Below are 140,744 nucleotides of genomic sequence, written 5' to 3'. Positions count from 1 at the left end.
CTATACCCTATATTCTATAACCTATATATTTGGTACAGGATATACCTATTATTCTATATATTGGATATATTTATCCAATATATCCTATCCTATATATTGGCCTATTTGGGTCTATTTAAGATAAGGGATATCCTGTATCCTATACCCTATATATTTGGTATAGAATATACCTATTATCTTATATATTGGATATATTTATTCAATCCTATATTCTGTATATTGGCCTATTTGGATCTATTTAAGATATATATTATATAATAGGTATATCCTCTACCTATATATTTGGTATAGGATATACCTACTATCCTATATATTGGATATATTTATACAATATATCCAATCCTATATCCTATATATTGGCCTATTTGGGTCTATTTAAGATAAGGGATATCCTATACCCTGTATATTGGGTATAGGATATACCTGTTATCCTATATATTGGATATATTTATCCAATATATCCAATCCTATGTTCTATATATTGGCCTATTTGGATCTATTTTATTCCTGAAGGGTGGGATTTGCTGGAGGCCAAAACCTGTAACCCCTGCCCACGAGGGAGTGTTCTCTTCTGCTTTTCTGAGATGTGATAAAACTTTAAATAAATGTGACTTGTGGCTGAAGGGACTGTTTGGGCTATGGCAGTAACTGAGTCTCTGATTCCTGGCACAAACTCTGCCCAGGAGGGAGTGTTTTCTTTGCCTTTTTTTGAGAGGTGATAAAACTTTATATAAAACTGTGGGGTTTGGGGTGTGGCAGCACAAAGTCTCTGATTTCTGGCACAAACCCTGCAGGAGGGCTCAGGTGCAGCTGGGCTTTACAGCAGCATTTTGGGACCCAGCATCTCCTGGGTTATTCCTTCACAAAATGAGTGTTGGTGACTGAATGGATGATTTTGCACAACTCTGAGCTGGGAGCAGGTGCTGCTGGGTTCTTTTTGGAATAAATTTGCTTGATAAAACCCAGAATTTCACATCTTTGTGTCCTCTCCCTCGCTGCTGTGGCAGCTGGTGGATGGCCAGCTCTGCTTCCCCAGTAAAAACCCCACTGCTTATAAAACCTGAGAGATGGCTTTTATTTAATCAGCATATTCCAGTAGTCATAAATCTGATGTATGGGTGCCACGGAGTGGGATTGTGCTGGCTGCAGAGCTGCCAGGCAGGGTTTAAATCTGATTTTAGAAGGGGAATTGGGACATCTTCATTTCTGCATGGGCTGGGAGGAATGAGGATGGCAAAAACCTCTCTGTGGTGGGCAGAGAAAGCACAGGGCTGCTGGGTCTGCTCCCACAGAGCTTCAACAACTCGGCAGAGGCACCTCAAAGGCACTTCAAGGAGCACTTCCAGGAACAAGAAGAGCTTCTGAAGGGGTCTGATCCTTTGAGGGAGAAGCAAAGTGATCACAGCAACATCCAAATCCATGTTAATAGTTTTACTACAAGCATGCTCAAAGATCTGTGCTGTGGGTGCGTTGAAATATGAAAATAAACGAGGCAGAGTTTTGTTGGTGGCAAAAAAAAAAGAACAAAAAGAAAAAAAAGCTGCTCTGAGTAACAGCTTGGGGTGTTCAAACCCAAATGTGCTGCTTCCAAAATGTCATGAAATGTGTGTGCAGCATTTGACTGTCTGTGTGCCATCTGTGTGTTTGCTGGGAGAGCTCTGCAGAGCTTGCTGATCGTTATTGTGTGTTGTTCCTTTCTTCAGCACCCCTGGCCCCCAGGCTGAGATCCTGAGATGATTTTTAAAATTTATTTTTATTTTTAGAGGGGTTAATTCAGCTGATTGTTCTGTTTTACTGGAGCTCTGATCTGAGGAGGAAATGAAATCAGGAAATCCTACACCTCCCTGAGTGTTTTGGATTAAGGAATGAGGCAATAAAAAAAAAAAGAAAAGTAAAAAAAAGGGATGAAGGATTAAGGAATGGGCTCAAAAAAAAGTAGAGTAGAAAAAGTAAAAAAAGTCAAAGGTTCTCATTAAAGGGGGAGAGCTCAGGTTTCACAAAAGATGCAAGTTCATGTATGAGCATCAGAGAGAAATGGAAATAATGAAGTGATTGAGGGAGGGAAACGAGGAGCTAACACAACGTGGCAGTCTGGAGAAGATGGATTCAGAGCAGAGCAAATAAACACTCCACAGTCTGTCAGGGTCATTCAGGGCTGGAGATGCAGCCCTGAGGGGTGGCTGGAATTCTGATTGTCACGGCAAACCTGGGGACAATGTCCCCTGCTGCCACCTGCGTGGTGAAAAATGGCATTTAATGGTAATTGTGCAATTAAATTATCAAATAGTTGGAATTGCTGTGCTAGCCCAAGAAACATGGGCAACAAACCGATACATTTGGAATAAAATTGGAGATTTCCCGTTAGAATTGGGTGTCTGAGCTGTCAAAGCACTGGCTGGGAGATGAAGCTGTGGAATACAAATCTGTGCTTTTGAGAGTGGGAGGAAAAAATGGATTTTGTATCCATATTTCTTTCCAAAGGAATATTGGAAGGTGTTTTGTGATGGCAGCACCTTGTGTCAGCACCTCCAGTGCTCAGCCCTGGGGTTTGTCCTAAACACCAAATTTCACCTTTGTGAAGATTTACATTTATGTTGACAAAATATCTTAACTTTTCAGGAGTAGATGGGCATAAATACTTGGGAAAGGAATATCCTGCTGAGGACTGGGGCACAGTAAGCAGTGCTTTAATTGTCCTAAATTCTTTTCTGTGGCTTTGAGTTTTACAAGGAAAAGGGGGAAAGAATTTGGTGAGCAAAGTTCAGGATCTGGAGAATGCGAAACATCCCAGCAGGGAAAATGTTTCTTTAACTCCTGTAATGTGTCCAGGAGAGAAGCACAATAGCCCACGAGCTGGGAATGTTTGCCAGCTTCCTCTGGAGGACACTGAAATCCCTCCCGGCTGTTTATCCAAAAATCCCTGCGGCCAAGATAAGCAGGGCTGGTTTGTGCCCTGGGGATGGGAGAGCAGCTCGGGTGCCTCCTGCAGGGCTGGCTCTGGGAGCTGTGCTTGGCATGGATTTGTCTGACTGGTGAATTTATTCCTGGTCATGATTAAAATAGTTTGTCTCTATGAAACCAAACGCTGCCCGGATTCATGTCTGTGTCAGGTAAATTAATCCACAAACATCAGAGGTTGTGTCCAAAAAGGAGACAGAGGAGTCCTGGAACTTCGTTCCAATCAAGGGAGAGGCCATGGGGCATTCCCCTGGGGTCTCTCCAATTTTTGGAGGATGCAGCCTCCTTTTTATCCCAATTTCCCAGCCACATTTCCCTCTCTCTTTCCCCATTTTCTGAGGTATTTGAGAGGTTCAGACTTCCCAGAACACCTGATACCAGAGATTCCCCTCTAATGTATAACCCTGCCTTTTAATTTTTAATTCTTATGGAATTTATTGTTTTTCCCCATTGTTTCTTTCATCTTTCAATGTCCAATTTCATTTATCAGCAAACCTAAAGTTTATTTCTAAAAGCAAATCTCTTTTTCCATTCATCACTCAGTGCAATCCTTCCCATTGTTTCTTTTCTCTCTCAGTGCTGGTTTTATCCACCAGCAGACCCACAGCTTGTCTGGAAAGACAAATCCACCATTCCTCTCACCTGGGAAATGTAAAATCCTGAGTCTAGCTCTTGCTGTGCCAATGCTGATCCTTAATCTAAAGCTCAGCTTTGATTCCCTTCACAAGCACGCGGTGAAAACCAATTCTGAGCTGCCCAGAGGAAAAAAAAAACCCTGGAGTTTTGATGGCTCTGTTCCAGGGAAATGATAATTTGCCTTTTGGGTTTGTGATGCCTTTTCCCCATAGGTTTGTCTTAACTTTTGGAGAACTCAGAATTTTCCAGCTGTAAATAGCAAACCCATTGTTTTAACAAAGGTTTAAATAGGTTATTAGGTTAAAATAGGTTTAAAAGTTTAAGTTTTGAAGAACACAGAATTTTCTAGCAGTGAATAGCAAACCTATAACAAAACAGGTTTAAAAGATTTGAACACATTTAAAAGTTTGTTTTCACTTTTGGAGAATGCAGAATTCTCCAGCTGTAAGTAGCAAACCTATTGTGTTTTAACAAAATAGGTTTAAAATAGTTTTTAAAGCTTTAAATTGGTTAAAAGGTTTAAAAGTCTGGTTTAACTTCTGCAGAATACAGAATTTTCCAGCTGTAAATAGCAAACCTATAACAAAATAGGTTTAAAAGGTTTAAATTGGCTAAAAGTTTGAAATAGGTTTAAGTAGGTTTAAAAGTTGGGTTTAACTTTTGGAGAATGCGGAATTTTGCAGCTGTAAATAGCAAACCTAGGTTTAAAAGGTTAAAATAGGTTTAAAAGTTGGGTTTAACTTTTGGAGAATGCGGAATTTTGCAGCTCTAAATAGCAAACCTAGGTTTAAAATGTTAAAATAGGTTTAAAAGTTGGGTTTAACTTTTGGAGAATGCAGGATTTTCCAGGTGTAAATAGCAAACCTAGGTTTAAAAGGTTAAAATAGATTGAAATAGGTTTAAAAGTTGGGTTTAACTTTTGGAGAATGCAGAATTTTGCAGGTGTAAATAGCAAACCTAGGTTTAAAAGGTTAAAATAGGTTTAAAAGTTGGGTTTAACTTTTGGAGAATGCAGAATTTTGCAGCTGTAAATAGCAAAACTGGCTCGAGAGATGGGCTCAAACACTGGATCTGCTGATGAGACAAGTGAGGCTATTCCTGAGCCTTGGAGAGAGGGCAGTTTTATAAATTAAATGTTCTGTGAGTTGTGTTTTGGCACGCAGTGGGGGGAATGTGACACCGAGCCGGGCAGGAAGAGGATTGAGAGGTGCTGGTGTAAGATTGCAGAACCATGGAATAGCAGGGCCTGGAGGTGGGGCAGGCAGGAAGTTTGTGTGCCCTGGAATTCTGCTCCTGGGACAGAGGAGCTTTGCCTGACATGAACTCCATGGAAAATGAGAGCAGCTCCCCTGGAGCCTGGCTGCTGTGAGCTCAGGGTCTGTGGGGTCACTGCGTTCCCCGAGCTCAGGGCTGGGGAAGGACCCAAACCCTTCAAATCAATCACGTTTGAATCCCCAAAGCGGTGTCTGGATACAGAGCTCTTGACAGGGACATAGAAAAGAGAGAAAAGAGTGGAAAGGGAAAAAGAATGGGGAGAAAAGAGTGGAAATAGAAAAAGAATGGGGTGAAAATACTGAAAAATGGAAAAAGAATGGGGAGAAAAATTGGAATTATAACGCGGTACCTTTTATAACGACACAAAATGCTCCATATTGATAAAACAGCCAAATGCTGTTAAATGTCTCTATTTTCTTGTTTCTGGATGGATTTCCAGGCACTCCCATATCTGTTGGGGTGTTTTCTGTGCTTTCCTGACCCTCCTCAGAACTTCATGAATGAAGCAGGCTGGGCCCAGCTGGGAGGGGAGGACTCCTGTGAATCCCCAAATCAGTGTTTGGATACAGAACTCTACAGGAAAATAGAAAAGAGTGGAAAAGGGAAACAGAATGGGGAGAAAAGAGTGGAAAATAGAAAAAGAATGGGGAGAAAAACTGGAATTACAGCACGTGTCTAACTCAGTACCTTTTATAGCCACACAAAATATTCCTTGCTGATAAAGGAGCCAAATGCTGTAAAATATCTCTATTTTTTTGTCTCTGGAAGGATTTCCAGGCACTCCCATATCTGTTGGGGTGTTTTCTGTGCTTTCCTGACCCTCCTCAGAGCTCCAGGAGTGGGGCTGGGCCCCGCTGGGAGGGGAGCTGCAGGACTGGTGTGAATCCCCAAATCAGTGTTTGGATATAGAGCTCTACAGGGAAATAGAAAAGAGTGGAAAAGGGGAACAGAATGGGGAGAAATGAGTGGAAAAGAGAAAAATAATGGGGAGAAAAGAGTGGAAAATAGAAAAATAATGTGGAGAAAAACTGGAATTACAGCACATGTCTAACTCAGTACCTTTTATAACCACAGAAAACGCTTCACAGTGATAAAGGAGCCAAATGCTGTAAAATATCTCTATTTTTTTGTCTCTGGAAGGATTCCAGACGCTCCCATATCTGTTGGGGTGTTTTCTGTGCTTTCCTGACCCTCATCAGAGCTCCAGGAGTGGGGCTGGGCCCCGCTGGGAGGGGAGCTGCAGATAACCAGCTGCTCTGATAGTTTCAATAAACAGCATTAAATAATTTGTCTGGGGTTAGTGCTCCAGCAAGTGCTGATTAAGGATTAGATTTGACTCATTTGCTGGAGGCTCCTGATCTATTTAAATGCTTATTTCACCATGAGGGAGCAGCATATGTTCACCTCAGAGTGCCACTGAGGGGAACAGCAGCAAAGTGAGATGTTGAGGGGGCTGACTCTCAGCCTCAGTGACTTTAGCACAATGCAGCAATAAAAACATGCATGGCTGTGGTTTCATCTTCTGCTTTGTGCAGCAAATGGGGATTTCCAGAAGGTTCCTGTTCCAGAGCCTGTAGTTGTAATGTCCCTTTAAAGAAGGGATGTTCAATAAGAAAGAATAGATATAAATAAATGGAATAAAAATATATCACTGTAATAATAAATATTAAAATTATAATAGATAAATAGTATAGAAATATATTATATAGTATAATAATTAACATACAAATATATGATCTATATTATAATATATTATTATTATTATTATTATTATTATTATTATTATTATTAATAATAATAATAATAATAATAATATTGTTGATCTGGTGATTTTTGTAGGCAAATGGGATGAAAACTTACCAGGAATATTTCAACTTCCCTTCAGAGCAGGCTGGTGCATTTGTCATTCCGTTTAAAGAAAGGATGTTCAATAAATAATAGAAAGAAATAAATTGTATAGAAATATAATACTATAATAATAAATATTAAAATTACAATAGATAAATATTATAGAAATATAACATTATATATTATAATATATAAGGTACAAATATATACTATATTATAATATAATATGGAATATGTAAAGTAATGATAATGATGATGATGATAATAATGATAATAATAATAATAATAATAATAATAATAATAATAATAATAATAATAATAATAATAATAATAGTGTTAATCTGGTGATTTTTGTAGACAAATGGGATGAAAACTTACCAGGAATATTTCAACTTCCCTTCAGAGCAGGCTGGTGCATTTGTCAGGCTGTGGTGTGAACGGACAGACTTGTCCCAACCCCAGCCCTTTTTAGGCTGGATCACTTTTGGTTTGTGCCAGGCTGCTCCCAGCTTTAGGGGAGGTGTGGGCGATGGTTCAGCCAGGTGGGCAGGAGTTTGTGGGGTATTTTGGCCATGTGAACAGGGATTTGTGGGGTATTTTGGCCATGGTATTTTGGTTTGTGGAGTATTTTAGCCATTTAAGACAGGGATTTATGGGGTACTTATCCACATGGGTAGGTGCTTGTGGGGTGTTTTGGCTATGATATTTTGGTTTGTGGGGTATTTTGGACAAGTGCTCATTTGTGGGGTATTTTAGCCATTTAGGACAGGCATTTGTGGGGTATTTTGGCCATGGTATTTTGGTTTTGGGGGTATTTTGGCTATGGTATTTTGGTTTTGGGGGTATTTTGGCCATGGCATTTTGGTTTGTGGGGCATTTTGGCCATGGTATTTTGGTTTATTGGGTATTTTGGCCCTGTGGGCACTGCAGTCACTGGCCAGACCTGATCCCCAGGAGCTCCTGTGCCCGGGGCAGGCAGTGCCAGCTCTCCTGCTGGCAGGGCTGGCACTTTGCAGATTTAGCTGATATCATCTTCCCACACCACCCCCCTCGTTCATTTCCCCTGACAGCAGGGCTGGTTTCCATGGAGCTGCTTCATCCATACCTTTAAGAAACCTTTTTTTTTTTTTTATTCTGTTCCCCTATAGACATAATTCCAGGTTTCTATGGCAACATCTCGGGAGGGATGGGCTGTGATGTTTTCAGCAAGGCTGGAGTGATCCCTGGTACCCCCCAGTGTGGCTGGGAGCCCCTGGCACACATGATGGCACTGTTCCCTGCCCTGTTCCTTAGCCTGGAATTCTGGATCCTCTCTAATATTGTGGGAAAAAAAAAAAAAAAGGAAAAAAAAAGCCTGAGGGACTGCCTGGCTTAATAAAGCTCAAACTCTGAAAGTGACAGTTCAAAAAGGGGAAAAAAATAAAAAAATTCAAGATTTTAGCTGTGCTACTTGTGTTGCCATAAAGGTGTTTGAGATGGAAAAGGAATGGTGGTATAAACTTCATTCAGTGGCAGTGAATATTCTAGGAGAACAGTGATTCCTTGAGATAAGCTTTGGGTGTTAATATTTAAAGAGCTTTGGAAGAAATATATTTAACATAAATTGTTTAAAATACTTTAACTGATTGTATATCTGGAGAAAAAGATTTTAAAAGAAAAACTTCCAATATTTTTGGGAGGAGGAGGAAAGTAAAATATTCACATTAAATTCTGCAAAGAATTCCACACAGAACTGTGCAATTCCAGGAGAGGCAGGAAGTGGAGCTGGTTTGGGTTGGAAGCAGAGCAGAGATCAGGAAACGATGGAGCTGAAAGGGCAGAGTCTGATTTGAGCCTCTGAGCGTGGTGGGGCTGATCTGGGAAATCTGGAAATCTGGCGGAAAACCTGTGTTGGAGCTGATGATAAAAGGATATTACACATTTTTGGGAGGAAACGTGAGGGCAGGCCTGAAACTCCCTGGAACAGAGGTTGGCCACACTCTTACAACACCCACTGCTCGAACTTTAATCTGCACTGATTGGGGGAGGATTTGTACATTTAACAAAAACTTCTGATCTCTGATTTGTGTCACCAAAGAGCCAAGAACAGCCACGTTCATGTTCCCACATCCTCCACAAATCCAGGGATGTTTCACTTGTTCTGATCGAGATGGGAGCTCTGGATGCTGAAGGGATTTCTGAATCACATCCTGTAACTGTAATCTTGCAATTCTTCTTTCTTTGAAGAGTTCTGGAGAAGGAAAAGGGGGCAGAAACTCTCCCAAGGAAATTAGTCCTGCCTGTGTCACTCCAGCGATTTGGGATTGTATTCCAGAGGAGTTAAGTGAGAGGAAAATGGAAATGCTCTGCTAATGACTCATCAATCGAGGGGAAAGTCTGTCAAGTTTTGTGAGTTTGGCTGAAGTGCTGAATTCATTGGAGTGTCTGGAGGTGGATCATCAACTGCTGCATTAAAGAAATGATGTGAGCCTTGGAAAATGTGAGCCTTGAGTCTCCTGCTGGAAAACTGCAGCTCTTTTGTGTCCCTGTCACTTTTTCTGGAGCTGGAGGTGACTGATGAGGAGAGTGGCCCTGGAAGGGATCAGCTCAGCCCCCACGTGCATCTCTGCTGCTGGCATTGCTTCATCCACTCCTTGTGTGGATTTTCACTTTCAGCAAGTGAAGAAACTTGTGAACGTCAGGAAAATTCACCCACAAACACCAGAGGCTGATGGCCAGAAAGGAGACAGAGGAGTCCTGGAACTTTATTCCAATCAAGGGAGAGGCCATGGGGCATTCCCCTGGGGTATCTCTGATTTTTAGGGAATGCAGCCTCCTTTTTATCCCAATTTCCCAGCCACATTTCCCTCTCTCTTTCCCCATTTTCTGAGGTACTTGAGAGGTTCAGACTTCCCAAATCACCTAACACAGACCCCCCTCTAAAGTGTGCCCTCCTTTTCTTTTCCTTGTGTCAATGTGTGACATTCCTATGGAATTCATGGTTCTTCCCATTGTTTCTTCCATCTCTCAGTATCCAATTTTATTTACCAGCAGACCCACAGTTTATAAAGACAAATCCCTCATTCCTTTCATGCAGAAGCCAAATTCCTGCTGCAGCCCCACTGACAATTCCAGGCAGGTGGGAGGAAACCCCTTCAAGCTTTACACACCTAGCCAGGCTGATCCCTCCTGCAGTGAGAAAGGACGGGTGGAATTCCTGTTTTCTCCCCAAAAAATCCTGTCTTTAATGTCCTCTGTGTCACATGAGCCCCAGTTATCCCACCAACAGCTCCGGGGCCTTTCCAGGCATTTTGTGCCACAGGAGTGGGAGCACTGCAGCGTTGTGCTATCATTTCACCTCTCCATTTGCTTCCCCTCTATGTTGATATCCTTACTCAAGAGTGTTTTGGTATTTTTTTTTAAAGGTGCTTTAACACAAGTAATTAATGGTTTTCTATTCTCCTGGCCTTAATATCGGGTGGGTTCATTAGAGAAAATGATTTGTGGAAGCATCTGTTGAGGAGCTGTGTTCCTGCCAGGCTGCCCTGGTGCTCCTGCAGCTGCAGGAGGAGCAGTTGGTGCAGCAGTTGGTGCAGCAGTTGGTGCAGCAGTTGGTGCTGCACTTGGTGCTGCAGTTGCTTTCTGAGCTTGCTGAAACTCCAGAGAAAACCCCTTAAATTCCTGCAGATCAGGGTTGTTAAAACGTGAATTTTTGTAGTCACAAAATGTGAAAGTTTTTGCTCGCTGCCTCTGGCTCTGACAGCACTCCTGGGGTGGTGCTGGGAAGGGAATCCTGGAGTCTCCTGCCTGATTGTCTGTCCTGCTTCATCCAGCAGCATTTCCCATGATCTCCCATTTCCTCCTTCCTCTTTTCTGTCCATCCTGGGTGTGCCTCCCCTCCAGCACCCCGCAGCTCCCAAAGGGGCTGGGACAAATCCCAGGTGCTTTTTGGGATATAAATTATCACAGTGCTTTTTGAGGGATAAATTACACCAGTGCTTTTTAAAGGATAAATGACCCCAGTGCTTTTTGGGGGGATAAATGATCCTAGTGCTTTTTGTGATATAAATTACCCCAGCACTTTTTGGGGGGATAAATTATCCCAGTGTTTGTTGGGGGGATAAATTATCCCAGTGTTTTTTAAAGGATAAATGACCCCAGTGTTTTTGGGGGGATAAATGATCCCAGAGTTTTTTGGGGGGATAAATGACCCCAGTGCTTTTTGGGGGATAAATTACCCAGCAGTTTTTTGGGATATAAATGTCCTCAGCGTTTTTTGGGGGATAAATCTCCAGCACTTTTTTGGGGGGATAAATGACCCCAGTGCTTTTTGGGATGTAAATGACCCCAGTGCTTTTTGGGGTACAAATAACTGCAGCACTTTTTAGGGGATAAATGACCCCAGCACTTTTTGGGGGATAAATGACTGCGGAGCTTTTGGCAGAGGTTTCCCCATGGACTTGGCCCAAGGTGACTGCCCAAGGTCTCTGCTGAGTGTTTAACCCCTTAAGTGCTGCACCACCACACACATTTCACACTGGCTGTTAGAGATGTGTGCTCTGCTGGGTGTTTATTGTGTAAATATGGCAATTTTAGTTCAAAAACAACAACAAAAAACCCAGAAAAGAGAAAAGTGTGAGTAGAAGATGTGCAGCTGTGCTTGCTGATTGTAACTTGAGGGTTTTTTTATATGAAACACCAGCAGTTTCCCTGAAGTGTTTGTGAAGAAAACTGCAATAAACGTGGAGGAGTTTGCTGCTGGAATTGGAGTGTCAGTGCTAAACAGAAAAAGAATTGCAGTGTTATGTAGGTCAGTTTTGTAAAACAATGCTTCTTGGACAGGGGTGTGCAGAGGAAATGATGGATGTGGCTGTGCAGGTTGTAAATATCAGTCTCCAGTAGAATTATTTGAATTATAAGGGTGGCAGAGGCTTTTTATCCTCAGAAATAAGCTCAGTAGTGAGTGCTTCTTGTCACAGATGGAATTGTTCAGGAAAATGTGAAGGGATCTCTTGAATGTGAGCTCATCTAAGCCTCTTGCTTCAATTGATATTCACATCTTTTAGCTCATTAGTGACCTATTAGAGTGAAATAATGGATCTTTGTCCCTTGCTCTTATAGCTAGCTCAGGTTTGGTTTTATTCTGAATTTCTGCAGTTATTGATCTGGGAGATAAATGTGATTTTTCTGCTTTTATGTCTCAGAGACAGAGCTGTGCACAAACCCTGTGCTTTGGGGGGTTCTTATGGCCCCTGTGAGCAGGTCCCAGAAATAAAACCTGAATTTGAGATATCCAAACTGTGCCCACCTGAAAAACAATCCCGAATTTGACTTATCCAACCTGTCCCAGGGAATGGGGCAGATCAGTGTCACATCCCCTGCTGTCCCAGGTGGGAACAGCCCCCTCTGGAATGGAGCCTGGGCTGCTTCCAGCTGTCCTGGCAGCTCTGGGGGCAGCTCTGATGCTGGGGAGGGGGCTAGGAGGGGTTGGCTGAGCCCCAGTTATCCCAAAACAGCTCCAGTGCCCTTCCAGGCATTTTGTGCCACAGGAGAGGGAGCACTGCAGGGTTGTGCTCTCATTTCACCTCTCCATTTGCTTCCCCCCTCTGTTGATGCCCTTACTTAAGAGTGTTTTGCTTTTTTTTTTTTTTTAAAAGGTGCTTTGAGACAAGTAATTCATGGTTTTCTATTCTTCTGGTCTTGATTGTTTTGGTGCAGATTCGTTAAAGAAAATGATTTGTGGATGCACCTGATGAGGAATTGTGTTCTTGCCAGGCTGCCCTCAGCAAAAATCTAATTCCTGTAATAAATATCCAATCCTGCAATAAGTATCCAACCCCTACAATAAATACTCAATTCCTGCAATAAATACCCAATTCCTGCAATAAATATCCAATCTCCACAATAAATACCCAATCTCTGCAATAAATACCCAATCTCTGCTATAAATACCCAATTCCTGCAATAAATACCCAATTCCTGCAATAAATATCCAATCTCCACAATAAATATCCAATCTCTGCAATAAATACCCAATCTCTGCTATAAATACCCAATTCCTGCAATAAATATCCAATCTCCACAATAAATATCCAATCTCCACAATAAATATCCACTCCCTGCTATAAATAACCAATTCCTGCAATAAATACCCAATCCCTGCAGCTGCCTTTGAGTTTGATGTGGTGAAAACGTGCTGGAGATTCCCTGATTGCTGCAGATTCCCCTCCCAGCAGTGCTGGGTGTTTCTCACTCCCCAGAGAGCAGCTGGATCTCCTGGAGCTGACAGTCTCAGCTCCCTGGGAATCCCTGCTGCAGAGATTGGGGGCTGGCAGATGATGATTGTTTTTATTTGTGTGACAGGAACCTTCTGGGTGTCTGCAGCAGATGCTGTTGAATCCTCACTTCTTGAGGGGGAGAGACTCAGCCTGCTCCTCCATCTGGCTGGGCTTCTGCCTCCTCATTAGGTGCTCTGAATTTGGGATAAATGGGCAGATTGTTGGGATCTGAGCTGCCTGGGGATGCATTTTCATGTTTTAGGCACACAGCTATTTGTATATTCAATTTATCTGCCCATTCCTGAGCTTGGGAAAAGTCTATAACGACTCCTGCCCTGAGCACAAGGACCTTGTAAGAGCAATTAACAATTAGTTTAATCCCTGTTTTGGTTCTAGCTGGGATCAAGTTCTGTCCTAACACCACGACAATTCCAAAAACTTGGTGTGGAAGCGGAAATTTCACTGAGATTTGGTGAAAGTTGTGTAAAATTCAAGGATTAGCTGAGCTATGACTGTGCAGGAGCCAAGTCTGTGAGCACACACAAATCTCTTTCCCCTCCATGCCCCAGTTTAGGTAAAAGCTGGTAAAATTATTAATTACTTTTACCATTTAATGAATTATTAATTACCTGTGCTGTACTGGAGGGGGAAGTATTAATTAATTAATTCACCATCTGCAAACTCTCCTTGAATTCTGATAATAATTCTTTGTATGGTCCAAGGAAATGCTGGAAGCTCCTGAGCTGCTTTCAGCGTGGTTAAACCCAGGGATAATTCTAAACACACTCAGAGGTGATTGCAGAGAAAAATTCACATCTTTTTGTGGAGATCAAAGATGCAACAGGTTCACTCTCTTAGGGATGAAATTTTGGATTATTCTCTTGGAAGTGGAAGAAAACCAACAGATGCCCCAAAGTGAACAGATTTGCTGCTTTCTCGGCACACAAATTAATATTTAAATACAAAAGTTTTACCTTGAAGAACTGCCTTGAGCAGCTGGAAGTCACCCTGCTCTCAGCAGCACTGTAACTGTGCCTAATTATAAATCCCATTGGTTATTTTAGACCCAAATCAGCCACTTAGATCAGCTCTGTGCCTTGGATTTAATTACTGCATGTTATTCACGCTGATGTGCGAGGTAATTGCCAGATTCCAATGTATTAAAAAAGACATTTATCTGATGCTTCACTGAGCTCCCACTTATGGGGCTTTTCTTTCTGCTTCATATCTGCTTTTTTATTACACCCTTGCCAAGGTGTCATTGTGCAGCTTAGCCCCAGGCGAAGCCACCAGAGGCACAGGAAGATGATTTTTTAGAAAATAATCCTGTAAATGTCATTGTTTGCTCAGATCTAATAGTGGCTGGCTGGGAAGAAGTGGGAGTGAAAGAGCACGGAGGCAAAAATGAATGGCAGATATATTTATAACTAATGAAAAGATCCTGCAAGGAGCTCAGCATTCCTCCCTGCAGAGGTTATTGACTCAGATGCTGAGGCTGGGCTGAATAATTTTGTGACTTGGAGTCAGAACTTCAAGAAGTGAATTTGTGGTTCAAAGGTTTCATCCCTGCCTGCCTCCCAACTCTGTTCCAAATGGAGTGGCATCATTTGGAATTGGCTTTTTCTCCCACCCCTCTCCTGGCTGGAGCTGGAATTTGAGCCTGGAATCTGTTCTGCTTGTGAATTATTAGTGCAAACTTGAAAATAGCTTTGTATAGAAAATAAAAACCCCAACACAATAAACTCTTAAATAAGACAAGTTCTAATTTGGATTATTTCTGAGATTATCTGCTTTTCCTCTCTTCACATATAAAATAGCATCACCTTGCATTTGTCATGGCCCTTGGTTTAAGATGGAATTTAAACAGAATTTTGTGTCTTTTGGGAACTTCCCCATGTCTGGAAATCATGGCAAGCACACAGCAATGCCATGAAATTTGGTAGGAGCTGTAAACAAAAAAAAAGCAGAGACAAAACCAGCAGAGGTGCAATATTGAAGTAGCCAGATTGATGTTGAACTTGAGAATATTTTCCTGTTGCTTGCAAATTGAGTTATGGTTCAGACAGGGTAGGAGAGAAATTGCCATGGTGTGTATGACAGAATTGGAGAATTCTGAGAATTAAAGCTCAGCAAACACTGGTGGCACCCCCACCCAAATTTAATAAAGAAAAAAAAGGCAGGGAGATTGTCAGACACATGAATTATTCATTTCCAGCAAAACAGATTTCCTGGCTCACAAGCAGCTGGATCCCAGTGTCTGCCTTAGCTCTGATCAGGGAGGAGAGGCAATAAGGAATTTTTTATTTTCTCTTTTCCACTTTGAAATGGATGCTGGCTTTGCACTGAAGTTGGTGACAGGACATGGAATGTTCAGCTCCCAGAACTCTGGAAATCTCCTGGACTGTACGTTCTGAGAGACTTTGGAGATCACCACGTGCCTTATGTTCTTTCTTAAATTAAACTTGCACAGTTCCAGTACATCAGGCAGTGCTTAATCTCAGCGTTATCTGGAAGGGAATTGAGACAAAACGTGAAATGGATTCCTCTGAAGGACAAAGGAGCAAAATGCAGGGACTCTGATATCCAGGCTCTCAGCAAGAGCATAACCATGCCTCATCTGCCTGGCTTTGAGGAAAAATAAAGATATTTTGGGGTAGTTCTCCTCAGAAGCTGCACTGGTTGCAAACCTGAATTGCTGAGATTATTTACAGGGAGCTCAGGTGATGTGTGGTGTTCCCTTGACAGGTGAAACCTCTCAGTGCTACTCAAACAAAACATCATTTCTGGGCACAAATCTTGGTGTATGAAAACAGGAATTACAATGGTTTAATGTGATTTAAAACCGCAAACAGCTGCAGAAGCATCACCTGTTGGCTTCTGTTGCTACTTGTATGTTAAAAAAAAAGTCTGGATGTGGCACTGGGTGCCAGGGTTGAGTTGAGGGGTTGGGGCTGGGTTGGACTCGATGATCTTGAAGGTCTCTTCCAACCTGATAATTCTGTGAATTCTGTGAAAGGGGAACACAAAATTCTTTTAGCTGATGGTTACTAGTGGAGTTTGTAGCCCTGGGGATCCTTGGAATTGAGTCCTGCTGGGCACTTCAGTGTGAGCTCTGACCTTGATCGAGATTCCCTGCAGAGTTTGACCTTGTTTTCCCCAAGACCTACAAGAAAATTGTAATTTTTTGGGAAAAAAAGCAGATTTCTGGTGACACAACCTATTAAACACTGGAACCTATTAAACACCGTCCCAGCAGCTGCTGGGATCTGGGTCAGAGACGCCCTGGCACTGAAGCCGTGTGGGTTTATTGAGATTATTTACAACCTGTGCCAAAAGGGAAACCCACCCTGGGCATCCTTGGCAAAGGAAAACGAAGGAAAATCTCAGCTGGGAAGATGCAGCCAGGAGGGTGGTGATTGTTTGGGCAATAGCTGTGGTTGTTTTTAAGATATTCAGGATATTCACTGTGTTTATCTGGTGTTTCACACCTGCAGGTGCACACTCAGGTTAAAATTCCTGTCCTGGGCACTCAGTTCAGTGAATTCTGACAGCACACAACAAATGTGGGATTTACTTTGTGACAGAGCTTTTCCACACTCATTTAGGGTAACCTCAGCCTGGCTGGGGATTGTTAATTATCTCTAAATAGATGCTGCAGCTGAGGGAATGCCTTACATATATTGCTATGTGTTTTATAACATACAATGCTATAAAATATATATCTTTTTTTACAAACCAGAACCATGGGGATGAGTTTTCTGTGCCTATTTCATGCATCAAACACGTTTTGGGGCATGTAATACACACTGAGAGGGAGCTCTGTCTGTGTTCTGTGAGATGTGCACTCCGATGGGGCTGGGAGCTGCCCTGGCACGGTTTCATTCCACACCACGAGTGCAGGATTAGGGGTGTGAATGGCACGGGCAGCTGGAGGAGAAAGGTTTTCAGCTGCCCACAAGGGATTTTTTAGTGGATCTTGGGGAGATGGTGAGGAGCACTGACAGTTGTCCTCAGGAATTTGCCTGACTGGAGGCACAGGCAGGGTTTGCTGCAGTTGTGGAGGGCTGAGCTGATGGACACGAATTGTATTTATAAATTCATATATATTTAGTATAAAATGAATTTACCCATCATAGGAAAGAACCTTTTCTGTCTGACGAGTTCAGAGATAGTTTTGATGTTTCCATTTGGCCTCGTGCAGAATAAAACGTAAATCTTTTCCTGGCAGACATTCCCTTCCCTGGTGTTTCTGTAGGACAAAGATGTGTTCTTGAAATTGTTCAATCAAGAAATATTTTTGAACAAAGGTGTTCTTCCTCTTGGAATTCCACAAAGGAAGATGATGCCACTCATTTCAGGATTGTTTCTGTCTTAAACATAAGACAGAAAGCAGAAACACTCCAGAACCCAACACTTCCAACCATGCTGATGGTAAAAAACCATGACCCAGAGGGAGCAGTGATGTATTCTCTTCAGGCTCAGCTGTAGAGCCCTGTGTTCCTGGATCTGGGTTTCCTGGATCTGAATTTCCTGGATCTGCATTTCCAGGATCTGCTTTTCCTGGGCCAGCCAGGGAAGGCACAGCCAGGAACAAGTCCCAGCTCTGGCCAGACACGGATGTCAATTGGAGCCAGGCCATCCCAAAGGGACAATCCAGCACTGCTAAAGCGCCTGGTGGGTTTTGTTCTGAGCTGAAACAAGGGCTGGGATGGGGAGCAGGCCCACATCACTCCTGTTTATGGGATGCAGGAATTGAAATTCCACTCCCAGCTGTGCTGATCAGGGCAAGCCTTTCCAGGCTGGCTGCTCTTTGACCAAATAATTCCCTGCATCACCCTTGAATGAGAAATGGCTGGAAGATGCTCTGTAACAAAACCTTCCTTCTTTAATTTGGGAAGCATTTGTTTGGTCAGGTGCTGGATGGAAGCAAACACCCCGAGCTGGCTGCTCCTGCCTGGGCTCAGACCAGCTGGGCTGGGCTGGAGGAGCAGGGATTTACCTGGAGAGGGGAAATGCAATGTTCAGAGCCCTTTGCACTCCCAGGCTTGTCCTCCTGTGCTCAGTGCTGTGCTGTGATCCATCAGCTCAGTGCTGTGCAGGGAGAGGAATTCCATGGAATTCCTTCACACGCCACATCCCAGGCTCCAATGGAAATTCACTCTGATGGATCACCCTCTGTCCTGTGATGGACTGAGCTTAATTAATCCCTGATCCCCTCATTAGATTTAGGAGGAGAAATGAGCTTCCCTTGCTGATGCTCCAGCAGAATGCCTTGATCAGGGAACAGGCAGTGCCAAATCATTCCCTTCACTCCTGAAAGGTAAGGAGAGCTCAGACTGTCAAACAGGTTCTGAAACCTGTGCCCTGCTGCTGTCTGCTGATGGATTATCCCTGCCAAGCCATGACATTGATTTAATTTGGATTGTTTGCTATCTTTGGCTCCACTGTCCCCTCGAATCTGGAGAGGGAACAGCGCCTGAAGAAATGAACTGTGCGAGTTCTGCCCTGCTGCTGGGGAAATGCTCCGTGTGCTGAGCTGCTGGAATCACATCTGACAGCTCCTGGGATTCTGGGGGTGTCTGGAGCATCTGGGGACTGCTGCTGTGTGAGCCCAGAGCTGAAGTCCTGGTGAAGGTGGTGCTCTGTTTGCAGCAATTCCTGGCTGGGAGCCTTGGGTGGCTGTGGGTGACATGGGAATTGTTTCTTGTGAAAGGGGAGGCACAAATAGCTATTAATCTCTAATTAATGCCTTATAAATACAGAATATCTATATGAATTAACCCCTGAGAAAGGCCTTTTTTCCATCTTTTCAAGTACTGTTAAAATGGGCAGGGACCAATTTGTGGTGGAATAAATATTCATCAAGTTGTGGCTCTGACAGCAGAGACTGGACACAAATTGTTACCCACAAGGCTGGGGATGGCAAGGCTGTGATCCCAGCAGGAGCTGAGAGCTGCTGCTCCCAATTTTTTGGCATGGGTGCCCTCCTGTGATGCACTTGGCTCTTGTGGGCACTGGGACTACAAGGATGTGCACTCCTGCTTTTAATTCAGAGGCCAAAACCCAGAGAAATTCAAGTTCTATACCAGAAAGAATTGATAGAATTGATCCAAAAGCTGCTTTTCCCACTGGCTGGAGTTTGAATTGAAATATTGCACCGAGGAGGGAAAAATTGAAACAAGCATGAGCCTCAATTGGAACTGTGGATTTGGGAAGAGGAATGTGTGAACCCCTCCTTGTCCCAGACTGCTGTTGGTATTTCTTGCCTGTGAAATTTGTGTCACCTGCCCGGGAACAGGGCTGGGGCTCCAGAAAACAACACGTGCAGGGATCAGGTGTCACCCAGGCCAAAGCAAAGGGCTGCGCCTGCTCAGGGGACAGCAGCTGCTGGCAGCAGGGCACTGAAATGAGAATTCGCTCAACAAGAGTTCTCAAATTGTAATAGAACTCATCTGATTTGATGTGCAAAGAACAAAGTGTGGCTGAAGTCCCTGTCTGAGATCCAGCTCCAAATATAGCGCGTGTTCTTGCAGAAGGAGGTTAGAATGTGAAAGTAAATGTGGATAAATGTATTTAAAAATCACAAAATTACTGCAGAATTTTCACAAAAACATTCCCCAACCACCACCACCAACAAAAACCCCAAAGAAACAAACAAAAACCAGAAAAAACCCACAATAACCCAAACAAAAAAACCCCAAAAACCAGAAAAAAACCATAAAACCCAAACCAACAAACAAGAAACCCCAAACAAATTAAAAAAAAAAACACAACAAACCCACAAACAAAAAACTCCCTGCATGGTTTTGAACTTTGGAAAATCAGAATTTTGACTGAGCAGGGTCATGCCTGAGTTACAGGTTCCTCATGCAGGACCTGCCACTCTCAGCTGGTTGCACAGGGAGGGAAATCATTTGCAAATGATGTTAAACTATGGGAAAAAGGAGAATTCTGCTTAAGTTCTTCCCAGGCTGGGAAGAGCTCTCCCTGCCTGGCCTAGCAGAGCCTCTGCAGCCAGATGTGGTCTGAGTGACTTGGTTCAACTTCTGAAGAAGCTGTAATGTGTTTCCTGTGCTTGAAAATAACTGCTTTTAATTAATAAAATTGGTTTTTTACCGTGTACTCTCAGTGCCAGCTCCTACTCTGTATTCATCTCCCATTCTGCTATCCCTTATGGAAAGGTCTGCCAAAGAACCTGGGCTCATGTTCTTCCTTCAGGGAAGGGATTTCAGTATTTTTACAGGATTCTTCTTTCCTAATTGCTTCATTTGCAAGCCCTCTTCTGAGGGCCCTGGATATCTGAGGAGGAGAAAGGCTGTTGATCAACCTGGAGCATCGACAGCCATTTGTTTTTGGAATAAACCCATGGTTAGACGGATCATTAAACTGCAGGAACAGCCACTAACCGAGGCTCGGGGACAGAAATAGTCCTTGCTCAGGCTGGAATCTCTCACTCTGGGTCAGGTGTTGGCCCTGGCTCCATGGCAGAGCTCCTCTCTATTCCCAGAGCATCAGGCAGGTGCCCGGCATCCTCTCTGGGATAAAAATGTGCCGGGAATGCAAATGAGGGTTGGGCATTAATCCCTGGAGTGCTCGGAGTTAAAGGGGCAGTGCTGGTGAGAATTATTCCATGTGTAAAGGAGGTGGGAAAAGGAATTTTCTCCAAGGGAGCTCCGCTGGAGTTCTGAGCGGGGATCAGGGTGAAAAATCAGCCTGGTGACAGCAGCAGCCCTTCCTTGGGTAACAAAGTGGTTCCCAAAGCTGCTCGGGGCCACAGCAGCGTGGATGAGTCTCTTGTGGATTAATTAGACAATTGCTGTGGGCACTGTGAGGGTTTGCAGTGCCCACGGTGCTGAGGGAGCACACCCGAGCTGTGACCCTCATTTGTACTTGTTGCTGCAATTAAATGAGGCTCTTTCAGGATTCCACGGGAGATCAAAGTCATTAATGCAGGGAACAAACCTTCCTGACAACCTCCAGAGGGCTGCTCCTGCCCTCCCCGGAGCAGGGAGGGGGCTCTGTGAACGGTCACTTTCTCTTGGGTAAAATTCAGGAGTGGTGCTGTGGGGGTGTGGTTGCCAGAGCCCTGGGAAAAGGTGAAATGTAATTTTTGGCATTCTGAGGTAGCCAGGAATGCTTCAGAGGGTGTGGTGACAAGGTGGAAATCTTGTGGTGGCAAGATGTGGGAGAAAAGGGATCAGAGAGGATGCAAAGCTACCCATTCAGACAAAATGGCAATATTTGGAATACTGGCATCTTGTCTGAACTGTAGATTTTTGTTTCTTGGACTTAAAAAGAAAACAAGAAACCACAGTGATGTGAGTTTCCCTTTTTAAGTGGGTGCTTGTGGAAGGCATTCTGTTTGTGTGTGTGCACCTGGTGCATGGATACCAAGGTGACAGATTCTCCAGAAATTCATCTGAAGAGCTGTCAAGCTATTAACTTACAAAATGAGCAGAGCAAAAAGGACAGTGCAGAAATTAAATATAGCACTTGAGCATTTAAACTGCTCTGTCATTTGATTGAAATGTTTCCTTCCCCTTGTTCCTGCCGCTATAAATCTTCTTTTCCTGACACACTGGCTCTGTCCTAGGTGGCAGTTTCTGATGTTCAGAGTTGCTGTGAAGTTTATTTTCAAACAAAAACGAGGCAGTCCGTGCAAGAATAACTATTTTGATTTGGGTTGACAAATATTTTCTAACCTGAAGCTAATATTTTTAAAGGTTCGGGCTGTTGAACAATGAAAACTGAAGCTGTGTCAGGTTGATTTAGAGATGTTTTTGTGTTGATTTTTTTTTTTTGTTTTGAGAGAGAGCACGCTTGAAATTCACGCAGCTGAGTTTTAGTCACTGCCTTAAAGGATTTTAATTTTATATTTTATTTTTTAAACATGAAAACAGGGCCTCATGCAGGATCAGTCAGCGGAATTCAGAGGGCACTGATGGAGAATCTGTCACAACATTTTTCCTGATTTGGTTTCGTCACCAGAATTGTGCAAGCCGTGTCCTGTGGCTGCAGCTCCCTCGGGGTGTGGGTGCCTGGGAATTTCCCCTTTGTCCCGCTGTGAAATCTGTTCTGCACGTGTGCCTGTCCCTGTGTGGCGTCCGTGGGTTCCTGCACCGCGCCCCTCCATCCCCCACCGGCATTTTGGAAGCAGCATCACCCCAGAGAACTCTTTTAAATCAGCTTTCACTCGCGTGAAACTGAGCTAAAAGGCCGGACCAGTTCTGCTGCCACCTGCTGCTGCTGCTGCTTTTTTTGGCTGCTCCTCAATAATCCCCCTCCTCTTTCCTTTGGCTTCTCTGCGAGCAGTCAATGGGAACAACAACAACAAAAAGCCAAAAAACCCCAAAAAACAAAAAAAAATACCAAAAGAAAAATCAACCCACCAAAAAAAAGAAGAAATAAAAAAAATTAAAAAAAATAAAAACAAAAAGAGAAATTACTGAATTCTTGCGAAAGGAGGCTGGAGGTCCAAGCTCGCTCGCTGCCTCCCTCCCGGGGTGGGCTGGCTGAGCAGGAAGGTGGGACAAAAGGGACAAAAGGGACAAAAGGCACAACCCAGCCCAGCTGGCTCCTCCGGGAGGCTCTCCCCTCTCGCTCGCCCTTTCCCCCGCCGGGTTTGTAGCAGCAGCGCACCCGGTAACACAAACCCGTGTCGGGATTAGCAGCGCGGTTACACTTGCGGCAGCTGCCCGCGTGTGTCTGACCCGCTACAGAATCAGCGCAAGCTGCTCCTGCTACTCTTTCTCCTGATTTTTATCGAGCCTTGTTCCTCCCCTCCCTCTGTTTCTCTCTCTGCCCTCCCCACAGCTCCACGCCGCTCCTCTCCATGCTTGCCTCGTCCCTCGAGAAGAACCGCAGCCGAGTTTGCCTAGAGCAGCCCCGGGAGACTTTTCCTTTCCTGAGCCAGCAGAAGGCAAAGGGGGGCTGGGGAGGGCGGCTGAAAGCCGGCCAAGCCTGGTGGCAGTGCTAAACCTGCTTTGAGAGAGAGCGGCCAGGGGAGGGACTTTTTGTAGAGGAGAGAAGGAGAAAAAGAAACTTGAAACTGGCGTCCCTTGTGACACGAGCGTGTCCCGGCCATCCCCTCCCACCGCGCCGCTCGTTCAATGAGAGCACGTGAAGAACATGAGGTTTCCTGCTTGAGAGGGAGGGCAGCGCCGGGCGGAGAGGGAGGAGGAAGGAGGAAGGCGACTTGTGGCTTTGCGGTGTGGGATCAGAGCTGCGAGCGCCTGGGGGTGGGAGCAGAAGGAGAAAGGGCGTCTGATGCCAGCTGCCAACATGACAGAAACCCTGCAGCTCCCGGCGCTGCGGGTCCCCGAGCAGCAGGTGCTGGAGGGCGGCTGCGCCTGGTCCAGCTCGTCCACCCCGACCCTGCGCAGGAAGCGCTTCAAGATGAGGCGGATGAAGAACGTGCAGGAGCAGAGCCTGGAGGCCGGCAGGTACCCGGAGTCTCCTTCCTCCAGCAAGGAATTCCTGCAGCTCCCATCCATTGAGATCACCCCCTCCAGTGACGAGGACACCCCCTGGTCCAACTGCTCCACTCCCAGTGCCTCCCCGCGCCGCAAGCGCTTCCTCCTTCGGAAGTGGCTGCGCGTCCGAGAGAAGAAGGAGTGCAGTGAGAGCAGGTAGGTCCTCTGGCCGCTCCCCTCCCCCGCTCCCGAAAAGAGGCTGGAAGGGTCTGGTGTTGCCCCGGATGTGCCTCTTCCCGGATTTTGTCCTCGCCTGTTGGCTGGAATGTGGCGTGGTGTTGGCTGGATGTGCTGGTGCCAGAGGAAAAGGCCTGGGAGCTGTTTGGGAATGGCAGGGCAAGGCTCTGTCCTCGCTCGTGGTCCTCCAGGTGACACTGAGCCAGTGGGTGAGAAGATTCAACCTCACTGAGGTGTCCTGAGGATACCTGAGGGAGAGGAGTGACCTCTCTGCTGGCATTGCCTGCCTGGGAGTGATGCTGCCAGACCCTGCCAGTGTTTTTGGGTGATGTGATGCTCATTCCCACCACTGAGACTTCCCTTGAGATCCTTAGTACGGGGACAAGAGAGAGACACCAAGCAGCCCAGTGGGTCTGTGTGTCAAGGTGGCTGGGCTCAGTCCTTGGCAGCTCTCCAGACCTGAAAGTCACACAGTCCTTTGGCTGGAAAGGGCACAAATCATTCCCAAAGGCCTCCAAGAGCCTGTCAGCACAGGGAATTAATGCCCAGGCATTGTATTGTGTGGCCACAGGAGATAAAGCTGCACCTTATGTAACCCTCTGCAGGGCACCCCGCATGCAGGGGAATTAATTCTCCCTTCAACAATCTACATGCAGTGCAATTAACTCTTCCTTTAACACTCTACATGCAGTGCAATTAACTCTTTAACACTCTACATGCAGCAGAATTAACTCTCCTTTTTACAATCTACATGCAGTGCAATTAACTCTCCCTTTAACAATCCACCTTTCTTGAAGGCCCCAAACACACAAGACACTTGAAGGATTTCTCCAAGAAATGGATATAAGTTTATAAATCCTTAGGCTGGTTCAGTGTAGGCCAAGTTTTCTTCCACTGTTTGCAGCTCCTGTGCAGCCCATCTGTGGGGCTGTGTTTAAAGGATGTGCTGCACTTCCAGAAAAAGAGAAACCTTGAACATTTCTGCACCCACCAAACCACACTGACTCACTGCCTGCTGTGGTGCTTGAGTGTTTACAGGGCAGAACTTTGAATATCCACCCTGATTATCTGATAATTTTCCTTTCATCAGGTCCCTTTAGCAAGGTCAGTCTGTCAGCTTATTAATTTTTTAAGAACTTTCATCAATGAATGCATGCCATTGAGGATCTGATAACCCCTCTCAGCAAGTTAACATGGAAAAACATCTCTTGGTTTAAGAAACATTTCTGATTTAGAAAATATTTCTGATTTAGGAAATCTTTCTGATTTAGGAAATATTTCTGATTTTCACGTAGCAGTGGTGGTGCAAGCAGGGATTCAGGCACAGCACACAAAATGGGAAAGATAATGCATGAGGCAGGTGCTGAAGTGTCAGAATATTGAAGTTCGGAGGATGAAGGATCCAAAATCCTTCAGCTGAGGATTTAATTTGAATTTATTGATGGTGAATGAGTTTCAGGCAGGCCAAGACATGTTGCTTTTGGTGTCAAGGTGGAAGAAAGAGCCACGTTTCCTTGTACATTTGTTGTTTACACACGTTGCCACGCTGACAACTTCCTGCTCAGTCATCCCCAAGGGATTTTTTGGTGATGTTTGGGAGCGGTGACTGGAAGGAAGGTGAAGTGGTGGACATTGGCATACCAAAGCCAGCCTGGCACCTCCTTTCTCCAGTGCAGCAGGATCCAGATCCACCCCTCCTGCCCCGGGAAACACTCCAATGGCAAATGCTCTCCAATGGCATTTTCCAGGATCATCCCTGGGCTCTCCCACCGAAGGAGCAAACAGCCCCCAGGAGAATGTGAAAAACGCCAATCACTTGTTTTTAGAATTTTAAAAGTTTAATAGTAATAAAATGGTTATATAGATAGTAATAAAATTAAGAGTAATAAAAAAACTTGGACAATTAGGATTAGGACAATAGGAGACAATAAAAACAAAGAGTTAGGGACAGTCCAGGTACCTCTTCCTGAGCAAAATAAGCCTAAAAAAGGACACACGTTAACAGAGGATTAGCCCTTATAAGCAACAGCCTGTTGCATATTCATACACGACGAATAAAGTCCATTCAAACAAAGGATTCTGTCTGTCAGTGTCAGCTTCTTCCTCTGAATCCTGACAGCTCTTCAGGGCTGAGCGAGGCAGGAGAAGTTAGTTTCTTCTGATAATGAAGCAATAAATGCTTTTTCTCTTAAAGATTTAGGTGTCCTGTGGCTGCTATCTTGGTGCGAGTATCTCATTCCTCTATTTTAAAAGTATCTTACATAGCACAGTTTCTATTTTAACATTGTGTTATAACGTAAAACTATATTTAACACACTACTTAAGAAAATTAATACAGCATAACTTTCTAACATTACACATATAATATTAATTTGAATATTTGCGAAAAGCCAATCATGAAATATGCATTTTTCCCAAGCAGAACCTGTGGGGAGCTGGCCATGGAAAGGGTGATAAACCCTGAGGGGTTTCTGGCATTCATTTGACAGAGATGTGGGGTGAACTTTGCTGTTCCCCCAGTGAAATGCAACTTTTGCAGGGCAAGAAGCTGTTTTGCTCTAAACCAGAAGTTGCCTGTTTGCTGCTCCTGCTGTAGCAGGGTCAGAGAGAGCCCCTGCTCTGTCCTCTGCTGGCCTGTGCTGCTGGTGACAGATGCTCCAGTGTCACCTCTGTGCTCTGTGATGTTCGAGGGCAGCAGGGACAGCTGTGCTGAGGGGTTTTGTGCAGCACATCACTCCCCAAGCGTTCATTTCTTCCATTCACTTGGTGGTCTTGTCACTTCAGGACAGGAAATAAACCAACATGGACATTGGAATCGCCAAGGTAAAAAGAAGGCAGTTTCTGAGTCCAACATTTATAGATTTCCAGAAGTGACAGTGGAGTGGAGGGTGACAGTGCCACCTCTCCACTGCCACTGGACAAACCAACAGTCCATCACATTTCTCCTCCTCCAGAAAAGAATGCAAAACAATAATTAATTAGAGAAAAGCGCGTGAGAAAGTTGATTACAGGAGTGTAAACATCAGAAGGTTTAGAAGAGCTTAAAAAAACAGGGCAGCAGTGGCCAGTGACAGTGTCCCAGGGATCCCCAGCGTGTGCCACCCTGTGCTGGGAGTGCAGATCCCCAAATTCACCTGCTGAAACCTGCAGGCTGTGGAAACAAACAGAAATAAACACAGTTTGCTGCCAGTCCCTCCATTTCTCTGGCTGAGTTGCCATCAGGCTGCTGGAATCTCATTTTTGGGTGCCTTTTATCCCCGTCCCGCGGGCAGCAGCTGGGTGGTGGCAGGGTTTTCCCAGGAAAGCTGGCAGGGTTTTCCCAGGAAAGCTGGCAGGGTTTTCCCAGGAAGGCTGGCAGGGAGCAGGCTGTGCCCCAGCTGAGCTCTGCTCTCAGAGCCCCAGCCAGAGCTCTGTGACCATCAGCATCCAGCAGCATCCAAGTGAATAAATAAACATGGTCTCTAAAGCTCCAGCTCTGCTTTTCCCACCTGGAAACCCCCACGTGCTGGTTAGTTTTTAACAGCCTGGCTAATTGTGAGCTGTGTTTACTGCTGGCTCTCTCGAAGCTGACAGAGCAGGAGGGACAATGTTCTTTTCCTTGCATTAAACCCCAGGGATGGCTGGGAGAGCCTTTCCTGCCCCTCAGTGTTCAAGGTGAGAGAGCAGGAAGGCAATTCCTTGGGGGTAGGACTGTCCCTGGAACTGTCCTTGTTCAAAGAATGATGGCCCAGACCTCAAGGCTGCTGTACAGATGATAAATAGGATGGTTTTTATGAGGGATGCAGACAGCTCCTCCTCTCCCCCTCAGCCATCATTTGCCAGCCAGGTAATTAAGTTATTTACCTTTATAAACGATGAACTCTGCACACAGGTACACAAGTTTATTTTTAAATTTTTTATTAAGACGTGCTGATGTTTCTTCAATCTGGTGGCATTTTGCTGTGCATGCAACCTGCATGCATTATTGATGTGGGCATAAGGCAGTTGATCAGCTTTAATTTATTATTTACCTCCCCAAGCCAGCCTTGTTTGTAATTTCAGGACCTGCACGTGATTTTGGGGCAAGAATTGCTGAGTAGATAATTCAGGCTTCAATTTAAGGACAGCTCTCCCTTTGGCCTAGGATCAGGACTGCTTAAGAATGAAATGTTGGTGCTGCTAAAGATGCAAAACTTGTGGATTTTGTTGGAGCAGCTTGTGCAGCAGCTCTTGACACTTCTGTAGATGAATTTACCCAGGCTGGTTTTCTGCTGGAAACTCTGACACTCACTGTGGATTCATCCAAAAGGAAAGACTTGTCTGAGTCCTAAAATGCCTCCAACACATTAAAAATGAAGTGTATTATGAGAAGACTTCCATCCCAGCTCAGAAAAGTGTCTGTGCTGAGGAGCTGGAGGTTTCTTGAGCTGCCAGCTACACAAATTGGAGGTTTTTCAGATGAAATCCTGATAACTATTCTCAAGGCGTGGAACAAATGAGGGGAGGCTCCAGCACTGCTCAGCTCTGGGCTCTGAGGCTGCTTCCCTTCATGTTCTGAGGTAAAAATTATCCTTTTTTCTTTAAAAAAACTTTTTCTTGATCCCTCTAGTGATATAAATTCATTAACAGTGAAATATTTGTTGAAACTTGAGCTAAAATTATTTACAAATTGCTGGCTTAGATATTTTGCATTGGCTTATAAAGGTAAATGAGCCTTTAATTTCAAGTAGCCCATCATGCTTTTTGCCTTCCTTAATTAAACTGAAATTCACTCTGAGGCATTTCTGGGAATAAATTAATGGTCATTCCCCTTTTTCTAACTTCAACGTGTGTGCAAAATATTGTGTCATTTTCTAGAGGAAAAATCCTGAGTGATTTTTCAGGATTTCACCATCAGCAGCGAAGAAACTGCTGATGGTGAAAAGTGAAAAACCAAAAAGCTGCAAGATTAATTAGAGGTTGTAGAGGTTATAGATCCTCTTCCATCATGGAAAAGTGACGCAGGTCTTTGGGAATATCCTGGAAGAGTTTCCTGGTGAAGAGGGAGCTGCTCCAGCCCTGGGCTGGGGTGGTTGGGGAGCTCTGGGCAGCCCTGGGAGGTTTTGGTCACTCTGTTCCCAGAAGCTGCAGAATGAGAAGCTCCAAATTTTGCAGTTCTCAGTTTTTGCTGAACTTCCACCTCCCAGCTGTGCCTCGGAGGGGAGGAAATGGGGCTGCTCCTCTCTGAGCAGGAATTGGGAAGTGGGTGTGCACTGCGCTCGCTCATTTCTGCTGAAATTCTTGTAAAAATCTCTTTTGTGTGAAGAACTGATGGCTCCACTGGGATTTCATCATGGAAGAGGCAAATGCTCTTTTTCCCCCCCATTTTTCCTTGTAGCTGGAGCTGGTTAATCGAGGATTTAGGGAAGACAAATGTCACATGGGGGAAGCTTTTTGTCTCCGAGGGAAGCAGCTGCTCTTCCCTGCTTTTGGTGCCTTTGGAAAACCCATGAGCACAAACCTGAGTGATGGGATTATTATTTTTTTTTTTATTTAAGAAACTACTGATTGTGAAAAGTGAAAAACCAAAAGATTAAGGTTGTAGATCCTCTTCTATTATGGAAATTGATCCAGGTCTTTAGGAATATCTATGTTGTGCCTCTTCTAACCGGAAATTTGAAAACACACAAATGGTGGCTTGGTAGCAACTCGGTATGAATGAAACTTCTTCCTTTTTGAACCTTCAGGTTCAAATGAGACCTAAAGTGCTCCCAAAAAAGTGATTTTTTTTTTCTTTCTCAGCTGCTGCATGCCTGTCTCCTGGGGGTGCTGGTGTGCTGTTTGTTGGGATTGCAGATTTTTTGCCATTTGTTTCTGGTAGTCTGTGCCAAGTGACTGTGAATTCTGCCAGCCCTGGTATTTTTTGTTGTTTTTTATTTTTTTTTTTTTTTTTTGGCTGAACCTCACTGCCTTTGTGCAGTAGTTTGTGGTTTTCTTTTAAAATATTTGCCTTCCAGTATTTGTGTGGTTTAGGGTGACCAGTCACCCAAGAGCATTAAACAGGAGTGATTTACAAACAGCCCGGCACTGAAATGCTGTTGATCTTATCTGGTCAGCAAATATTTGCCATCGGGCCGTCTGAGATCCGTGCCCTGCCTGTGCCTGCCGATGGAATTTCACAATTAATTCCCATTTTCCTTATCTCCCTGCCTTTCCACGGGCTCTGTGTCCAGCTCAGGGAAACAGAGCAGGGTGCTGCTGCTCTGTAAATGAGATGTTGGTGAAAGGGCTCGTCTGGAGAGGGGGAGGCTGGTGTTGGTGTTTTCCTTGGTGAAATGAATGAGGTGAGAGGAGAGGGCTCGGCCACGCTGCCCCTTTTAACCCTTTGCAGCAAGGAGAGGTGACGATCTCAGTTCACACTCCAGCTCTGAGTGTGGCTCTGGGTGAAATTTCACCTTTTATCTATTTTTGATCATTTCTAACGGGTTTAGACTGCAAACACGGCTTTGCACCCTCCCCATCCATGAAGCTGAGCTAAGATGGGGAGGTTTGGAGCAGGAGGTGCCTGTTTGGCTCTCAGCAATCTCTTGGAGACCTTAAAGCCTTTCCAGTACCTAAAGGGGGTTACCACAAGGCTGGAGAGGGAGATTTCACAAGGACGTGGGGGGAATTCTGTGAATTCTGTGACAGGACAAAGGGGAACAGCCTTGAACTGAAGGAGGGCAGGCTCAGAGATGGGATATTGGGAGTAAATTCTGCCCAGAGTAGCTGTGGCTGTTCCATCCCTGGATGGGTCCAAGGTCAGGTTGGACAAAGCTTGGAGCATCCTGGGACAGTGGAAGGTGTCCCTGCCCACGACAGGGGTGGAATGGGATGAGCTTTAAGGTCTTTCCAACCCAAACCATTCTGGGATTTTCCTCGTGCTCTCCAAGCCTGGGAGCCTGCAGCACCCGTGGCAATCTGGCTCTGAAGGATTTGAATTTTGGGTTTTGAATTTTGGGTTTTGAATTTTCAGGCTGAAAGCTTTAGGGCTGCCCAAGGACAGCCCTCCTGGACTGGTAACCCCTGGAACTGGCATTTCCCCTTGGTGTCCCTCCATCCTCCTTTTCCTCCTCCAGGAGTCTCCTGACCTTTGTCATGGCTCAGTCCCTGCCCCACAGGGGGTTTGGGGTACAGGGACTGGGTTTTCCAGTTTGGAAGTAGCCAAAACTGAGTTCTTGCTTAAAATTATATGAATTTTAAATTGTAAATGAGGCAGCAGGGATGGGAGGGACGTTCCTGCTGGTCCTGGGAAATCCAAGGTGGGGGCTGCATTCTGGCAAGGAGGAGCAGAGCCAAAGTGGGGAATTGAAATTGGGAATTGGAATCGAAAGATAAAATTGTCTTTGAGGAGCTCCTAAAGCCTCCTGTGGGAAAACACTCACGGGGACTTTGCTTCTGCCACACCCAAAGCTTGGGCTCAGTCTCCTTTTATTGCCCTGTTTATGCTGTCAAGGAAGGATGGGCAACAAGAAGAATTATCCAGAATTAAAATTCCAGGAGGATTCACCAGGAGAATTTTCAAATGAAGACCCTTTGCACATCACCCTCTAAAATATTCAATTTTCATTACAAATCTTCTAGACTTAATTAAAACTGAGCTCTGGCTTAAAATTACATGGATTTTAAAGTGTAAAAACCCTTTAAAAGGCATGCTGAGAACTTCTTTGCCAGTTTAGAAGTAGCCATAACTCAGACCAGGTAGTGGCACTGCCCCTTTCTGGTGGCTGTTTTGCAGTCACCCAAATGATTTTATTATTTTATTTTTATTATTCTATTGTTTTATTTTTATTATTTTATTTTACTTTTATTATTTTATTATTTTATTTTTATTATTATATTGTTTTATTCTTATTATTTTATTTTACTTTTATTATTTTATTTTTATTATTCTATTGTTTTATTTGTATATTTTATTTTACTTTTATTATTTTATTATGAGTTTCTTATTATTTTACTATAGATTTTAGGCAGGTAGAGTCAAGTCTTTGTACTTGCAGCTGTGAAAATAAAAATAAGCCTTTAGTTGTCCAAATAACCAAAAAACCCTGTAAATTTTAACTGAAACCTTGATGTGTTTGGTTATAAATATATAATATGTGTAAAATTTGTTTGCATATCTTTCAGTTCCCAGATCTGTTGGTGAAAACATTCATGTATTGTGAATATTTTGGTGGATTTCAGTTTAAATCTGTTGCCAAAGTTGTTGAAAACCATTGAAGAATTTGTATCCCTGATTGGCAATTGTCAGTTTTGCCATTTTTTGGGAAACAGGTGATACTGAACCCAAAGCCTAACGAATCACGGGGTTAATTAAACAAAGTGAATACAAAATACTCGTCTGGGTTCAGACCTGGAATTCTCACTAACAGCTGGGATTTGTTTTGGATAATGCTCCAAACTCTTTAACTGATCCCATTTTCCAGCTCTTTCTGTCCTATTTCTTCCCTTATCCCATTCATCCTTCACTGTGTTGAAAAAAAAAATAAAATTCCTTGGATTAAAATTCCGCCAAAACCACCTGGAGGCAGAAAAGCACAGTGGGTTTCTCACCCACACACAGGAGTTCCAGAAGGTTCTTGGTGTGCAAACATTGCCCCGAGTGCCTGAACTTTGTGAAATTGTGATAAATATCTTCTGCTGGGAGAGCTGCTGAGCTCTGAAAGGTTGTTCATGCATAAAATCAGAGATCCTGCCTCTGCCTTATCCTGCAGAAACTGAAATCTCAGAATAAAATGAGACTTTTCTACCTTTTTTAAATGAATATTAATAGTACAAAATCTAGTTTATAGCTCAGGACTTCCCAAGTGCAAGAGAAATATTGAAATATTTAAGGCAACAACATCAAAATTCAAATTTGCTTCAAACAAAGTGTGTGGGATCAGAACACCTGGGTTTAGTCAGTAGAAAAATGGGGTTTTTTTACTTGGGTTTCCTGGATAAATTGCTTGGTGGAGGAGTGCTGGAAGCAGCATCTCCAAAGATTTAACTGTTAACAGGTCTGGTTAATCTGTGTTGAGGAATTTTCTTAATTTTCTAAACTAATAACTAAAGAGTTTGCATGAGAATTAAGGAAAAACCACAGGGCGCAAAGCTGAAAGTGTTTTTATTGTCATAGAAATTATAGGAACAAAAGGGGCAGCCAGGGTTTGTGCACCTGAAGATTTAAACCTTTTCCAAATTCAAGTTTATCACTTGAGCTTTGGAATGAGAGCAGCTTGTTTTGCTCATTTCCTGAGAGTTTATGCAGCATTTTGACTTTCTCTGTGGATACAAAATGCTGTCTGAATACTTCTTTCCTTGTTACTCCTCAGAACAAATCCCACCTTTATCTCCTTTTATTTTAAATTGTCATTATACAGTTCCAAAGGAACGCTTAATAGCAGGTTATCCTCAAATGGACTGAAAAACATCACAGAACAACAGGCTCTGCATTCTAACTACTCTGAGCATTTTAGTGAATTTAACAGCTTCACTGCCTAACAAGCAGAAGGCTGAAATAATTTTATGTTGTGTGAAAAGCTCCCAAAGCTTTGTGCACAGCACAGCTCGTGCTGAAGGGACAGGTGGGTGAAAAGTGATTTTTCCCTGAGTTTTTAATTGATCGCAGTCTGGAGCTGAGGTGTTGAATTTCAATGAGCAGCAATACCTGGCTCCTGTTAAATTTTAAACCTTCATTTGGAATGTGAACTTTATGGGGTGGATGATCAGGAAGAGGTCTAAGGTCCATTCGAGCTGTCCCAAAGGGAGTTTGCACGTGCTGTTCCCAGCACTGCCGGCCTGGCACAGCCTGGGAATTCTCCTTGGGTAAGTTTGGTTCCATCTGCTCCATCTGAGCTGAAATGGGAAGGTTGGGTGAGAGGGTTTTCTGTGCAGAAACAAGAAATTAGAGAAATAATCCCTGCAGTGCTTCTGATCAAAAGGGGGAATTCCTTTGGCAGAGGAGGGTAAATGTGGTTCCCCCTCCCAGTCCACTGGGCCACAGTGAAGCTCAGAAGTGCAAGAAAAATGTTTATTTGCTTTAGGAATGTGTTGTTCTCACCCAGCTGTTGATTTACAGCTGGGAGCCAATACAGAATTCTCCTTCCCTTCTTGCAGTTTTGTGCTTTCCCAAACCCAGCCTCAGAGGCTGATTTTGGTTTTTCAAGGATTTTTATAACTATTGATCACTAATTTCACTTTTCTGAAAGCTTCAGCCTGCTCTCCTCTCTCTCATGACTGTAACAATGTTCTGGGGAGGCACAAAGAGTGGGCAGTGCCAGGTGATGTCCCCCAAATGCCAAATGTGTCCCCAAGCCAGGTGCTGTGCTCTCAGAAAGGTCATTTTCAATAAGGTGGAGCACTTGATGGCCTCAGAGAAGCAGCTGGTCAAAATCAAGGTAGTTGGGGAAAAAAATTAAATGAAATTTAGATTACTTGGCCTTTTATTCCTTGCAGAAACTGCAAATTCTTTGGCAAAAACAGAGGGAGAAGAGAAAACCTGTCCCTTTATTTGTTTTAATTATCAAGTACATTTCATGGAAATGTGCTATTTGCAGTTTTGGTACCCAAAAGTTTCCCCCAAAATAGATGTTACTGGATAGAGTTGCTCTTTAGAATGAAAAGATGTAATTTGGTGGAGGTTTATTTTATCCCATATTTATATTTCTGGTATGTTTTATATGATGATTTCTATTTCTGCGTGCAGTGCAGCAGAGCTGTGACAGCGAGCACTGATACATAATTAAATTAGTTGGATTTAACATTTCCATCGTGCCAAGAGAGAAATTCATCCCAGCCTGAGCTCCCAGACAAGTTTGTGCTGCTGCTTTGCTGTGATTTCAGAGGCAGCAGAGCAGGTGGGCTTTGGCCAGGAGCCTTCCCTGGAGCAGAATGAGCTGAGCAAAAACCCTGAGTAGCCCCTGGAGCTCACGGGGGGATCCAGGAGAGCTCCACAGGATAAATGTGCAGGAAATTCAGTTTTCTCCCACAGAACGCCCATTTCAGGGGGGACAGTGACATCTTGTGGGCTCAGCTTGCAAGTCTGGTCAGAAATTCAGCGCTGGCCACTTCAAAAGTTGATTTTTACTGCTCTTTTCTGCTTCTGCCCGGGACTGGGGAGGGTATAAACACCCAGCAGCTTGGTGTTGGAGTGTCTGCCTGTAAGAAGTGATGAGGTGCTGCCCAGCTGATGTCCAGGTCACTTTATATTTCAGGGAATTCTCAGGGAAGTGTCACACAGTGAGATTAAGAGACTCCAAACCCTCGTGCTAGTTGTGAATCAGATTTAAATTTAATGCCTGCTCTTGGTTCCTCCTTTCAACCCCAAATGTGGAGCGAGAACCTTGTGTTTTCCTCCCTCTGGATTTACAGCTGAGAGTTCCACAGGTTATAAAGATGTTTTCTGTGATCTGGATTTAAAATTGAGTGTTCCAGAGGTCATAAAGAGAATTTCTGTGATCTGGATTTACAGCTGAGTGTTCCAGATGTCACAAAGATGTTTTCTGTGGTCTGGATTTACAGCTGAGGTTCCAGAGGAGCTCCCCAGCTCTGTCTGCGTTTTCCTTGATCTGGATTTAAAATTGAGTGTTCCAGAGGTCACAAAGATCTGTTTCCTCCATTTGGATTTACAGCTGAGTGTTCCAGATGTCACAAAGATGTTTTCTATGATCTGGATTTAAAGCCGAGTGTTCCAAAGGAGGTCAAACAGCTCTGTTTGTGTTTTCCTCTATCTGAATTTGAGTGTTCCAGAGGTCACAAAGAGGTTTTCTGTGATCTGGATTTACAGCTGAGTGTTCCAGAGGTCACAAAGAGGTTTTCTGTGATCTGGATTTACAGCTGAGTGTTCCAGAGGAGGTTCCCTTGCTCTGTGTTGTCCTTGATCTGGATTTAAAATTGAGTGTTCCAGAGGAGGTCAGACAGATCTGTTTTCTGTGATCTGGATTTAAACTGAATGTTCCAGAGGTTCCAAAGTGGTTTTAAACTGTTTTAAACTGGCTTTAAGATGAGTGTTTTAGAGGTGGTTACTCACCTCTATCTGTGTTTTCCTTGACCTAGATTCAAAGCTGAGTGTTCCAGAAGCCACAAAGATGTTTTCCTCCATCTGGATTTAAACTAAATGTTCCAAAGGAGGTCAGACAGATCTGTTTTCCTCAATCTGGATTTAAGCTGAGTGTTTTACAGGAGGTCAGATAGATCTGTTTTCTATGATCTGGATCTAAGCTGAGTGTTCCAGAGGTCCCAAAGATGTTTTTTGAGATCTGGATTTAAACTGATTGTTCCAGAGGTCACAGAGATGTTTTTTTGTGATCTGGATTTACAGCTGAGTGTTCCAAAGGAGGTCAGACAGATCTGTTTTTCCTCAATCTGGATTGAAGCTGAGTGTTTTACAGGAGGTTACCCAGCTCTGTCTGTGTTTTCCTTAATCTTGATTTAAAATTCAGTGTTCCAGAGGTCACAAAGATGTTTTCCTCAATCTGAATTGAAGCTGAGTGTTTTAGAGGAGGTCAGACAGATCTGTTTTCCTCAATCTGGATTGATGCTGAGTGTCGCAGAGCTCCCAGAGCTGTTCTGTGAGATCTGGGTGGAAGCTGAGTGTCCCCAGGAGGCTGCCCAGCTCTGACTGTGCCCGTTCTGTGTTTCAGCAGCCAGCAGAGCAGCCAGCAGAGCAGCCACGACGATGACTCTGCGCGCTTCCTGAGCCCCTCCATGCGTGAGGACAGGTGAGTCTGTGCCTGCAGTGAAACCTCACCTGCTGAGCTGCTTTCTCCTCCTGGTATTTCTCATGGCTGGTTAACAAAAAATGGAGTTTAAGTTGGTCTTATCAGTGTCTAAAAAGGTGCATTTTTCATCACCTTGAACGTGGGACAATGAATCCAGCCAGAATTTCCGTCTAAAAAGCTGAATTTTTCATTGCCTTGAACGTGGGACAATGAATCCTGCCAGAATTTCCATCTAAAAACCTGAATTTTTCATTGCCTTGAACATGGGACAATGTATCCAGCCCCTCAAATAGCCAGAATTTTCTTTTGGGGCTCATTCCCCAAACTCCAGCTGCTGCAGCAGCTTCATCAGACGTGCTGTGTGCTGGCAACTAGCACCTCTGATCCTTAAAAACCCACAAGTGGAATTTCCTGGGTGGGTCCTGTCCTCAGCAAAGGCATTCTGAGCCTGGTTGTTTTGTTCACTTTTGATGTGTTGTGGCAATCCTGAACTCCAGATTTAAGCTGGGTTAATTTGTGTGCAGCACCTGTGTGAGAACTGCAGTGAAGTTCCAGAAGAAACTTTAATTTGGGCTGATTAATGACAGTTTCAAATTGCAGCATTGGCACAAAAGCTGTTGAAAACTGATTTTTGGTGTTTATTTGGGTGCATGATTTATGGATTTTGCTTTGCTCAGAGCCACATGATGAGGAGTTTTGCTGCATCTTGTAGGTCAACTTTTGAGGCTGAATCTGCTGAGTTTTCTTGTGCTGGGCATGAGCTGTGAGCCCTGAGTTATCACTGATTTATTGTCCTTGCACTTCTCAGAGCCATCTAAGAAGAAATGTGATTTATGTTGGTTTTAGAAATGTTGGATGCATTTTCCATCAGCCTGAAAGTGGGAAAATGCATCCAGCCCCTGAAACAGCAGGAATTGACTCACTTGAGAGTGACCCTAAGGAGCCAATTAACATCTCATACTAAAATTCCATATCCCACCAGGGGTTTTGGCTCTGAATCAGCACTTGGGAGTTGTAGCTCACCTTCTCCTCCAATTATCCACCTCCCCGTGGCTGTGGAGCCCGGACTAATTAACAAAACATCCCTAATTGACTGACAGGTGACTGTTTGCAGGCAGGAAATAGAGTGGGACAGCAGAGCAGGGAGGTTCTGAGGGCATCACCTCTGGGTGAGGTGAAATTCCATTTCAGCTGGAATTCCACAGGTGAAACAGGGTGAGGATTTGTTAAAACATTTCTGGGTGTAGCAGCAGGGAATCACTTGGAAGTGCTGCCTGCTTCAGATGGATTTCAAAGGGAGCATTTAGGATGGTGATAACAATATTTTCCTGGCTGGAAGGGGCTGATCTCAAAACTATTTATGCAAAGCCAGAGCAATGCTGAGCCTGCTGACCTCTTGTATTTAGGACCAGCAATGTTCCTGCTGCCTAAATTTAATTACAATTAACCTCTCTTTGCATGGATCGTAAATTTATCCATGTGAGGGATAGTAAATTGCCTTTTGTACTGGTTTTTGGTCTCATTGCTGATGTAATTCCCTCAGCCTCCACTGGTACAGTCTTCCTTTGGACATTGGTGGTTTCTTCTCATGAAACTTCACCAAAAAGTAACTCAAAGACACCTTTTCATGTAAGCTGGGCAGGAATTAGTGACAAGGCTGACAGAGCCTTTGAGAGCTTGCTGTCTGCTCTTACAAATAACACAGATGAAGGTTGTTTCTGAGGCATTTGAATCCTTTAGATCCCCCAGAAATTGAATGAGGAGCATTTATTTTTGCTGCTTTTAGGTGGTATTTTTTTTTTCTACCAGTAACAAAGGGTCCTCCAAGCACAGATTTGAAGCTCTGAGCTTCTGTTTTGAAGAACTTCGAGTCAGTTCTGGTCACTCATCCATTGACTATTGTACACCAGGGCTTAAAAAACCCCTAAAAACCCCAGAGCCAGCCAGGATTTCCTCAGAGCTGGAGGATGTGAGCAGAAGGGAGGGCAGGGAGCCAGGTGTGTGCCCTGGGAGTGCACCTTGCCTTGGCACACTGCCCTGGCATCCCAGAGGAGAGCAGGAACAGGAGGAGCCCGGGATGCTCAGAGCAGGGACCAGCACAGCTGGGAAATGCTGAAAGAAGCTGCCCCAGCCAAAAGCAGAGGGCTGCTGAGCTGATTCTGAGGTGGAAAAAGGAAGGACAAACAGCTGAGGATGGCTGGAGTCCTCCCAGGCAGGATCTTCACCAAAGGCACTGCTGGTGGAGCTCCCTTCTCACCGAGGGATTCCCAAGGGAGCTCCTGGAGGTTTTAGGGGAAGGATGAATGTTCTGCCCTGCTCTGGATGCATCTGGGGCTCTCTTCCTCTGGAGGTGTGAGTGCTGCTGCTGCCTGGAGGGTTGGGAGGTGCTGCCATGGTCCAGAAGCCCTGCCCTGGCACAGCATCCTGTGTGTGCCACCCCTGTGTCTCCTCCCTGAGGAAAAAACTTTCCCTCTGCAAATCCATGTAAGTTCTGTCTCTGCCATGCCTGGGTCGTGCTGAGAGGGAGCCACACTTCATTTTGGGGTAATAATGTCCTTTAGGGGGGTTTTTAGCTGGGAGAATTTAGTGGGATGTGCTGGCAAGAGGTTGGGTGTGAATTTAGGGCTTGGATCTTGGCTTGCTGATTGAGTCACTTGTGTGGCTGTTTATGAAATCAGGAGAATTCCTCCTTTCCCTCACAGGAAAACAGAGGTGGGGAATTAAGTTTGAGTTGCTCAGATGCTGAAACACCACTTCTGTATAGGTACAAATTCAGGCAGAGGGTTCAAATAATTGTGCTTGAGTTAAAATAATTCCAGGGGTGGGTAAGGCTGGGATTGAGGCACAGATCTGGGTGAGATGTGTGCACATAAGAGACCCCATAATCACTGAAAGGAGACAAAGTTATGCATGAATTACCTTGAATTTCCATCAAATTAACCCCAAATTCATGAGCCTGTCCCTGCTTGATCCAAGGACTTGTTCTTTGTCTGAGGCACCCATCAGGTTTAAGGATGCCAAGTGTGTTTTAATTAAAAATTAAGCTACTGAACCAGAGGAAAAATTAGTCCTTAGACTCAGCCTAAGGAGGAGAGAAACTGTTGGAGAGAGGAGAGCATGGAAAGCAAGGTTGGAAATGGAGGAGAGGGAAATGAGAGGTAGTTTACAAGAGATAATAAAAAAACTATTTACACAAAAACCCAAATAAATCAAAATGATTTACATTTACACTGCTGTAAATCCAAATGATTTACACAGAGATCATATCTGATGGAGGAAATGGGGAAGCACAGTTAACTTTAAGATCTCTGTCTTTGATATATCCTGCATCTCATTTTAGTTCCCTAATCTGTGCAGCTCCTAATTCTGCAGTTCCAGGGCTGCTCTGAGCAATCTCATAAAGATTTCTCAAGGAATGGATCAAAATTCACCAGACAGCTTTCAAGGGAATTAGGGGAAAGTTTGCAGCAGAGACAAGTTGAAGAAATTCTGTTGGCTGCTTGAATTTTCCCAGGAAGCTGTGAGGAGAGCAGAAAAGAGGTCAAAGTTTGAAAATGGGTAAATTCCATATTATTGATGTTTTTAGGGCTTGTTTATTCTGCATCTTTCTCCCTCTGTCCTTTTCCCTTTGGCACAGCACTCTGAGCCCCTTTTCCTGCAAAGATCCAGCCCAGATCCGTGGCAGGACCTGATCCACTGAGCAGCTTTCACCCCTCACAGATGGATCATCTTCAGGGAGGTTTTTAAAACTCTTCTGCCAGGACTTGGAGGCTGCTGAGCTCTCTCAGGCTCCCTGATCAGAGCCCTGGTGCTTTTGCAATCGCTTGGAATTGAGTTGGGATTTGAATCTAGCTCCAAACTCTGAGCCAGCTTGACTTAATATTAAATACAGAGTTTAACCAGACTCCTGGAAGGGTTTTTTTATTTTAAGAAAGATGGTTAATATTTAGATGATGTCCCTTTTTTGCCCCTCTCACCTCTGGCTGACAAGAGCAGCTTAAGCTCACCTCTGTTCCCCTTGGGTTGTGAGCCTGGCAGAGTCAGTGAACGAAAACACCACGTGCCCTCTGTTCCTCAGATGCCACCACTGTTCTTTTGGGGTTTTTATTGAAAGTTCTGGACTTTTCCTGACTGGTTCTGACGCTTGTGGACTGGTTTAGCCAAGCTGAGATCAGCCCTCTGTGCTGTGCCTGTCCCTGTGCAGGGGAGGCCTGACAGGCACTCACAGTGATGCTCAGGAGCACGAGGAGGGGGTGCAGAGGTGGTTTAATGCCCCTCTTTTCCCTCCTCTGAGACACTGGGCAGGCTCCTTACCCTCTTCCTGTTCCCAAGAGTTTGTTGTGGAGCCACACTTCCCTTCCAGGCTGTGAGTAATGGGCACCCCATCACTCTGTGCCCTGGGAACGCTGGAATTCTCAGAATATTATGGCAGAGAAGAGGCTGGGATGTTTTCTGGGGCCTGTAACTTGCATATTTCTGTTATTTTCAGTTACTCACATCCATTTTTTGTGGGTGTGAGTGACCCAAAGGTGTTTCCCTGTGCTCCCTGAGCCTCCAGGTGTGGCTCCCCTGCTTGGCAGTGCCCAGGCTTTGCCCTCACCATGCCCTGCAGTGAGGCAGGTACCAAGTGCAGAGAAGGAGCCCGTCCTGAGAGGGGATGTGTGGGCACTCAGCCTGTTTGGGGCTCCCTGAGATGGTCTGAAAACAGTCCAGTTGTTGGCCTAATCCAGGGCAAGATCAGGAAAGAGAGACAGAGCCATTGTGGGCTCCTGTTGCAGCACTGGAACTTCAGTCCTGCTCTAAAATTCACTGTCACAGAGTCTGAGAGACCTTAACTGCTCCCAGCCAGAGCTGGGGCTGTCAGAGATGCACAGGAGGGAGGGTTTTGGGAGGGTTTACAGGGCACAGAAGGGAGGGTTTGCTGGGCACAGGAGGGAGGGTTTTGGGGGGGTTTGCTGGGCACAGAAGGGAGGGTTTTGGGAGGGTTTACAGGGCAGCCTGATGTTAGTTCTGTTTGTGTGACCAGGTTTCTGCAGGGAGGGGCTGCTTTGGGGTTTGCACTGCAGACCTGGCTGTGAATCTCGAGGTCAGAGCTGCCCAGCTCACCTCACAGGGATGCCTTGTTAAGCTGGGCTCTGTGGGATGCCTTTAGGGGCTTAGACGTGTCCTTCCACTCTTACTGCACGGCCCCAAACCCAAAGGATTTGGGGATTTTGGCTGTACTAGTCATGATAACAGAATAATGGATGCTGGAAATGAGTGCAGGGTTCCCTGAGAAAAAGCAGAGTGTGGGCAACACCTCTTTGTGTGCCTGCCACAGAAACCCACCTTCCTTCGTGCTGGGAACGTTTCAGCAGGGCTGGCATCAGAAAGCAAGATGTGACTCATGCCATGAGTGTGCCTGGTGCTCCTGCTGCACAAAAAAAAAACTTCTGGGAGTGAATTTGCCCCTTGCTTCCACCCTGTGTGGGGTGGCAGGGCAGGGCAGGGCCACAGAGGTGGTGCTCAGCTAAAATGGGGTGCAGCTCTTCAGGAGCCCTTTCCTTTTTTTTATTAATAATCTTTTCCTTGTGAATCATTGCAAATCCGGTTTGCTGTCGTGACGAAAGTATTTGGTTAATATTATTTGGGTGTAGAATTTCCTAGGGGATGTTCTGGGACCTGGTGTGCTGGTTAAGGGGAAGTGAAAAGTGATCTTAGACACACAGAACTCTATCTGTGGGTCTAACCAACAGAGAAGACAAATAATATGTGAGAATGCTCCTAATAGAACACACCCCTAGCTGCTCTGCAGCCAAAATCCGGTTTAAAAGGGGAATTTCCCATTTCAGAAGACTTCCTGGGAGGTGGAAATGTGTATCCACTTAATAAAACTCTAAAATGTGATGTCAGACAGCCCAGCTGGACCCCAGAGTGTCCCTTCTGGTGCTGAAGGGTTGAGTTAGCAGATGGAGCTGCTGCTGCTGGTGTCTGTGAGGAGTCACTGCCATCTTTTCCCTTTTTACAGAGATTTTTACCTCAAAACAGTGGAGTGGAAAGGGTGTCTCAAGGTAGGAGCCCCTTGGGTTGCTACAGCTTTAATCTGCTTCTGTTTTTAATAAAATCTCAGAGATTTCAGGCTTCTCTTAATCTTGGGGATGAGATGGGGTAAAATCTGTGAATTTGTAGTGACTTCTTTGATGTGCAGTGGGCAGGGAAAGGATAAATGCACAGGTGAGCAGAAACAGTGCAGGGATAAGTGAGACAAAACCGACTTGGGGAGCCAATACATTGGCAGGCAGGACTGGAGGGCAGAAAAATGTTTATTTCTTACAGCATATTTCCTTTTGTTCTCCCCTTCGGAGGATCTGGGCCCACAATAACCTGGATTTTGGCTGGTTAGCCCTGGCTGAGGGAAGCTGAAGGCACAGGGCATGCTGATCCTTCTGCCTCAGCAGCTGGAGCAGAAATTGCTCTTGAGGCACAGTGGTGCTGCCTCAGCTTGCCCTGGGGCTGGGCAGGTTGTGAGTGCTGGGAAGGGACCTGGGAATGCTTCCTTCAGCTGGAATGCCTGTGCTGCTGTCCTTGCAGAGACCTTTGCATCTTACAGCCATCAGCTCTTTCTGAATGCAGCTGCTCACTGCAGGGCATTGCTTTTTCATTCTCTGTAGGAACAGAAAAATTCCACTGGTCTGAACTGGGAATTCGAGGTGTTTTGCACTGGTTTGGTGAAGGATCCTCCTGCTCTGCTGACTTTGCAGTCAGCACACACACACACCTCATCGTGGCCTGTTCTGTGCTTTCAGTGCTGTAAATCTTTGGAATGTGAAAAGATTTGCAATGGTTACCTTGGGAAATCGAGCATCTTCACATTTCACAGTCAGCAGTCAAAAGGAGAGGTAGCAACCACTCAAGGGGAGTGTGGAACATCCTTTTATGGATTTTACCTCAGCAAGGCATGCCCTGGCTTCCTTCTGAGCTGAGCATCCACACTTTTCACCAGGTGTTTTCTCCCGTTTCAGGAGATTTGGGAAAAGCTGGGATCGTGGTGGTGGGCAGTCTGCTCGGTCAGTTCTGCCCTTGAGAATTCCATTCCAGTAACCATTACCATCCAGCTCTCTTTGTTTCATCCTCTCAGCTTTCTGCACCTTACCCCACAGCAGCATTGCATCTGGCAAAAGGCTCCAAGGCAGCTGCTCCTTTAAAATGGAATTGCCTGTGAAGGGAGAAATCTGAGAGCAGAGCAGAGCAGAGCCGGTGCCTCCTGCGCAGCTCCGGCTCCGTGGAGCTCTCTGCTCAGCTCTGCCCTCTCATCAGCCTCGTCACTGCTGCTGCCTCTGGGGCCAGGCTGCAGTGAGCACAGCGAGCCCCAGAGCCACCCCAGGGCTGCCCCCACGGCAGCCCTGCATCCCTCCACGCTGGACTCCGAGGTCACGGCTCTGTGCTGCTTTTCCCCCTGCCCCACTGTGCGTGTGTAACCCAGCTGGGATTTTATCCTCTTTGGCTCCAGCGGTGTTTCCTCCCCTGCTGCTGCAGGGAGGCTCCCTCAGGTTGCTGGGAGCTGGCCTGGGACAGATCCCCCCTTGCTGCCGATGACTGTAACCGTGTGAGTGCTCGCTGACCTCTGCCTTTCTTCTTCTGCTTCTGCCCCTCCACTCCCCTGGCCTTGCAGAGTGTTTGTTGTGCATCTTGCTGAGAAGGTGCTGGTGTGTGTGGAACAAGGTCAGGCACTGGGATGGCACCAGCCCAGCTCTGTCCTTGAGCCCCTCTGCTTTTTTTCCCTCTTCTCCTCAACTTTAACCCAATACTTTTCCTTAAGCTCTCCCTGCTTTCCTTTCCCTCCACGAGCCCTGCCCCAAACCTTTGGCTGCTGAGTGCTGGCTCTGCTGAGCCCCTTCCTGCTGTTTCGATGCCATTCCCATGGGAATATGGGCCTGTTTGGGGGTCTGGCAATGCTTCCAGCTCTGTAAGACTTCATGATTTCTTTACTCTGGAAAAGGATCTTTGCTCCAGGCTTAGACTTCTCTATGAGAGTTCAGGCTTTGTGCAGCCCCTGCCACCCAGCAGGGCCCTGAGAACCAGGATTGATGCTGGGCTCCCCAAGGGAGTGTGGCTCTGTGGGTTACGGGCATCCTCTGCCCTCTGCTCCTGTTTCCAGCCTTTGTTGTGCCCTGTTGTTGTTGCCACTGTCACTGGGAGAGCCCTGAAGGGGCTGGGGGAGGCTTTCAGTGCTGCTCTGAAATGCCTCTCTGCAGCCTCAAGTTGTGTTCTTGAGCTGCTTTCTTCTGTCTCAGGTTTCAGAAATGAAGGGTTCAGGATCTTTCTCCTCCTCTGCAGTCATCCCTCTGATGGCTTTTATTCTTAAAAATATCGTAGTGTGCGTTCTTCCCCGCTTTATGTGAAACTGGAGGTTATTTTTTATAGGATATTGCATGAGATACCCCACAGATCCAGATGTGAACAGAAGGTTTGGTTTCTCCAGTGTCCCCGTGGATGATCCCTCAGGCAGGGCCAGCCCAGGGAAGCTTGGTGGATTGAAAAGACTTCAGTTCCAACAGATCTAAAGGCTTTAGATATTTAAAAGCACTCTGATTTGGGGAGTCTGCATGTTCAGCATGATGCTGAGTGAAAATCTTCTCAGGTGTTGGGCTGTGGTGTCATGGGAATTATTTCAGGCCCTGAGATAATTCAGGATCTCCTTGTCTCTAAGAGCAAAACCAACCTGGCCCCAAGATTTCTGCCCAAGGCAGTTCCCTCTTGCTGCCTGCTCACAGTGGCTGCCAGTTCTTGGCAGTGAAGGCAAAAATTAGGAAATGGCTTTCCTTTGAATTGACCAGAAAAGGAGAAGGGGGATTTCTCTCTGAGGCGTGCCATGAGTCACAGAGTTCTCTGTTACCCAGCTTTGCAGGGTGACTGAGCCTTTCCCAGCTGGGAGAGGTTCTTGCACCACCTCAGGCAAAAGGAAGGTTGAGTTCAAACAGGCAGGACAATGAGGGGAGGCAAAGAGCCAAAAGACAGTGCGAAAGCAGGATTTTTAAATTCTAAAATTGCTCAATAAAGGAGCAGTTACAACCTGAATCATCCCAGCTTCTCTACCTGCCTGGTGCTGCCCCTCATTCTCCTGACACAAATATTCTTCCTGTCCCCAAGTCTCTCTGGGGAATTATTTTTCTCCTGTTGATGGAGGGCTGTTTTTCTCCACTCTCTGATTCCAAGTAGGTGAAGGTGCTGTGCTGCTGCTCCACTTTTCTCTCCCCCCCAGGACCTCCAGGGCAGAGCTGCAGCCACAGCTCAGAAATGGCTCTCAGCCCTCTCTGCCCTGGCCATGGAACTACAGCTCCCATCATGCCCAGAGACACAGAAATGCATATTTTTTTTTTGCTGGAAATGAAGCCTCATGTGACTTCCCAGCTGCTGCAGCACAGAGGGAGTCCCTGCAGAGTTTTTTTTCCCAGGGAAATGGAGGTGTGCCCTGGCTGGCAGATGCTGTGATGGCATCTGCAGCGCGGCAGATCGCTGCTGACTTCGGGAAGGACTCGGGACTGTGCCCGCCTGCCACACTTTGCTGGGGATCTGTACACCTGTAACCAAGGTGCATACCAATTCAACTCTCTCCTCCTTACATTCTGACATTCTCTCTGGCAGTTCTTCCTCTCTCCCCATAACATTTCCTGATTTGTTTCTAATTTCCCCTCCCACTGCTTCTGTCGCTAACAGGTTTTGTTTTGCATGCGTTTCACAGACCCAAACAGGGCTTTTTTTGGTGCTTCCCTAACTCCTGCAGCCTTTTCTTTTTTTGCCATATGGGAGAATCACGGTGTGGCTGAAGTGGTGCCTCACAGGCAGCACACTGAATTCTCTGCCTGCAGGTCATGCACCTCTCGTGGCAAATTAATCTGTCTGAGCCTCCTCAGCCCTTTGTTTGCACTGCGTGGGCACTTGAAGAAGGGAATTTTTTAGTCCCTGGGAGTCTCTGAGAGGTGAGGCTGCTCTGGGGAGTGTGGAGCCATAGAGAGGATGCCCTGCTGGCTGTGAGCTGTGGCTCTTGGAAGGGTAATACTTACAAAAAGCAGCGTTCCCTAATTGTTGAGGAATCCTTTCGAGGCAGTTAGGAGCTCGGGCTAACAGGACCATGGCTGTGGCTATTTATAGAGCCTGGAATTCCTACCCGGAGCTCAGGCATTTCACAGTGGGCTGTTCCCTTCCGAACACTGGACTTCCTCAGGAGATGTTTCCTGTTTGCTTTTAAGTTCAGGAGCTGCTGCAGCCACAGGGAGCCTCTGCTGTAAAGAGGCTGAAACGTGGAAATTCAGCTTTTTCTGAATTGCAAAATTATGACTCTTTAGCTCATGATTTGCTGAAAGTCCTTCATGAAGCTGTTGTGCTTTTTTTTTTCTCCTTCCCACGCTGTTGTGAACTTGCAGAAAATCACAGAAGTAGAAATGTCATTGAGGGACGTCAGTGGCTTCACGAAAGAGGGCTTGGGGAGCAGAGGATGTGGATTTGCTGTTTGTGGATCTCTGTGTCTGCCCTGGATGCCTTAGGAGGTTGAAATAAGTGTTCAGAAGAGGGGCTTTATGTCCCTGATAAGGCTGTATTTAACGGAATCATGGAATGGTTTGGGATGGAAGGGACCTTACACCCATCCAGGGTGTCCAGGGCCACCTTCCACTATCCCAGGCTGCTCCAAACCCCATCCAGCCCAGCCTTGGGCACTGCCAGGGATCCAGGGCACCCACAGCCAGGCAAGGATTCCTTCCCAGTACCCCCTCCAAACCTTTCTTCCAGAGGATTTGTGTGTTCTGAGCACAGAGGAGCAGTGTGCCAGCGTGGGTTTGTGCATGAACGCATGGCAGCACAAACAGGGCAAAATCCACACTGCTGTGTGCCAGGGCAGAGCTCTGTGCTGATGGCCCTTCCTGGGGTGCCTTGGGGCTCAAGGCTCCTGCCTGTGCCCAGCCTGCTGCACCCTCTGCAGGAGGGTGACAGCTGTGCCACTGCCCTGCAGCACAGGCTGATGTTAAATATTGAATATACCAACCCCCCTGGGTCTGTAAGTTAAATATTGAATATACCAAATCCCTGTAGATCTGCCATGGCTGTAAAATATAGAATATACTAAATCCCCAGGGATCTACCAAGGCTGTAAAATACTGAATATAATAAACCCTTGTGGGTCTGCCATGGCTGTAAAATATTGAATATACTAAAACCCTGTGCATCTGCCACAGCTGTAAAATATTGACTATATTAAACCCCCATGGGTCTACCATGGCTGTCAAATATTGAATATACTAAACTCCCAGGGGTCTACCAAGGCTGTAAAATACTGAATATAATAAACCCTTGTGGGTCTGCCACAGCTGTAAAATATTGAATATACCAAACCCCCGTAGATCTGCCAGGGCTGTAAGTTAAATAGTGAATATACCAAACCCTTGTGGGTCTGCCAGGGCTGTAAGTTAAATATTGAATGTAGCAAACCCCCCTGGGTCTGCCAGGGCTGTAAAATAGTGAATGTACCAAACCCCTGTGGGTCTGCTAGGGCTGTAGGTTAATATTGAATGTCCCAAGCCCCCGTGGGTCTGCCAGGGCTGTAGGTTAAATACTGAATGTCCCAAGCCCCTGTGGGTCTGCTCCCTGGGGTGGGTGTGTGGCAGTGCCCGTGCCCAGGGCAGCCGCAGTGCTCTGGTTTTGCAGAGGCTGAGCTTCCCTTCGGTGTGTTCAAACCCCTCAGTGTGTTCAAACCCTGCCATAAATCCAAGTTCAGGTCCCTGCGTGCTCCTGCTGCGTGCCTGAGCTCCAGGGATGAATAAGCACTTTCCAGCAGTGATGTTCTCGCCCTCAGAGATTTAATGTGCCGGAGCTCTGCAGTGTTCTCCCTGCCTCCCTCGCAGCCTGCTCTGCTCTGCCTGCCCGCTGCCAGGGCAGCTGCGAGCTCCTGGGGCTGCCTGGGCTGCTCACAGCTTCCAGGCTGATTTGCTGGAGCCAAGCAGGCCAGGAGGACCGGCAGGGAGAAGCTGGGGGATGAACGGGGCGGCGTGAAGTCAGCGTGCTCCGCCAATCCGGGCAGGGCCACGCAGCTACGGATGCCTCTGGATGCTGGCACCCAGCGCACCTTGCCCGGGCCTTTGGTGCCTCCAGCCCCAGCTCAGAGTGCAGCAAAGGGTTACTAGGTCAGGCCCAATGGTTTGAGAGTGTTCTGTGAGGTGAGTGTGCTCAGGGGATGCAGTGAGCAGCCTGCGCCCCGCGTTCTGCTCCGCGCCTCGCAGCGTGCCCGTGGGCTCTGGTATGGCTGCTCTGCACCATCGCTGCTTCACCTGCCTGCCTGTCCCCCCCTCACTCTTTTCTTCCCTCCCCACATCCATCCCCCTCGTGTCTGAGCACTCCTCCTGTACCTGTGCACTGCCCAGAGCCCACCTGCTTCCTTCCTGTCCTCCTGATCCTGAAATGCCCACTCGGGGAGGGTGGGGTGGGCTGGGCTGTGTGACTCTCCCTTCTTGCAGAGAGGGAGGATGAGCAGCTGCCTGGAGCTGGGCTGTTCCCTGCTCAGTGCAGCCTGGGTTGTTCCCTGCTCACTGCAGCCTGGGTTTGTTTCCCTGGCTCACTGGGAGCTGGGTTCTTTCCCTGCTCAGTGCAGGCTGGGCTGTTCCCTGCTCAGTTCAGGCTGGGTTTTTCCCTGCTTTGTGCAGGCTGGGTATGTTCCCCAGCTGGTTGGAAGCTGGGTTCTTCCTCTGCTCCCTGCAGTCTGGCTTGTTCCCTTTCTCACTGCAGGCTGGGTTATTCCCCAGCTCCCTGCAGGAGCTCAGCCTGGGAAGGAAGCTGGGAGCAGCAGGAGGAGGAGCAGGGTCCTCTCTGTCCCTCAGCATCCTGCTTCCCGTGGGTGCCATGCCTGCATCCCTTGGGTGGTGGCAGGGGGGAGCAGTTGGGGGCATGGCAGTGACTCAGGCCTTGTGCCAGGCTCCACACCTGGGGCCATCCCCTTGAGATGCTTTTCCTGCCCTTCTCTGGGGGGCAGAATCTTGGCACTAACCCCATAGCGACTTTCATTGTTCTCATCCTCCTGTCAGGTTGTTCGCTTGTTGTTCTTCATCCTCTTTTGACTCTCCCTTTCTCTCCCTTCCCTCCCTCCCTCCCTTCTCCCCCATGCTCTTGTTCACTGCTAGGCCAAGCAGAAAGCATGGAGACGTCTGATATGGCGACAGCAAAGGTAGGATGGAAATGCTGCCGGCCTCACTGTGCGTAAGTGGTTTCGCTTGGCACCTTCTTACTCTGTCTCTCCACCTTCCTCCTGCCCCTTGCCCACCCTCCCTGCTGCTGGCAGAGCCACTGATCCCTCTGGGCCCTGCTGCCGGGCTGAGGATGGGGTTTGAGCCCTGGGAGGATGTTATATTTGTGAGGTTGGAGGAAATGCTGCAGTGTTGGTGCTGGAGGCAGAGGTCGGGGTGGGAGGGAGGGAATTTGGGGGCTTGTGGTCCCTCCGTGGCATCTGAGGTGGGAGCAGGGATGCTGCTGGATGAGGGAGTGACACTAGATGGTGCTTTAGGGGCAGCTTTCCACTCCCAGGGACGGTTGTGCGAGGAGAAATTCCTTCTGGCAGCCTCTTTAATTTTTTTTTTTTTTTTTTTGGAAAGGATGTCGGGGGAGTGTCAAAAGCGAGAAAGTAATTCGAGCTTATGGATGCATCCACCCTTTTCTGTGAGGCTTCTCTGTTGCCTGTGCCTTGCTTTCACAGGGCTGCGGGTTCTGCTTTCCTGTGGGCTGGGAGTCTGGGGGTGGAACTGGGTGGATCCGGGTGGGTTTGGGAGCTGGGAAAGGCTGGGAGACGTGGGCAGCACCAGGCTGGCACCACGGGGTGGCTGCACACCCTGGCACGGTGCCCTTCGAGCCAAGGTTTGCTTTCCTGGCCACCAAAAGAACTCTCCTTGGGGTCGAGCAGGGTTAAAGCGCAGGGGATGTGTCTGCAAAAGGTGTTTGGGGCTTTATCTCCCAAAGGAATGAAGTTCAGCGTGGCTGGAGGGAGCCGTGGCTTGCAGGGAGTGGGGAAGGGCATTATAATAATTAAAAATAATTAAAATCTGTGCTTTTGAGGCTGCTCTGGCTGGGTCCTCCAGCATGGCTGTATTCCAGGGAGAAACTCCTTCCTGGGCGTAGAATTCCCAGGTTAAACCCTCACTGATCTCGTGGGCAAACGGGTGCTGGTCACACATTGCAGGGCTCATGTCTCTGCTACAGTCTGAGCTGAGCTTTCCCTGTCACACTGATCCCAGCCCTGACTCTCCATCCTTTTCAACTCCACTTCCCAGAAGCCTGGATGATGCTGGGGAAGGTTTTGCCCCAGGACAGGGTTGCTCCTTCATGCAGCTTTTGAGTTTTTTGAGTGTTTATCAGTAAATTGTATGATGTGCTTCGGGATAAATGTTGCTTTACAAAGGTGAACTCATCCTCATTCTCATATTTGCTGAAACCTCAACTGCTGAAAACCCTCTTCAAGCTGGAGGGCTTGGAAAAAAAATATCATTGAGGGTGCTGAAGGGTCTGTGGCATTTCAGTTAGAGTTGAGGTGGCGTTTTGGGGAACTCAGTTTTATCTCTGGCTTGAAAAACAGACATTTTCCATGACAGGAACAACAGAGTCACTTGAAAATTGTTTTTCTCTGTACCTGTTTTTTGTAGCTTTTGGTTTTAATCAAAGGGAAATGTGACCTGCAGTGCTTTAACATCTTAATGGGAATGTACTGGAAAAAAAAAACAAACTAATTATCTTTTTGGAGAAATGGAAAACTGAGTGGAGTTTGAACCTTCTAAAACAGATACAATTGGGAATCAGTTATGTAGACCTTCCTGGAATGTGCACAGGTTTATTTGAACTTAACCTTGGCAAGTGCTGATATTTAGTCCCCAGTTCTTTCTTTAAAACACCAAAATTCTGTTTTCTTTGCTGACTTTAAGCCAGTTACCCCTGGGAGGAGTTTGGAGCATTAAAGGGATGTTGTTAATTTTGCTTAATTTCTGCTGAGCTCAGTCTGGAGGAATTTCTGGGGAGGCTGAAGAGATTTGTTTCCTCATGCTGGAGTGCTCCAGCAGTGGCCATGGGCTGGGATGTCAGAATGTTCTGTCACAGTTTCTGTCCACTGTGTCACCCTTGCTTTTTCTGCTGAGGCAATTTCCAGGCTGTCTCAAGAACTGGCATTTCTTTCCATGCTGGAGAATGGTGTGTCACCTGCCCAAAAAAAGGAGAAATGCAATTTTAATCCATCATTCATCCTCATTTTAGGGTTTTTCAGAGCTGTTGGTGGCCTTGGGGAGCTGTTGTGGGACAGGGACACGGGGCTGTGCCACCTCCAGCTGTTCTTGGCCTGCCAAAAGTGAAACCCCTGCATTCTTCCATCCCTGCTCCTTGCTGAGTGCCAGGGAAAAGCAAATTAAACTCTTGGAGAAGGGGAGGGGAAATCAGGTCAGTGTGGAGCTTGTTGAGAAGGCAGGGATCACATCCCAGGTGAAATGGAGACTGGAAAATCAGTGAGCTCCTTTCACCCCTGGCACTGCAGGGCTGTGCCTGTGTGCCCTGCAAACACACACGTGGGAATCCTCTGGATTTTAGGGTGTTGGGAGAGATAGTGCAGCTGATTTGCTTGTCCCATCCTGGGGGGAAGGTGTCCTGTCCTGAGCTGGAAGGGGGTGCTGAGTGAAGGCAGCCAAGGTGCCTTTTACAGCATCCCAGAGGTTTTTAGAGCTGATGGTGCCTTTTACAGCATCCCAGAGGTTTTTAGAGCTGATGGTGCCTTTCACAGCATCCCAGAGGTTTTCAGAGCTGATTTCCTTGGCCTGCAGCAGCAGCACTTGGCTGGGATTGCCTGCAGAAGCGTCTGCGAGGGGAGAAGGACAAAACAGCTGTGTGTGAATAAAACAGTGCTAAATATTCAACTTTCACTTTCTGTGGTTGCCTCTGTGCTTCCAGGCCCTGCCTGGGGCGGTGGCAACATCCTGTGCAAAAATCGCCTTTTTTTTATTCCACCACCAAGCCCCAATTCCTGCCTGTCTCTGGGTGCAGACGTTCCTGCCTCTGCAGAGGCCGTGTCCAGCCTGATTTTATCTGCACAGCACCATCAGTATTTCTTTCATCCAAGTAGGGGGTCAGGAAAGAAAAACAGCTCTGGTTTTGTGTATTCCAGACCTAACTTTTAAAATCCATGACAGTTTGTACTTACAGGTCAGGAAAACATCCGGTGTTTTTATCCAACCCCCTTTTTTTTTTCTTCTGCTGCTCCTGATCTCCCAAGTTTTCCTTCAGTTTTGAGAAAGTTCTGCCTGGTTTTGGCTTTGTTGCTGTTTTTAGTGTTTGTGTGTGTGCTGCTGTTTGACTTCCTCCTCCTGGTTGGTGCTGGAAGCAGCCAGGAGCCCCAGGGGAGGTTTTATTAATGGAATTCTTCATCTGGACCAGGAATACTCAAAATGTTACTGGCACGAGGCCAGGATCCAAATTATCTTAATTCTTTTTGAAGTTTATGAGAATTTTTTCCTGGTAGAAAGGACAGGGGTGAGGCAGGACAACACAACCACATGAACTGGTTTCATTATTATTTATTGTTTGTGCTGAGCAAATGATGCATCTAAGTTAAAAAATTATATTCCCACCCCCAAATAATCCAAATGGCATTCTGATAAAATCATTGGATTTACAGCCCTTGTGGCTGGAGGGGAAAATGAACCTTTGGTCTGACATCCTGAATGAAGGGTGAAAATGGTGAAAATATGTATTTATGTCTCTGTGAGGGCACCTGCACATCCTTCAGAGCTGCTGTTCAGCTCAGCTATTATGTTTATTTTCAGAAAACATCAAAACAAACTCTAAGGAAACCCAGTGTTTACCCTTTTATGACTATTTTTAATTTTTCATATGGAAAAAGATTTTTTACCCAAATACCAATGCCTTGGGAAAGCTCTTTTGAATGCAAAACATGATCATGAAATATATTTGCCACTTAAACTGACATTTCTACAGATGAGGACAATATATGAATGGTGCTTTTTACAACCATTTTCAGAATTACAACCTGCAGTTGCACAGGGCAGTGAGAAGCAGGGATTTACAGAGCTTCCCTTTCCAAAACAGGGGCCAGGAATGGCTTTGGACCCCTCCAGCCACAGCTCTGGCTGGTTTTTGTTCCCATTTTCCCCTTTAGTGGGATGGAGTAGGTAGATAATTAATGTGGAATTCATCTTGCATGTGACTGATAGGTATTCTTAGCTCTGAGGAGGTGGCTGTGCACAGCCCATCCCTCCTGATACCTACAGCTGCTTTTGCCTTGCCTAATTTCAATTTTAACACTTTTTTTTTTTTTTCTTTTCCCCTACTGGAATAAGTGCAGAGGATGGGGGGAAAGTGAAGGGTTTGTCCATTCTGGCACAGCTGGATCAGCCAGAATTTGGGGCTGGGAATACCTGAGTGGGGGTGACCCACAGGCTCCTGCTGGGAGGATTTTTTGGCCAGCACATTCCAGAGGTGGCCAGCCAGACAATTAAACAAACACTTTCCCAGCCCAATTATCCTCTGATAATTTCCCCACCCCTCGCATTATTTGGATAAATAAAAAAGAAAAAGGAAAAGTGCCTGACTGCTTATCTCTTAATACCTTTCTTGCCTGAGCTTTGATTTCCAAACATGTGACTCTGCAGCATCAGGCTGTCCTAGATTTGCCAAGCTTGCAGGTCTCCTGACCCATTTTACAGCATTTGTGATTTGCCTCCCTCCTTTGACAACCTGCAGGCCACGGCTGCAAAGCTGCCCCTGGAGAAAAGCCCAGCCCAAAGCCCAGCCCAAAGCCCAGCCCAAGCTGCTGTAGGTGGGACCTAAGAAAGGCTGAGTCTGGGATTATGAGGGGTGAGATTTAAAGGTATCTTTTCCATGTTGTTTGTCATGGGGAAAGACCTGTGCCTTTATGGTTAAATGGGTGCTTTTTGTCTAGAAATAAACAAAAAATGCGCTGCAAAGTTGTTGGAGCAAATTCCCAGAGCAGGGATTTGGGATCTCCTGCAGAACTCCCCATTTCACTGTTACTCCCCCAATTTCTCTAACTTCACCCCAAGATGCTGTTTCATTTCACCCGCCCTGGAATGATCCAAGCCCTCCAAAAGTGACATTCTGCTGAATTCAGAACTGGAACTTTGCTGCTCTTCATCTCTTCAGGGTTTGGGAGAACCAGAAAAAAAAAATTTCTTTGTTGTTATTAGGCACAGTAGGAGAGCAAAGAACCACATTTGTCACTTTCCAAAGGGGATGTGGGCACCAGAATCCCCGTGTCCCTCAGACAAATGTCACTGAGAGCTTTTCAGACAGGACAGAGCTCTGGAACTGCCCCAAGCACCCCAAGAAAGTAGAATCTTTATTCACACACAGCTGCCTGCTCTCTTTCCTCTGCCACCCCTAAAACTGCTGAATTCCTGCAGGATTTATAATCCAGACTGTTCCTATCCCAGGAGCAAACCCTTCAGAGCTGTGTGGAATAAGAGTGTGGCTGTCCATCCCTGGGCACTCCCAGGCTTCACTTTTTGAAGAACTTTACGGATAAATAATGAAATTATAAATTATTTGAGATACACCGCCCCACTCCCCACCTCCTGCTGTGTGCGGTGTGCTCGGATCCCGTGAGATAAATAAGAATTCCAGGGAAAATTGCAGGAAATGGGGGTGGTAATGCAATATTTGGTATTTTTCCCTTCAGGCCAGGCCTTGCCCTGGGGGTGTGGGGTGCAGGGGCTCTGCTTCTGCCCTGACAAGAGATCGTGCAAGAACGGCTCTGCTGTTCCAGAGTGCCAGAGCTACCAGATAGGATCCCCCTCCTCAGCTCCAGGGCAGGCACTTGGCCCCTGCCTCAAAAAAGATTTTGGTTTCCATCAGGAAATTCAGTTCTCCATTAGGAATTTTGGTTTTCTATTAGGAAAATCAGTTTTCCATTAGGAAGTTTGATTTTCCATTGGGAAATTTGGTTTTCCATTAAGAAAATCAGTTTTCCATTAGGAAATTCAGTTCTCCATTAGGAATTTTGGTTTCCTGTTAGGAAATTCAGTTTTCCATTAGGAAGTTTGATTTTCCATTGGGAAATTTGGTTTTCCATTAAGAAATTAAGTTTTCTATTAGAAAATTCAGTTCTCCATTAGGAATTTTGGTTTCCTGTTAAGAAATTCAGTTTGCCATTTGAAAATTCAGTTTTCCATTAGGAAATTCATTTTTTGATTAGGAAATTCAGTTATCCATTAGGAAATTCACTCTTCCATTAGGAAATCCAGTTTTCCATGAGGAAATTCAGTTTTCCATTAGTTCCCACAGCCCTCGGGTGAGCCTCAGGGGGGCTGACTCTCTTCCCTTCAGGAAGCTGCAGAGGGGATCTTTGTCAGGAGCTGTGGTGATAGGACAAGGAGAAATGGGTGCAAATTGAAATTCGGGTGACACGTCCCGGCTTCTGGAGCATCAGCAGGGAGCATCATCTTTTTCTGATGAGCAGTCAGCTCATCCCTGCTCTGGGGTAGTCAGGGAATTGGAGTGATCCCCCCAGAAGCATCAACCACCAAATATTGGAGCCCTGGCAGAGGGGGAGAGCCCTGGGCTCTGCCTGTTCCTGCAGCTGCCCTGCGTGGAGAGCACCTGGTGCTGCAAGAGAAAAGCAAATCAACCTCCTGCTGCAGGAAAAGGCCAAGGGAACAGAGCCCACGTGTGTGAGGGGCCTTCAAAACTCCCTTCTGCTCTTGCTGGGCCCAGAAACTGATTTCACAGGTGGGGAAGCATGGCAGGAGTGAGGGGAGGCTGCAGGGGAGGTGGAGAGGGGCTTTTATGAGAGTGATGGGGCAGGGGGGATGGCTTCACACTGACAGAGAGGAGAGTTAGATATTAGGAAATATTTACTGTGACAGGGCAAGGGGGTGATGGCTTCACAGTGACACAGAGTAGTAGGGTTGGACTGGGTAATAGGAAATACTCTTTAATGTGAGGGTCATGGAGTGCAGTGTGGTTTCACACTGATGGAGAGGAGGGTTAGGTTGGATAATTGGAAATATTCTTTACTGTGGGGGGTGTGAGACCCCAGAACAGAGGAGCTGTGGATGCCCCATCCCTGCAAGTGTGCAGGGCTGGCCAAAACGCTGTGGCAGGCGCTGTCCCTGCCATGGCTGGGGGCTGGCATCAGCCAACCCTCGCTGTGCATCACACACCCCGCAGCAGCCCCGGAGCAGGCACAGCCCCAGAGAGGGGCACAGTCCCCAAGTCGGGGGTCAGCCCCAGAGTGGGGAGCAGCCCCAGAGAGGAGAGCAGCCTGAGAGTGGGGCACAGCCCTAGATCGGGGTCAGCCCCAGATCGCGGGCACAGCCCCAGAGCAAGGTCAGCCCCAAGTCGGGGGGCAGCCCCAGAACAGGGAGAAGCCCCACATCGGGCAGAGCCCCGGAGCAGGGAGCAGCCCCAGATCGCGGGCAGCCCTAGAGCAGGCACAGCCCCAGAGTTGGGGAACAGCCCCAAATCGAGGAGCAGCCCCGGCGCGGGCACAGCCCTGGAGCGGGGGTCAGCTCCAGAGCGGGCACAGCCCCAGAGCAAGGTCAGCCCCAAGTCGGGGGGCACCCCAGAGCGGGGAGCAGCCCGAGAGCGGGGGTACAGCCCCAGATAGGGCATAGCCCCGGATAGGGCACAACCCCAGAGAGGAGAGCAGCCCTAGATCGGGGCACAGTCCCGGAGTGGGCACAGCTCCAGATCGGGCACAGCCCCAGAGCTGGGAGAGCCCCGGAGCAGGGAGCAGCCCCAGATCGGGGGGACAGCCCCAGATGGGGCATAGCCCTGGATCGGGCACAGCCCCAGAAAGGGGCACAGCCCCGGAGCGGGCACAGCCCCAGAGAGGAGAGCAGCCCCAGAGAGGAGAGCAGCCCCAGAAAGGGGCACAGCTCCGGAGCGGGCACAGCTCCAGAGAGGAGAGCAGCCCCAGAGAGGAGAGCAGCCCCAGAAAGGGGCACAGCCCCGGAGCGGGCACAGCTCCAGAGAGGAGAGCAGCCCCAGAGAGGAGAGCAGCCCCAGAAAGGGGCACAGCTCCAGATCGGGGGCACAGCCCCAGATCGGGCACAGCCCCAGATCGGGGGCACAGCCCCAGATCGGGCACAGCCCCAGATCGGGCACAGCCCCGGAGCGGGCACAGCCCCAGAAAGGGGCACAGCCCCGGAGAGGAAAGCAGCCCCAGAAAGGGGCACAGCCCCGGATCGGGCACAGCCCCAGAGAGGGGCACAGCCCCGGATCGGGCACAGCCCCGGAGCGGGCACAGCCCCAGAAAGGGGTACAGCCCCGGAGCGGGCACAGCCCCAGAAAGGGGCACAGCCCCAGATCGGGCACAGCCCCGGAGCGGGCACAGCCCCAGAAAGGGGCACAGCCCCAGAGAGGGGCACAGCCCCGGATCGGGCACAGCCCCAGATCGGGCACAGCCCCGGAGCGGGCACAGCCCCAGATCGGGCACAGCCCCAGATCGGGCACAGCCCCAGAGAGGGGCACAGCCCCAGATCGGGCACAGCCCCGGAGCGGGCACAGCCCCAGATCGGGCACAGCCCCAGATCGGGCACAGCCCCGGATCGGGCACAGCCCCGGAGCGGGCACAGCCCCGAGGGGCCGGCACTGGCCGCGGGCTCTGCGCTCCGGGGCCCGGCGGAGCGGCCCGGGCGCTGCCGGCGCTGGCGGCGCGGGTGCCATGGCATGCTGCGGTCCCGCGGCTGCTGCACATGCTCAGCAGCGAGCGGGGCGGCTCAGCCCCAGCCCCCGGCGCTGCTGCCGCTGCTGCGGGGAGCCCTGCGCGCCTCGCCGCGGCTCCGGGGGCGCGGGGGGCGGCCGTGCCCCGGCTCGGCGCATGGGGCTCGGCGCTCCCCGCGGGACCGGCCGGGGCTGCTCCAATATGTGCTGGGACCTCTGGAGCTGTCAGCGGGCAGACAAGGACACGGGCAGCGGATTATCGTGGCTGTACTAATGAAAGGGTTCAAGCTCGCCTGGTAAGCGGAGGAGGGCTTGGGGGGGATGCTGTGGTCCCCCTCGCTCCCCGAAATGCGGGGAAAAGGGATGAGCTCCGCCGGGCTGGCCGCTGCGGCATCGCCGGGGGGATCTGGGTGCGGGGAGGGAGGCACCGGGAGAGGCTCCGGCGGTGGATGCGGCGCTGGGCCGCTGCTCTCCGGGCAGCTCCGCATCCGCGGGGCGCTCCGGCTGCATCCCCTGCCCCGCTCCGCTGCCGGCTCTGCCCAGCCGCATCACCCGCGAGAATAAACACGGGCACTTTGTGCCGAAGAAAGGCGAGGGGATAAAAAAGTGTTTTGGATGCTGCGTGCGTGGCATGGCTCCTGCTCGGCTTGTCCTTTAAGCAGCGGATTTTGGGGATGCTCGTCGCTGGCGTGGTGCTGTAAGGACATCGATAGCAGAGTTCCAGGGAGCCCAGAGCTGCCGGCAAGGTACCCCAGGGCTCGGTAATTCTTTCATGGTTCCTGCGTGTTTTGGGGAAAACTCACCGGGTTTGGCTAAGTGGGCAGTGAAAGAAAACATTGTGTGGGTGAAAGGCAATTGACAAAGCTCGGTGTGTGTGTGTCTGAAATGTTCCCACGCAGATATTTTGTTGGTCAAGTTTGTATTTTACAGGGGTAGGTAAATATATCTATATATATATATATATGTAATAGAGGATACAATTATATATCTCTATATAAAATATAATATAAACTTGACCACCAAAGGCTTACGTAGAATCCCGAGTATATCAAAACCATTTTAAATTTCCAATATGTCAAAATCACTTAGTTGGAATAAATAGGCTTTGAATTATGATGATGAAATTGATTTAACCAGAACTTTATCAGATGGGAATGGTTCCACAGTGAACAGTGGAATGTGACTTCGTAATTTGGGTTGAATTGGATGACAAGGGCAATGGGAAGGCCTGTTTCTTTTCCTTAATCCTTTTTTTTTTCTGTAATGAAAAAGGAAGTAATCATAGAAATAACAGCCTCCTTCTCAAGTGTGCTAGTTTGCATCAGGATGAATGTGGTGCTTTGAGATCCTCGCCTGTAAAGTGTGAGAAAACAGCAAAGTTATTTTGCATTTGTTATTTTACTTATTGCTGCTATTTTAATTTTATATATTTTTTTTTTCTGTGTAAAAAATAAAAGCACTACAGTATAGCACTAGGAAGCATCTTGTACTGGGCCCCAGGGGACAGACCCGAGCCAGGGATGACTCAATAGGTCATCTCTTTTCCTAATTTCTCTAATTCTGTCTTTTATTTAATTACACTGAGAGCCTTTGAATTTTCCCTGTGTGTACATGGCTCTGTGTCACACAGGCTCTACAAATGATACAGATACTAGCATTTGAAGATATTACACGATTTTTTTTTTTTTTTGGAGTGAGAAAAGCCCCTCTCTCGCAGTGATCCGCTGCCTTCTGTGCTGTGCAGTTGGGCTGAGGAGTTGCATAATAGCTCAGCGGAGTACCGGGAGAGCAAAGCATGTGCTGGAGGTGCTGGGAACGCTGGGATGGAGTGGCTCTGCAGCGACATGGCCCCGCTGCCTGCCCACAGACCCGGCAGGGAGGTCCCTTCTGACGCTCCCAGTCCATCCCAGCGCTCCTGGCAGCTCCTGCTGGAGCATCCTGCTGCTGTGGAGGCTGCCGGGGATGAGGGCAGATTACAGCTGGAGGAGGTGCTGCCCGGGCTGCAGTAGGTGACGCTCTTCCCTCTCCGTTCCTGGGCCCCTTTGTGCTCTCTCCTCTCCGTTCCTGGGCCCCTTTGTTCTCCATAAAGATCCCGAGCAGTTCCCCCAGCTCTCCTGGAATCACTTGGCAGGTGCTACCCAAGCCCTGCCCCTTCAACATCCCCCTTCATCCCAGCCCCAAAATCAAATATTCTGATTGCTTCCCTTATTTAATTATACAGCGTTCTGGATCCCTGCAGCTGCCACTCTGTTCCCCCCAGGATATTTTGTTTATTTGGTTGTGCTGCAGTATCGGGTGAGTTAGGGATGTTGTTTCAGGTCCTGTGTGTTTGTCCTGCTGGATTGACTGGAGGAGCACAGATTTAAGGACAGAGTGAATGCAGGGCTCTCTGAACCTGCTTGGGGTATTTAATCAGCCTTGATACAAAATGGGCTTAGAGGGTTGGTGTTTATATAAAGAAAAAAACATCCAGTGCATGGGCTGCAAACAAATGCTCTGCTGCTTGGTGCAGGAGCAGCACTGCTGGGGTTAACCCAGATTTCCTCCCGGAGCCATGCTCAGAGAGACACATGATTTCAGTCTGTACCAGGGAGGGACAGAGAGCTGTCAGCAGCAGCAGCCTGCTCCGACCCTTAGGAGCAGGACTTGCCTTTCCCAGTTCTCAGGCCCCACATCCATCCTGTGCCGTGGGATCACACCAAACCCCACTGTGTGTGACATGGGGGAACCTCTGGGCCCGTGCTGCTGCCTCACAGCATGCCCTGCATTTCTTGCAGCTCACCCTGCCCAAAATGATCTCATCCCCATCTGGCCGGGGCTCTGCAGCTCAGCTGGGGACAGCCAGGGGGGCCGGGTGACATCACAGTGTGCCAGTGGCGTCACACGGCTCCAGCACAGCGTCCTGGTGGCAGCAGTGATGCTGCAGCCCCCGAGGATGCTGGTAGCACGGATGACAGCAGCGGTTTGCCTCGTCACAGTCTGGTGTCTTGGTTTAATTGGTCATTTTTGTGTTTTAGTGCTGTTTCCGTCTTTACATTGTGACCTGGTATTGTGAGAGAGAGCTTTTGCCTCCAGGCTGACATCACTGTTATCTCACAGCTCCTCGGGGACTGTAATCAGCCAGGCCTTGCGTCTCAGAAAGCCAAAAACCACAGCAGCCTTTCCCTCCCCTTCCATCTCAGGCTCTGCTGCTTGCCCTGCTCTTCCTTCTTAGGAGTTTTGGGGAGCTCATGATCCAGCAGAGATGGAAACTAATTTAGATCTTTGATGAAAAATGGAAATCCAATGCCAGAAGAGCGTTGCAGGGACAAAAACAAGCTGGTGGCTGAATTGATGTCCCATAAACGGGATACTGAGTAAAACTCTGTTCGTCTGATTTTCCTTCTTTTGTGGTTCCTTCTGCATTGCTTGTGCTGCTGTGTTGCTTGGAATAGTTCTGAGCTGCAGAACCTGCGATCTGGAACCTACAGAGAAAAGAAGGGCCAAAGGCTCCACTAAAAATAAAGCTGTAATTCATTTTTCTGCTAGTGCCTGTGGGTGAGAAAAAAAAAAAACCAACAAAACTCTCAATGTTCCAACACCCTGCTTATCTGAGGGAAGGATCTATTATGTAGTTGTGGGGGTGGGATGGGAACTAGGTAGGGTTAGAGAACAGCAGAGCTAAAATTAGCAGTTGTTTGATGTCAGGGAGCAGTGAAGATTGACTTCAGGCAGTTTCAGTTCTGCCTTCTGCAGGCTGCGGCTGCAGGGGCCCTTGGTACCTGCACCAGGCTAACCCCTGCCCTTCCCTGCCTCTGGAAATCCGTGTCTCAGGGTGTGGGAGAGGGGACAGAGGGGTTCCTGAGCTGTCACACTCAGCTCTGCTCTCCCAGCCTTGCCGCTTCTTTGAGATGCAAAATAACAGGTTGGTGAGGCAGGGACGGGAGGGAAGGTTCTGTCCTCACTTCCAGGCATCTCTGTGACACACAGGGGTGACAGACGTGGGTGTTTGGGATTCGTGGCTCCTTGATTACCCAGGAAATGATGAAGCTGCTTAAATCACTTCCAATTTGGTGTTGAAGCTGCAGAGCCTTAAAGAACTGCTGCGTGCAATGAACTTCGTCCTGTGGCACTGCAAATGATCCCAAATGAAATTGGATTTCCAAATCAATTCTTCCTCAATTTCTGGAGAAGCTTCGCAAAATAGTTCTGTGAAAGTTACATAATTGTGCTGCTGTGCCCATTGTGCTGTTTGACCTTCACATTAGAGGTTCAAATGTTGCATTTTCAGTCTTTCCTGTCTTCATTGATTCTTCTGCTCCTACATCATCCTTTGTGCCTTTTATTCAGGGGGAAGAAATAGGTGCTGATAATCCTCGGCTAAAAACCACCAGAGCTGACCCACATACATATAAATATGTTTTTTGGGGAAGGAGAGGCCTTAGCTCCTTATGAATTCAGCAAATGGATCTGAGGAGTCAGGATGTTCCCGTTCGCTGGCGCTGCGGCAGGAAGAGCAAACCTCATTAACAGGTCGCTCATTTTCCCCTGCATCCAGAACATTCTGACCTGGCCATACGTCCTGAACCTTCTGGCTGTCCATAAATTAAGGTTTTTATCCTTTTCCAGCAAGATGATGTGGTGCCAGGTGTCTGGAAGGACAGCTTGGAGCAGCCTTGGCAGGTTTATTCTGAGATGGTTCTGTGGCATGCAGTCACTGAGGGGTAATTAGCGGGTTTTGTGCTAATTTCTCTGCCCCTGGGGTATTTTTTCTGCCTTTTTCCATAGTGGGAAGCCCTAGGAAGCAGTGAGGAGCCTAATCCAAGTCCACTAAAGCCAAGGAAAAGCGTTGCACACAATTCCCTTGGCCAGGCTGTGCTCATGGGCACCAAGAGAGGCAGAAATAGAAGCAGGATCAGCCCAGCACCAGTTTTTGTCCAGTGCCACACTGGATTAATACCTGCAGTGGCAACAGGCTGTGAAGCACAACTTTTATTTTAGCAAAAGTCTGAAATTACAGTGGAAGGAGACCATTTGAAATAAAACCAAGGCATTTCCAAACCCTTGATCTGAGACTGGGTTTGCTGTGTGATGACGGACTGGCAAAATCATCCCTTTAATATTTTTGTTTCTTATGCGGTTGGGTTTTTGGCATCAAGTTTTAATTTAAATTTGGAAAAACATCTGTAATTTTGTCCTCTAATATGTATGTGCAGATTGAAACCTCTCTGAGGACAGCCAGACAGAGCAGTTCTTTGACTGAGGCCGTGAAGAAGCTGTGCTTTGCAGCACCCAGAATCTCTCCCCCAGATCTCTCCTTGGGCTGCAGATTATTTTGGCTAATTGAATCCCAGTCGTTTGTTTTGCTGGGAAATTGCCTTCCCCTCTTATCAGATGGCAAGATCACCTTGCTCTGTGTCTCCAGTCCTCAGAAATGTCAAGTGAAGGGCAAACTGGAGTGGCTCTGCAATCCTGCAGCCGTCGTCGCTCTCTCAGGGCCTGGAGCTGAGGAGAATGAAGCAGCAGTGGGGTTGTTCCAGAGATTCTTTTCCTCACTAAAAAGCCTGAAAACCTGGAAAAATCAGTCAGGAAGAGATAAAATGTGGGGCTGAGGCTGCTGGGTGCTGTTTGAGTCCCTTCCTAAGGGAAGGAAGGTGCTGCCTGTGGGGTCATGAGAGGCCCCAATTGTGCCTGGATCTGTCATTGACCATTTTCATCGTCATGCTGCCTCTGCCCCACCTTCCCTGCCTGCAAAATGAGGCAAACCAGGCTCCCCTCCCTTCTCCCCCTTCCAGCAGCAGAGATTTTAATCCCCACGTTTTAGGAAGGAGCTGTAAGACAGAAAATCAGTCTCCTTTTCCTTTTTCTCCTTCCTTGAGCAGAGATTTTCAAGAGACAAGTGGTGGAAGGAAGTGTTGGACAGAAATCAGTCTCTTCTTCCTTTTCCCTTTGTCTGGAGCAGAGATTTTCATTCCCACATTTTGGGAAGGAGCTGTTGGACAGAAATCACTCTCCCTTTCCTTTTGTCTTTTCCTGGAACAGAGAATTTCATGGGACAAGTGCTGGAAGAAGGTGTTGGACAGAAATCAGTCTCCTCTTCCTTCTCCCCCTTCCAGGAGCAGAGATTTTCATTCCCACATTTTGGGAAGGAGGTGCTGGGCAGGAATCACTCTCCCTTTCCTTTTCTCTTTGCCTGGAGCAGAGATTTTCGTGGGACAAGTGCTGGAAGGAGCTGCTGGACAGTGTCCCACGTTTTTAAGTGTCTGATTCACCCTGTGTGTGTTGACAGTTGTGTTGGACTGAAGAGGAGCACTCACATAGCTGGAATTTCTGCTCCATTTCTGCTCAGCAAGTGGGCAGGGGCAAGGCCTGGAAGAGGCAAAAAATTGCCATCAAAACCCTTGTGGTGCTCCCTGACAGAATTACTGTGTCCTGGTCAAGGCCTCTTCTGTTTTTCCAGCTGAAATTCCAGATTTCTCTCTATTTTAAACAGTTTAAACTTTGGTTGATTGAGCAGCTGCTGTGTTTTTGCTTGAACCTTCCCCAGAACTCCTCTGAGTTCAGGCCCTGGTTAGAAAGTGAATCTTAATGCATTATTAATTTAATTGATGCTTATTATGACTGGTAATTACTAATTTCAGGATTTTGAGCCTGTTTGAAGGAAACTGTAGAAGTTGTGATAATATATCCAAGGATGGAATATCCAGGCTCAGGAAATGGAGACACCAAACCCAAAATGCTGCACAGAATTCCTTTTCCTTCTGGGTGCCCTTGCAGAGCCACATGCTGAATGCAAGATGCTGGAATGTTCTCTGAGCTTCTCCTTTCCTAAAGTTTTCCTTTTGGCCAGATTTAGGCCTGTGCTGTTGATTATATTTTACATTTTCCAGCGGTTTATTCCCCTGTAACCATTTTTCCAGGACAGAATGATCTCTGTGGTCACAGCCAAGTGATCTGAGGGCAGATGCTCTGCTTTTTTCCCAACTAAAAAAAGATGCAAAATGCTGCCACTCTCCTTTGACAATGTCACAGCCACTCCATGCATGTGGCAGAGGAGCAGAGAAAGAGGAATTTGGGGATATTTTTTTTTTGGAGATTCATATATTTGGGGTATATATTTTGAATAATTTTCAAACCACTCAGAATACCAGGTTTGGTAGAATGTGGTTTTGGACCACAGCTAATTTCAGGCCTTGGAATTGGAAGGAGAAAAATGGAGGAGAAAATGAGTGTAATGAAAAGGACTTTGGGGGGAATTGAGGTGTATTTTGAGGAGCAGCAAAGATTTGGTAACAGAAGAAATGTCCAGCTATGCACATAAAATTAGAACAAATTAGCTGGAGGGGGAACACACAACTTGTTTAGTTCAAGAACAGCTCCCTCTCATTAGAGTCATTCCCTTAACGAGATGCTGAGCAAATCAGGCTGTGTGTAAAGGACAGGGGGAGGTGGCCAGGCCTGAGCACTGCAGAGATCATTTGCAAGGTCCCAGCCCTGCTGCAGTGGGGACACACGAGATGCTGTGAGTTAAAAGGTTTGCACGGACACTGAGGAGTTTCAGAGGGCTGCTGGAGAGGCAGAGCTGTAATTTTGGTGTATTTCTGACCCCACAGGACCAGAAATAAAGCAGCTGTGGGCATGTGGAAGGAGTGCCCTTTGCTGTGCAGCCCTCAGAGCTGGAATTTGGGTTTTTTTCAGAGCTGTCAGCTGTTAGAGAAATGTGATGCACAACCTGATGCACATTTTGGGAATGAGGTTTGGGAGGAAAAGCCGAGCTTTGCTGCAGGCCATGAAAGAAGGATGTGTCTGGAGGCCAGGGCTCACAGAACCTGAGCAATATTCAGAGCCTGCTCCAGGGCACTAAAGCTGCAGCATTGCTTCAAATACCTGCTGTATTATTTTTCCAGCAGGAAGAACAAGTTCCCCGTGGATTCTTTTCTGTTTTAAAGGCAGCTGATAGCACAACTGGTGTGGGAAATAGAACTGGTTCTAAAATTGTGTTGTTTTACAGCAAAAGAGGCTCTTGAAAACAGAGATTTGCTGTGCTGGGAGATTTTCGTGCCCCACCTGCAGTTTGGAGGAAGAGATTCCATCCTAAATAGGCAAGATGGACAAAGGGTAGAAGAAAGGAAGTGGAATTAGTCCTGGTTTGGAGATGAGGCACATGGAGATTAAAGGTGTTTTTCCTTTTAATGTGTTTATTAATAGCTGTGTATTAATTCCCTCCTGGAAGCTTAGTTTAGGAGAGCAAAAAATTATTATAGCTTAAACAATTCCCTGAAGAGAGCAAACTCTGCTGAAGTAAGAGCAGGATGAGAAATGCAAACATCCATCCCTATCCCCTGCACTTCTCACAGGGGACTTGCCCAAAGCCACAGATTGAATCCTTCTAATTGTCCCAAAACAACCTGGATCCTTGCAATTGTCCCAAACAAACCTGTGCCTTGCTTGTATTTGGAGATACCACAGTTATCCTGAGGATATCTGTTCTTTCAAGGATCACAGCCCAGAATAGGAATTTGGGATGATTTGCATGTCACTTTTCAAGATTTCCCACAAACTCCAAATCCCATGGATGTCTGTGTGTGTGTCTTGGAAGTTTTGGGGACAAAAATGCAGCAAGTCAAAACAAACCTTGAAATTATAACACTGAACCAGCCCTAATTATGCAACCATAGGTTTGCAATCATTGCAGTTGATTAGGTTTGCAATCATTGCAAGCCTTTAGAGTCCTTCATTGCTGCAAACTGGGCTGCTGCCTCTTTAAAAAATGGAAATAATGGAAAGCAGAGCTAGAGACTGAAAGAAGTGTGATATTATTGAGGTATTGATCCATGCTCCTGCAATGGGGTGTCCTGTACAGGGCCAGGAGCTGGACTTCAGTAATCCTTGTGGGCTCCTTGCAGCTCAGGATATTCTGTGGCTCTACAGGTCTGTTTTGTGTTTATTAACACTTACCTATTGCTGCTTATGAACATGACAAGTGAATGAGTTTATTCCACTTCTCTCCTGCTCCTGGCTGTGAGGATTTGACTTCAGCCTTGTTTCTTTCCCACAATTTCATATCACCCCGTTGCTCATTGTTTAAAAAAATACAAAAAACCTACCCCAAACCTTTTAATAAAGCTTCTCTTTCTCTTCAATATTTACATTCCTCAAATATTTGTTGACCACTCCACTTTGTTTACCCTTCAAGTTTGTTTTCACAAACCAGCCTCGTGAGTGCCGGGATGTTTTTGTTGCTTTCCTTTGAACTCTTTGCTGGGTAAGAAAATCTGCCTGGTTCTTTGCCACCCTTCTAGACGTGTTCCTGGTTGGCATTGACTGATCATACAGAGCAAATATTTCATCATTCCATGAGGGTGCTTGATCAGCTCCCAGTCCCATCAGTCCTCCCTGCTCCTCTATCATGTTGCAGGGACATTTTTCATTTGCTTTCTGTTCTTCCCCTGTCCATCTGTGCTGCTTTCTTGCTTTCTAAATTCTTTAAAGTGCTGGCTGTGGCTTCCTTTCCTCTCTTGCACCTGCCTGGAGTAGGTACAAAGCCAAGGACAGCAGCAGGGCTGCGTTCCTGCTTTTCCCAGGCGGGAAAAAGGCACAGCCTCTGTTTATTTTTCCCCAGACAGGTTTTTTAAGTGTGTTTATATACACTTTCAAGATGAGTCACATTGTTACCTTCTGCATTGTAGAACCTCCCTGCCGAACATGGCCTTTCCCGGAGCTTGTATTTGGAAATGCCCGTGTGCTGAAGGCAAATATTTCTATTTATTCTAAATATTTCCTGCTGTTCTAGCAGGGAAATTGATGGTTTGAAGGTTTAGGAGGGTGTGCAGCCCCTCAGGGTGAAAAGCCAGAGCTTTGTGGGAGCGGGGAAGTGGAATTTCGAGGTGGTTGGGATGTTTATGTCCACGCTGACTGCTCTGCTCCTTTGTCGTCACAGAAGTGCTCCCTGGTGGTTTGCACGGCGGGGAGGACGGGGATATTTAATAAAGCTCTGCTCGGGGTGCCAGGGCTGTGCAGCAGCACGGGGTTTTTGATGTGGCTCTGCTCGGGGTGCCAGGGCTGCGGGGCAGCGCAGAGGAGCTGTGCCAGGGCGGCTGAACCCATGGGTAAGGGCAGGGGGAGAGCAGAAACCCTGCCATTCCTCCTTGGAGAGGAGCAGCCAGGGTTAACGGGGTGATGTGGGACATCCTCAAAGGGCAGGAGAAAAGCAGAAACCCTGCAATTCCTCCTGAGTGAGGGCCAGGGTTAACCGATGATGTGGGACATCCTCAAAGGGCAGGAGAGCAGAAATCCTGCAGTTCCTCCTCGCTCAGGGCCAGGGTTAACCGGGTGGTGTGGGACATCCTCAAAGGGCAGGAGAGCAGAAATCCTGCAATTCCTCCTCGGCAAGGAGCAGCCAGGGTTAACCGGCTGATGTGGGACATCCTCCAAAGGCAGGAGAGCAGAAATCCTGCAATTCCTCCTCGTTGAGGGCAGTGAGGAGCGGCCAGGGTTAACTGGTGATGTGGGACATCCTTAAAGCGACAGCGGGAGCTTTTCTCCGCAGTGGGCAGCAGCCGGCTCGGGTGCCAGAGCCGGGCAGCGCATTGCAAAGGCGGCTTTGTTCCAGCCATGCCGGGCCGCTATCAGAGCGGGGAATCTTTTTGTCAGCTCCTTTGGCGGCCGTGAGATGCCTCGGAGCAGCAGCAGCAGCTTTGAGGTTCCCGGGCGGTTCCGGGGGGTCCCCCCCGGCGGGGTCGCCGCGGGCTGCGGGGAGCTCGCAGGGCAGCGGGGAAGAGCCGCAGGCAGCTCCCGGCAAGGGCCGTGCGCTAACAGGTGCCCGTGGAATCCTTTAAATCCTGCGTTTTATCTCCCAGGCAGGCGGGGAGTCCTTCCTTTGTGTGTGTGTGTGTGGTGGGAGGTCAGAGTTCCTCGGGAAAAAGGATGCGGCTGATGGGGGAATGTCAGCCGGGGTGGAAGGGATGTGGGGGAAAAAGCTGGGGAAGACTTAAGGTGGAGAATATTCCCAGTGGCATCCCAAGAACTCGTTTGTTTGTGTTGGGTTTGAGGTGAAATTTCGGTCCCTTCTGGCTGCCCCTGCAGTGACACTGGAAGTACAGTGGCAAAACATTTAACTCTGTGCTGAGGGAAGAAAAGAAGGATCAGTAATGAAGGCTGTGATGATTTCACAGGGTTCTGTAATTAGGGCGAGCTCCTGATTCTGGTCTTCTTCTTTGTGGGTAGGGCAGCTTTATTCTTCACTTCATTCTGTGGTGATGGGGGCAGGGGCTGCACTGAGCAGCTCTGCAGGGCTTTTGGTCAGTTTTGGGGTGAGCCCAGCAGATTCCAGGAATCTGGAAGGAAGGGCCAAGCGAAGTTCGGGAAGTCAGTGGGAGCAGGGGTGAATCCAGTTGGATTGGGGTGGAAATCAGAGGTGGCACAGGGCAGGTCTGAAGGCAGAGGCTGGGCAGGGCTGGGTAGGAGGCTGCAGAGGCTGGTATCTGTTTGGATAACCAGATTGGAACAGCTGGGAGGAATGCAGAAGCTGGAATATCCATAACAGAACGACACAGTGCAGAAGCACTCACTGCACCAGCCAGTGCTGGAGGAAGAGACTGGCCCATGGAACCATTTTAGGACAATTAGGACAATTTCCCTTCTCTTTATGAATGAGCTGCGAGCGATTCCAGCTCAGTGCAGCAGGGCAGAGGGAGCAGAGGGCTGCTGGGTGCTGGATGGGGCTGGTCTGTACCAGGAGGCTGCTGCAGGCCAGCCCCTGGCACAGCTCCGTGGATGTTCATTCTGCTCTCCCCAATGGCAGCTATTGAAGCTTTAGCCAGATGTCAGGCAGCTCTCCCTTTGTGCTGAGCCTGCACAGGAGCAGCACGACTGGGGGGTGCTGCTCAGTTCCTGGCAGCACAGAGGGGGTGGCTGTCTCATATTCTTCCCAGTGGCATCCCAAAAACTCATTTGTTTGTTTTGGGTTTGAGGTGAAATTTCGGTGCCTTCTGGCTGCCCCTGCAGTGACACTGGAAGTACAGTGGCAAAACATTTAAAACTCTGTCCTGAGGGAAGAAAAGATAAATAATGGAGGCATTGCTGTGATGATTTCACAGGGATCTGTAATTAGGCTGAGCTCCTGTTGGTGTTATTTTTCCCTGTGTGCAGGGCAGCCTTCCCTGGTACACCTGTTCTGCTTTTCCCTTCATCCTCCCTGAAAAGGGAGCTGCTCCTGCTGAGATGCACTCAGGCCCGTGCCTGCCTGATCTCCCCAGCCCTCAGCACGGTGCTATAACCCAAATAAAGGCAGCAGTTCCTTTTGTTAGTGCTCCATCTCAGAGACATCTGCTGGCGTTATTGATGTGCCTGTTAATCTTCATTTTCAGGCGCACTGGCTGCTGGGTCCATTATCTGTCAGAGCACAGCAAGGGCTTCTGGGGTGAGAGATGCACCAGTGCAGGGGGACAGGACATGCAATGGCTGCCCAGGAAAAAAAAAATGGATTTAGTGCCAAGCAGGGGCTGACAGGGAACTCCAGGTGTGTGAGTGGTGCATGGTTAGAAATCCCAGAGGGGAATGTGGGTGGGCAGCTCAGCCAGCCTTTCCCACTGCATCATTCCAGCCTCCAGGTGGGATCTGCTGCCTGTCCCTGGTGCTGTGTGCTCTCCGTTTCTCCTGACATCTATCCTGCAGTGCCTCTCCATGGGATGGGATTCTCTTGACTTCAACCGACAGAGAAAAACTGGCTTGCCTTGTGCTACTCTTCCTCTTCATTTTCAGAGATCACTGATTTAAAGAAGGCCAGAACTGCTTTAAGCACCCTCATGGGCATCACTGTGACTCTTCAGGGATTTGGGGCAGCCCATGGCTGATGAGGAACCTGCCTAGACAGATTCTGGCCATGCTATAAATGCTTGTCCTGGCTGGTGGAGGCTCCAGCTCTCACTCCAGCACTTGATGCTGAGCCTCCCCACAGCCTTTTCCCTCCCATCCATCCCCACAGCCTTTTCCCTCGCATCCCTCCCTGCTCCTGACTCTCTGAGTGTGATGTTGGGGACAACAGGTAGGGCTGTGTTTCCTGGGTGAGGTGGGACCTGCTGCCGGTGAATGTCTTTTAATTCCGTGTGGTTCCTTTTGTGCAATTAAGGAGAGCTAATTAGCTCCTCTTAGTGCAGTCTCCTTGCAGAGGTAGCTGACCTCTTGTTAATCCTGGATTAAGTTCTTACTAAGAACTGGCTCTTTGTGTGTCCCAGTTAAGATGTTGACACTTTGTTCTCTCTCTCCCCTTGTTCTCCTCCTCCCCCTCTTCCTCCCCATGCCTGTGAGCACATGATTCCCTGCCTCCTCCAGCCCCCACTGCTGCAGGAATCCATGGACTCTGTGAAAATGCCACTGCCAGCTCAGAAAGAGCTTTGCTTGGTCTGGCACCTGTCTGGGAGCCCGTCTTCCACAAGGAGAAAGGGAGAGTGCTTCTTGTGGCTTGACAGGGTGGGAATCCTGTGGGGTTTGAGGAGCAGCACCCGTGGGCTGAGCAGGAGCTGTCAAACAGGACCAATACCCCAGCCAGAGGATCCCCCTGTCCCGAGCTGTGCAGTCAGGAGTCCGCCCATTCATTCCTGAAGAGGGTGAATGGCAGAAAAGCAAATTAAACATGTGCAAAATGCTAATTACCACCCAGTTTCCCACCAGTGTTAATCCTGCATCATTTCCCACCAGTGTGAATCCAACATCTTGAGGTGTTGCACTGAGTTTTCTCTCAGAACATGTTTTCCTTCAATGTTTCTTGACATTTCTGTTGTGTCTTTTTCAAAGGCAAGGCTGGAAATACAATGCAAGTGTGTCCCCCTGGTTCTGTTCTGAGCTCAGCTGACAGGCAGAGATGTTGGGGAAGAGCTCTCCCAGTGGCTTTAAGTTTTCAAACCAGATCACATTAAAGGTGGCCAAAGAATTATGGGTGGAAATGAGAAACCCTCCGTGTTTGCCCACCCAGGTGCTCATTGTTGCCTGACGTTCTGCAGACAGATTTTAAAGGCTTCTTTTTGTTCTGCACCGCTGGTGTGGCTTACAGGGAGGGTAGGATTGCTCTGGAGAGCCGATCCCAGCCCCACCTGATGCTCTGCAGGCCTGGACATCCAGGCCCTGCTGTGTCCCACGGATCTGTCACCAGCCCCGGGCTTTAATTACTCGGCCAGTGCCTCATTTCCTCGGGCTGGGAGATGCAATATGCATGAGAGTGCTTGTGTTACAGCAGCACAACAGCCCTGCCGGCACTGCAGGGGCACTTTGGGCAAGGAGAAGGTGCTGCCTGCCTGGGCGCTGATGATCCTGACCCAGGAAATTGGAGCATCCTCGGAGGCAGGGATGCCCAGATGTGGCTCTGGTGCTCCTGCAGGGCTGTGCTGTCCAGGCTGAGGGGTGTGACAGTGCCATGCTCAGCAGGCAGATGCTCACATTGTCCTTCACACATGAAATAAAGTCCTTGTCTTGAGTCTTGAGCAGCAAGCAAACCCAGCTGACATAAAATGCATTCTTGCAGCTCTTGAACGAGACAGGAACTTGCAGCTTTACGTCCAGAAGAGCTTCCTTAAAGGCTCCTAAAGATCCTCACTCAGTGCAGTTTTATCCAACTTTTATCACCATGAAGTGAGCTGTCTTTGGTGGTGCTGCACAAATGTAAAAACTCTTTGGCCTTCCAAGAGTTTGGGGTGAAACTTTGCAGATCTGACCAAGTTTATAAAGCTTTTGAGGTGCTGTGTGGTTTTCCAAATTCCTGATAACTTTGCCCCTTGCACACCATGCCAGATAAGCCTAAGAAGCTTTTCTCTGAGTAAACCTTGTAAATATTGCATTTTTACTGCTTCTCACACGGGGCTGTTGGAAGGAGGACTTTTGTTTGATTCATCTTCTCTCCTGACAGTCTGAAGGGTGGGTTAGGCTTAACCTCATGCCTATCCTGCCACTCCACGACCTGCTTTGAGCCTTTGTGTGTTCCAGATCTGAAGTAGCCATTATATTGAATTTATCTCAGCATTTGGGTCAGTGTAACTCATGTGTCTATTGAAAAATAGCGTCTGTTCAAACCTTAAAATTCATTCAGACTGAAGTATCAAAATTTGTGGAGGCTAAGAATTTTGGTTTTTAACTATTTTCTCACTTTCTGGAAGAGAAAAAACCACTGAAAGATCCATGCAAAATGGGACCATTCATATATCTCATTCCAAGTGCTGTTGAATGCAAAGTGTGAGGCTTGAATTGATGCTGGTTGGAGGTACAGAACAGCGTTTGGGAGAACACAAACCCTTGCATAATAATGCTTGCCACAGATGGGTAATTGAGCCTCGAATTAGTTACAGTGGTTAGTTTTGTTTGCCTCCCAAAATAGGTTTCTCTTGTCTGGTCAGGATTCATCCAGCTCCAGCTTTCAGCTGATACCCAGTGGGATCAAAGCTGGATTCCAGGTGAGCAGTTCAATCCTGCCATTCCTTGGCTGTGCTGGAAGGATTCAGTGCCACTGCCTTTAGTGCTGGTTGCTCTTCTCTGGGTTTATCCAGATTATCCACTCATAAACCTGGGTACAATCCTACACATGGTGTTTCAGTGGGAGTCACACCATCCTTGGGCACAGGGAGTGGGAAAAAATGAATTTAAAATGTCATTTCCTTGAAATAAATTTCTAATTCTCCAGCTGGCAAACTTTGGGAAGCATTTGGAATAACAAAACTGACCTCGGGCTGATGGATACAACAAAATTATTAGAACAGTGAATTCATGTGCACCTAGGTGTAATCTGTGAGTAATATGGAGGTGATGGTAGTGTTGTGGTATCCAAAGGTATGTATGGTGGTGCTGTTTTCAGTTTAAAATCCCGTGCAGCCTTTGAATCGCTCTGGTGTGAGCCTGCTGGAGCACCTCCTGCTCCCACTGATGCTGATTACAGTGGGATGATGGATAATCAGCCTTTTGGGAAGATGCTCTTCTGGGAATTAGCCCCCAAAGCTGGGACTGATTGTCAGGAGAAGAGAAAATGCTCAACCCTGGCTGTGGAATGGAAAAAGCAACAAGAGCAGCAAAGGGCAGAGTGCTCAGTACTTACAGCATTCCAGGAACAGCTCCTTGTGCTGTCAGTGGGGTCATTCACAGCATCCCGAGTCCAGTAATTCAGTGTAATTCCACACGTGGATGCTTGTGCTGAGATCAGGGGTGTCAGTGCAGCTCCAGCTCAGTTCTACTCTATTTCCTTGCACACACAAGGCCTGATTTCACAGACTGGGAGGCAAAGTGCAAGCTGGGTGATTGTTTTGCTCTCACAATCCTTCATCTTAATTTTTATTGTACTAAGAGGGACTTATTGTCCCTTATTTATTGTATTGAGAGGGACTGAAGTCCATCTCCTTATCCTGGAATAAAGATGTCCCCAAGCAGGTTTGGAGGGATACAGTGTGCTCAAAAGAAACACCACCTACTAATGCTGAAAAAGCTGTAAACTTTGCTTGATTATGTTTCTTTAAAAATCCCAGGCCTGTTTACACACGGATAAGCACGGCAAAAGAAACAAATAAAAAAAAAGAAACCAAATTAGCTTCCTAGACGGAGCCGGCTAAATTGAGTTGAGGTCACCTTAACTCTGAATGAGCGTTGTTTAATTCAGCTCAGATAATCCACGTGGCCGCTTAATTAGGGTTTAATTTTCCTGCCTGTTCTTGCTTACATGCTTTGAAACTTTCTCCCAGCAGCGCGTGTGCGGCAGGGAGGACAAAACACAATGTTTCCAACCTGCGGGGTTTGAACTCCTAGGGTTTGTTGATGTCCTTGGAAAGCATTTAGGGTTGCTTTTTTGGGGGTTCTGTAGGGGAGATGGGAGCGGGGTGTGCAGGGAAGGAGGTGGAGAGGACAAACACACTTCCAGCCTGTTGGATTTTTAACTTGTAGTGTTTTTTCAAGCCCTTGTAAAGCCTTTGGGGGTCTCTTTGGAGTGGGAGACGTGAGCAGGGTGGGCAGGGGTGGGCGCATTCTGTGAAACGAGGAGGACAAACACAACATTTCCAACCTGTTGGATTTTAACTTGTAGTGTTTAAATCCTCAAAAAGCATTTGCAGGTCTCTTTGCTGGGGAGATGGGAGCGGGCAGGTAGGGATGGGCGCATTGTGTAAAGCAGGGAGGACAAACACAACATTTCCAACGTGCTGGATTTTAACTCCTAGCATTTTTTCAAGCCCTTGTAAAGTCTTTGGGGGTCCCTTTGCCTGGGAGATGCAAACAGGGCGAGCAGGGGTGGGCGCATTATGTGAAACGAGGACAAACACAACATTTCCAACCTGCCGGATTTTAACTTGTAGTGTTTAAATCCTCAAAAAGCATTTGGGGGTCCCTTTGCCGTGGTGATGCAAACGGGGCGGGCAGGGGTGGGCACATTCTGTAAAACAGGGAAGGACAGATACAACATTTCCAACTTGTCGGATTTTTAACTCCTATAGTTTGTTCAAACCATTGTAAAGCCTTTGGGGGTCCCTTTGCCGGGCAGACGCGAGCGGGGCGGGCAGGGGTGGGCGCATTATGTGAAACGAGGAGGACAAACACAATATTTCCAACCTGCCGGATCTTTAACTCGTAGCATTTTTTCAAGCCCTCGTAGAGCCTTTGGGGGGTCCCTTTGCCGGGGAGATGCGAGAGGGGCGAGCAGGAGTGGGCGCATTGTGTAAAGCGGGGAGGACAAACACAACATCTCCAACCTGTGGGATTTTTAACTCCTATAGTTTGTTCAAACCATTGTAAAGCCTTTGGGGGTCCCTTTGCCGTGGTGATGCAAACGGGGCGGGCACATTCTGTAAAACAGGGAGGACAAACACAACAATTCCAACCTGTCGGATTTTAACTCCTAGCATTTTTTCAAGCCCTCATAGAGCCTTGGGGGGTCCCTTTGCCGGGGAGATGCAAGCGAGGCGGGCAGGGGTGGGTGCATTATATGAAACGAGGAGGACAAACACAACATTTCCAACCTCGTAGCGTTTTTTCAAGCCCTCGTAGAGCCTTTGGGGGTCCCTTTGCCGGGCAGACGCGAGCGGGGCGGGCAGGGGTGGGCGCATTATGTAAAGCGCTGCGCAGGCGTGTGCGCGGAGCGTGTGCGGCCGCACCGGGCAGCATCACCGGGGGGACGGGCATGGGCACGGCCGGGGCAGCGTGTCCGGCAGCGCCGCCGTGCCCCTGAGAGCCCCGGCCAGGGCCGTGCCATGCTGCGGGAGGTGAGTACCCTCCCGGCCGGCCGCACGAGTGCATGAATGAATGAGCCCCATGAGTGCCGAGCGATCCCGGGTGGATTCCGCCTAGCTGCTGCTGCTGCTGCTGCCCGCTCCACGCTCCCGAATGGCTGCCAGGTTAGTGCTGTCGCTGTCACACATGTGCCACACGCAGGGCTGCACCGCACACAGGCGCTCTCCGGGCAGATTAAAGCTGGAGTCCATGTTGGTTGCTGCTGCTGCTGCTCCTCTGCGTTCGGGGGGCTGGAAGGCAGGCGGCGTGACATCATGGTGCAGAGATGCTTCGTTTCTCTTCCTTTCCGCCGGCTGATCCCTTTTTCATTTTCTTTTTGTTTTATTCCCCCCCCCCCCCCTCCTTGTCTCCCCCCACGCACGTGCCCTGCCTCTCCTGCAGGGCGGAATTGCTAAAACAGCCTTTTCGATTGTTCGAAACAATGGGCAAACCTGATTGTTTGGGTTCTTTTTTTATTTTATTTTTTTTTCCCCCCAGCTTTCATTCCCCTCACCCCTCCTCATTTCCCCTCCACGCCCTGCTGTGTCCCCCATCCCCCATTCCCGCTGTCCCCCATCCCCCATTCCCACGGGGACACTTATTCCTGCCATCACATCTGGGTCCAGGGGAGGAGGGAGGCAGGAGGGGGTCGGGGCTGGACGTGTCACGGAATAGGGTTGGATTTGTTTGCCCATGTGCTCTCCTGCCTCTACAAGGGCTCGTGGTTCCGCTCTGCCTTCCTCTCCCGGTGTTTGTGTGTTTGCACTGATGGGGAGAGGCAGGATTTGGTTGTGCCGCTTTTTCAGGCTCTGCTCCAGAGTCTATACAGGTGGCTTTTTGTTTTTTAAAATATTTTTTGGCAAGGGAGAGCAGTAGGAAGTGAGGATTCATTGCACTGTGTGTGTTCATAGACAGGGAGAATCTGCTGAATGCCCTAAAAAATTGCTTTTTCTTAGATTACTGGTGGCTGGCATTGTCCTGTGCATCATGGAAATGCTGCTTCAGAAAAGAGAATATATTCCTGTTCCCCTGCTCCATTAAATCACATGCATCTGCAGGACAAGCTGGTAGATTTAGGATGCAGCTTGTGATTTTGACTCACTAGGATGGAAACTTAGGTCAGATCTTCGGGATGTATTTTACAGCAGTGCAATAACTCAGAACCCCCAACATTCTCTTGGAGAAGCCCCCAGTTGATGAAGAGCTGGGTGAAACCCCCATCTGATAAACAGCTGGATGGAACCCCCATCTGATAAACAGCTGGATGGAACCCCCATCTGATAAACAGCTGGGTGAAGCAGGAGAGAATCTTTTTAAGGGCAGGGGGACAAGGTTGATCCAGGTCCTCAGCACAAAGGGCACTTTGTGGCTCTTGCACTGGGGGGCTCTGACCCTCTCTGGTTTTTCTTGGAGTTGCTGCATGGCTGGAGCTGGGCAGGGGGGATGATGCACGGAGGGGATCGATCAGAAAGGAGGAAACATCAAGGGCTGAACAAAAGGAAACGGCTTTGATCCCAGCTTTGAAGATCACAACATCTTCCATTAACTTGTGACGGCTGTGCTGACGAGCCGTGGGAGTGAGTGGGATGCTGCAGAGCTCCAGCTTTGTCTCCTGCTGCACAATGTCCCTGTCCGCCCCCACGGCTGCTCCCAGCCTTCCTCGGAGCCTTCCTCAGGCTCACTTCCACCAGGGCTTTGGCAGCCCTGCCACAAGGCTGGGATGTGCTCAGGGGGATGAAGTCCATGGAGCCTTGCTGGAGTTACAGCAGGGAAAAGCCTGGGCTCTCTGGAGGGAATCAGGGAGTTGTATCACACCTGCATCCCCACCCAAAAGTGGGCCTGGCTGTTCATCACCAGCTCTTTTGCTGTATCTCACTCTCCCTTGAAATAAAGCACAGATGACAGCAGCCTTGCATCCCTAAAGCACTGAAAGATTCTGATGTTAGCTTGGAAACGACAAGGATTAAAATAACCAGCTTGGATTTATTTTAATTTTTATTTTTATCCTTTGAGCTGTCAGGTTTTCAAAACTTCCCTCACATCAAAGATGGTTGAACAGTGTCTGTTGTTGTTTTGTTTATTTTTTAAACAAGGCTTGCGAGCTCTGTTCTGTCCCAAGTTCCAGGCTTGGAGATGTTGATGGAAGCATCAGACATTGCAGTTCTTGCTGTTAATTACAACAGCTGTTGACTTTGTGATGGCGAGGGGTGGAAAACAAAGCCTGGATCTGTTCCTCCTTGGGAAGTACAGCTGTGGAGTGGTGACCTGCAGGTGACTGTGCTGGGGCTGTGTCTGTCACCTCCAGAGGGATGTGACATTCTTACTTCGTGCTGTTTCCCCAGATTTCTTTGTGTTCTCCATCATACTTTATGTGGCTCGCCTTCCTTTGGAACAAGTGGAATTATAATAATTTGTGACTGAGGGAGGGGTTTAGGGTGTGGTTTGTAACCCATGGGGGTTCCCTGCATTTAAATGACCCTTTCCAAGTTGTGACTGGTGCATTATTTGATTTATTATTAAGATCTCTCTTGTTGCATTTCAGAAGCATTTTCCAGCTTTTCCTCAGGATTTTTGCAGTCACTCCAGGCAGGAAGGGAGAGGTTTCTTCCCAGCTGGCCCAGGGGGAGTTTGTGTGAGAGATGAGGCCGTTTGTCCATGGGTCTGTCTCCAGTGGTAACCAGGATCGGGTGATCCACGGGGACAATGCCATGGTTAATAATGCATCTGCCCATCCTCGCACTGCTGGCTGTGGGCAGAAGGCAAATTCCTTCCTAATGCTTGCAGTGATTTGCTAATCCTCTGAGGCATAATAATTGCATTAATTTTATTTCATGAATATGTAAACATGTGATTGGATGTCATGGGAGGACAGCATTCTGTAAAATGTCAAAATAGACAGAGTAAATCTCAAACAAGGCTGGACTTTCCTGCTAAAAAACATGCAGAAGGCAGACTATTTTTATCATTCTTTTCAAAGCACTTGTCATGAAAGACTCCTTGGTTTCTGCACAGCCCTGCAGGTGTCATTGCTTTTTTGACTTATTGCTTTCTCTTTTGTCTCTCTTGCTGGGAGATGTAATAGAAATATAACATTTTGTTATTGCTTGTAGAGCACTGGTGAGCCCAGGGAATTGCTGCGGGATCTGTGCAGGTTTTCATTCTTGGATTATCAATTTGAAGGGAGTGTAGGTTGGTGATCAAAAGTTGTTACCATCTGCTTGCTGTTTGGGAGACTGCATAATGAGCTTCTGAATCTCCTCGTTTTCCACTGATGTCAGACTGGATGGAAGAAAAGTATCTTTGTAGGTGTCTAATTAACCCCTCTAATAGCTGCTTCTGAGGAGAATTAACTCTTTTCAGTGCTGCAGCCAGGCCTGAGGTGCCTTCTTGACCTTTCTGCTCTTTTCCAGACTACCAGCACAGTTCTGTGTTGTGCTCGAGGATCTCCTCTGGTCTCGTTCAGGAAAGTGCAGGCACAGGCTTGGCTTTGCACAGCCCATGGATTTCAGACAGGGAGAGTTCAATGTGTGCTCCAGTGTGTGCATCTCTGCTGGTTGGGGACATATTGCTCAGCACTTGCAGAACTCAGCTCAAATTGCAGCACAAACCCCAACCCTGGGCCTGGAGGAGCTCGTTACCAGGTCGGTGCTGCAGGGAGAAGTGACTAATTGCAGGATGACTCTTGGAAAGCAAATTCTTTTGAGAAACGAGAGAAGACTTGGAGGCCTTTAAGCTTTCCAGATCAGGACGTGCTTGAGGAAATCCAAGGGAGAAATGCTCTGCAGGGAATGGTGTGGGTGGTGTTTTTCTGCCCCCCGAGAAGCTGGTGGTGGTCACAGCTGAGTACCTGAGGCTGCTGCTTGTTCAGCTGAGCTGCTCTGGTTGCAAAATTCCTTGGTCCTTTTCCTACTTGTGGCTGAATTCTAATTCACATCCTGCAAGTGGCAGAGCCGAAGGGGTTTGCTGTGCTGAGCTGTGTCACAGGTGCTGTGACAGTGCCCTGTGGGGGTGGCTGCTGGCTCTTGGGTGCTGTGATTTGGGAGAGAACTGCTGGTGTCAGTCCCAGGGATGGCTGTGATTTCAGAGCTGGTGGGATGGACAGACTTTGGTGTCACTTCAGGATGCTTGGGTGTCATTCCTGCAGAGTTCATTTACCAGACTGCAGCAAAGGCAGGTTTCTTGTGGAGTTCTCCATGAAAGCTTTGTAAAGAGTTCCTTTATGGTTTTAAGAACACCAGGTTTAACTTGTGGAGTACCTTTCCAGAAGTGACTGCTTGGTGAAGCTCTGTTCATCACCTGCTTCAGACCTTACAGGAATACTCTGCTGGAGGAGAAATTTGGCCTTTCTCTCTCTTGCCTGCTGTCTCGGGCTGGTCCGTGCATTGCCAAATGTTCTTTGTCATCAGCTGCAGGAAAGCTTCTAGAATCCCAGAATGGTTTGGGTTGGAAAGGCCCTTAAACATCATCTGTCCCATGGGCAGGGGCACCTTCCACTATCCTAGGTTGTTCCAAGCCCCATCCTTGGACTTCCAGGGATGGAGAAGCCGCAGCTTCTCTGGGTACACTGTGCCAGGGCCTCCCCACCCTCACAGGAAACAATTTCTTCCATTTATCCAACCTAAATTTCCCCTCTTTCAGTCTGAATCTATTACTCCTTGTCCTATCCTACAATTTCTGCTAAAAAATCCCTCTCCAGCTCCAGGATGCTGGCAGGCTGCAGATTCTCTGCTGCACTGCTGCAGATATTGATGCTTTTTCTCCACGTCTGAGCAGAGTTTGGCCCCTTCCCACCCACACCACGCTTGCTGATGGTATTTTGATGAGCTTTTTCCTTTATAGGGACAGCAAGGACATACACCAAGGAGACAAACCCAGCCTTCTGTGCTTTCAAATGCTCCGTGCAGAGGTTTTCACCTCAGAGCAAAGGGGCTGCTGCTTAGGTGGGCTTGTTTGTGTTCTGTCCCTCACTTAATCTGTCTCATCTACTGAAGGCTACTCCGCAGGGGGACGTGAGGCCCTGAATGCACTCGGGGCAATTAGGACTCTAAAGCGTTATTTATTACAATTATTTCATTTTCAAAGTGGGTCAAGCCGTTTTGGCATTTCAGGCGTTGATTCCTGGTTCAATTGCAGGCCTTGGTCGCCATGGCAACTGCAGAAAGCGTTCGTCATGGCTGTGCCTTGGGCTGGATTCAAACTCCAGGGAATGAGCAGGAGCAGGGAGAGCTCCGAGGGGCTCGGGGCAGGGGCAGCCCTGTGCCCATCCTCGCTGGCATCAGCTCACACACGCGTCATTTTCTCTCTCTGTGGGGTCCTTCATGTCAGAAATATTCAACTTTTCCCAGTCAGCAGAGAGTAGGGGGGGAATTCAGCCCTCCTGGGTTTGATATTTGGGCCACTGACCAAAGAAGGAGCCCTTGATGTTGTTTTTCCCCCTTATTTCCGCAAAGGTGAGAATCCACACACATCTAATGTGATATTTGTGGATGGATTTAATTTTTTTTAAACCAAAAAACAAGCTCGAAAGACAGAATCTGCCCAAGGTGGTGCTTGGCAGAGCTGGCACCAAAAATTGTGGCTACGGCAGTGTGTGAGCTGGGCAAAAATAAAATTGCCAGCTCTAAGCAATGATCTGAATGCACCTAAATGATCTAAAACAGCCAAGCTGGTGCTGCTCCTGTGCAGCTGCAGTGCTGGGGCATGCTGGGCTGTGACTGAAAACCCACCTTGAGGAGCTCTGTGAGACCATAAAAAGACTAAAATAGCACCAAACTTTCCAGCATTTTTCATCTTGAGTTTCACCTGCATGCTATGGCAGCTGTACCCTGGTTTTGAGCTGCTCATTCTGAGCTTTAGCTGAGCAGCAGCAAAATCTCATGGCTGCAAACTGAAAGCAAACAGAGGCTGGACTGAATCTGGCTTGGTCTTTGCAGAGCTGCTCTAAACTCAAGCTCAAAGTGAAACTGATCTCACACAAACTGAAAATGGGATGAGGTTGTGTGTGGTAAACTCGGGTTTTGTAGAGCTGTAGAGGAAAGATTAGTACATGTGTTCAGACAGGTTTAGCCAGTGATGTGCTGGTCAGGGACAGTGGCTTCAAATTCCTGCCTTGTGTTTTTGGGGACTTCTCACACAAACCAGCTTGTGTTGCCTCAATAACAAGCAGGACCAGCACAGCCTCAGAATTTGGAGGTTTTAACTAGAAGTCTGCCTTTTCTACAGTCTGTAAAAGTGGCAGTTCAGAGCCTTTTCTGTCTCTGGGGCTGCTGCTGATGAACTTGGAGTCACCAATGTAGCTCTGCTGGGCTGCTGAAATTGAGTTTAGCAGGAGCACAGACCAGGTGAAACACCCATTTTGACCGGGTCAGCAGAAAATCTGTGAAGGAACCTGATGCTTTTTAATACTTCAGTAAATGAAGAAATCCCTGATAATTTTACTTCATGTTATACCTAAACTGTGGGTTAACTCCGAGAGCTGCTGGGAGAATGATCCAGACTATTTTTTAATTTGTCTTTTGCTTTAGTTGTTATTTGGGGGGATTCAATCTTGAATATTGCTACAGTTATTGCTACACTGGTTTAGTATTCAATATTCCTGTGCCTTGTCCAGGAAAAGGGAGGGCACAGGACGAGATGATGTGACAATATTTCCCTTGGGGATGTGCCATTGCTCCTGGTGAAGAGCCCCAGGCCAAGGGGAATTGCTCTGCACTGGAGCTGCCTTGGGGTTTGGGTGATATTTGAACAGGATTTTATTGCTCTATATCTATATTTCTCATCCTACTGGGCAGAAATAGTTAACAGAGAAGAGTTTAACTCGATCCACCTTCCTACCTACAGAACATTTTGCACACCCATTTTTCCCAAGCCTGAAATGAAATTCCACACTTTCTAGGGGTGAAAACATCTTCTCAGGGGCTCCTGGGAAGCTCCACGCTGCTGTTCCTGCCCCGTGCCAGCTCCTAGGAAATCTGATTCTGGCCCTGTTTGCATAAGCAGCTTGGCTGTGTGCTTCCTGCAGGCTGCTCAGGGAAAGTTTCATCGCTTGTGTGTTGACACAAGCAGTGAGCAAATAAAGGAGAATTTACGAGACCAGTTGATCCAAAACCAAACCAAGCCAAACCTGGGAACTGCTGGGGGAATGTGTTGCACTGACTACTCGTGTCTTACTAATGCTTGTAAAATGGTTCTGGCATCTTCAGAGGTAAGAAGAGATGGATATGGTTTTTATCTGGGAATTAATGAAACCTCAGGCACGTGTTCAGCTCCTCTAGATTTTCAGGGAGGAAATGATCCATTTGGAGTACTGTGCATCATTGTGATTGCCGTGTGCAATTTGGCTTAAATCTTAAGAGGCTGATTGCAACAACTTCTTTAATTCAGTCCCTTGCAGTTGTAATTCCTCCACCCTTTCCCTGCTGCCTGTGCTGTCAGATGTGGCCTGTTTGGTGTTGCTCATAACAGGCTCCTGAAGAAGTTAGCACAGATCCAGTCCTGGCACCAGGCTCCTCTGTGACCTGCTGACTTGAGCAGCGCAGCTGGAAAAGCCTCGAGGATGTCTGGGCTGGCCAGAAATAGATTTGACTCCTGAAGGAAATGAGTGACGGAGGGAAAAATGGGTGTAGTGTGTGGTATTTTGAAGAGTCTGGCAGGAAGGAGAGGCATCAAAAGAGAAGGAGCAGTGAGGAAATCTGAGTTTTCCTGTTCTGTATTCATTTGTACATTACTGCCTTGCTGATTTAGGTGCTGGGGTGTTTGCTGAGGAAAGAGAATGAGAAGTTCCATTCCTCTCATAATTTCTGTAAAACTCTGAAAGGTCTTGCCTTTTCCAGTATGAAAAGGGAACTTAACTTTTAATGGTTTTTTTTAATCACAAAGGCTTTTGGGTCACAGCAAACCATTTTCATGCCCAGCTCTAACTGGTGTGGGAAAGGATGGTTCTGTACAGGAAATGCTGCATTGAATGTCATCATGACTCCCCTCCCAGAGCCCTGGGGTTTCTGATGCTCTTTGATGGGGTGTTTTCTGAAAGGTGTGACCCCGTTTTTGTGCATCCTGTTGAGAAGAGCTGCTCTAATAAAGGAGGGGCAGAGCGAGGCTGTGTTGAGAACACGCTGACACCTCTCTCATTCTTGAGCACACACTTGATTTTTCTGAGCTCAGATCGCCATTTGAAACTCCTGGAGCCCCAAGGAGCCAACGAGTTCCTTCTTGTGGGCATTGCTCTGTGGTCTGAGGGCCTGGAGGGTGGTTGGAGAGAGGCACTGCCAGCAGTTCCTCTGTCTCTGCTGAAAGAGAAGTGCCTAAATCCACGGGGGGCGATGGTTCAGGAAGCAGCTCGGTGCTGTGGGCGCTGCACAGTCGGGGCTCAGCCCTTTCACTCTAACCCTGCTCTCTTTGGCCTTCCTCTGCCCCGCAGTACCGCCAGTAACTCCAACCGCAGCACGCCCGCCTGCTCCCCGATCCTGCGCAAACGCTCGCGCTCGCCCACGCCGCAGGACGCCCCGGGCGACGCCATGGTGGAGAAGGGCTCCGACCACTCCTCGGACAAGTCCCCGTCCACGCCGGAGCAGGGTGTCCAGCGGAGCTGCTCCTCCCAGTCAGGCCGCAGCGGGGCCAAGAACTCCAAGGTGAGGGGCGGGCAGCGGCCGCGTGCGCGGAGCTGGGCTTTGTCCTCTGCCTTCTTCTTCTTCTTCTTCTTCTTCTGCTCTGGCTGGTTTCCCTCCCTCTTCCACAAGGTTCTCCTAGCTCGGGGTCCTTCACCTGGTCAGAGGTCAGCACAGCTCTGAGGTTACGGCTTTCTCTAGGTCCTTTCTAGGACCTTTCTCGAGGTCCTGTTCCTTGGGAGGCTCTGTGGGAAAACTCCTCTATTTCTGTGTTTGAGGGTGCCAGGACGAGTGAAGAGATGAGAATCTTGACTCCATGTTTCAGAAGGCTGATTTATTATGATATTATATTATCTAAAACTATACAAAAACGAATAGAGAGAAAGGGTTCATGAGAAGGCTGGAAAGGAAAAGCAAGGAATGGAATGAATAACAAAAGCTCGTGACTCTCAGAGTCTGACACAGCTGCATCTTTGGTTATTAAGTAGAAACAACTCACGTGGACCAATCTAAGATGCACCTGTTGGTAAACAATGTCCACACCACATTCCTCAGCCATCAGGTAGTTAATTGTTTACATTTCTTTTCTGAGGCTTCTCAGGTAGAATAGGAGAAAAATCCTAGCAAAGGATTTTTCATAAAATACCATGACTACACTCCTCCACTAGGGGTTTTCAACAGGCCTTGAAAACCAGCTGTTGCAATTGCTTTTTATCACCTGGATCATGAGATGAATAAGGTTTCCCCTGTGATGGGCCTGGGCATTTCCCCAGTCCTATCCAGGCCCTCTGAGATCAGATTGCACAGAATCACTTCTCCAGCCCTCTGCCCATTCCTTCCATGGCTGCAATGTTATGGCTGCCTTGCCCAGGGTAGCTGATATTTTCCCCAGGAAGGTTTTGTGTCTTTGGACCATGTTAGAAACAGCCTTGTCTTTGCTGTGCAGGGAAAGAGGGTTTCAGGTTTGGCTCTAGGTTTTTGTGTGAGCAGTGGGGCCTGGGATAACACACATGAGAGCCTGGGGTACCAAACAAACCTTTGATTGTAACCCTGAGATCAGTGATGTGTCAGCAGTCAGGAGCACTTGTGCTTGCCCAGATTTTTGAAGTGGGATGTTTCAGCCTGAATAATTTCACGGGCAGAACTCTGGTGGCTTGTACAAAATGAATTGTTTAATTTATTGCTGGATTGTGTCACAGACCAGAAATCTTCATCCCCTCCCCTTCGTGGCCACTCAGCAGAGGGAACAGGACTCAGTGGCCCACATTCTGATCTCTCACCACTCTGGGGGGGAGTCTGTGAGTCAAAAGAGGGGGGAAAAGGGTTTTTCAAGCTGAATCATTGGCGTTCTGAGGTTGCCCTTGAGGTCAGCCTGGCTTCCTGTGCACGCAGTGACCTACAAACCCCGTCCCAGTGCTGCTGACACCCCCAGCACGGGCCTGCCAGCACTGTGTTCCCAAAAGGAAGCCATGGGGTGGGAGGCAGGAGGATGCAGGGCACGCTGTGCTGGGAGCCACCCTGGGGGTGCTCCCAGGGAAAGGGGCTCCTTGGGAAGGGGAACCACAGAGAGGATTTGCATCGCTCTGACCCTCAAAATTAAGGTCATGGGAGTGAGATTTTTACCACCACAGTGACTGCTAAAGCTGAACTTTAATTCCTTTCCACAAGGAAGAGGGGGTACAGTGCTCTCTGTTGGGGTGTGTGGGTTTTCCTTCTCTTGATCTGCGAGGTAATTTTTCTTCTTTCCCTAATTTCTCTCTTTTCATTCCTGCATGCTTTCTCTCCGATTAAGTCACACAAGCGCCTCTCCAAAGTAAGCCTTCTTTTTTCTCTCCTGTCCCCCACTGTAGAGCTGTCTCATCACTCAGGAACCCTCCCTGTGGTGCTGAGTGCTGACCCCAGTCAGGCATTCTCCTGCTGTGGCTGTGAGAATGCCAGCAAGAGCTCAGCCCCGTGCCTGTAGCTGGAAGCTGGGTTCACTTGCATCACTGGCATCTCGCTGGTATTTGCTCACACAGACTGAGAACTGGCCTGTTCATCACACCCTGCAGCTGCTGCCAAATCATTTCAGCCTTTTAAGTTCTTCTTTCCCCTCTCCCTTGGAGTGAGCTGCTGTCTTTGCCAGGGAGAAATCCTCTGGAGTTGAACAGAGCCACGATCCCTTCTCTTTCCTTCTTCCCCCATGATTTCAGAAACAAGAGCTGTTCTCCATGACTTCTTCCCTGCTTTTCATGATAAATAGCATTTTTGTGGCCAGTGATCTCAGCTTACTGCCCTTGCACGCTCTGCTGTGTGATGCAAATATTAAAGATCAGTGATTTCAAGTGAACCCAGCTTGAACCTGGTAGAACAGACCTGTCCCAAATGAATTGTGAGAATTCATGGGCTCGCTCTGAGAGGTGATAAGTGGAAGATCCCTCTGTGGGTGCTTGAATTGGAGATAAGATCGTTTGGGATTTGATCTCACAGCTCTGTGCTGCCCTCAGAAGAGTGGAAAAGTCAGAAACACAGGTGGGATGTTGTTGGAGAAAGTGCCAGGCTGTTGGCATTTCCACTTTATGACAGCAGAATGGCTTGGATGGCTTCACAAAAATCCACAGAATCCTTGTCTTGGCCTTTCCCCAGTGGATGCCTCAGGTTTCCTTCTAGGCAGGTTCTCAGAGAGCGATGCTGGCTCACTGTCCTCCCTTGGTTGTGGTCCTTGTGACCAGCCTGACCTTGCATGGTTTGCTGGTGTCTGCTGGGAGCTCCCTGACGTGGTTTTTTTGGACAGATTGTCCTGTGCTTGGTGTGTGTGGCTGGGATAACTGTGCAGAGGAGCACTGTGGGGCTCAAGTCTCAAGGTGAGGAGTGACAGAAGTGCTGTGCAGGGTCTGCAGTAGCAGAGTCCTGTCAGGATTGCTGGTGAGCCGAGGTGTGTGGGCCAGGGCAGGCTGGAGGTGCAGAGGGTTTGAGGACAGAAGCCTGGAACAGAGGGATGTTTGTAAAACGTGTGTGCAGTGCTGCTGGGAGGTGCCTGCAGCCAGCCCCTGCTTCTCAGAGGGAAAAACCCAACCACGGTGAGGCAGCTGGAGAAAGTGAGGGGAGTGGAGCCGGGATGAGTTCAGAGGGGAGGGATCCCAGGCAGGACCCCAGCAGCCTGTCAGAGCCTCCTGCCCTGCTCACACGGAATATTCTGAGCTGGATCCATGAGGATCAACAGCCTGGAGCTCTGCTCTGTGCTTCCTCTGGTACAAATGAAGAATTTCCAGGCATTAACCCCCCTGCTTCCCCCCACACAGAAAATTCTGTTGTCTGCTCACACAGGGAGAGGTCAGCAACAAAAAAACTGGAGGGCAAAGATTCCAAACTCTCCTTTCTCAGCCTCTTCTCCTCTCCCCACCCATCTCCTGCAGGAAGAATGGTTTGCTTTCCCAACCTGTCTGGCTAATGAGGTGGAACAGCTTGAGCCCATGAGTTTGCTGCTGTGTTGGTGCAATTGCTGCCAGATCTGCTTGAGCTCCCTGCCCTCTTTTGTCTGTGCTGTTGTGTCGTGCTGCAGCGCTGCCGTCAGAGGGAGTGCTCCACCAGGAGTTAAAAACACTGGGATTGTCCCAGGGAGTGCTCCAGCAGGAGTTAAAAACACTGGGATTGTCCCAGGGAGTGCTCCACCAGGAGTTAAAAACACTGGATTGTCCCAGGGAGTGCTCCAGCAGGAGTTAAAAACACTGGGATTGTCCCAGGGAGTGCTCCAGCAGGAGTTAAAAACACTGGGATTGTCCCAGGGAGTGCTCCACCAGGAGTTTAAAACACTGGAATTGTCCCAGGGAGTGATCCAGCAGGAGTTTAAAATACTGGAATTGTCCCAGGGAGTGCTCCAGCAGGAGTTAAAAACACTGGGATTGTCCCAGGGAGTGCTCCAGCAGGAGTTTAAAACACTGGAATTGTCCCAGGGAGTGCTCCAGCAGGAGTTTAAAATACTGGAGCGATCCATCAGGAGTTTAAAAACACTGGAATTATCCCAGGGAGTGCTCCAGCAGGAGTTTTAAGTATTGGAAATGTCACAGGGATGCTCCACCAGGAATTTTAAACACTGGAGTGCTCCAGCAGGAGTTAAAAACACTGGGGTTGTCCCAGGGAGTGCTCCAGCAGGAGTTTAAAACACTGGAATTGTCCCAGGGAGTGCTCTACAGGAGATTTTAAGCACTGGAACTGGCAGAGGCAGTGCTCCACCAGAAGTTTTTAAGCACTGGAGTGCTCCACCAAATGTCTTTAAGCCCTGGAATTGCATCCTGAGGGAATCCTTCCCAGAGCTCTCTTTGCCCCCCTGACCCCACCCACTGTGCCATGGTCTGACTCAGCTTTAGGCTTTTCTGGAACAGCTTTCCAAACTGAGGAAAAACCCATCTTTTTTCTAGTAGCCAAGGATAAAATATGTATTTTTTAACTATTTTGCTCTTGCCCAAGGATAAATGTGGTTTCATTCAGATTCTTCCCAATGTCTGTACTGTAGCTAATGGTGAATGCTGAGGATTAATATTAAGTTAGGGGAAAATATGAATTTTGGTGCTGGGGGCTGTAGAACAGTTCAGGTCAGGAGGGATCTCAGGGGGTCTCTCACCCAAGCCCTGCTCAAGGCAGGGTGAAATCAGCTTGGTCCAAACCCTTGTCCAGCCACATTTTGCAGCCCTCCAAGGCTGGAGATGCCCCAGCCTGGCCAGGGCCCTGCTCCAGTGCTTAACCACACTTGTGAGCAGCTTTTTCCTCCTCTCCAGGCAGAATTCCCCCTCCTGCAGCTAATGGCTGTTGCACCTTGTCCCTCCAGTGTGCCACAATGGGAAGAGTTTGGCTGTGTCTTCTCACCCACCCTCCCCCTGGGTGGGACAGAGCCCCTTTAGGTAGCAGGCAATGAAATTCTGATTATTTGGGGCTGGGGTGAGGGTTTGGGGAATAAATTCCATCCATTTCCTGGAGTGATGGCCATTTAGAAGCTGGTTGGGCAGCGTAGCACAGGAGAGAGGGCTCTGGAATTCCGAGCTCTGGTTCTGTGCCTCTGCTTCCCCAGGTGAGACTTTGGGGATTTAGGGATGCTCCTAGAGCTCTGTGGCATGCCACTCCCTTGGTGAAAAGGTTTCAGTTCCCTGGGAGCAGCAAGGAGTGAGCTGTGGTGCTGCTGCAGCCATGCTGGGAGGCAGAGGCTCTGTTTGGAGTCACCAGTTCACGTTTGGTGTGTGACCTGTGTCACCTCCCCTGGCAGTGCATGCAGATGTCAGGTCACTAAATCGTGATATTCCAAGGCAACAATTAAAGGCTTAGAGAAAATATTCCATTTTTCACGTTCCTCCAAAGCTCTTCCTGGTTACAGCCCCCTTGGAACCACGAGCTCTGCTCTGTGCTCCTGTAGCATCATCTCTGCAAACCTGTCCCATCTTCTCCCTGTCTGTGTGCACCCCCCTCCTTCTGTTACTTATTTATTTTCTCTTTTCAGTTCTAATGCTTATGGTTTCTTTTTCCAGTATGACAGACTTAACCTGCTCAAAGTAAGAATATGTTTTTCCTTTTTCTTTCTTTTTTCCTCCCCCTCTCCATTTTACTGTCTCTTGATTTTCACAGTTTGCATCTCCCTCTCCATGAGTTTAAAAAAAAAAAAGATAAATTAGAAGAGAGATTTAAGGGCTGAGGTTGTCTGGATTTGGAACAAGTGTGTTGAACTTAGTGGAGGCAAAAGCTGAGGTTGGAGCGTTGGTATAATTAAGGATGTTGGTAAAATTACGGACATCAGTATAATTATGGATCTCAGTATAATTATTTCTGTGGAAGAGCTTAAAAATGAACCTGCAGAGCTCCTCTATAGAGTACACTTGATTCAGGAAAATTCAAATGTTAGGAGGGAAAAGAAAAAAAACTAGTTCCTGCAATGAATGCAGCAGAGGGGACTGAGATCCTGCTGGGCTGTGCTGACACCTCAGCATGGGCACCCTGATTTCGAAGGCACAGTGACAGCAGTGCCTCTGGTGTGTGTGTGCCAATTATAGTTTGATTATGAGGGTTTGTTGTTTTTTTTTTTTCCCCAGGAATTTCTGAGTTACGCCTTTTGCTCATTAAGGCAGACAGATGGCAAAACAAATCTGCAGGAAAATCACTCCATCTCAGGGCCTGTGCTCCTGAGGACAAGGTGCTGTGTGCATGGCTCAGATTAATTACCCTGGTTCTTTTTTTAGTCCAGACTGGGTTGCATAAGGCTTTTTTCCACGTCCTACTTGCAGAGAGGGATGGGATGACTTCAACCCCATCCTTTATGAATGGATCAGGTATGGCCAAGTATGGAAGAGAGTGGGAAGGAGGAGGAAATTCCTCTGCCTGCAGGAATGAGTGTGGGATATCAGCCATGCTCTGTGTTCAGTCGCTCAGCTCATCTCCTTTCCCCAGGATCTGGGGGGAAAAAAGGGGGTGTTCCTCTTTTTAATTTTTTGTATTTTAGCCTGTGTACTGTATTACTGTGGGGCTTTTCACGAGAGACTGGGAGCTCTGCAATGGATCCTTCAGAAATGGATCCAGTGGGGTTTTGTGGCTGGAGTGGACACAGGGAATGTGGAGCAGGGAGATCCAGGGGTGGGATCAGAGCAGCCCCTGCCTCTTCACAGAAATCTGTTCCAATCTGACCTCATTAACACTTCCTCTCCTTTCCCATGGCAGAACAGCCTGTGTGTCCTTGTGGGCAGGCAGTGGCTGTGTCCCTGTGAATATTCCAGGGAATTCCCAGTGAAATTCCTGCAGCCTCTGTGGCGGGGCACAGCACAGAATGTTTCCCTTCCTATTCCAAACTGCCTGCAAAGCCTGGAAAATTCTCCAAGGTCAGAAGCAAGATGGCTTCAGAGGAGGAAAGGCAGTGAGATGTTGCTTCTGTCCTTGTGTGTTATCCTCAGCTCCCACTGAAGGGTTTGGGAGAGGGGACAGCCTCGTGGGAAAGGCTCTGGTGCCCCCAGGCTTCACTGCCATGAGGGAAATCCCCCCAAAAAAGGGGATTCCTGTGTCCTGAAGGAGCTCAGAGTCCTGCTGTTGGGAAGCCGGCCTGGCTGCAGTGGGGAGCTCATTTCCTCCTCTCCCTGTGCAGATAAATCTCACCTCCAGCTGAAAATTGCCAAGCGTGACTTTCCAAGCTGAGCCAGCTCTTTTGTGTGCTCCAATGTGACGTGTGGCCTGTCCTCTCCAACCATCTGAAATGCCATGATAAGGATGGGAGGAAAAAAAAAAAAATCACATGTGCAGATGATGCAAAACACTGTGCGCTGAAATGCTGAAAAAAAAAATCCCAGCCTTTTTTTTTTCCCTGCCTAGCTTCTCTAGCGATTTTCTACAGCACTTTTCCTGGCTCTGTGTGTGTGTGGCTCCCTTTTAAAATTCAAAATACCCTTGGAACATTTGCCTTTTGTGGGCAAAGCTGTGTCCCTGCCCTTAGCAGTGCTTCGAGGGCTGTTCAGGGCAATGTGAGTTTTACCACTGGGCCAGTGGAAGAATGAAGGCCCTGAAGAGGTGGCTGGCAGTGATGGTGATGATGATGATGGTGATGGTGAGCTCCTCTGTTGCTGGCTGGCACTGCTGGTCTGCAGACAAGGTGGCAGCATGTCTGTGTGTGTGTGCATGTGGACATGCACACCTTGGCCTGAACTGTTTCCTGTTCCAGACTCCTGCTGCTGGATTTGTCCCTTGCTCCTGTAACTGGGGATAACTGTGTCAGACCACGCTGTGAAACCCATTGAAATCTTCTGTTTAATCCCACTTCCACTTCACTAATGATCCAAACCAGACTGGACCTGCTTTCTCTGTCCCTCTTTCTTTTTGATCCTAAGATCTCTGTGCTAACTAATGCTTCTCTTTTATTTTGTCCTTACAGAAAAGCCAGAGTTGGTATAATGTAAGTACTGCTGTTTCTCTTGTCCCTGGGTGCTCTGGGCTGGGCGGGGGGAAGGTGCCAAGGGGCTTTGCAGTGGCACTGGGGCACTCTGACCATTTCCAGGAGGAGGAGCTGGAAATGGCTCAGCACTGGCAAAGGAGGGCTGGCATCCTGAGCAAAGGGATGCCAGAGGCAGAGAGCAGAAGCTTTGTCCTTTTGGTCACTCTGGTGGTGCTCCCCACATCCTGCAGCTCTGGTGCCTCAGCGTGGGATGTGGTGGCAGCGGTGACAAACAGAGCTGCCACCCTGCAAACCCTTTGCATCTCTCAGGGCGGCCTGGGGGCCATAGGGGAATTATTTTCTACCAACCCCAGAGAAACACCAACCTCCCTTTGCTTCTGCCTTGGTGTTTTTCCTTCGTTCTGCCCTGCTCTGGGCACAAGGTCGGTGTCCCCTTTGCACGGTCGGGCCCCCACCCTGGAGGCTCTGAAGTAGCCATAGGCAAATGCAGCAGCCATCCACGGCCAGCCACAGTTGCTGCCCTCCTGCAGCCATCCAGAGCAGGATGGGGCCAGCAGAATGTGGGATTTGGGCTGAAACGGCGAGGTGGGGTTTGCAGAGGGGAGAGGCAGAGTTAGGACCCTGCTGGGTGTGAACAGCATCGCAGGAGGAGACCCCAGAGGCACAGAGCGACAGAGGCAGTGAATAAAAGAATAAGAATGTTTTGTTTTAAGAATAAAATACAAACCAAGGTGGGCCAGACTGGTGGAGAAGTGGCAGATAAGGACTGTGAGCAGATGCCTCAGTCTGACCTGGCTGCTGTCAAGCCCTGACTCTGTCACCAGGCTAGAGGTGACTTTGGCTCTCACTGCTTCTGCCTGTAGCTGCTGAGCTCCATTCCCTGCTGCATGATGCTTTGCTGTGCTCTGCTTCTGTGGGTCTCTTGTGTTTTCATGTCCTCTCTATCTTATCTTTCTGTTCTCTTGTTTTTCCTCCATATATTTTCAGCATGAGAGACAGTACATCCGGAGAGTAAGCACTGGCTGCGTTTTTTTTGTGGTTTTCCCCACCCCACCCCATTATTTTCCTTTGTAAACAAAACAAAACAAACCCATTTTCTAGTTAGCAGAGACATTCTGGCCAGATAAAAGCAGCAGTGTGAAAATATGGATGAGGCACAGGCTCCAGGAAGTCAGTCAGTCCTACTTGGCAGTGTTATTTCCATTAAAAATTTGCTAATGCATCTCCTTGATAGAGTTTCCCGTCTTTGCCAGCTCCTTCCAGGCAGGATTTTTCTGCCATTTGGATCATTCTGGTTCCTCCATTCCTCTCCTCTCTGAGGGCAGCTCTAGAAATGAACCATGAAACCTCACCAGTTCCCTTGCCCACATTCCCCCACTCTCATTTTACACAAACCCCACTGTGCCAGAGCAAACTCCACACTCTTCTGTGTGCCAGGCACTGTGCAAACCCACCCAAAAAACAATCCCTAAAACAGCACATGGGCCTCAAAGATCTGCAGGGCATCACCAGTTTGCTCCATTTTTTTGCTGCTTTTAACTGGTCCTTTTGTCTCTGGAACACTGCATTCCTCTTTGCCAGCTGGAACCTTCCCTTCCTCCTCTCCTGGATTCCTTTTTCTCTATTTTTTTTCCTTGAGATGCCACCAACTTCTCCTGCCTTGTGTGTTCTCCTGAGCTTTTTTGGGATTGCCATCCCTGCCCCATGGAGGAGTGGGAGGAAAGGGGTGAAGTGAGCTCATGGTTGGTTTGGCAGAGCTGCCCCTCTCGCTGGTTGTGCTTTCTCTGCTTGGCTTTGCAGAGGACAAATGCAAACTGGTGCAGGTGCTCTGTGAGATGGAGAAGAGAAGCCCAGTTGGGGGATAAATGCACTCAGAATTTTTTTGTGTTCTTGTCCTTGTGGTGGAAGAGCAGGAGGTCAGTGGAAAGGGAAAGAGGAAAACTCCCTGAGGTGCTTCTCGTGCCTTTAGTGAGGAATTGTGTACTTGGAGACTTTGGTTTGGAAATATTGTGGTTTTTAGGGGGAAAAATCTGTTGGTCACTTGTGGTTTAACCATCAGTAGTGTCATCTTTGGGTTGTGTGTCTGCATGGTGAATTATTGTTAATTCATTTATTGTTTTAAAAATAATTCCTAAAAACAGACTCAGGCCTTAAAACTAAACCTCCTTTGTAGTTTTGTTTGCTGAAACAGAGATGTGCCTTACCCTGAACCCCTGAGGTGCTCTGAGAGGTGGAAATTTATGTTTTGCTTCCCTGAGGACACCAAGGAGGAGCTGCTCTGCCCGTGGGGGTGTCAGTAACTCCACACTTGGGAGATGACACTTGTCACCCAGCAGATGCCATTCAAATGAGAGACAAACTGGAGATGCTTTGCTGCCAGGGATAAAATGTCTCTCCTTCTTTCCTTATTTTCTCTGGGTTTTGGGCAGAGGGCCCCATTTCTGTGTCACTGAGCCTGACATTCTGAGCCTGGCAAATCTGTCGTGGTTTTCCTGCCTCGTTCTGCCTCACTTGGGCTGTGAACCCTTCTGCTTCCCTGTTCCCAAATTAGGCTGTGTGTCTCAATATCCTGCAGCATTCTGCTGCTCTGCAGCAAGGCTTGCTTCTTAAATTCAGCACCAGGAGAGTCCAGAGGATGCTCTGGAAAAGAGAATGAACAAGATGATCTTGAAAAGTTAGAGAAAACTCACTTGACACCAGGGAAGAGGTGAGATTTAAATCCATGAGGTTTTCACTTTGGCATTTACATCCCAAGGTCTGCCTTGCTCTGAATTCCTTTATTTTTATCTATTGATAAAAATATCGTAATATTTTTCTTCTTCCTTTAACTGACACCAGTTATCTCTTTCAGCTGTTCCTAACTATTAGAATATCAGAAATATTTGCTGTCCCAGTCAGTGTGGGCAGGTCAGTAGGAGCCCATCCCTTCCCTCCTGTGTTGGGAGAGCAAAGTCTGCACTGAGGATTGCAGGGAGAGGGACAGGAGCCCTGCTCCTGCAGCTCTGCCTCTGTGTACACAGGGCAGCCCTCGGCCTGGCAGGAGATCAGAGTCTCAAAAATAGCCCCAAAATGCCAGTGTGGAGGCAGGTAAAGGGGAGAGGCCAGAGTTTTCCTTTGGGGAAATGCAGGGAAAGCATGTGAGGGCAGCTGGCTGAGGATCTGTCGTGGGTTGTGAGGCTTTTGTGAGGAAATCTGAGCAGCTCTTGAGCTTCTGAAGAACACCCAGACATCACAAGGCTGATAAGAAATCAGAGTGCTGTGTCTGTTCTTGGAGACCTCGTGGGTGCCACAGAGGAAGGGAAACTCAGCTGCTGGAAAAGTAAAATGTTCCCTGTAAAGGCAAAGGGGAATTTTGCCTCATTCTGGGGAGAAAATCAGGAACACCTTTCCAGGGGTGGCAGGTGAGCCTCCCTCACCAGCAGCAATGGAGTTTAATGCAAAAATCCAGGCCTGATGAGTGAGCAGGTTGTTGAAGGGCCCTTTTCTCTGTAAATCAGCACAATCATCTTTTAACTCCCAGTAACATTTCATAATGGTTTACTCCCAGTAACCATTTCATCAGATTATTTCTGGAGCAGTGTTAACTCCCTGCCTTTCAGGTGCTTTTCATCCTGTCAGGTTTTCCATGACTTTCAGTGTGTGGATTACCAGTTGCTGGGTTGTAGAGGCACTAAATTAGCAATAATTTTTTAGTGCAAACTCCTGTGATGATGAACTCAGATCCATTTTCCAGCCCAGATCCCAGTGATTAATTTGAAGCATCTTCCTTTGCTTTTAATTCACTTTTAAAGGGAGAAAAAGGAAAAATATGGAAAATCTGAGCAACCAGAGTGGCTTTAGAGGAGATGCTGTTGGACAGGTGGCCACTTTCTTTGCTGGTTTTTCACACCCCTGCTGTCAGTGGGGTCTGAACCCTCCCACACGAGCAGGAAACGTGTCCTGTTTATTCCAGGAGCAATGTAAATCACAGAAGTCCATCAGTCATGAACACTGGATGGGCTTTTCCTTCCCCCTCTGTGCCTCGTGCCATCTCTGCTCCCTGTTTTCTGTGCTGCCCAAGACTCGGCATTCCTCAGGTTTTGTGTTCTCTGTGCTGTCCCTTTCCCCAGCACTGTTTGCTGGGAGTTTCCCGTGGAGGATTTGTTTGTGTGGAACAGGGATGTCACCCCAGGGAGATGCCACCCCAGGGAGTGGCCCTTGTGTCCCCATCTCCCCCGGGAGCAGCTCCCTCACCTCGGCAGTGCCACCCTGTCCCATCTCTGTGTTTGCAGTGCAGTTAATGTTTGCTGCCTCCAGGTCAGCTCTTCCCATCCCTGCTGGCACCATCTCTGCAAACACAGGTGGCTGGGGGTGGTTTTTATTTTTGTTCAGTCCCTGCTGGAGTTTCCAGCCAAGGGGCCATTCAGTAAAGCAGTGCAGGTGGCTGTAATGCCAATTTGTCCTTCACAGGCTGCAGAACGCTTTGTTTTAAATCATTCCCTCATCTTGGGGTGCAGATGGGAGCACTGCTGCAGTGCTGAATGGAAACTCCTCTGTGCCCCAATGATTTTGGGGTGCAGCTGAGCAGACTGAGCTTGTCAGTGAGCAGGCTGCCCCCCTGGCCTGGAGCAGAGCTCTGCAGGGGCTGGGGTGGCTTCTTGGTGCTTTTTGAGGTCTGGGTGCCCAGCTCTGGAAGATGAGGGGTTTATTTCAGTGTTTGCTCACAGCTGAGCAGATCCAGTGCCCTGCTGTGGGCATTGACCTGGCACTGCCTGCACCTGAGCAGGGGGCTGGAGGGGCTGGGACTCAGGGCAGGGGCACAGGGAGTGCCAGCAGCCCAGGCAGCCTCCTGGACCTGCAGGGACTTCATTCAGCCCTTCATTTCCAAAGTGACCTGACCAATGAATGAATACAAGAAAATCCTGTTTTTTTTGAGGGGAAGAGTGGGCTCAGAGATGCAGCCAGGAGTGGTGCAGCCCCTCACATTCTGCCTGTGTGGGCCTCCCATGGCTGGTTCCTCCCAGCCACATCCTTTATTTTTATCTATCACCTGCCTGAATATTTTTCTTCTTCCTTTAACTGACCTGAGCAGTGAAAAGACACAAAATCACAGAATCACAGACTCACCAGGAAGAGACCTTCAAGACCATTGAGTCCAGCCCAGCCCAACCCCTCAACTCAACCCTGGCCCCCAGTGCCACATCCAGGCTTTGTTAAACACACCCAGGGATGGTGACTGCACCACCTCCCCAGGCAGCCATTCCAGAACTTTATCACCTTTCAGGGAAAAAGTTTTTTCCTGATCTCCAGCCTGTGTTTCCCTTGGTGCAGCTGGAGGCTGTGTGCTCTGGTTGTGTCAGTGCCTGCAGACAGAGCCCAGCCCAGCTGAGCACAGGCACCTTTCAGGAGCTGTGCAGGGTGAGGAGGGCACCCCTGAGTCTCCTTTTCTCCAGGTGAGCACCCCCAGCTCCCTCAGGGGTTCCTCTCAGGGCTTGTGTTCCCAGCCCCTCACCAGCCAATTGTCTCTTTCAGGTGTTCCTAAATATTAGAATATCAGGAATATTTGCTGTCCCAGTCGGTGTGGGCAGATAACAGGAGCCCACCTGTGTTTGGGGGAGCACAGCCAGCCCGAGCAGTGTCAGGAGTGGGACAGGGGCCCATGAGCAGGGAGTGGGACAGGAGCCCACGTCCCAGGCTCCCCTCAGCCTCCCCAGCACACTCTGTCCAGCAACTTTCCATGACAGGAAACATCTGCTGGGAGGCAGGGCTGGGTTACTGCCGGGCATTGGCCGCCAGAGCTCCCAGCTCCAGTGACTCCAGGCATGTGGAGTCATTTTGGGATCTTCCCCGCCCGCCCCTTCCATGAGAAGCACAGAGACTGAGGCTGCCTTTGAGAGCAGAGAGGGACTGCAGGGCAGAGCCTGAGGCACTGAGGAGGCAGAGTCGCTGCTTTTCTGCTTGCAAGGAGGGGGAAAGCTGAGCTGGAGCTGTTTGCCTCCTGTCGGGTCCCGGGAGCCGCGTGAGTCGCTGTGTGGGATTGGGGCCAGCACTCCTGGACATTGGGGCCCTGGACTTTTGGGGCTTGTGCTGCCCTGCTGACACCCCCAGGGCTCCTGCAGGGGATGCCCACAGCCAGAAGCTGCTGAGGCTGCAGCAGGAGAGCACAGAGGGAGCCCAGCAGCACAGTCACCCTGATGAGCCTCTTTGGGAAAAGTCCTCTGGAGGGGAAATCCTCGCTGAGATCCTCAGGGGCCAACTGGGACGAGCTGGGTGTGGGCAGGAGAGCAGGGGAAGGCACCTAAACCCGGCTGAACTCCTGCCAGGCTGCACCTCTGTCGGCTCTGGGCATAAACAGGGAGCAGTGGGAGCAGGAGGAGCAGAGCTGGAGCGGAGCTGGGGAGCTGAGCAGGGCTGGGGAAGGAGATGGATTCCCTGCTGGAGTGTGGCTCCCTCTGGGATCTTTGCCTGGACCAAGAGCTGCCATGGTGGGACCCGGAGGGACTTGTGGACTTCTCTGGAGGAAATGCCAGCCCTGGACCTGATGAAATCCCAGCTGTGAGTGTCTCTAAACTGAGCTGGTTGCACCCTGGCAGAGCTGCTGGGGCTGTCAGAGCCTCTGCTAGGACAGGTTTTAGTTTGAGCCCAAATCTCAGCCCTGCAGGGATTATAATCCCTTTCCCCCACTCTGTCCCCATCCTGTCTGCTTGTTCCTGGAAATCTTGGGCTCGGGCTCCTGCTGGAGCCCATCTCAGACCAAGATCTTTTCCAGATGTTCAGGCTGGGAGTTTGGTGAGTACAATTCATATTTCTGTCATCAGCTGGTTGGCAGGTTTTACTCAGAGTGAGATCCCTTCCTCTGGGCCCACGGGGCCGGAGCAAGTGTTGCAATATTCTGTTTCTGTTCCACTGAGCTGCTGTGAGGAGCAGGGAATGCTTTTGGGGGCGAGGGGTTGTCTGTGATTTGACAACCAGCATCAAATCTGCTGTGATCTGACAGCTTTTGGCAGTGCTGTGAGGCTAATTCTAAATAAATTCTGTATTCCTCCCACCCCTGTGGCTCCACCACCATTCTTAAGCAGAAACTGCCTTCTCTAGTCTCAGAATTTTGGGGCCCTTGCTGGAACACTCCCACATTTCTTCCCTAAGAGATCAGTGCCTCTGGATTGTTGGATAAAGAGGGAAAATGTTGTACCCCAGGTGGCTTCTTCTCTGTGTTTGTGGCAGAAAGAACAGTGCAGATTCTCTGGGAGATGTGGGTGGGACAGGGGTGGGCTGGGGAATCCTGAGCTTTTGGTGACAGTGGTTGCTCAAGCTCCTCTGGCAGGCCCGAATAACCCATTTTTTGGGATGAGTCCCCCATTTTCTGGGCTGAATCACCCTTTTTCTGGGATGAATTTACCTCTATTTTCTGAGGTAAATCACCTATTTTCTGTGCTGAATCCCCCATTTTCTGGGGTGAATCCTCTATTTTCTGGGGTGAATCACCTGTTTTCTGGGGTAAATAACCTATTTTCTCTGCTGAATTGTTGTATTGCACTAAGACACGGATTCTTACACTGAATCACCCATTTTTGGTGGTAAATCACCCCTTTTCTGTGCTGAATCCCCCATTTTCTGTGCTGAATCACCTGTTTTCTTGGGTAAATCCCCATTTTCTAGGCTCAATTCCCCATTTTCCAGGGCTGGATCCCCCATTTTCCAGGGCGAATCACCCGTTTTCTGGGGTGAATATTTCTGTGCTGAACCCCCCGTTTCTGGTGGTAAATCACCCCTTTTATGGGCTGGATCCCCATTTTCTGGGCTGGATCCCCATTTTCTATGCCGGATACCCATTTTCTTTGCTGAATCTCCATTTTATGTGCTGAATCACCCATTTTTATTGGTAAATCACCCCTTTTCTGTGCTGAATCCTCCATTTTTATTGGTAAATCACCCCTTTTCTATGCCAAATCCCCATTTTCTGTGCTGGATCCCCCATTTTCTATGTGAATCCCCATTTTCTGTGCTGGATCCCCATTCTCTGGTGTGGCTCCCCCATTCCCTGGGGTAGCTGCCCCATTGCTGGCGATTTGGCAGGTGACTGCTGCAAGCAGAGCCCAGCTCCCACCTTGGACAGCGTGCAGGCACAGAGAACTCCTCTCTCCAGCCTTCCCAGCCTGGATTGCTCTCCCAAGCCGGGCTCTCCTCTTCCTCTCCCTCCCTGCACAAAGCCCAAACCCTCCCATAGCTGCGATGGGAGCTCCTCAGTGCCTCTGCCTCCCCTCTCCTGCTGTCCCCGAGGTGTCCCTGCTGTCCCCACTCCGTGTCCTGGCTGTCCCTGTCCTCAGCAGCCCCTTTTTCTCTGCAGGTGTTGAGCCCCACGTACAAGCAGCGCAATGAGGATTTCAGGAAACTCTTCAAGCAGCTCCCGGACACCGAGCGCCTCATCGTGGGTAAGGGCAGCCCCAGGGGGCTCTGGGGAGGAGAGAACACATACCCAGCCAGGTTTTCATTCCTAAATTCATCCTCAACACCAGGGCTTGATGGCCAAAAAGGAGATAAAGGAGTCCTGGAACTTTATTCCAATCAAGGGAGAGGCCATGGGGCATTTCCCATGGGATCTGTCAAATTTTTAGGGGATGCAGTCTCCTTTTTATCCCAATTTCCCTCTCTCTATCCCCACTGGTTGAGGTACTTGAGAGGTTCAGACTTCCCTACTACAAACCCCTTTCTAATGTGTACCCCCCCCTTTATTTTTTTCTTTTCCTTGTGTCAATCAGTGGAATTCCTATGGAATTTCTGGTTCTTCCCATTGTTTCTCTCATCTCTCAATATCCAGTTTTATTTATCAGCAGACCCACTGTGAAAAACAAATCCCTCTCTTTCCATTCGTCAGTCAGTGGGATCCTTCCCTTTGTTTCTTTTATCTCTCAGTGCTACTTTTATCTAGCCCTTAGTTTGTAAAGAGAAATCCCTCATTCCTTTCACCTCCAGACATTGCCACTGACAGCAAACCTGGAGCACAGGCAGAGCCCCATTTTCAAAGGGTTTTACACTTTCTGTTGGGTTTTCTTCATTTGGTGGGGGATGATGTGATTTTTTTCCTCCCTTTTTCCTCCCTCTTTTCCAATGAGAGGAATAGCAGATTTCTCTTTACAAACAAGCTGTGGTAGATAAAACCAGCACTGAGAGAGAAAAGAAACAATGGGAAGGATTCCACTGATTGATGAATGGAAAAAGAGATTTGCTTTTACAAATAAACTTTAGGTTTGCTGATAAATGAAATTGGACATTGAAAGATGAAAGAAACAATGGGGAAGAAAAACCCCTAAATTCCTTAAGAATTCAAAAATTAAAAGGCAGGGTTATACATTAGAGGGGAATCTTTGGGATCAGGTGTTCTGGGAAGTCTGAACCTCTCAAGTACCTCAGCCAGTGGGGAAAGAGAGAGGGAAATGTGGCTGGGAAATTGGGATAAAAAGGAGGCTGCATCCTCCAAAAATTGGAGAGACCCCAGGGGAATGCCCCATGGCCTCTCCCTTGATTGGAATAAAGTCAAAGGACTCCTCTGTCTCCTGTTTGGCCATCAACCTCTGGTGTTTGTGGATGAATTTTCCTGACCCCAACACCCCTGCTCACACACGACTGCCCCTCCCAAACCTCACCTCCCAGCCACAGCTGCTCCTGTGCCCTGCCGAGCTGGGGATCCCCTCCTGTGCCCCCAAACCGGGGGGAAACTCACAATGACACCAGGAGGCAGAAATGGAGAGACAGATGGAATGTGGAGATAGCAGCTGGGATGCTGCAGGGCGAGAGCTGCTGGGCAGAGCGTCAGTGAGGGACAGGGACTGTGTGTGGCAGGCCCTGGAGGAGTCAGCCCCGCGGGGCTCAGGCCTGCCTCTGCCTTGGAGCGCCTTCCCTTGGTGCTGCTGCTCATCCTCACCTTAGGCTCTCCCGGTGCCTTTTTTTGGGCTTGCCTAGAAACAGAGGCCAGACAACGTTTAAAGCATATGATAATATATTAAATATATCCATGTGTATATGGATTAAATATATCCATATTTATATATATACACATATGCATATATTTAAAATATAAACATATAAAAATAAATAATATAGTCATGTTTCTATATATATATATAAAAAATAATATAAATATATCCATGTTTATACAAATTAAATATATCCATATTTATATATATATATACACATATGCATATATTTAAAATATAAATATATAAAAATAAATAATATAAATATAGTCATGTTTCTATATATACATATATATAAAATAATATAAATATATCCATGTTTATACAAATTAAATATATCCATATTTATATATATACACATATGCATATATTTAAAATATAAATATATAAAAATAAATAATAAAAATATAGCCATGTTTCTATATATAAATATATATATATAAAAATAATATAAATATATCCAAGTTTATACAAATTAAATATATCCATATTTATAGATATACACATATGCATATATTTAAATTATAAATATATAAAAATAAATAATATAAATATAGCCATGTTTATATATACATATATAAAAAGAAATTATATAAATATAGCCATGTTTATGTATATACATATATATATAAATAATATAAATAAATCCATGTTTATATATATGCACATATGTAAAAGACTATAAATACATCAATTTTTAATATATATATTATATTTATATATGTTAATATATGTTTATATCCATAAAGATATTAAATATGAAATGGATATATTTAATGAAGGGCCTTCAGCTATATTAAGGGCAGTCAGAGCCTCCCCAAGGCACTACACCCAAAATGGTCACAATTTTTTCAGACAGATACAAGTTTGATCTATTTGCACATCAGGGGTTAATTGTCCAATTACTGTTTCAGGTAATGAAGTCATGTTCCCCCAGTTTTCTCTTTTGTTTATACTTTTTGGGGCCTAGGGCTGTCAGATGTCCTTGAGTTTCAGGCCCAGAGGAATTATTTTTTCTGACCAAAAATTGAAGAGTTAACTACACTTTATATGGAGTTTAGAGTCGTGCACTGGTGCTGCTCAGGATTTAACAACCACAAATGTAAAAGATTAAGGCATCAGTGGCACCTTGTGGCGTTCTGCCCCTCACTGACCACGTGCTGTCCCCCACAGATTACTCATGTGCTCTCCAGAGGGACATTCTCCTGCAGGGCCGCCTCTACCTCTCCGAGAACTGGATCTGCTTCTACAGCAACATCTTCCGCTGGGAGACCCTGGTGAGGCTCTGCCACTGCTGCTGGACCCGGGGCTGTGCTCAGATTGGTTTTGGAAGGGCTGTTCCTGCTGCCTTTCTCATCAATTCCTCAGTTTTTTGGGTGTTTTTCTGTGCCTGGGAGACCCTGGTGAGGCTCTGCCACTGCTGCCAACCCCAGGGCAGTGCCCTCATTGGCTTTGAAAGGGCTCTTCTGCTGCCTTTCTCATCAATTTCTCCCTTTCTTGGTGTTTTTCCCTGCCTGAGAGATAGTGGTGAGGCTCTCCCACTTCTGCCAACCCTGGGCTTTGCCCACATTGGCTTTGGAAGGGCTCTTCTGTTGCCTTTCTCACCAATTTCTCCTTTTTTTGGTGTTTTCCCCTCCCTGGGAGACACAGGTGAGGCTCTCTCACTGCTGCCAACCCTGGGCAGTGCCCACATTGGCTTTGGAAGGGCTCTTCTGCTGCCTTTCTCACAAATATCTCCTTTTCCTGGTATTTTTCCCTGCCTGGGAGACACTGGTGAGGCTCTCCCACTGCTGCCAACCCCAGGGCAGTGCCCACATTGGCTTTGAAAGGGCTGTTCCTGCTGCCTTTCTCATCAATTTCTCCTTTTTTTTGTGTTTTTCCCTGCCTGAGAGATAGTGGTGAGGCTCTCCCACTGCAGCCAACCCTGGACTTTGCCCACATTGGCTTTGGAAGGGCTCTTCTGTTGCCTTTCTCATCAATTCCTCACTTTTATTGCTGTTTTTCCCTGCCTGAGAGACCCTGGTGAGGCTCTCCCACTCCTGCCAACCCCAGGGCAGTGCCCTCATTGGCTTTGGAAGGGTTTTTCTGCTGCCTTTCTCACCAATTTCTCCCTCTCCTGGTGTTTTTCCCTGCCTGGCACAGCTGACAGTTCGCTTGAAGGACATCTGCTCCATGACCAAGGAGAAGACAGCACGGCTCATTCCCAATGCCATCCAAGTTTGCACTGACACTGAAAAGGTACATCCCACCCAGCTGAGGCCACCCCTGCGTGGCTGGCAGGGCACTTAGAGTGTGTGGGGGGTTTTTCCAAGCTGGGAAAAGGGCTGGGAGCAGGGCTGTGGCTGGAGCTCAGGTGTGGGGCCAGGTGAAATATCCAGGTTTTACAGCAGCACATCTCTAACTGAGCTGTTTCAGGGCTCATTCCCTGCTGAGAGCCTCTCCATGAGCTTCACTCTGTGCTCTATGGAGGGCTCACCCCAGCTGGAAAGTGACCCCAAACAGCCTTGTTGTGTTCTTCTCCTGTTTTTTAGCTTTTTCTCAGCTGATTTTTCTCTCCCTCTCTCCCCATCCAGCACTTTTTTACTTCCTTTGGGGCTCGGGACAGGACGTACATGATGATGTTCAGACTCTGGCAGAATGCTCTGCTTGACAAGGTACAGAGGGAAACCTCAGAGCTGGGGGGGGATGGATGTGGGCAGGAGCATCACTTCTGGCTGAAAAAACACCCAGGGACAGCAAAAACAAGTGTTTGGGCAGAAGGGACATAAAACACAAGTGGTTTTGGGCAGTAGGGACATAAACCACCAGTGTTCAGGCAGAGCAGGCTCATGACTGCAGAGGCAACTCCCTCTTTTTTGCAGGGAATTTTTTTGCTGGTGTTAATCACCCATTTTCTGGGGCAAATCACCCATTTTCTGGGGGAAATCACCCATTTTCTAGGGGAAGTCACCTTTTTTCTGCGGTTAATCACCCATTTTTTGGGGGAAATCACCCATTTTCTGGGGTAAATCACGCACAGTAGGTGCCACTCTGCTGAGGAATCAGGGTCTGAGGAGGGAATACATTTTTTTTTTTTTCGAAGTCTGTAATTCCACAGTGGAGCAGCCCTCAAGAAAGCAGTTCAGAAAGCAGCAGGGATAACTCACTGTGCAGGCAGAGCTCTCAGTAAATCTGTGCTCCAGGAGTGTGGATCTCCAGGCAGGACAGAAAATGAATGTTCAGGGCATCCCAAATCCGAGTGAGAGCGTTTGTGGGTGCAGGGTGCACTGGGTGGGGGCTCAGTGGGTTGGATTTTAAAATAAATCTGCTCCTGCTGTTCCAGAGACCCTGTAAATCCTGGGTTTGGTTTGAGTAGCTGTTCCACAGTGGGGAGGGGATTTCTGGCAGCAGTAAACCTGATGTCACACTGCTCCCAGCATTTCGGGTTGTCCTGGCTGGAATTCAGAGCCCGCTGGAGGAATGAGGCACCAGGAATACCCTGTCCCAAAAACAGTGGGGTAGGATTTAGGAGCAGAAAGGATCACCTTGCCTGTGGTTGTAACCTGAGCAGATTTTGGAGCTCCCGAGGAAATTCAGCGTCCTTGCTCTCAAGGTCAAGGCACAAGGGAGCTGAGACAGGGGGTGATAAACACAGGAAGCACTTCCAGAGCTCTTTTTTCCAAATGTGGGATCTGTAGCTGGCAGGAAAAGGGGAGAAAAAGCTGAGTCCAGTTTTCCTGATAAGACAGGGGTGTGGGTTAATGTGTGTGGGAAGGAGGGGCAGTCAGATTTCTCTGGATGGAGTTCCTCATTAGAGGCTCTTTTTTCCTCCATGCTTTTGGTGGCTGCTGTGGGGAGCTAGATTTAAAAATTCCTGCCTTATCCCATGCAAGTACTATGGGAAGAAATTCCAGCCAGCAACTCAGAAAAATTCATTGGGTTTGTTTCCCCTCATTACCAAGAAATCTTTGTTGTTGGTCATAAGTTTCTTAGGGGTAAAAATCCCCTTTCATGCCTGTAGCACATCTTTAAATCACAAGTTTTCCTGCCCCATTTTGCAGAGCCTCATGTCACAGTCATGTGGTGGTCACTGACCTGCATCCCTAAAATGGGCTTTTTTCAATGGGCTGGATAATTAATTTTTTCTTTTTTACTTTTCACAGGGGTGTCTGGTGACACAAACTCCTTTTGATTCCAAACCGTAGCAGAAAATGTTTTTCTTCATTGCTTTAGATAATTTTAATATAATTTTTTTTTTAATGTTGATATTTTAATTTTAAATATTTTTTCTAGATTGTTTTAGATAATTTTCTCTGAAGCTGGGATTCTTCAGGCAGCTTTAATTTAAAAAAAAGGGGGGAAAAAAACCAACCTCATAAAGTCTTGGGGTTTGATGGAGCAGCAGACACTGAATGGGGGCACAGAAGAGGTGGGAAAAGATCTGTATAGAGGGAAATGCAGGTTTAGAGCTCCCTTTGGGACATTCCAGCCCTGCTCGGTGGGAAATGCCATCCCTGAGCTGCTCTGGGTGTACTTGCTGATATTTCAAAGGAACAGGAGACTGTGGCATGGAAAAATCACAGTGTCACATTTGGGGCAGAACCTGCGCTGCTGGTGGAGGATTATTGGTGACAGGGCAGTTTGTGCTCCATGGGGGAATCTCTAGGCCAGAGATGAAATAAATAATAGAATAGAATTGTAATAAATAATAATATAATAAAACTTCGCATATAATGGCATATATGATATATAATTATGTATTATCATAGATATAATTACATATTCTATATACTGTATATAATATATGTTTCTATATATTTTATGTTATGCATAATATGTAAAATTTATGCTGCACATAATATGTAAAATTATATATATAATACATTATATATAATTTTATTTCTTATAGCATTTATTATATTTTAGTATATCTATAATAAAATTATATAATTTTTATAAAACATATCCAGAATATCATTTTTAAAATAGAAAATGTTGCCATGAATTACATATTTATAATTATAGAAATATAATGGCTACATTTGTAATATTTTAAATATTACATACATGTATACATATACATATATAAATATGCATTTTAATAAATAAATAAAAATATATGCATATATGTACATATACATACATATATATACACATACATACACACACATATAAATATATAAAATAAATATAAATTAATATATAAAAATAATTAATAAAAATTAAATCATTACAAACTCAATTAAATGGAATTTCACAGAGCTGAGCCCACAGAAAGGCTCTCACCTCAAGTATCAGCATCTCTCACTTCTTTCATGGCAAGGAATGTCCTCCTGGCAGTGACAGTTCCAGACTCTCAGTGTATTTTACACTCCTGGCTGCACACATGTGATGTTCTGTGTCCCTGCTGCAGCCCCTGTGCCCCAAGGAGCTCTGGAATGTCCTGGCAGTGACAGTTCCAGACTCTCAGTGTGTTTTACACTCCTGGCTGCACACGTGTGACGTTCTGTGCCCCTGCTGCAGCCCCTGTGCCTGAAGGAGCTCTGGAATGTCCTGGCAGTGACAGTTCCAGACTCTCAGTGTGTTTTACACTCCTGGCTGCACACATGTGATGTTCTGTGCCCCTGTCACAGCCCCTGTGCCCCAAGGAGCTCTGGAATGTCCTGGCAGTGACAGTTCCAGACTCTCAGTGTGTTTTACACTCCTGGCTGCACACGTGTGACGTTCTGTGTCCCTGTTGCAGCCCCTGTGCCCCAAGGAGCTCTGGAATGTCCTGGCAGTGACAGTTCCAGACTCTCAGTGTGTTTTACACTCCTGGCTGCACACGTGTGACGTTCTGTGCCCCTGTTGCAGCCCCTGTGCCCCAAGGAGCTCTGGCACTTTGTCCACCAGTGTTACGGCAACGAGCTGGGGCTGACCAGCGACGACGAAGACTACGTGCCTCCTGATGATGACTTCAACACCATGGGGTGAGTGGGGAGGGCTGAGCAGAGGTGGCCCCAGGGGAGCAGGGGGTGCTGCATGCCCCAAATGCTGCCTGTGCTGACACGTCTGGGACCTGGACCTGTGCTGGCTCTGGGATGTGGGATGCCTAAAAGGTGGAAGTGGAGGGTTCCTCATGGAAGCTGGTGATGCCTTGGGTAGTCTGGCCAAGAGGGAGGCTGGAGAGAGCTAAAGATAAAGCAGGGATTTAAAAGGATCTCCTCCATGGATGCACCTTGGGCAGCACAAGAGCCCAGCCAGGGCTGCACCCAAGATGAACCAAAATGGTCCCAAAGTGAACCCACGATGAACCCAAATGGTCCCAAAATGCACGAGCGCTGCCGGGGTCTCTCCCTGGGCTCAGCTCTGCTCCATGTGCACATTGCAGTTCAGTGTCCAATCCCAGCTTTAGCCCTTGAAGGTCCATCCTTCTTGTTTTTCCAGCCCACTTTGTTTGTGCTCTTGGGCTGAGATTTGGATCATTTGTCCTTGGTCCCCAAGGACAAGGGGACCAAGGACAATTGGTCAATTGTCAACAGTTCCTTCTCAATTCCTAGAGAAGGAATTGTTTTGTCTCCCTGCTCTGTGAAGACAGCTCACCATCCCCTAATATGTAGCTCAGAACTACACACTAAAGCAGCACAGAATCTGAAAACTAGGAAAGCCAAAACTGAAGGCATCACTGGGAGGGACTGAAATGCCTGCTGAGCCAGCTGAGCAATTCTAGAAAAGCCAAAGCACCCTGGTCACAAGGCCAGGCAGTGTTGCATGGCCAGAAAATGCTGATGCTTGTCAATCCCTGCGTAAACACCCAAAAAACTGTGGCTTGCTCTCCCCTGCACTGAGCCATTCCTGCTTCTGGACAGCCTGGAAACTTCATAGAAACATTCTCACTTGCTCTGTGTGTGCAGCTGTAGCTGTTGTGAGAGGGGTAACCATAAAAACCTGTGTTCTCTGTGGCGTCCCAGCTACTGCGAAGAAATCCCCGTGGAGGAGAATGAAGTCAACGACAGCTCCTCCAAGAGCAGCATGGAGGCCAAGCCAGAAGCCAGCCCTCAGCTGCCAAAGAAATCTGTCACTGCCAGCACCCTGACCTCCACGGGCAGCAGTGAAGCCCCAGCCTCGGTGAGTTTTCTCCCTCCCCTGGCAGCAGGAATTTGTTTTCCCTGAAATCCAGCACCCCGTGGGTTGTATGAGGTTTGTTCACCTCCAGCTCCTCTTCCACTGCTGCTGATTTCAGTCCTTGCTCGGTGATTTTGTCACTGGGACTCTCAGCAGCAAGAGCATTTTCCTTTCTGTACTTCCGGATGAAAAGTTTTGGACATAAAAGGATTATAATTTCTTCCCTGCCTTCGCTTATTCCGTGGAAAAGAGTGTGTATTATGGCAGAAGAGACCTTGGTTAGATATTACCTCAGGTTCTTTTAGCTTGTTCAGGAGCAAAACCAGTATTGGACAATATTGTTCTTGTCTGAACAAAAATCCTGGTGGTGTTCAAAGCTTGCACACTGATTTTTTTGAGAGGAGGTTTTACAAACATTGTATAGCAGTTGTCCTTCTCTCTCTGTTTAATTTCCACATATGTTAAGGCCAAATATTCAGAGATTGGCTCAGAGATGTGAGGTTTTTTGAAGTAAAGCCCATTTGCAGGTGCTGATGGTGCCCTTGTTGTGCCCTGTCCTTGCTGCAGTTCGATGGAGTGCTCCCAGAAGAGGAGGAGGCAGTGGCAGAGAGTCCTGTGGAGAAGGACCTTGGCATTGCCAACATCATGGGAGAGAAGATCGACATCATTGGCCCTGTGAACTCCCCCTCCCTGGACTTCAATGACAACGAGGACATTCCCACGGAGCTCAGTGACTCCTCAGACACCCACGATGAAGGTAGGTGGGGAAAGGCCACTCCATCAGGGCTCCTTCCAGCTTATCCCATCCCCCCTGTGAGGGAGTGGAGTGGTGACTACTGAAATCCTTTCCTGGACCCTGAAGATGCAAAGAATTCCCACTGTGGGCTGCAGAAAGTGAATGTGTTTACATTTTAGGATGTGGTTAAAAATTTTAGGATGTGCCTAAAATAATTAATTATCCCTTCCCTATGTAATTAATTATCCTTTGTGATGTCCCATCTTCTTGCTCTGGCATCAGTGCAGGAAAAGAGTTGTGTTGCCTTGTGAAAGCTGGCCTGGAACAGAGGCTGGACAGAGTTACAGAGTAAAGCAGGGATTTAAAAGTATCTCCTTCATGGATGCACCTTGGGCAGCACAAGAGCCCAGCCAGGGCTGCACCCAAGATGAACCCAAATGGTCCCAAGATGAACCCAAATGGTCCCAAAAAGAACCCAAGATGAACCCAAATGGTCCCAAGATGAACCCAAATGGTCCCAAAAAGAACCCAAGATGAACCCAAATGGTCCCAAGATGAACCCAAATGGTCCCAAAAAGAACCCAAGATGAACCCAAATGGTCCCAAAATGAACCCCAGATGAACCAAAATGGTCCCAAGATGAACCCAAATGGCCCCAAAATGCACGAGCGCTGCCGGGGTCTCTCCCTGGGCTCAGCTCTGCTCCATGTGCACATTGCAGTTCAGTGTCCAATCCCAGCTGCAGCCCCTGCAGTCCCATCCTGCTTGTTTTTCTCTCTCCAGCCCACGGGGTTTGTGCTCTTGGGCTGAGATTTGGATCATTTGTCCTTGGTGCCCAGCTGGAGCAGGAATTGTTTCGTCTCCCTGCTCTGTGCAGAGCTCCCCATCCCCTGATGTGAACCCAGACCCACACACTGAAGCAGCACAGAACCTGAAAAATAGAAAAGCTAAAACCTGAGGCAGTTGAAGTCCCTCCTTTGGGTTCCTTCTGAAATATTGAGGTTCTGGTGCTGTGGAAGCACATTTTTCATCACCCTGGAGGGTCATGGCTGGACCTTGAGGCTCTCTTTGCCCCCAGGAGAAGTCCAGGCCTTTTACGAGGACCTGAACGGGCGCCAGTACGTGAACGAGGTGTTCAACTTCAGCGTGGACAAGCTCTACGACCTGCTCTTCACTGACTCCCAGTTCCAGAGGGACTTCATGGAGCAGCGCCGCTTCTCTGGTGAGCTGCTGCTGCTGCAGCTGCCCAGGGGCTGCAGGGGAAAGGGAGCTATGATTTTGTCTGCTTGGGTGACATTCGGAGCAGATTTTGGGACAGAGTGGCCTGTTCAGAGTGGTGCGTGCAGGACCTGTGTGCCCATCTGGTTTTATTTTCTAAGAGGCGGAACAGCTTTTTTATGGAAAAAGCTGATTTTCTTACCTTTTATCATCACCTAAAGTCTGGTCTTCTGTTCAAGGCTTAACAGTGTGAGGGAAAAGCTCTTCTAGCTCCACACCTGACACAGACAGAGCTGCAGAGAGAATCCCTTGGTGTGTCATGCTCCTCCTTTCCCTGTAACTGTAGGTTTGCTGAAGGAGATAGATCCCCAGCCTCTCCCCTCTCCCTGCACTTGAAAGAGCGGAAAATACTCACATTTAGCACAGGAGGCCTTTGTTTCACACTCAGCTGAGCTCTAGAGCAGCCAGGCTCCCCCAGGGGAAGGAAATCCCATCTCCAGCTTGGTTTTATGGCTCTGCCTTTCCCCACGGGACTGACCTGAGGTCCCTCCCCAGTCACTTCACTGGAATGTTGTGTTATCCTCTCAGATATTATCTTTCACCCCTGGAAGAAGGAGGAAAACGGCAATCAGACCAGAGTGATCCTGTACACCATCACCCTCACCAACCCTCTGGCCCCCAAAACTGCCACAGTCACTGAGACTCAGGTAAGTGACAGTGGAGCAGGCCTGGGGTGCTTGGTACAAACTTCTCTGAGAGTTATTTTCTTGTCCTGAGCATGTTTTCATTGTCCCTGTCCATTTTTCTGTTCACATTTCCTTGATTTAACTTGCTGCCCAGTATCACTGCAGCCATGAATAGTTAGTTCCTGAAAGCCCCCCAAATTTCCCAGCAGAAGCAGCTGAGTTGGTGAACAAGGCAGTGTTTTTCTCACCCAAACTGGTGCTTTTTGAGCTGTGCTCAGCCCAGCAAATATTACTCAGGAAGTCAGATACTGCCTGACCAGTCCTTCTCACAGCTCCCAGGGGTGTTGTGGATTTTTTATTGTGGTGAGGACAGTGAGATGATCTCTTTAAAAAGGTACAAAAGGGGAAAAATGCACTGGGAGGAGCCAGGCTGGCTGTATCTAGCAGGGAGGAAAAGCCTCTTTCCATGTCCAGAAATGTGTAAATACTGAGAGTGAGCTTTAGGGATTGTTAAGAGGGAGCCAGGAAAAGGGGTCTGAGCACCACATTTCAGAGAGGGGGATGCCAGCAGCAAGGTGGGACTGGTGAGGGTGTGAGGAGAGGTGCAGGGAGCAGAAGGGAAAAGGGAGAGCAAAGGGAGGTGCACACCCTCAGATAAACAAACCATGGCTTATTTAATTCTGAGTTTGGCTCAACCACCAAAGCACCCCCTGTGTGTCCTCACTGCAGAGCTGGGTGGGAATAATCTGCAGGAGAAGCCATGCTTTGTCCAGGGATCTGTGCTTAGCTGTGTCTGTCTGTCTGTCCGTCCTCTGGGCGAAGTTTACTCTGGAGCAAAGGGAAAAGAACATCAGAAGTGCTTAAAAGAAGGAAGTGGTGTGTTCTTACGGTGTTTAGAATCACAGAATGATTTATGACAGAGAATTTATTAGCTAGAATTTATGCTAGAACCTCAGGTGGGTCCCTGACAAGGCAGAAGAGAGGTTCCACTTGGAAAGGTCCCACTCAGAGAGGTCCCAGTGAGCCAGTCCCCACCTGGCACTGTGTCTAACACCTCTGTTACAAAATCCTAGAGGCAGGAGCTGAATGCCCTTTCAAAAATGTACTCACAAGAAGCATCTGGGTGAATCCCTGGTTTTCCTCTGCCTTCCCTTCGGGGCGAGCTGCTCCCAGCAGAGCTGCAGAGGCAGGGCTGGACCGTGGGGGTGTCTCCTGTGTGCAGAGTGCTGCTGGAGGTGCCAGTCTCTCAGAGCAGCACCCTGACCACACTCAGAGTTGCCTTGCACGCTGTTTTTCCTGCAGACAATGTACAAAGCCAGCCAGGAGAGCGAGTGCTATGTCATAGATGCAGAGGTGCTAACTCACGACGTCCCCTACCACGACTATTTCTACACCATTAACCGCTACACGTTGACTCGTGTTGCCAGAAACAAAAGCCGACTCAGGTACCTCTCCTGGGGAGGGAATGATGAGCAAAAAGCACCTTTGGGAGGGGGTTTTGCTCTTTGGGTGTGTTAGGAGGGGTTGAGGGGGTTATTTCTTTGTTTGTTTCTTTTTAAATTTATTTATTTTTTAATGCTTTCCTCCCCAGCCAGCATTAAACACCTTTGGTTTGTCTGTGCTCCTGGAGTTCTGTGCTCCCTTCTCTATTTCCCCTGGGTTTTGCCCTTGTTTTAGCCAAACATTGGCTTTGTAGGTCTGAGCTGGGAGTCCTAAAGGCAGGTCTGGGACCTGTCTGGGACAGTGACAGGACAGAGGCAGCTGTGCAAGAAGAGAGGAGTCAATACCTACAAGAGAAGAAATCCAACAAGTGTTTTATTTTTTATATTTTTACATCAGGGATGCAGTTTGCAGATTTCTAATGACACATAGAAACTGTGTGTGTGGGTAATTTAAAACAAGTGGTTTAATGGCTGACACACCAGCTGCTGTGAGGGACCATGACTGTGCAGAGCTCTCTGGGAGTCACTGGGCTCAGTGGCTGTGAGGATTCTGTCACATCTTCTCTTTGTCCTGTTGCTGGGACATTCCTGTCACCAGGAATAGGGGCAGGATTTTCACCTGCTGGGTTGCCATCAGTGCAGAGCAGTTACAGCTGCATCAGGGAGAGGATTTACAGATTTTTCTTGCCTCTCTCTTGGATGCAGAGGTTTGCAGAGCGTGACTGTGATAAGCATCCTGGGACTAAACAGAGGAACTGAGTACTGGCAAAGCCATGTCCGTGTGACTTCAGTAATGATAATCCAAGTGTCTGCCAAATGGCCCTGGAGTGCTCTTGGGAGAGGCTCTTCCTGCCTTTGGAAGGATGTTTCCAGCAGTGCTTCTCCTCTGGAAACGTGAAAGGCTCAGAGCATTCCAGAAATAACAGTGTACATGATTATTTCCTGGATTTACACTGACAAAGATTGTGAGTTGACATCACCCCCAGGAAGCAAAAGCAGGGGAATGACTGACCTTCTCCTCCTCACAGGGTTTCCACAGAATTACGCTACAGGAAACAGCCTTGGGGGCTGGTGAAATCCTTCATTGAGAAGAATTTTTGGAGTGGTCTGGAGGATTATTTCCGTCACTTGGGTAAGAGTGGCAGTGCCAGTGGCACTCATGTTTCCCTGGGAGTGGGCAGCATGATCCAGCCTTGAGGGGGCTTACAAAAGGGGCTACCACAGCTGGAATAAATGACCGTCTGGAATTAATCAGGGCAGCAAATCCTGCTCCCTGTCAGACAGTTTGGGGTCAAATTTTGGTGAAAGGTGCAAAGAATGTGGAGCACGAATCTCTCAGACCCTGCCGGCTTCTTTGGCCCAGCTGGTGCTTTTTTTGGGCTACTTAAAAACAGTGGCCAGGCAAAATTAAGAGAATAAAAAGCAGATCTATTTATTGAAGGGCCTTCAGGTACATTTTGGGCAGGCAAAGCCCACCTATAAATGGACAATGGGTCAGGGGTTTTCACACTTTTATAAGTTTGGTCCATTTGCATTTTGGGGGTCAATCTGCCAATTCCAGCTTCAGCCAATGAAGTCATTGACCCCAGGTTTGCTCCCCCAACTCCCTTTTGTTTCCATCTCTCAGCCTGAGGCAGTGAGGTGTCCTTGATTGCCAGGCCTGGAGAGGAATTGTTGTGTCTGCCCCAAATGGGGAAGCAGCAGCTCCCACTGTGTGTGGAGTTTGGAGTTCTGCACTAAAGGACTGCAGGGTTACAAATAGATGGAAAATAGAAAAGCTGAAATCCTGGAGAGGAATTGTTGTGTCTGCCCCAAATGGGGAAGCAGCAGCTCCCACTGTGTGTGGAGTTTAGAGTTCTGCACTAAAGAACTGCAGGATGGCAAACAGGTGGAAAATAGAAAAGATAAAATCCTAAGGCATCACAGCAGAGGGGTTAAACCTTTCTCTCTCTCCAACATGCTCCCCCTTGGTGCTGCAGAGAGCGAGCTGACCAAAACAGAGAGCACGTACCTGGCGGAGGTGCACAGACAATCCCCCAAAGAGAAGGTGAGCAAGCAATCCACGGTGCGGCGGCGGAAACGCGCCCACGCCCACCTGAGGGTGCCACACCTGGAGGAGGTGCTCAGCCCCGTCACCACCCCCACGGATGAGGAGGTTGCCCATCGAATCAAGCACGTGGCAGGTGAGCAGCTGGGGATGGGTTCAAGCAGGGCTTTGTCACAGAGGGGCAGTGTTGGGGTTGTTTGGGTGAGGTGGATCAGGGGTTGCCCTTCCCTGTTTCCCGTCCTGAATTCATCCCATCTCCTCAGGTTCCACTCAGACACGGCACATCCCTGAGGAGAGCCCCAGTGGCTTCCACCTGCAGAGTGTCTCCAAGCTGCTCCTTGTCATCAGCTTTGTGTAAGTGATGGTTTTTTCTGCTCTCCTCCCCAGCCAGCATTAAACACCTTTGGTTTGTCTGTGCTCCTGGAGTGCTGTGCTCCCTTCTCTATTTCCCCTGGGTTGTGCCCTTGTTTTAGCCAAACATGGGCTTTGCAGCTCTGAGCTGGGAGTCCTAAAGGCAGGTCTGGGACCTGTCTGGGACAGTGACAGGACAGAGGCAGCTGTGCAAGAAGAGAGGAGTCAATACCTACAAGAGAAGAAATCCAACAAGTGTTTTATTTTTTATATTTTTACATCAGGGATGCAGTTTGCAGATTTTTAATGACACATAGAAACTGTGTGTGTGGGTAATTTAAAACAAGTGATTTAATTGCTGACACACTGCTGTGAGGGACAATGACTGTGCAGAGCTCTCTGGGAGTCACTGGGCTCAGTGGCTGTGAGGATTCTGTCACATCTGGTCAGGCAAAACCTTTTCATGTCTGGTGCTGGGCAGTGATTTTGATGAGAGGTACAGCCAGAAAGCAGCAGGACCCTTGACAGATGATTTCTGCACAATAAATAAAGAAACAGCTGAAGTGTGAGGGATTGGAGTGATTTATCAGCTCAGCAGCAGGAGCTGTTTGGTTTGGCTCTTTCCTGCCACCCCTTTCAGGACTGGTGGTCTTGGACTCCAAGTGAGCTAGGAATGGGCTCCTCACGTCCCTGTGGCTCAGTTTAGTACCCAAACTCACTGTTTTTATTGTTCTCTGCCCTCGGGCTGACAACAGGCTTCATTCAGTGCTGCAGTGCTCACTGGGCAGCTGCTGTGGAGCAGAACAGTCCACAGCAGTGATCCAGGCTTTTCTGACTTGAGCTCAGCTTTTCCTTAAGCTCCACCTGGCTTTCAGAGAGGTGGGGGGAAGCTGGGATTTCAGGGCTGAAATGACAGCTCATATTGGGCTCATTTCTGTGTTCCCTGGTCCCAGAGGGGGCACAGATGCAGAGCCTTGCAGCAGCACCCAGCCAGTGATAAATGAGGTGCTGGAAGGTGCTGTCATGATGAGAACACAGCACAGAGGTACCCAAGCTCTGTGCCAACGTCTCCTGACAGCTTCACTTGGGTCACAGAGCCCTCTGTGGTGTTTCCAGAATATTCCTCTGGCCCGTTGCCATCCGCCTGACTGAGCTGGTCATAGTGGGCCATTCTTCCAGCAAAATAACTGCACTGTTCAGAGCCAGGCACCAGCCTGGCAGCCTGGAATCCCTTCCTGGGGAGGAGCAGAAATGCCCCCCTGTGTGGTGGGGGTGAGAGGAGCTGGACAGGGCTGGGGTGTGTTCCCAGGGCTGGGGTGGGCATGGAAGGGAGGATGTGAACGGTATGTGTGTGTCAGTGGCTGCACTGGGATTGGGAAAGGCTGGATGTGAGCATTGTGTGTGTGTGTGTGTGTGTGTGTGTGTGTGTGTGTGTGTGTGTGTGTGTGTCAGTGCCTGCTTTGGGAATGGGGAAGGGAGGATGTGAACAGTGTGTGTGTGTGTGAGACAGTGCCTGCACTAGGATTGGGAAAGGCTGGATGTGAGCACTGTCTGTGTGTGTGTGTCAGTGCTTGCACTGGGAATGGGAAAGGCTGAATGTGAACAGTGTCTGTGTGTGTGTCAGTGTGAGTGCTTGCACTACGATTGGGGAAGGCTGGATGTGAGCATTGTGTGTGTCAGTGCCTCACTGGGATTGGGAAAGGCTGGATGTGAGCCCTGTGTGTGTGTTTGTGTGTCAGTGCCTGCACTAGGATTGGGAAAGGCTGGATGTGAGCATTGTATGTGTGTGTGTGTGTGTGTGTGTGTGTGTCAGTGCCTGCACCAGGATTGGGAAAGGCTGGATGTGAGCATTGTATGTGTGTGTGTGTGTGTGTGTGTGTGTGTCAGTGCCTGCACCAGGATTGGGAAAGGCTGGATGTGAGCATTGTATGTGTGTGTGTGTGTGTGTGTGTGTGTGTCAGTGCCTGCACCAGGATTGGGAAAGGCTGGATGTGAGCCCTGTGTGTGTGTGTGTGTGTGTGTGTCAGTGCCTCACTAGGATTGGGAAAGGCTGGATATGAGCCCTGTGTGTGTATTTGTGTGTCAGTGCCTCACTAGGATTGGGAAAGGCTGGATGTGAGCCCTGTGTGTGTGTGTCAGTGCCTGCTGTCCCCAGGAGCCCAGCTGTGCTGAGGGAACTTCACCAGCAGTGCAGGCTCACGGATCCCTGTCTGTCCTTCTGCCTCTGCTCCCTCTGCCCCCTTTCCCTGTACCTCCTGCACTGTCTGAGCCTCCCCTCCCACCCAGTTTGTGTCAGTCCGTTTCTAACCTGCAGCTGCTCCGTCTTTTCTCTTCCCTGCTCCCATTAGGATCTGTTTCAGGTACTGTCTCTCTCTTTTTTTACCTCTTTACTCTCCCATTTCCCTCCCTTTCTCTGCATTCGGCACATCCACTCACCCAGCCCTGTCTGTCTGTCTGTCCTCCTGGCTCACACATTTCTTCCACGAGGTGAAGTTTTGCTCACTCAGATTAAATCCCCGCTCACAGCATGGACTGGGGCTCAGACACCTTCCTGAAGGCCTGGCTGTAGTCCCAGGTGCTCCTGGCAGGCAGTGGGTGTGAAATGCTCCTGAAGTGGCTGTTTTCTTGCTTCCTTTGCAGTCTGGTGCTGCTGGTCATTCTCAACATGATGCTGTTCTACAAACTCTGGATGTTGGAGTACACCACGCAGACGCTGACGGCGTGGCAGGGCCTGAGGCTGCAGGAGAGGTACAGCCACGCCTGCTGGGGCTCACATTGGCTTTTCTGGGTGTCAGAGGCTTTCCTGTCACACCAGAGCTCTGGGCTCCCACTTTTGGGCAAAATACTGAAGGGTGAAGCTTCACTGAAGGGTGAAGCTGAAGAGCTGTGTGCGTTTCCCCTGCCGCTGAAAAGCAGAGTTAAGGCCACAGAGGATGCTCTGTGAATAAATGTTCAGCAGTTTTGGGCTGAGGGGGTCACTTCCCCTCCTTTGATGGCCAAAATTCCCTCTGTATCTGCAGCATCTTAGAATGATCCCTCTGCATCAGAGGAGAATTTGGGCCTGGGACAGAGGCTCTGTCAGGTTTGTGTGTTGGAAGGTGTGGATCCAGGTGTCCTGCCTGAGTGGTCTCTGGTCTAGTTTTAGAGGCTGAGAACATCCTGCATCCACTTTTCTGAGGTATTTTTGTCTTTTTTTTGGAGTCCCAGTTTCTCCCTTGCTACACTTCAAGCATTCATAGCCATGTGCTACCTCTGTGTTGGAATTTTTTGCCCTATTTGTGTCATTTCTCCTCCTTAGCAAAGGGAATTACTATCTTCCTCATACCAATGCTGCTACTTCCCCACAAAAAGATACTCTAGGTGATTATAGATACTTCTGATTTTATCTTTTTTTTTTTTTAATCTTTCTCTGGTGCTCTTGGTGATTTTTAGACTACTACAATAGTATTTAAGTACAGAACTTAGATCCTGTTTGCACAGTGAGATGTGCAAGTGCTGGAATTACGTGGGTGGCTCCACGTGGGTGATTGTTGTGTTGCAGCCACGATTGCTGTGGGAGCACCTGAATCCATCCAAGCACCTGGAATGCTTCCATCTGTCCTGAAGGGAAAGAATTGGAAAAAAGAGCCAGAGCAGCTATTCCTCACAATAAAGGCACAAAGGGACCCGAGGGACAGCAGCTGGCCAGGAGCCAGCAGTGTGCCCTGGGGCCAGGAAGGCCAGTGGCTCCTGGCCTGGCTCAGGAGTGGTGTGGCAGCAGCAGCAGGGAGGTCACTCTGCCCTGCCCTGGCACTGCTGGGGTCACACCTGGAGTGCTGTGCCCAGCTCTGGCCCCTCAGCTTGGGAAGGAGCTGGGGACACTGAGCACGGCCAGAGGGGACAGCGAGGCTGGAGAGGGGCTGGGAACACAAACCTGAGAGGAGCCCCTGAGGGAGCTGGGGGTGCTCACCTGGAGAAAAGGAGACTCAGGGGTGCCCTCCTCACCCTGCACAGCTCCTGAAAGGTGCCTGTGCTCAGCTGGGGCTGGGCTCTGTCTGCAGGCACTGACACAACCAGAGCACACAGCCTGCAGCTGCACCAAGGGAAACACAGGCTGGAGATCAGGAAAAAGCTTTTCCAGAAAGGTGATAAAGTTCTGGAATGGCTGCCCGGGGAGGTAGTGCAGTCACCATCTCTGGGTGTGTTTAACAAAGCCTGGATGTGGCACTGGGGGCCAGGGTTGAATTGAGGGGTTAGGGCTGGGCTGGACTCTGTGGTCTTGGAGGTCTCTTCCAACCTGGTCATTCTGTGATTCTGTGAAAGAGAAATCTCTGTACAAACTGTGGGATTTTATGACCCTTGCCTGTGTTTTTGTGGCAGGTTACCCCAGTCTCAGACAGAGTGGGCCCAGTTGCTGGAGTCCCAGCAGAAGTACCACGACTCAGAGCTGCAGAAATGGCGCGAGATCATCAAATCCTCCGTGATGCTCCTGGACCAGGTGAGACTGCACTGCTGCAGGCAGGGCTGTGACCAGGGTGTCACTGTGTCCTCCCAGTCCTGCTCCCCATCCTTCAGCACCTCCTGCTTCCACCACAGCCCCTCAGGTGTGCCAGCTCCTGTAGATCCATCTCCTGCTGCTGCTGGGTACCACAAGGGCTGTCACAGGGGGCCGTGGCTGCTCTCTCCCATCAGAGAGGTCCATGCACATCAAGGAGAGAACCCTGCAGGGCCAAAAACCTCATAGGGGCACATTTGGTATCTCATCTGTCATCCCACTTTGGGGAGCAAACTGGTTTGAGCTGAGGCCTGGAATTACATGCAGCTTTCAGGGAGGAAGGGGACAAACTCTTGTAGCAGAAGTGCAGGAATTTCAGAGTGTGCTCCCTAAAAAGCACACAGGGCTGCTGAGAGCACAGTTCAGAAATAAGAGCTGCTTCCTCATAAACCCAGGAATTTCAGGGTATGCTCCCTAAAATGCTGAAAACACAGGCCCCAAGTGAGAGCTGCTTCCTCATAAGTGCAGGAATTTCAGGGTGTGCTCCCTAAAAAGCACACAGGGCTGCTGAAAACACAGTCCAGAAAGGAGAGCTGCTTCCTCATAAGTCCCTAAATGTGAGCTTCTTTCCCCTAAGGAGAGAGAACTTAGGGAATGCCAATCCATGTCCTTATCAGACAGCTTTAGCAGCTCACCTGGCTGTAGATCAGGACAGATTCAGCCTCCTTGGCTCCTCAGCACTGTCCTGGTATCACAGAGGAGTTTCTTCTTACCCTGGACTCTGCTCATCCCTTCTCCTGGAGAATGGTGCCCCACATTCCCAGTCCCCATTTGTGCATCCCCCTGACTCCCCACTCCCAAAACCACAATTACAATATCAATGCTTGATACATAGGGAAAAAGGAAAAAGGAAACCCCCAAGTTCTCTCCTCCAGGGTAGCACCACAGTGGAGAAATCTCTTGTCTTGCAGATGAAGGATTCTCTAATAAATCTCCAGAATGGCATCGGGTCCCGGGACTTCGGGTCAGATCCAGAGGAGAAAAGGAAACGTTTCCATTAACAGGCAGGAATGCAGGAGGCCAGAGGACGGTGTGCAATATGTGTAAATAGGATATATAAATATATATATAAATATATATATATATACAGATATAAATATATATATTATATACAGATTTTAAGAGAAAAAAAAGAAAAAAAAAAAGAAAAAAAAGCCTAAAGAGGGGAAGGAGTGACCTCCAACACTGGCTGAACTGGAGGGTCTCTGGGAGTGTGGGGGTGTGTGTGTGGGAGGGCTGTGCTCTCCCAGCACTGAGGTGTGCTTAGGGCCGTGCCCAGCCCTGCTCCCTGGGCCCGTGCACTGCTCCTCTGTGATATTCCTGTCTGTCTGTCTGTCTGTTCCTGTTGTCTCAAAGGGAAGCATCAGTGTGAGTGCCCCCCTGCCCGTCCCCATCCCCTCCCCGCGCATGGAGGTCCCTGCTTGGCTCTGCCATCTCCCACAGGGGACACTGTCACCTCCCTCACCCTGCTGCCTGCAGGCACACATTGGCAGTCGCAGTCAATCCCTGCAGAGCTGCTTGGAGAGCAGGGGGAGCTGCTGTGGCTCTGTGGAGGCCCCTGCTGGGGCAGGAATTTGCTGTCAGGGCAGCCAGGCTGGCTCAGAGAGCAGAGCTCAGAGCTGCAATCCCTCCCACAACCCCCCCTGTGTTCCTCCTGTGTGATGCTGCAGTGAGAGCCAGGGGAGGGTCTGCCTCCCAGGTGTGTGCACACCTGTGACAGTGTCCCCTTTTCCTGTTCTCTGCTTTCCCTGTGCTTGGGGCCCTGCCACTGAGCCATCCCTGTGCTGCACGTCTGCATCGCTGCTGGAATCACCACGGTGGGAGCACCCAAATTTAAACACAGAACCAAAATTAGGGTTGATTTTCAAGCACTCCCACCACCCAGCTCAGCAAATCTCTCTCCTCTTTGTTCACCCAGCCCTTGTCTTGTAAAATCTGTGGGAAAACAGGGGGAAAAACAACAGCTTCCTTTCCTTGCCTGGGATAAATTACATAATTGTATCTATGCAGCAACAGCCATCACTGTGGATATTTATGTGACTGCATCCTTGGAGCAACAAAGCTTCCAAAAATCCAGGAGAGGTCAGGAAGGGTCGCAGGGACCACGGGAGGAGAGGAAAAAGGGTGGCAGGACAGAGCTGGCTGTGAGGCACCTGAGGGGCAGTGCAGCCCTGGGGGCAGCCAGGTGCTAGAGCTGCACTAGAGAACAGCCAGTGTGCATTTGCAGTTCTGCTGGGGCATAATTCCAGACTCCATTAGCAGCCAGACGGGGAAGAGGGGCAGCTTGGCTCTGCTGTGCAGTGCACAAACCCCACAGGGACTGGAGATGCAGGCTGCTTCTTGGAGTGTTTAATAAATGGTTTTGCCTCTCCCCCAGCCAGGTAGGTGATGAGAATGTGAGTCCCAGTTTGTCCAACATGAGAATGTGAGTCCCACTTTGTCCAACATGAGAATGTGAGTCCCACTTTGTCCAGCACTGGGATTTTTCCACCTTCTGGCTGGCAGGAGGGAGGCAGCTGCACATCCCCAGTTTGGAATGGTGCAGTTGCAGCTCCTCCAGGATGAATAATTGGTCTCACACCATTCAGTGGCACAGAATATCCTCAGTGCAGCCTGAGGAAAGCCCTCTGAGCTCCCACTTCCCAGTGGATTCAGGAGTAACCTGCTGATTTCCCCCAGGACAAAGTGCTAAACATGTGCCCCACACAAGACTCCCATGTGCAGGAGCATGGATGGAGCCAGGCTATCAAAAGGACATTTCAAACTGTGAAAGCAAGCTCCAGCTGGGGAAAACCAGAGAGTAATGGCTATTTATGACTATTTATTTAATTTAATGCTGCTGACTACTGTACTGCTCCCTGACTTTTTCCCAGGGAGGCTGCTGAAATGGCTGCTGTACCAAGAAATTGAGGTGCTAGGGCCTGGGAAGGGCTTTCTGGGGCTGCTTTTCCCCACTGTGACTTGCCAGACTGTCCCAGAGTCCCCCTTCCCCCTCTTACTCATTCCCACAATTACTAAGCACACAGAATTCCCCTGCTGCTGAGATTTCCCTCTTCTAGAATTTAATTTCAAGCACCAGGCAGGACACACAGAGGAATCCCTGGGATCCAGCCTGCCAGGAAAGAGCACACTGCAAGAAGAGCCTGCAATGTGGGGTCTCCTCCAGCTGCAGGCTGATAAATCACAGAGGGTCACAGACAAATGCTGCTGATCAGTGTTTGCTGCTCACCTTCTCCCTGTCAGGGAGGCAAGGAACCCTTTTTCTCCCCCTGAATCCTTTCTCCTGTGCAGATTTCCAGCTGCAGGCTCGGGATGTTCCCTCAGGCTGAGCCCCAGGGACAGAACTGCACAAGCTCTGTTAAATCAGTGTCAGGCCAGGCAGCTGTAGCATCTCAACACTGATATTTGTCCCACCTGCACATTAAAGTGGGGTTTTAAATTGTTTGACACCCATCCTGCCACTCAGCAATGTGAATTCCTGCAGTGGGAGCAGTGGGCACCAGGCAGAACCTGGTGCTGCAGTGTCCTTCACACTGAGGGAGGTTTCTCTTTGAGGTTCAGGGCTTTGGCTTTTTCTAGTTCTTTCTTTTTCCCACTTGGCAGCCAGCCTGCCTTGGAGTTGGATGGGATTCACAATCTTGTTTTGCCTCTTGATCTCTCACAGTAGTAATAAAGAGGGGAAAATCAGGGTCTTAAGGCACTAAGGGTGAGGGTTTAAAGAAAACCTTGGAGTGTTTTCAGTCCCTCTGCAGAGCTGGGATAGGAATCAGCTGCCCCTGAGCAGTCCCAGCTGACAGGTTAATTCCTTCTGGAGCCAGAGACAATTTTGGATTACATTTCCTGGCGGGATCAGTAACACTTTCTAGGAGTGAGAGGCCTGAATAATGTTACAGAGGGTGGTGCTTCCCCCAGCACTCACAGCCAAGCCAGGGTTTTGCTTCTCCCCTTGCTCACTCATCAGAAATCCCCCTGGATTCTTTCCAGGTGCATTTCCCCTCCCAGTCTGACCCTTCCACCTGCACATCTGCTGGGGTTTGATTTGCACCATCTGAACAACCACCAAAACAGGGATTTTTTGAATTATATTTATTTTTTAAAAGGCATTTCTCCAGCCAAGCATGCAAAAGCAATGTAGCCTAATTCCTGCCAAGGAAGATGCTTCCTGTTGGGAGGAGGGAGAAGGGGGAGGCTCTGATCCACCAGTTTGTGACATCCTCACTGATCTTACTGTGGCACAACCTCAGCCCTGATAAATACACACCTTATCTTAGCTTATCTTAGAGTTCTGGCAGCTGGGAGTTGAGTCCTGGGTAAGTGCTGTGCAACCAGGCATTCCCAGAGTAGATACCAGAGGTTTCTACAGCAGCACCTGCCTGTGAAGCCTCTGAAGGACCAAAAACCAGGTTATTCCAACCAAAAACCAGGTTATCCCAAGGCAGGGGCACTGCTGGGCCTGCACATTCCAGAGAGTAAATATGGGAAAACAAAAGGCAGAGAGGCCTTGCAGTGGGAAGGAGTTAGCTGTTAACAGGATAATGAGCTTTTTTGGGTGCTCTGCACTCCAGGCACTCCTCAGTCACAAAACTGTGCTATGAACTCATACTAACTGATACTAACTTGTGTCTGATCCCTTCCTGCCTCCCTGTGGGACAGGAGAAGGGAGGCACATGCCTTTGATGTCCCCTGAGCTGCCTGTGTGACACAGAGGCTGCATTCCACCTCTGGCTGCTGTCCCTGTCTGCTGGGTGACACCTGACCCTGCTTGGATGCTTCTCACCTTAAAACCAGAAACCTTGGGCACAGGAAACATCTCTAGTACAGTGTGACCCTGGGTTGGAAGAGGAAAGGTTCAAAGCACAAGGCTTTGCTGGATTTGGAGCCCTGAAGGCACAAAGCTGCCTCTGAGATAACAGGGCATGGACTGGGAGATTCCCTCTAGGAATGTTAATCCTGGAATGCTAATCCTTGTCCTTATCAGACAGTTTCAGCAGCTCACCTGGCTGTAGATAAGGACAGACACTTCAGCCTCCTTGGCTCCTCAGCACTGTCCTGGTAGTCACATAAGAGTTTATTCTTACCTTTATGCAAGAAGGTAGAAATTTCTTTCCCAGAGAGTGGCTGGAGACCCTTTTGGTCTGGGCACTTGAGACCTTTTGGATTTGCTCTGGTGTGCTGCAGCAGCTGTTCTCCCCAGGAGCACAGAAACAAACTCCTGATTTACAACTGGAACTGTCTGGTTCCATGTTCCACTGAAAATCAGTCTTGAAATCACTTTAAAGCAGCAGTGCCTGGCTCAGGGGAGGCAGCTCTGTCCTGTCTGCCCAGGCAGCTGCTGCCACCCCCAGCTCTGACAGATCAGTGCTTTCTGCACTGCCTGCTCAGCTCCAAGGGGCTCTGCCCACGGATCTCTGCCAGGCTGCCACCAACACAGCCCATGGCACAGCCCCCTGGGCTCTGGCTTCGTGTTTTCAGCCTCAACACCACTTAAAATACTGACAGGGGCTTGCTTAAAACAGCTCAGAACAGACACTGGAACCAAAGTCCCTGAGGGAAGTGACTCACAGAACATGTGCCAGGGAGGTTCCTGTGCTCTCTGAGCTCTTGTGGCTCACAGAACACCTGGGCCAGGGTGGTTCCTGTGCTGATTTTCCAGCCTGTTCCCCACCAGACACGCTCTGATCTCTGTGTTTGCAGTCTCTCCAGCACGAGTCTCTCTGTGCCATAAAACCTCTCTTTTTCCAGATGTGCACACTGGCCAAATACTCTCGTGTCCTGGGTGACTGATCAAGGCCATTCCCTGATCTAGGCAGACAGCATGGGCTTCTCTTAGCATGGATCATGGCATGCCATGCCCTCCTCCTCTCCCACACGTTTTGCAGTGCTTGCTATGGCTTTTCCCTGTCCCCTCCCACCTCTGCTGCTGGACAATCATTACCTGTGTCATAGATGGTCTGACCTGGTGCTGTCCCTGCCTGCCTTCCCCTCCTGCAGTCTGTATGCTCTTCAAGTGAATGTGTTTTGTTTTATTTTATTTTATTTTTTTCAGTAGGGAAAAGGACTTCCTTCTGCTGAAGGAATTATATTTGCACATGGCTCGGGGAGGTTCCTCCTCTGGCCGTTTCTGTTACCTCACTCATTTAGGCCAATTCCATTGCTAACGTTAAAGGCCACCTTCCCTGCCCCAAACCCCGAGAGTAGGTAGGGAATGAACCCCCATGTGCAGCTCGGGTTCTGGAGCTGCCCAGTGGAATCAGGACTTGGGAGAGCAGCTGTCACAGCTCCATCCAGCAGGGAGGTGGAGCCTGTGCCACGCACATCGTCCCCATCTCCACCTGCTGGGAAATGGCCCTTGGAGAGCAGGGATGGAAGCACCGACCTGGCTCTGGGCTGGATGTGGAGGGAGGGAAGAGCAGCAGAGCAGTGGCAACGTCACAACCTCCCACGAGCAGCCTGGGACATCACCATTCCAGTGGGATTTCATCTCCCAGGGCTGGAGAATGCTGCTATAAAACCCTGGGGCGTGTTGTCCCCACGCGGGTCCTGCAGCTCCTGTGCACAAGGGATGATGAACGAGGGTCTGCTCTCCTCCTACAACCACCACAGGCACCTGCTTCCCTGCTGGAATCCCCTCCAGACCCGGGGCTGATGGCTGAGGTGACTCTGGGGTGGGTGGGGGAAGGATTGTGGGTTTGTTTTAGGAGTTGTCCCGACTGTCAGAAACTTTGCGCTGTGCGCAAAAAAAAAAAAAAAAAAAACCACAAAAAGAAAAGAAAACAAAAACCAAGCCGCGGTTCAAAGCGATACTGGAACGTACGTGCTGGAATGTAGGAATTGTACAGGCTCTGCAGCCAAACTCCGTGTAAGTAGTTAGTACCATGGAAGTACGGTATCAATTAAAAAATCTATCCAACAACCAGCGTGGCTCTTGGTTCTTTTTATTATCCTGCCCATTCCACAGTCTCCTCTCTCATTCCAAACACACACAGAGTCTTTGCCAGGACTTTCTCTTCCAGGTCTTGAAGAATCACCAATTTTTAAATTATTATTCCTTTTTCCGTGCAAGATTCTTGAGCAGAACCTTGCACCCCGTTTCCTCCTGCTTGGAACACCGCGAGGCAATGGTCACCTCTGTCTGCAGGAACTGGAAAAGTGAAAGATTTGTCCAAAAAAAAGAGCATCCAGAAGATGCCTGTGGGACTCAGGGAGGCGCTGGACAAGGGGACGGCCCTTCTTTACCACCTGAGGTAGCTCTCAAGAAGTTCTTGGGTTCACTCCTGTTTTGATTTAACAGTATGACACCAGAGGGTTTTCTGTGGCTCACAGGGACTGAGGAGCAGAGCTGGAGTGGGAGAGAGGTGTCCTAAAATTCACCATGGGCTCAGTGCTGGAAACCCCAGTTACAACCCAGTCCCTCCTCTGTGGAGCTCAGGATCCTGCCAGGCAAACTGGGATAGGGATGGCATCCAGCTGAATATTCTTGGATATTCTTCTGGACATCAGGATTTTGGGAACTGGTGCCCAGACTGTGAGTGTGCTTTATCTGGAAAATGTTCTCCCCTTGCCAGGCTTGGCTCTGGGTTTGGGAGCAATCCTACTACCAAGACTGCACTGGAGTAGTTGACTAAAGTTGACACCCACTCTAAAAAAAGGGTTTTGAACAAGTGCCAGTTGGAAATCTGGCCTGAGCCTGCCTTACAAATGGGGTAATTTCCATGATTTTAGCGAGCACATAAAAAGCAGCAGAACAAAGCAGAGGGGATTCCGTGGGTGGGGAGCATGCCTGGAGTCACGAGCACGTTGGAGCTACTTACAAGTGGAGCAGAATTTGTCAACTCTGGCAAAGCAGCACAGGCTCCATTGCAGCAGGGATGTTACAACTCTGCCATGCAACAGGCCCAAACCTTCCCCACCTGGTTTTACAGCACAGTTCCACCCTGGCCAATGGTTCTGCCTTTTTCCCTTTCCAATCCCAGCTGTTGAGCTCAACTGATCTGCACTGAAGGGCAGAAAGCAATTTTTATTCCACTTAACCCTCAGAAAAGGTAATTTTGCATAGGAAAGATGGAATTTCCAGGGTGATTCCTAGGCACCAGGAGATCATTTAGGATTCATCCAGACTATTTATACTGGTGATTAATTACCTCAAGAGAGAATTAGGATTAACTGGGAAAAGTGGGTGTTTTGTGTCTATCCCTCTAGATGGTGCTGCTACAGCACCAGAGAACCACCACAGTTACAAAACTACAACCATTTCACTAAGCTGTGAGGGCTTTGCATCCTATTTGTTTCTCCTGCCTACCAGCATGAGGCTGCCTTCCTTTTTGGGGTTCCCCAGGAAAAGGTGGATCCCCTACCTTGTCCTGCTGCCTTGCCAGCTGTTACAGGTTCCTCCTCCCACTGTGTACTCCAGGAGCAAACCTGCTGTGCCAGGCAGGTGGAAGGGGACGTGGGGTTTGACACTTGATAAATGAGAGGGACACGGGATTCTTATACTTACATCATCCTGCTTCCCAAAGCAGGAATACTTCATGGCCTGTATCCTCAATTCCCTCCAGAAGAAAGTGTGAACATGACACAGGGACCTGTCTTTTCTACTATACACTTCCAATTTTAGTGCATTACAGTCCTCACCCTACTCTGCTTGTGCATGGACAGCCTAAAATTCAGAGTGGCTTCATTAATTAATTAAATTCTTCCTGTTCTAACACCAAGAAAACTGCTTGGGCCACAGTATGTGGTGGACTAACCCCCTAAGAGATCCTTGTTCACAGTCCTGCAGCTCAGAGCAATGTGCCATACATACCCTTACCCTCTGCAGTGGAGAAGTAGCACATTTAGCAAATAAAGGTGGTGGTGAGAGCAGCTAAGAAGTGACAGGTGACATTTACAAAGCCATTGAGGTGAGGATGGAACGGAAAGTCGGGAAGGAGCCGTGCTGCCCACAGCCTGTGCTGTTTGCTCTGCGTGCTTCCACAGAGGAGTCCTTCAGCACCGGGCTGGCAGCTCAGGTGGGGTCACAGGACCAAAGTCAAGGCTGTACAGAGTCCCAGGCAAATGGAAGAGAATTTACACTTCCCCGTGTTCCTCCCCACGGCGCAGAGCTCCCCCTCAAAGCTGGCTGGTGTGGCATGGTCCTTCTGTCTTCAGAGCCCCTGCAAGGGAGACAATTCCTCTTGGAGCTCACAGGGGTGAGGATGGCAACAGAGTTAGCACAGGAACTGACCGGAGGTGAACGAGAGAGTAAAAGATCCAGATTTTAATCTGTAGCACACAAATTCCTTCCTATAACGTGTTTCCTTTGGAGGCAGAGCCCTTCCAGTCCTCATGGGCACAGCTGCAGGGGAAAGTGAAGATTCCCAACTCCACAGCAATAGGTAAAGGAGGCATAAAGACACCGTGGCCTGTGTTGGTTTGGGGGTTCAAGAAATACAAGTACACCCCTAAAGACACCTGTATGGCTTCTAAGGTTGCTGGGGGAGCTCCAGAGGAGCACAGCCATGCTCCAGGAGTCTCCAGCCCCACCACAAGGAAGCTGAGGGGTGGACAGACACAAGGAGTGACCACTTCTTCATGACCCACCTTGGCGCCGTTCACTGCGCTGCCTCCCCTCTGCTACTCCTCCACAGGCACAGCACAGTTCTCCTTGTTTTCCGATGGAATTGCAAGGTAGTCTGTCCTGTAGTTGGAGGGAAGGAGGAGAGCACACAGTGTAAAGCCCAGCTTGGGTAAACTCACCTTTGCTGAGAGCCTGGAAGCATCTCTGAGGTAACAAATGTCACCTGTAGATGCTCACAGAGGGAAACTCCTGGGCACAGGCAGGGGCAAACACCGAGTCATCCCTGCTCCAAAATCCTACATAGCCAGCCTTCCTATGTACAAAGAGTGCTCTAAACCAAGCCAAGTGTGTGGAAAGATGGGAATGGGCCAGGATGAAACCAGACTTCCAGGAGAGCATCTCCACATGGTCCAGACCTGGAATACTGCTCACTCCCTGCCTGGTGTGTGGTGCAAGGGGGCACAGTCTTGGTGCTCCATAAATACTGCAAGGACTTTGGACAAAGCAAACACCAACCAGCCCATGCCATGGCAAAGTTCAGTCTTCCTGCAGTCTTCCAGCATGTTTTAATCACTACTCACTTTGTCAACCTTATTGAGGATTTCTGGCAAACTACACAGGGTCTGTCCCATATTGCAGACTCCCTACAGGCACAGGTTCCTGCTGATACAGAAACAGCTCCTTGGGGTTTTACAGTAGATGAGGTGAGGCAGAAGGAATTAATATTACACGATTTATTAAATCATCAGAAAGAAAAAATCATCAATTTTAGACCTGATTATCCTGTACTAGCAGGGGTCTATACAATTTGAGAGCTCTGGGACATGTGAGGAGCTCTTGCAGAACAGACCTCACCTCCAGGGGTTCCACACTTACGCATTTTCCTGGGCAGCCTCCTCTGCCTTGGAGACTTTCCTGTAGCAATAGATCATCTCAATCAGCAGCCAGAGCGTGAGGAAGACCAGCAGAATATACATCATAATTTCTGAGATGACAGAGGTGAAGTCTTCTCCAGCTGTGAATAAAATGAAACAACCCCTGATGATTTCCATGCAGATCCATGGACGTTTTCCACCCTTGTGTCATCCTTCCTAATCCACATTGCCAGAATCTCCAGGTGCCTTTAGGCTGTGAGGGGGCAAAAGAGAGGGATGTGCAACAGGCAGGGATCCCAGAGGGATCTGACACGCACAGCCCTGTGTGTGCCTCGCATCCCTGCCACCCCCACATCCTCACGGATTGCTCACCTAGCTCATCTTCACGCTCTGTTTCCTCCCCGTGCCCCACTCGCTGGTGTTACTCGGCTCTGTTGTGCCACCAGTGATTTGTAAAGGATCAAAACACCGAGGTGGTTGTGGGGAAGAGGGAGAGGAAAGGGCAGACAAAAGGGCTGAGAGCTCCCGGCCCTGTCTGAAGAGAGCAGCAGCATCCCTGCACTGTCTGCAACACGCCGCGATTGCAGCACCGAACCCAGCAACACCCAGAGGAACAGAACGACTCGGGAGCACCACAGAGGGAAGGAGGAGAAGCAGGAGACTGGTATCAAAATGGAGAACGAGTTGTTGTTGCAGGAGGGAGGGGGCGGCAGCAAGGAATCGCTGCGGCTCCCTGGGAATGGCATCGCTGTAACATCCAGAGCCGCCGCCGGAGGAGCTGGAAACCTCTGCTCGCTCCTGCCCAGCTGTGCCCAGCTGTGCCCGCCTCACTGTGCCTTCCCACACCCACACACAACCAGCCTGTGCCCAGAACCAGCCTCCAGCCACCAAACAAGCCACAGGTTTTTCCTCCTGAGCCGCGTTTGTCAATGCCAAACTCAGAGCCCTCTCCTGTGGCGCAGTGACAAACTCTATCCCTGGTGACAACACCCACGGCCAGTGACAGCACAAAACACCCTCCTGCCCTCCTCCACCAGGGCGAGCTGGGTCACCCTGGCCTCTGACAGCACAAAACACCCTCCTGCCCTCCTCCACCAGGGCGAGCTGGGTCACCCTGGCCTCTGACAGCACAAAACACCCTCCTGCCCTCCTCCACCATGGCGATCTGGGTCACCCTGGCCACTGACAGCACAAAACACCTCCTGCCTGTTGCGGTGTGATGTCATGGCTTGCCTCAGTTACCCCTGTCCTTCCCCAGGTGTCAATCACCTCTCCTTTCCCCCACCCTGACTCCTACTGGGCACTGTCTATCAACACAGAAATTCCAGGGGAGCATCAAGTGATTGGGCAGATTCAAAAGATGCTCCCCCTCCCTGGGGTCCCTTTCACCTGAGACCTGCCCGCCCCATACCTGGTTGTTGGTCCTTGGTTCCCTTCCATCCCCTCTCCCCGGGTTAAAAGGGCAAGCACACCATGTGCTCGGAGTTCTGGTGAAGCTGCTGCTAGATTCAGGGGCCATGCAGCCCAGAATAAAACCTCTGGATTAAAACCCTCCATCGGGACCGACTCCTTCCTTCACCATCGCCTTAAAAGCTTCTCCAGCACAAGGAGGCTTGAGGAGTGACCCTCTTCCACAGCAAGTTCCATCTGGAACTCGGACATGCCTGTGCTTGTCCCCACGTGCCCAGCTGTGACCCACAGCTAGCCAAAGTGTCTCTGAGGTGGAGCACCACAATTGCCACTATTTACTCAGCAGCAGGGCTGGACAAATCAAGACACATATTGATAAAAACCAATCCCTACCCTCCTCCACCACGGTGAGGTGGATCACCCTGGAGCTCTGGAAGAGGGGCCGGTGGATCTCGAACTCGAACTCGCGGGTGATGTTGCAGGTGTAGACGCCCGAGTCGTTCAGGGTCACGTTCAGCACGGTGATGGACACGTCCTGCATGTCTTTGCTGCCGTTCCACTGGATCCGCCCGCTGAAGCGGCTTGGGAATTCGTGGTTTGTTTTCCTGTACTCGTAGATCTGTGAGGAAATAAATGTAGATGGATATATAGATCTGTGAGGAATATATATATATAGATAGATAGATAGATAGATAGATCTGTGAGGAAATAGAAAGGGACGTGCTGGTTAATTGTCACAGTCATATTTTCTGGAAAAATCCCTTGCCCAGGATTTCTCTCCCGGGAAGCTGAGAAGACTCAGAGAAAAAGGAAAACAATAATATCTCATTTGCTTCTCCTGTGTTTTGCTGCTTTGGGATGTGGTAGGTGATTGGTTCATTGGTTGCATGTGAATTGTTTTTATTTATCGGCCAATTATGGCCAGCTCTGTCCAACTTTCTGAGGAGAGAGCTTTTCATTATTATCTTTTAGCCTTCTTTCTGTATCCTTTCTGTATTCTTTAGTATAGTTTAGTGCAGTTTTAGTATAGCATTCTTTTATATTATATAGTAACATAAAATAATAAATTAGCCTTCTAAGAACATGGAGTCAGATTCATTCCTTCCTCCTCCATCTGGGGAGCCCCGAAAATACCACAGTTAATCTCTGCCTTGGGCAGCAGCACAGCAGGAGCCAGGGGCAGCATCCCCCTCCAGCTACACTCAGGGATGTTCTGAGCTCCCTTGGTAACAGCAGCTATTCATATTCCATCACGCTTTGCCTCAAAGTATCAGGTGACTTTACAAAAGACAGGAAAAGGAGTGATCAGGAATCCAATATCTCCACGAGAGAGGGAGAAAAAACTAAGGCACAGCAAAACGCAGATGCACGTGGACACAAAAAATCAGCAATGGAACAGAAAACTGGGATTCTTCGTGCCTAGCAATGTGCCTGACAGTCAGTGCATGTGAGACCACCTAGGAAAGAACCTCAGAGCACCCACAGTGAAGACCAACAGCTCTTTTTGGGAAGCCCTGGGGTATTCAGCTGAGATGGAAGTGCTGCAGGGCAAATATGACAGTGTGACATTCTGGCTGGCCACAGTCCCACCATGACCCTGCCCGCCCCAGCTCACTTTGGTTGGTGTTCTTTGGGTTGCCACTGGCAAGTGGATCCCCTGGGGCACTGGAAGTGAATTCCCATCTCATTCCTTAGCCTGGTCCCTTTTGTTCTCAGACAGAAGGAGAATATTTGTCATCCTGCGTGGCCCTGCTCAATCACAGCCACTGATTTAATGCTTCAGACTCAGATAAAATAGCTAGAAAGAAATGTGCACTCAGCCTTTATCTAGTTCTCCATTTCACCATTCTCTCTTGAATTCCAGCTGCTCCTCATCTGTCCAATTTTCATTTTGATTCACTCTGAAAATCAATTTTACCTTTTCCTGACAGGGATCCAAAGCAGCTCCTGGAGATCCTCCCACAGCTGGAATAACACAGCTTTCTCTGAGGCAAAGAGAAGTAAATCCTGCCCTACAGATTTATTTTTATTAATTTCACCTCCAAAAGAACAGCTTTGGGATTCAGAACCGATTCAGACAAGGGTACCAAGGGTCAGTCATATTTGACATCCTCAGATCCTGGGCTTGAAGTATTGAGGGAATGGGGCTGGAGATTGGCATTGATTAATCTACACCCCAAATGTTTGACCTCAGCAACTGATTGCAGCTTTTCCTGCCAGGAGTTTGTGCTGTGCCCAGGTGTGGGAATGGGATAAGCAAGGAAAGAAACAGAAAGGGCTCAGATCCCAGTGGTACATACAGGCTCATCCTTCCCCCCGTTGGGCCTGTAGAACCATTCCACCACCGTGCTGGCTGTCACCTCTTCCCTCTTCATGCAGGAGATGCAGAGCAGCTTCATGTCTTTCCCTTGGACAGCCTCTGTCTCAGATGGGACTTCCACACACACGGAGGAACAAAATCCAGCTGGGGGAGAGGAGCAGCAGAGAAAGAGGCGTTGGGACAGAATTAGAGAAATATCAGTTATTCACATCTTGGCATTAATGTTCCTAATGGAAAATGGCTTGATTTATTACCAGCACTGTCTGATAACGGATTAAGTCTCAAATGTCAAATTTTACCAAGCTTCCTTCTCCTGAGATATTAATAATTCATAATAATTAACAGAGGGTGATCGCTTCACACAGATTCACCTCTCCAGCGTCTGCCTTGCCACAACTTTCATCTTTCCCTGGTAATTAATGCCACTTTAAAGGCATTGTTCATTGCCTCCCATGCGTGCTGGGCATGCTCCTGTTAGAGCAGCAATTACAGTCTGGGATGAGGAGCAGCCCAGAATTCCAGCGTGGAGGAACAGCTCGCTCTTTGTGCTAAATTGGAAGGTCTGGATGCTTTAATTCAACAAAACTGGGAGGGTCCAGCACCTTTGCTGTCCCTGGGCTCCATAGGCTCTACTGGGAACCAAGGGGCTTGGACGGGAGTGAATTTGGCAGCAGGAGGAGTTATTGATTTCCCAGGCATTCCTGCTCAAAACGCTTCCAATCAGAGCTGTGCTAAGGCTGGCAACTCTCGAATACTGCTCTTGCAAAGAGGACAGAAATCGTTGCATGTGAAGCCACACGCTCGAGCAGAAAGGGATTGTTTCAGCACCACATCTCCGACCAAATCCCTGCTGACATTTGTCCCCCGGGCTAAACAATCCCGGGCTCTGTGTGTCCAAGGCTGTCTCCAGAGCCCAGACGCTGACTTTGCTGGCTGCTCCCTCCTCCCCAGCCTCTGAGGCACCATTAACCCACTCTCTCAAGCAACATATTATCCCGGGACTATTCCTGGAAGCAGCCTGGTTCCAATTCTCCCAATACTACCAGCAGCAGCTTCCAGGGAGAAATAAGGAAAAGCTCCAGGATCCTGCTTTTCTCTGAGAATCTGCACACACACACAGGCACCCACACACAGGGCTGAAGGCACACGCACATCGAAAACCGCCCAGCCTCTTCTCATGGCAGGAATCAAACTGCAGCTGCAATCGATTTATTAACTCCAGTTTACACAGACCGGCACTAAAACACCTCTTAATGGGCTGCACACCCTCCCCGAGGCAACTCGATGTCAAATTACGCTGCAAACCCCAGACCAAGAGCAAACAGCAAGGGACCAGCACATGCTTTGTGCTCGGCACTGAGGCGCTTTCACTCCCTCACACCCACGAGCGCAATTCCCTTCTCCCGACAACAAAAACCCCACTGGGAGGGCAGCTACGAATGGAGCATCCCCCTTCTTTCTTTCCAGCGGCGGGGCTGGGTGGAGAGGGATGGCAGCACCTACCCCAGAGCAGCAGGGCGAGCGCGGCCGCGCAGAGCAGCCGCGGCAGCGCAGCCATTGTTCCGAGCCGGCACGGCGCTCGGGCTCCTCGCACGGCGCTCCTGGATGCTCTTCCCCCGCTCGCCGCCGCGCTCCCGGCGCAACAGGATGCCGGGCGGGGAGCGGCCGGGCGGGCGCGGTCCGGGGGCTGCGCTCGGCCGCGGGGGCGGCAGCACCACGGACAGAGCCCGAGCCCGGAGCCTGCACCGAGCACAGAGCCCGCAGAGAGCCCGGAGCCCGAGCCCGGACAGCTCCGCGGCTCCGCGGGCGCGGCCGGCGCTGCGCAGGGCGCGGGCGGAGCGGAGCGGGAGCAGCGCTGGATCAGCAGCAGCAGCGTTGGATCAGCAGCAGCATCATCATCATCATCATCATCATCATCAGCAGCAGCAGCAGCAGCAGCAGCAGGTGCCCCGCGCCGGGAGCGGCTCCGCGGGGCGCGGCCGCGGCGCTTTTGTTGCGCGGGCTGCGGGGCGCAGCGCCCGGCGGGGAGGATGCCTGGGAGGATGCCTGGGAGGATGCCGAGGAGGATGCTGAAGAGGATGCCGAGGATGCTGGAGGAGCCCGGGCGGGGGGCACGGCCGGCACATGCGCGGCCGCCTCCCCCGGCCCCGGGCGCGCCCGGCTCCTCCCGGCTCAGCGCAGGCAGCGCGGGGCTCCGGTGGTCCCGCGGGCAGCGCCCAGCTTGGCTGGGGACATCACACAGAGCATATCACACCGCCACGGAGTGTTAAGGCGTTGGAATGGACGCTAAAGCTCAGCCGGTGCCACCCCCTGCCTTGTGTGGGGACAACTCCCACCAAGCCACAGCCAACCTTCGAGCACGTCCAGGGCAGCCACGACCTCCCTGGGTGCCCTGTCACCGCCCTCACAGCAAAGCATTTCTTCCCAAAAGCCGAATTTCCCCTCTTTCCATTTGTACCCCTCGCTCCTGTCCTGTCTCTGCCTCACTGTCCTGCCTCCAAAAAAAGCCAAGGGGTGGGGGGGAAATGGGGGGAGTTATCCCTGTGGGGTCACAGAAAGGCCTCTGCTGCTAATAAGTTTAATACTAACATTTGCACGGCTCTGAAGGTCACAGTTGGAAATACTGGGAAATCCTCTTGCCTCATGTTCCTGCCTGATTCCAGGGAATTTAATGCCAGCAGCAGGCTGGGCTTTCTCTCCTTGGACGGGGGCCACCGTGCCCTGGAGGGCTCCTCCAGCTTTGAAGGTCACAGTGCACAGAGAGGGGGAAATGAAGCGTTTATTACACGTGCTCCTTTTAAAGCACCTGCAGCTCCACACAGAGCACAATCTGAGCTAAACCCGGCCAGCCCCACCAGAGGATGGCACAGGAGTGACTGGCAGTGCCAAAACTCAGCGTGCAGGTGGCCAGACCCACCCAGAGGTGTTTGCAGAAAAAATCAGCTCCAGTTATACTCAGGCTCTCAGCTGGGCACACGCTGCTGGTGGTGGCCACTGCCACAGCTCTGTGGCCTCCCCAGGGTGGAGGGGGCACACGTAGGATCAGGGGCACACACAGGAGATCAGGGGCACACACATGTGAGATCAGGGGCACACATGTGAGATCAGGGGCACACACATGTGAGATCAGGGGCACACACGTGAGATCAGGGGCACACACATGTGAGATCAGGGGCACACATGTGAGATCAGGGGCACACACATGTGAGATCAGGGGCACACACACGTGAGATCAGGGGCACACACATGAGATCAGGTCCCTGCACTGCTGGAGCGAAGCAGGCACAGAACAAAGCCAACACTTTTCCTAGACATCACCTAATTGTGTTTGTGTCAGCAGGCTGCATTCATCATCTGCCAGCGGCCACACACAGCAGCTGCCTGCACGTCACCCTGCACAGGCTCCAGTGGCTGCTCCAAGCAATTCCCAGCCAAGGACACCCTCCTGGTGCTCCTTCTGCCTCGCTGTGCTGACTGCACAGGTTGCTGTGCCCACAGCTGGCTGGGATTCCCAAAATCTTTGCAGCCTGAAGTATTCCAGCAGGGACTGGCCAAAGCCACGCGCTGGCTGTCAGGTTGTCCTCACTGTCCCCTCTGCTCCCAGGCTTTTTTGGGTTCCTGTGCACTCTTCCAGCAGCACAGCAGAAGAAAATAAACCTATTTAATGTACCAGGTGTGGCCAGGGAGACCAGCAGCTTGCAGGTTGCTGATGCCAGCATTCCACCCCCCCTCAGGAGTCATCCATCATGGATATAGAAAGCTTAAAATCTGATTTCCTCCCTGGGAAGACAGGACAGCAAATGTGATACCCAGAGCTGCATGAAGGACACTGAGCCTTTTCTTTTATCCCATTTCCCCTCGTTATCATCACAACAGAACAAAGGGAGGGCAGGTTAAGCCACAAGGATTTGCTCCTACCCCTTCTGGAACAATCCATCCCATGCACAGCAGATGAGTGCTGGGGGTGGGTTTTTTATAGCCCCGGGAGCTGCTGGAAAATGTCCCTGGCTCTCTCCTTTGACAACCACCTGTTCCACAAAGCAGCATGGAAATCAGAGCTATTCCCAGGCAGCCAGGTGCCCTGGCAGAGCGCAGAGCAGGGATCAGCAGGGCTGCACTGTTTGTGCTGCTGCCGCTCTAATTACATCTATTACAGAGAATCCTGCCAGGGATGAGACTCAGGGGCCAAGAGGATTAAGAGGAAGCAGCAGCTCGACCACACTGACTCAGTCAGAGTCACTGACTGACCCCCAGCCCCTGCTGATCCTCTCAGGTAGAAACTGAAGCCTTTTCTCCTTTAACCCCAGGCACCCCGGAGCCTGCCTGCCAAACAATTCAAATTATACTGGCAAACAAACATCCTGAAAAAGTAATGAGTTTTCCCTCAGAATCACTCATGTTCCAACCTCAAGTGCTTCATTCCAGACCAGCGTTGTAGCTGCTATTTAAAGAAGGGAAATGGGGCCCTGAGGTGAAGAAAACCTCTGGTGAAACTGGCCTTGGATTTGGGTGGATTTTGAGATGAAAAGTTGCATGTCAGGGAGGTCACACCCTCTTCCCCAGCTCTGGAGAAGTTTATTCTTCACCTTGAGCCTGCCACAGACAAGATCCAGGGTGATTTGCAACAAACACCTGTAGTCCACCCTGATTCTTAACATGCCACAAGCTGTGTTGGCTTTCTTTTCAAAGCCAGCCTCCCTGGGCTCTCTCAGAGCGACTGAATGAAAGGATAAGATCATTTCACTCTTGCTACAATCTGGAACCACTCCAGTGTCACCCTGTGCCTGCTTAGGACAGGCAGCAAACACCTCCCTGCCCTCTTCAGGAAAACATGCAAATAATCAGGACGTCACACTCCAAGCTGTCTCAATTCTGAGCCCTGCACAAGGGATGGAGAGCAGAGATCCTCCCAACCCCATCCCACGCCAGGATGATGCACAAGCTGCTCCTCCCTGCCCTGCCCAGCCCCGGTGCCTCCAGTGAGCTGGCTGGGGGACGGGGGTGGCCTTTAGGGCACCACAGAGGGCACTGCCACTCCAGGGGACGTGGGGAAGGGGATGCAATGCTGAGAGAGACAGAAATCTTGACTGTAGAGGGAGAAATCTCTGCAAGAAGCAGCCCAACTTATCATGCGGGGGTTGCTATGGCAACCCACCCAGTTAATGCTTCACAGGAGGGGAAAAAAAAAAAAAAAGAGAAAAAAGGCTGAAAAGGCTGGCACTTGTGCACAGGCACAACAAGACGAGGAGATAAAAATAATTTCAGCACCCTGCCCCCACTAATCCCTCACTGTCACGGTCCCTGAGGCTGGGACAGGGCGGTGGGAGCGGAGCCCTGCGTGTCTGGGCTCCTCTGCCATCCCCATCACATCAGGCCGGCCCCTCCTGGCTGCCAGGGGACACAGCAGAGCATCAGCTGCTCCCGGCTGCTCCCACAGCCAGCCCTGCGAGCCCCGAGGCTCCAAATGCACAGAGCCCCTTGGTGCTCCCCACCCTGCACCCCCGAGCAGCTCCAGGCGGGATGGAGGGAGCGGGGCTGAGCAGGGGAGCCCTACAGGATAAGGAACGCCACTTCAGAGATGTTGGGTTTAAAGGATGCAGGCACCCTTCCCACGCACTCCAGCATCCGTGCTGCACAGATCCCAGGCAGGGGAGGGCTGCTCGCTCTCTCTGGCTGCTTTCACAGGGTGCCTGGGGGGTTAGAAAGGCTCATTCAGTTTTCTCCTTTCACACTCGAGGTTTGAAATGTGTTCCCCTCGTGTACCTGCCTACACCTGGATGCTCTGATTGTCCTCAGCTCCAGCTTTGCTCTTCAC

General features: G+C 48.7%; 2 protein-coding genes and 1 long non-coding RNA gene across 11 annotated transcripts; 1 reads left to right on the top strand and 2 right to left on the bottom strand.

Annotated features, from left to right (window-relative positions):
- The first annotated feature begins 23,213 nt into the window (after positions 1-23,213).
- Positions 23,214-121,941, top strand: GRAMD1B (GRAM domain containing 1B). 8 transcript variants are annotated; one of them, XM_064397794.1, is made up of 20 exons: positions 23,219-23,602; positions 36,247-36,321; positions 84,638-84,848; positions 92,698-92,718; positions 101,045-101,129; positions 103,845-103,948; positions 104,814-104,909; positions 105,245-105,325; positions 108,504-108,619; positions 109,601-109,757; positions 110,322-110,511; positions 111,569-111,712; positions 112,297-112,415; positions 113,697-113,839; positions 114,865-114,968; positions 115,816-116,019; positions 116,147-116,237; positions 118,875-118,982; positions 120,594-120,711; positions 121,680-121,941. In XM_064397794.1, exons 1-20 carry the CDS (start codon positions 23,241-23,243, stop codon positions 121,767-121,769), a joined length of 2,619 nt encoding a protein of 872 aa, XP_064253864.1. In that variant the 5' UTR covers positions 23,219-23,240; the 3' UTR covers positions 121,770-121,941. The 8 variants fall into 8 exon arrangements, with proteins under 8 accessions (XP_064253865.1, XP_064253864.1, XP_064253863.1 ...); XM_064397793.1 differs by having other exon boundaries at positions 36,244-36,321; XM_064397795.1 differs by lacking the exon at positions 92,698-92,718 and having other exon boundaries at positions 23,214-23,602; positions 36,244-36,321.
- Positions 116,493-117,670, bottom strand: LOC135285482 (uncharacterized). The gene is made up of 2 exons (XR_010350298.1): positions 116,954-117,670; positions 116,493-116,769 (listed from the first exon to the last, which is right to left on the bottom strand). It is a non-coding gene; the product is annotated as an uncharacterized LOC135285482 (long non-coding RNA).
- A 5,746-nt stretch (positions 121,942-127,687) lies between the features above and the next one.
- SCN3B (sodium voltage-gated channel beta subunit 3) lies at positions 127,688-137,164 on the bottom strand. 2 transcript variants are annotated; one of them, XM_064397802.1, is made up of 6 exons: positions 136,433-137,164; positions 134,910-135,073; positions 133,003-133,228; positions 131,201-131,339; positions 130,348-130,444; positions 127,688-129,920 (listed from the first exon to the last, which is right to left on the bottom strand). In XM_064397802.1, the coding sequence occupies exons 1-5, from the start codon at positions 136,485-136,487 to the stop codon at positions 130,381-130,383; spliced, it is 648 nt and encodes a 215-aa protein (XP_064253872.1). In that variant the 5' UTR covers positions 136,488-137,164; the 3' UTR covers positions 127,688-129,920; positions 130,348-130,380. The 2 variants fall into 2 exon arrangements, with proteins under 2 accessions (XP_064253872.1, XP_064253873.1); XM_064397803.1 differs by lacking the exon at positions 127,688-129,920 and adding an exon at positions 129,939-130,102.
- Positions 137,165-140,744: the final 3,580 nt, after the last annotated feature.

Source organism: Passer domesticus, chromosome 23 (assembly GCF_036417665.1).
Source record: "Passer domesticus isolate bPasDom1 chromosome 23, bPasDom1.hap1, whole genome shotgun sequence".
In the NCBI taxonomy this organism is placed as follows: domain Eukaryota; kingdom Metazoa; phylum Chordata; class Aves; order Passeriformes; family Passeridae; genus Passer; species Passer domesticus.
The sequence above is the reverse complement of the archived record's forward strand: the minus strand, read 5'-3'. Positions and strand labels throughout refer to the sequence as shown.

What these genes read in the sequence shown, in the direction of transcription:
- SCN3B (XM_064397802.1), bottom strand. Translation starts at nt 136,487, where the DNA reads ATGGCTGCGCTGCCGCGGCTGCTCTGCGCGGCCGCGCTCGCCCTGCTG. An exon ending in GCTCGCCCTGCTGCTCTGGG is followed by an intron (nt 135,074 to 136,432) that starts GTAGGTGCTGCC and finishes CCTCTCCCCCAG; the next exon opens with CTGGATTTTGTTCCTCCGTG. An exon ending in ACGGGGGGAAGGATGAGCCT is followed by an intron (nt 133,229 to 134,909) that starts GTATGTACCACT and finishes ATTTCCTCACAG; the next exon opens with ATCTACGAGTACAGGAAAAC.
- GRAMD1B (XM_064397793.1), top strand. Translation starts at nt 23,241, where the DNA reads ATGCCAGCTGCCAACATGACAGAAACCCTGCAGCTCCCGGCGCTGCGG. An exon ending in GCGGGGCCAAGAACTCCAAG is followed by an intron (nt 84,849 to 92,697) that starts GTGAGGGGCGGG and finishes TTGTCCTTACAG; the next exon opens with AAAAGCCAGAGTTGGTATAA. An exon ending in AGAAACAAAAGCCGACTCAG is followed by an intron (nt 113,840 to 114,864) that starts GTACCTCTCCTG and finishes TCCTCCTCACAG; the next exon opens with GGTTTCCACAGAATTACGCT.